General features: G+C 37.7%; 7 protein-coding genes across 7 annotated transcripts; 4 read left to right on the top strand and 3 right to left on the bottom strand.

Annotated features, from left to right (window-relative positions):
• Positions 1–1188: 1188 nt before the first annotated feature.
• On the bottom strand, positions 1189–6867 carry LOC139721536 (uncharacterized). Its single transcript, XM_071632851.1, has one exon. The coding sequence runs from the start codon at positions 6865–6867 to the stop codon at positions 1189–1191; it is 5679 nt and encodes a 1892-aa protein (XP_071488952.1).
• A 4902-nt stretch (positions 6868–11769) lies between these two features.
• On the top strand, positions 11770–23629 carry LOC139721502 (carboxypeptidase B-like). Its single transcript, XM_071632816.1, has 11 exons — positions 11770–11852; positions 12066–12144; positions 13810–13929; positions 15030–15140; positions 15518–15616; positions 16028–16129; positions 19682–19789; positions 21211–21301; positions 21585–21790; positions 22435–22519; positions 23439–23629. The coding sequence occupies exons 1-11, from the start codon at positions 11770–11772 to the stop codon at positions 23627–23629; spliced, it is 1275 nt and encodes a 424-aa protein (XP_071488917.1).
• A 9998-nt stretch (positions 23630–33627) lies between these two features.
• LOC139721535 (carboxypeptidase B-like) lies at positions 33628–50345 on the top strand. Its single transcript, XM_071632849.1, has 12 exons — positions 33628–33655; positions 34669–34753; positions 34976–35054; positions 35961–36080; positions 37300–37410; positions 37760–37858; positions 39795–39896; positions 43317–43424; positions 44951–45041; positions 47143–47348; positions 47973–48057; positions 50155–50345. Exons 1-12 carry the CDS (start codon positions 33628–33630, stop codon positions 50343–50345), a joined length of 1305 nt encoding a protein of 434 aa, XP_071488950.1.
• Positions 50346–54604: 4259 nt separating this feature from the next.
• On the top strand, positions 54605–85181 carry LOC139721534 (carboxypeptidase A2-like). The gene is made up of 13 exons (XM_071632848.1): positions 54605–54821; positions 55656–56375; positions 62558–62573; positions 66858–66939; positions 72961–73080; positions 75022–75135; positions 76831–76932; positions 77872–77976; positions 79480–79593; positions 80714–80804; positions 82656–82876; positions 84013–84097; positions 84976–85181. The coding sequence occupies exons 1-13, from the start codon at positions 54605–54607 to the stop codon at positions 85179–85181; spliced, it is 2193 nt and encodes a 730-aa protein (XP_071488949.1).
• A 4114-nt stretch (positions 85182–89295) lies between these two features.
• LOC139721533 (threonine aspartase 1-like) lies at positions 89296–96284 on the bottom strand. The gene is made up of 10 exons (XM_071632847.1): positions 96254–96284; positions 95527–95594; positions 94682–94750; positions 94174–94294; positions 93597–93681; positions 92820–92997; positions 91990–92118; positions 91112–91307; positions 90380–90531; positions 89296–89403 (listed from the first exon to the last, which is right to left on the bottom strand). Exons 1-10 carry the CDS (start codon positions 96282–96284, stop codon positions 89296–89298), a joined length of 1137 nt encoding a protein of 378 aa, XP_071488948.1.
• Positions 96285–96688: 404 nt separating this feature from the next.
• LOC139721531 (uncharacterized) lies at positions 96689–98244 on the top strand. Its single transcript, XM_071632846.1, has 2 exons — positions 96689–96973; positions 97912–98244. Exons 1-2 carry the CDS (start codon positions 96794–96796, stop codon positions 98242–98244), a joined length of 513 nt encoding a protein of 170 aa, XP_071488947.1. The 5' UTR covers positions 96689–96793.
• A 3799-nt stretch (positions 98245–102043) lies between these two features.
• On the bottom strand, positions 102044–114079 carry LOC139721501 (conserved oligomeric Golgi complex subunit 2-like). The gene is made up of 15 exons (XM_071632815.1): positions 114004–114079; positions 113246–113346; positions 113020–113125; positions 112275–112454; positions 111683–111804; positions 111215–111344; positions 110358–110497; positions 107508–107569; positions 106544–106710; positions 105509–105688; positions 104942–105017; positions 104354–104499; positions 103502–103638; positions 102963–103140; positions 102044–102435 (listed from the first exon to the last, which is right to left on the bottom strand). The coding sequence occupies exons 1-15, from the start codon at positions 114067–114069 to the stop codon at positions 102337–102339; spliced, it is 1890 nt and encodes a 629-aa protein (XP_071488916.1). The 5' UTR covers positions 114070–114079; the 3' UTR covers positions 102044–102336.
• Between the last annotated feature and the right edge of the window lie 7817 nt (positions 114080–121896).

The following is a 121896-nucleotide window of genomic DNA, read 5'->3' as shown; positions in this document are numbered from 1 at the left end:
GTATGCCTACATGTGTGGCACTACGCTTGCCTTCGTACATTTAAGCAAGGTAAATTATACTTTCTCTTAAGCTAGAGCTGCTTAAGATGCCTTAATAACGTACACTTCATATCACATAAAAATGTGACAATATTTCAGCCTGTACGCTACCATACATCAAACCACATAATCATGAATGAATACGTAAAGCACGTAAGTCGAAACACAAAAACACAAAAGACAGTCTTTTATTCATCCTGACGTCTAAATGCATTATTTAGACTGAAACTGTCCACACAGCAAAATTATCACTAATCTTCATCATTACTGATATCGAATCCAACCTCATATCTACTTTTGAATCTTCACCTGGAAATATTACTCAACAAACTGAGTTGCTTAACTGTATAAATCAAACCCTATCTTTACAGAAGTTGTGAATTAATTCTGAATGTATTACCACCATATAAACCAAGTTCTGAATACTGTTCTACACATCATATCAGCTCATGGCCAAGTGATAACACAAAGTCAATGCGAGTCTACGGCGCTACAACTACAGTAACTCTACACGCAACGTACAATGCACAATGCGAAGCTATCAATCCTACGCTATATCAATATGCACCGTACATAACCTACATTAGCGTCTCTTACGCTAGACCGTTCATGAAATCCGGACACACAAAAGGCATTTAAATTCTCTTTTATCAAGAATTGTGAACAACGAAATAATCGTAAACTTACGCAGAACCATCAGATGCAAGACTTCCATCCGGGATTCTGTGATTATCGTAAGATAATCTTACAAAATTGTTGCATTTTTGCTAGAGTCACGAACGAGCAAACCGTCGGTTCGTGCGCCATCTTTCTAGCCCATTATGGAAGGCCGAAAATCACACTACAATATATTGCGCGCGCGCATACACTCAACACACAATCACTGCTACATTTGAAGCGCTAACACTAGCCTACGTATGAGAAGCCGAAATTGCAAAAACAAATTCAGCGCGAACAGCACACTCCCCCCAACGTCCGATGGACGTTAAAATTCCAGAACTTAAAATGTTACTTAGGATGTCCACAACACATCCCCTATTGATTGAATACAAATACACATAACTTATGGTACATATTACATGCAAAGTGTAAACTCTAAAACTGCACAATTGTCAACAAGTGGCCTTCAAACTGACCATGAACAGGCGTTTACTCCGCCTCAACCAACAAAATTAACTCCTGGATTGGCCTACAATAGGTTTTTCCAGTTGCAGGCAGATGGACTTGAACTTGACGGACGAAACCATCATCTCCAGTACCAACACTCTCAACGATCCCAAGAGGCCACTGGTTTCGTTTGACCTCCCTGTCCCTCAACAGGACTATGTCACCCTTCATGACATTCCTCTCCGTACTTGTCCATTTGCGCCTCTGCTGAAGGCTTTGCAAGTAGCGGAGTCTCCATTGTTTCCAAAACCTGTCGGCCAGGATTTGGACGCGTTTCCACTGAGCAGTGTACATGTTACGCTTACAATCCTCGACAAGCACCTCTTCAATGCTCCCATGTTTCTGAGTCAAGAGCACCGAAGGTGAGAGGAAGGATGTGTCCTCTGGATCAGAACTCAGTGGAACAAGAGGTCTAGCATTCACGATGGCCATAGCTTCCATCATGAATGTGACCAAAGTCTCATGGGTGAAACTTTTCTCTCTAGTCTCGAGCAGAATGCCATTGAGAATTCTCTTGAATAGTCCTACCATTCTTTCCCAGGCTCCTCCCATGTGTGGGGCATGGGGTGGATTTAGCTTCCACTCTGTGTTGTTCCTCTCAAGAAAGGTGCGAAACACCTTGTCGTTCAAGACTCCCACAAAATTTGATCCTCTATCGGACCAAAAGGTTTCCACTTTGCCTCGCACAGCCATGAATCGCCGCAGTGCATTGATACATGACGAAGTGCTCAGTTCCTCAAGAACTTCGATATGAAGAGCTCTGGAGGTCAAGCAGGAGAATATCATACCCCACCTCTTGCTTTTGGCAGCACCTCCTCTGGTCTTCCTGGTGACCACTTCCCATGGTCCGAAGCAATCTACGCCAACCTGGGAAAAAGGAGGTCCGATCTTCAGACGCTCTTGAGGGAGGTCAGCCATGCGTTGGAGCACGGTCTTCCCTCTGAGTTTGCGGCAAATCACACAATGGTGGATAACGGCAGATATGACTCTCTTGCCCCCAATAATCCAAAACCCAGCATCACGCAGAGAACCTTCTGTCAACTGTCTGCCAGGGTGCCCGTTATTGTGATAGTGCATCACAAGGAGCTTGGCAATGTGACTCTTGCCGGGGATTAATACCGGGTGCTTAACTACCACAGGAAGTGAGGACTTCCTCAACCTCCCACCAACGCAAATCAAACCATCTTGGTTCAGAATGGGTGCTAAGTCCCGTATTGAGGAGTTAGATGGTAGAGGTACTCCCTCTCTGAGACATTCATATTCCTCATGAAAGATCTGCTTCTGTACTTCCTTCAAGATCATCAACTCTGCATGACGTACAGATTCAACATCTGTGTTGCTACATGTGTGCCAGCCATGGCAACCATTGCCACTCCTGGAGCTGAATGAGTGAGCAATGTGTATGAGCAAACGAAACGCTCTGACTAGGCTTTTCCAGGTTGAGAACTTTTCAAACCTTGGAACAAGTCCTTGCAGTTCCACACTGGTTTTGGTGACCTGGATGTTCACATCTTGCTTTATCTCTTCATCTAGGTCAGGATCTACAAGTGGAAATTCTGACACTGGATTCACTACTTCCTGAGTAGCTATCTTCTGAGGACCTGTGAGCCATGATGAGCCTTTCAAAGACCGAGCTGAAACCGGGCGTGTGCCACAGTCTGCAGGATTGTTGGCCGTAGGCACATACCTCCATTGTGAAGGTTGGGAGAAACTGAGAACCTTGTGAACCCGGTTCGCCACATAGGTATGAAATCTTCTGGTCGTGTTGTTCAGGTACCCAAGAACAATCCTACTGTCCGTAAAGAAAACTGCTGTTGCGGCTTGAATGTTCAACTCTCTACACGCAACACTGGCAACTTCCGTAGCCAAGACCGCAGCACAAAGCTCCAGTCTTGGTATGGTGTGACCCGACTTTGGAGCTAGTTTGGACTTTCCAAAGACAAAGCTTGCACTGGGGTTTTCAGCATCCCCATCTATCAGGTACGCAACAGCAGCGACTGCCACCTCAGAAACATCACAATAGACATGCAAGATCCCTTTCTCAGGACAGGTAAGGTAGTTGCGAGGAATCGATAGTGACTCCAACTCTGACAATCCTGAGGTCCAAGACTCCCAGATAGGCCTGTACACCTCAGGGAGCACAACATCCCACTCTACCTTGTGAGTTATCATTTCTCTGAACAGGACTCTTGCCTGAATCATAACCGGGGCAAGGAAACCCAATGGATCAAACACTCCATTGATCATGGACAAAACTCCTCTCTTTGTGTAGGGCTTTGTCACCAACTCGATTTGGAACCTGAAAGTGTCATCAGTCAAATTCCATTGAACACCCAAGCTCCTTTGAGTTGGGGTACCATCGCTCAATGTGAGGTTCCTGATGTCTTTCTGAACCTCTTCTGGATCAAACGCATCAAGTACTGTCTGGGAGTTTGATGCGATCTTGTGCAAATGAATGCTAGCTTTCTCCTGCAGCATGGCCCGTGTCCTCTTCATGAGTGAAACGGCTGTTTCTGCATCCTCACATGAGGTGAGTCCATCATCAACGTAGAAATTGCCGTGGATGAATTCCCTAACGTCTGGCTCAGCATCTCTGGCCAGGTCCCTTAAACCATAGTTTGCTACGGCTGGAGAAGGGGAATTGCCAAACACATGCTTGAGCATACGGTACTCGATAAGGGGCTTGTCAAAGTCATTGTCTTCGTGCCAGAAGAATCGGAGGAAATTCCTGTGCTCTTCAGCTACTGAAAAACAGAAGAACATTGACTCACTGTCTCCGCAGACTGCAACAGGTCCTTGCCGAAACCTCAACAGCACTCCAACCAAGTCATTGGTCAGATCAGGACCTTTCAACAAAACCTTGTTCAGGGAGTGTCCCATGAACTCGGCCGAGGAATCGAAGACTCCTCTGATTTTGTCCTTCTTCTTGGGATGATACACCCCAAACAGTGGTAGGTACCAGCACTCTTCATGTGCATCAAGAGGTGGTGCCACCTCTGCATGGCCTTGGGAAATGACCCCTTCCATAAACGTCAACATGTGTTCCATCTTGATTGGATCCCTCACCATGTTCGTCTGGAGGATCTGAGCTCTCTTCAAAGCTTGTGAACGATTGTTGGGAAGGCGATCCCTTCGCTCTTTGAAGGGTAGTGGAGCTGTCCACTTGCCATTTTTCAGGCCTCCCTTCTCTACCATCAAACGGACAAACTGTTGTTCCTCGATTGACAGACTGATACTGTCATCTTCATTGTCAAAGAGGTGTTTCAACCTGAACTCGTTCGGACAGGGTTCAAGACATGTGGGCCGGCCCGTAGAAAGAATCTGAGTGCGCAAGGGGGAAATCCTTACTGTCTGTCCAGCACTTCGGTGGACCCCTTGAAGGCACACATCACCAATGATAACCCAGCCAAGGCATAACTTCTGTGCGAATGGAGAGTCAGGTGGTCCAATCTTTTGGTCTAGGACATGGTGCGCCTCAACTACATCCCTGCCTATCAACAGAGTTGCTGTGCAATTGTGATCAACTGGTGGGATCTCAACGCTCCTCAAATGATCATATACCTGGACTATCTCCGGAGTAGGAATCTCATCCTTGAAATCCGGAATGTATGAACACTCTGTGACTGTTGGCAACTCCAAACAGACAGTGCCGTGGATGTCTTCCACCACAAAATCGTCAGCACATCTGCCGTGGGCAGACACCTCTCCACTGCATGTGCGTAGAGTATAGCTAATCTCGTCATAGGCAACATCGAACTTATCTAGGAGTTTAGATGTGGCTATGGTCTTATTGCTTTGGTCATCTATGACTGCATATGTCTTGACCACAATACTCTTATCCCTCTTTGACCTCACAAGTACTGGTACAATCTTTGCACAGGATTTTCCTCCTATGCATTTAGAACCCTTCATCTTAGAGCATGCACTTGTGATGTTGGTTCGAGGATTGTCTTTGGGAGGGTCTTCAGGTTTCTGCGTACTCTTCGCAGATTCGTTACTATTCTCCCAATGAAGAATCGTTAAGTGGCGTTGACTTCCACATGATTCGCATTTCACCCTTGCCTTGCACTCCCGGGCTGCATGTCCCGGGAGGCAGCACCTGAAACACAGTTGGTACTGCTTGAGAAGATTCTTCTTCTCAGGTACCGTTTTTGCAAGGAATACCTTGCACTCAACGATCGAATGTGGCTTCTTGTGGATAGGACAAAACTCCTTTGAAGCCGAAGGACGAACCTCCTTCACGTCAGTAGCCCTGACACTGACCGTTTTCTTCGCCACCTCCTGATGCTTCATGTCACGAGGCAACATAAAGCTGGGATCATTGCGAATCTTCGCGTGATAGCGAACAAACTCGCTGAACACCTTGAAAGGAGGGAAAGTCACCCGGTACCTTTCCTTGTACCGGGATCCCTCCATTACCCACTTCTCCTGGAGATTGTAGGGCAACTTCTGCACCAAGGCCTGCAACCCTCTAGCAGAATCCAGATGCAGCAATCCTGGGAAATCCCCATTCTCTTTAGCATACTCGATCTCCAGGAGCAAATGACCAAACTGCTCTAGTTTTTCGTTCTCCCTATGTGTAAGTCTAGGGAAATCTTCAATCCTCTGTTGAAGATCGTGTTCTACAGCCTCTGGGGAGCCATACTTCCTGTCAAGGAGTTCCCACATTCTACTCACACCAACATTCGGTCGGTCAACATGAATGTCATGAATGGCAGAGACCAGTTGGGAAGATTCCTTACCCAACCACTTCATGATCAAACCCATCTCTTGGGATTGTGTCAGCTGGAGCTCTGTGATAACGCGTCCGAGCGTAGCTTTCCAGGATCTGTAACTGAATGCACGGTCATTGAATTTAACCAAGCCACTTGACACCAATTCCTTCTTAAGCAATACATTACTTATGTCAGAAACTACGTTTACAGTGTCTAAGTTAGGTGGGATAGCAGTGCCTTCCCTACGATTAACACTCTTTGTTTCATTGTCACACTTGGACATCCCAACATACTGGGATGCATACACACCATCTTCAGGAGGTACACCAAGTTTTGTTTGTACTTGACCTTCCTGATTTTCTTTTACAAACTTAGGGGAGGGAATTGAACTCCCCTGGTCGATGTGATTTCCATCAACTGGAATCTTACCATCTACATCAAGTGAGGACAAATAATCCTCCACACGTTCATTGACATCTTTTTGCATAAGATTCAATTCAACACCTTTTACAGACCCTTCGCATTCGTTTAAGCCTGCTTCGAGGACAGAAACCTGCACTGCTGCTACAGCAGCATCTCTTTCTGCCTCTAACACTACACGTTCTGCATCCTGAGCAGCCCTTTGCTTCGCAAGATCTGCTTCCTGAGCAGCCCTTTGTTTTGCAAGATCTGCTTCCTGAGCAGCCCTTTGTTTTGCAAGATCTGCTTCCTGAGCAGCCCTTTGCTTTGCAAAATTTGCTTCCTTTCGAGCAAATTCTAATCTTACTCTACTTGCCTCTGCCTTTGCACGAGCTAATAAAGCCTCAGAGGCCACTGACGAATGTCTACTTGCATTAGATGGTCTCGAAGACACGCTCCCCGTCTCACGTCTGTCACCCTGCGTGGACAGCGACGGCATTTGCGGTGACTCCGTTCCTTGTTGTCGAGGTTCTGTTTTCGTCGACATGATGAAATCCTTGATTAAATCCTTTACGTCGCCTGAAGATAAAGTCTCTTTACTCGGCCCGAAGAATAAGTCTTTTTACTCGGCCCGAAGAATAAGTCTTTTTACTCGGCCCGAAGAATAAGTCTTTTTACTATGCTGGCCTCAGATTTCTAGGTACCGGTAGCACTAGATCCTATCCAGTCAGCTAACCGCCGTACACACAATGTACAACAAGAATAAAATTGCAGACAGTCGAGTCGAACGTTGCACTCTTGTCTTTATTGAATTCTCCTTCTTGCTGTGCATGCGCAAGCCCAAGTGCGTATGCGCATGTATGTGATGAACGAACGGTAAAACTGCAAATGAAACAATGAATGATACACTGTATGAATATATCAAACATACATTTCTTGGATCACAAATTGAATGTGTATGGATATAATTCTCCATTAACACACAAAAAGGTTTGCTTCTTCTGAACAAACAATAGTACACCGTCTTGTACTGCATCATTATACATACACATTTTGTATCCATGCATGTATTCTCTACACATTATGAAATGGCAGCTTTTGAATGTCATTATCCATCCACTGTTACACTATAGCAATGTTAATTATACACCTTGTACACTGTTGCAATATCCATTTTCTGTTGCAATATCAACAAGAAAAATATTATTTAAAGGCTGTAATATACATGTAAAAACCCTATACCAGACTTACAGACTTGTGATCTTCCAAGCCTAGAAGCTTAACCCCTCTGGACCCATTACGATTGCGATCCTGTCCCAAGCTGTGAAATAATACAGTAAGTTGCAAAGGATTGTATGGAAAATGCAAAATAACTTACATCACACATTGTATGCCTACATGTGTGGCACTACGCTTGCCTTCGTACATTTAAGCAAGGTAAATTATACTTTCTCTTAAGCTAGAGCTGCTTAAGATGCCTTAATAACGTACACTTCATATCACATAAAAATGTGACAATATTTCAGCCTGTACGCTACCATACATCAAACCACATAATCATGAATGAATACGTAAAGCACGTAAGTCGAAACACAAAAACACAAAAGACAGTCTTTTATTCATCCTGACGTCTAAATGCATTATTTAGACTGAAACTGTCCACACAGCAAAATTATCACTAATCTTCATCATTACTGATATCGAATCCAACCTCATATCTACTTTTGAATCTTCACCTGGAAATATTACTCAACAAACTGAGTTGCTTAACTGTATAAATCAAACCCTATCTTTACAGAAGTTGTGAATTAATTCTGAATGTATTACCACCATATAAACCAAGTTCTGAATACTGTTCTACACATCATATCAGCTCATGGCCAAGTGATAACACAAAGTCAATGCGAGTCTACGGCGCTACAACTACAGTAACTCTACACGCAACGTACAATGCACAATGCGAAGCTATCAATCCTACGCTATATCAATATGCACCGTACATAACCTACATTAGCGTCTCTTACGCTAGACCGTTCATGAAATCCGGACACACAAAAGGCATTTAAATTCTCTTTTATCAAGAATTGTGAACAACGAAATAATCGTAAACTTACGCAGAACCATCAGATGCAAGACTTCCATCCGGGATTCTGTGATTATCGTAAGATAATCTTACAAAATTGTTGCATTTTTGCTAGAGTCACGAACGAGCAAACCGTCGGTTCGTGCGCCATCTTTCTAGCCCATTATGGAAGGCCGAAAATCACACTACAATATATTGCGCGCGCGCATACACTCAACACACAATCACTGCTACATTTGAAGCGCTAACACTAGCCTACGTATGAGAAGCCGAAATTGCAAAAACAAATTCAGCGCGAACAGCACAGTTACAGACTCTGAAAGACACAAGGACGCAACTACGAATGCGGCATCACCACTACTTACACCGGACATACCTGTGTGAACGTATGCAAGCACACACACACACACACACACACACACACACAGAAACACACACGTAGACACGTAATGTTGTCACATGTTACTGTAGGCTTTAATGGAAACCAATGACCAAGTATTCAAATGTGGATCGTGTGAAAGCAGCAATATAGTAGAACACATCAGTGACAGTTTGAGAAAAATCGGACACTCGATCAAAAAAAAAAAAAAAAAGGTTTTGAATTTTTACAGTTTCCGTGCCGTAATCTACTACTATGCATTTTATTGCGTCATTTTAGACAATATGAATACAATACAAACAAAATACAAAATAATCTCACGTTTCTGTTGAAAAATGAAAGAGCACTTACCTCTTTCAGAAAGCGTGCAGGGAACATATGTCAGTGACATGTTGATGGAATGTCCTTTTTTTAAAATAAAAAGTGAAGATTTGTGGAATTGTCCTTATATTTCCTTATATTGGAGCCCTAAATAACGTCATGAAGTGTAGTAGTCTCCTTATCCTGCGATGACGACACCGAAACTTTCAAAAATTCACAACTCTTGAATGGATTGTCCGATTTCTCAAACTTTCAATAATTATCCAGTAGGAGATTCAAACTTATACCAAACTGATGAAAGTTTTCTGCATCTCTCGGTAATTATTTTCTACCAATATTGCTGCTTTCACTCAATCCACATTCATGTTTAATTGGGCTTTGGTTTCCTTTAAACATGAAAGGTGTCTGATATAAGATTGGTCATGGTGCTGTCAATCGTTACGTAACAAGGACATGACGGATTGATACACGTGGGAATGTGGCAGACCTGTCGAGATACATTGCGGTGTTTTTAATTTTGCACGCGGCCCTACATAGAAAACATGTCTTACGTACTTCGTGCTTAACCTGTAGATACATTCAGGTCGAGTATTAACTGATGTAATAAGTACAATGTATCATATGAAAAGCACAGTGTATGCATCATCTTGAATGCGCTTTTCTAATATGCACGATAAACGCATAAATTGCCCAAGTGCAGTTTTATCTAGTTAGAAATGCACGAGGGTTATAATGCATTTTGCAGTACATAATTTATTGGTTATAATGCCAGGGAGGTGCCCTCTTTGCTAGAACATGTACATTGAAGATCATTTGCCTTTAGTTAAAGGGAATAAAGTGTTGTATAACATTGATTTGTTCAGTCCGAGGGAATTCCCGGGCAAGAATAAAAAGGAGGTCAAATCAAACTATAATTCAATAAATGGGAATTGGGGTAATCTTTGAACAAACTCTTGACTGGTCTCCCCACATCGATGAAGTAGTCATGAAAATTTCTCATTCTATTGTATGTATACGAAGAATCATATCGTGTTTGACACGTAAAATCATGAATCAGTTGTATTTTTCTTTCATACTTCCACATATTGATTACTGTTGTGCTTATATGGGGGTCACTAACAAAGACAAATTTAAATAGATTACAACGCTGTCAAAATAAGTATGCTCGTGTAGTATTGAATGGAGGTTATTACATGTCAGCGCAAGCTCTTACTCATGCTCTCAAATGGCAGTCAGTTGAACAAAGAATTCAATATCATTACTGTGGCCTGGTGGACAAATTATTACACAATTTAGCCCCAACGTACATAGTCAAACTTGTGACCAAACGCCATACTACTTATACCACTCGATATGCCCTTTCTTGCCAATTACATATACCCAAACCTAGAACTGAATATAAGAAATGCTCCTTCACATAAATTATGCTGCAAGCAAATGGTTTAATGAGTTACCCATTTTTATTCAAACAGCCTCCTCATTGCAAACATTTAAGAATCGTGTACGCCAACATCAATCTCTCATTTGATATAAACCCTCTACACTAGCTATGAATTATTCAGATATCTATTTTCTCTGCTCGTTTAATGTTCTTCTTATTATGTTCTTTCGCACCGATTTTTCTTTAGCTGTATTATATCTATGTTCGTTTTGTTTTTATTTTTTATTGTGTGCACATGCAATGTAATGTATATCAACGCAGGGCTCCCTTGTAAAGCAGGCATTTGTGGCACTGAATGGGACTACCCTGCTTTTAAAGAAGACTTAATAAATAAATAAATAAATAAATAAATAAATAAATGTTATGTGGCGTACCAATTCGACCAATCACAATCTTGGAAAGTATATATATATATATATATATATATATGCAAATATATATATATATATATATATATATATATATTCATATATTAAGTACATATTTTTATGGGATAAAATTGGATACGTCCCGTTTTGCTGTTAAGTCTGTCTTTTCTTTTTAAACGGAATCTAACTCGTCACATATTGAAGCAATATAGTGTATTACGAAAGGCTAGTTTTGAGTGCCTCGATCTAGATTCAGTGACTATATCAATTATTTAAGTATCATATCCTTCAGCGGCTTTAATGTTTAATGTAAAGCGTATCGTTGAATATTTTGACTTAAAGAAGGTGAAAAATTCTATTCAGAGGGGAAAAAAGGGAGAAGGGCAATGTCTTCCGAATCCGGTACATGAGGACATCTGTTATCCAGTATGGCAACCTCGAAATATTTGCATCCAGTTCCTTAGCTGTAGTCGTCGTGCCATCAGTATACGTCTCGACAAAATGCATTCAAGAACTTCTTATTTACGGGTTTAAATGATACATGCAGCAATAGTCTATCGTCATATTGTCTGGAAAAACAAATTTGCAGCGTTTCCTCTGCTGCCTTATACTAAATCATTATTTTGAGGAAAATTGCATATTTATCAGTATTTGTATCTTATTTCAATCCGATTAAATGCTGGATTATTGGCGGATTATTCAAACTCATTCTTTAAGCTGTTACTCTAATCGTATTACAGCATAAACGTATCCGTCCGATGAAAATCTATATAAGCCAGTGTCACCCGATATAAAGGTCTTATATTTTCGAACGTGGCTTGGGACCATCTGACGGAAGTTCAGAAGCAGGAAGCATCATGAGAAGTACTCTGCTCGTGTTAGCTGCAATTTTGGCTGTCTGCTCAGCCTTGCCTCTCAGTGGTAAGGTTCGCTATGACAAGTGAGTCCACTCATCTTATTCATTTATCTCTGAATTTGAGCATATAAACATTTTACACTATCCGCCACAGTCAGTTCATTATTCCCAATAATTATTGTCATCTCCTCTTGAAAATGAACTACAATAGATATAAGATTATGCAAAAACGATAAATTGCTGTTTTGCTAAAAAATTCCTTTCATATTGGATCAATTCGTGTTGTATTTTCCACAGCTACAAGGTGTTTCGCATGACACCGAAGAGTGAGACAGAACTCAAATGGATAAAGGAAGTCGCCGCGAACTGGGAAATGGTAGATATCAGATGGCGCTGTTCTTTTGACTTCTCTGTATCACATCAACATAAAGCCAACCTTTTCGGCTGTTTGGTATTAGCCCGACGTGCAGTGCACTCCCGCTATAACGAAGTCCTCGGGAATTGCAGTTTTATTTCGTCATAACTAAATTTTTTATAATCGAACAAATAAGCAACTATGATGAAAACACGCAAACCATATGATGCATGCGTATATTGTATTTTTTTGATTGAATATAGACCTATTACCCATCATACGCTTATTGTCCCCGCCGAACGAGTTCGAGCAGGGGACTATGAAACGGGCTCCGTACGTGTGTGTGTCCGTGTGTCCGTCCGTCTGTCCGTCCGTGTGTCCGTGTGTCCGTGTGTGCGTCCGTGTGTGATCAAAATCTTCAATTTGCTACTTCTCTGTCATTTATGAGCCAATTTTGATTCTGTTTGCTTTATATGATAGCACTACATGGGAGCTTTGAAACTTCTACACAGAATTTCAGTCGTGACCTTTGACCTTGACCTTTGACCTATATTGTACATTTTGCTACAAAATGCTACTCCTTCGCCATTTCTAACCCGATTTCGATTCCGTTTGCTTTATGTGATGGCACTAGGTGAGGGCTTCAAAACTTCTACACAGAATTTTGACCTTTGACTTCTTTGACCTTTGACCTTGATTTTTTGACCTATATTGTACATTTTGCTACAAAATGCTACTCCTTCGCCATTTCTAACCCGATTTCGATTCCGTTTGCTTTATGTGATGGCACTAGGTGAGGGCTTCAAAACTTCTACACAGAATTTTGACCTTTGACTTCTTTGACCTTTGACCTTGATTTTTTACCTATATTGTACATTTTGCTACGAAATGCTACTCCTTCGCCATTTTTAACCCGATTTCGATTCCATTTGCTTTATATGATGGCACTAGTTGAGGGCTTCAAAACTTCTACACAGAATTTTGACCTTTGACTTCTTTGACCTTTGACCTTGATTTTTGACCTATATTGTGCATTTTGCTACAGAATGCTACTCCTGCGCCATTTCTAACCCGATTTCGATTCCGTTTGCTTTATGTGATAGCACTAGGTGAGGGCTTCAAAACTTCTACACAGAATTTTGACCTTTGTCTTCTTTGACCTTTGACCTTGATTTTTGACCTATATTGTACATTGGCTACAAAATGCTACTCCTTCGCCATTTCTAACCCAATTTCGATTCCATTTGCTTTATGTGATGGCACTAGGTGAGGGCTTCAAAACTTCTACACAGAATTTTGACCTTTGACTTCTTTGACCTTTGACCTTGATTTTTTACCTATATTGCACATTTTGTTACAAAATGCTACTTCCGGCGGGGACATATGTTACGCACCGCGTAATTTCTACTTTTCCTTGTTTTCATATGTATAATTATCTAACGACAGAGATAGTGGACTTACTCATTCAAACAATGCAGTTCCATCGCAATGAATAATTAACGAATGGAAATAAATGTCAATTGAACTACATAATCATGGTAATTGTGATTGAGAAATGTGTTAATATTCACTTCGTATCGCGAGAGGTCACTCCTAAATTTAAAAAAAAAATGTAAAAAAGAGAGAGAGAGAGAGAGAGAAAAAAGCCATCTGTTGTGAATCACGGATACAATGCTTTAAATGCAGCTGGACTTCTGGAAGCGCCCTACCAGAGTTGGTCAATCGGTCGATGTGATGGTCCCTCCTGCCTTGCACCTCGACGTACTCCAAGCCTTCGCACGGCCTGGGCTGTCCATTGAAACTTGGGTAACACACGTCCGCTTCAGTTCTCTCTGACAAATGCAGACCTCCCATAAACCAGACTGAATTTGGAAGAAAAAAAATCTATATAGATTTTGACCATTCCCAGCCCTTGTTTAAGTTGGAGTTTCCTATTTTTCCTGACAATTTTACTATTATGTACATACTCCTATGGGAGTAGCTCTTTCTTTCCTACTTTTGAGCCAAATCATCCCATTTTTTTTTTTTTCAATCAGAAAGGTTGGGAGGTCTGCAAATTTGACAAACGCTTTTTGGAATTTGTGAGAAGACCCTCAAGATGGGGAAAATTAAGAAGTTAGATATCTATGGGCAGAAATGGCACGATGCACGTTTTGTATTAAGAGGGCAAACTCGAAGATTTACTTATCAAGTACTTATCACACTCATAATATTTTGGCACTGTGTAAGGGCTATACACAAGATTCCCTTTCTCAATCTAATACTGCATAACACGGTGTTAATTTTCGATGTACATTCATATTTGAGGTATAGAATAAGAAGGCAATATCGCTTGAAGCCCAGTAATGAAGTAATTACATTGCAGTCGAAAAACGGGAAGTGTGTTAGCGTGCTTTGTGAAATGAAAACTGACAAAATTAATTGAAGAGAATTTCTCTTTCACGACTCCACGTCGCCTGCTTCTAACATTCGGAGAAAGACTGTTTAGCGTTCCACTTTTTTATGTTTTATCAAGTCAGGCCATTCAACTTGAAAGTACAATGAATTGTATCTAAATAATTCTGATAGACGGGGGAGGGGACCTTTGATATGAGTACAGTGTACCATTCCACAAGAAAAATCAAAAGTAAAACGCGCGTATATTATAGTGTATATTGACCCATTATTTTGCAAATCGATAAAAAAGTGGCCCATCAGATAATGATATGCAATATAACAGTGTATTGATGATCATGACAGCTCTGAATCAGAGTTGGGGTTTCTGGAATCTGGATTCGTTAGGACGACTGTACTTCAAGAATTTGACTGCAGAGTATACGTAGTCATGCGTAAGAAAATTTAGAATTTGCAGGTATAACATTTCTGTCTGCCAATAAACCTCCCGATATATTTCTCCTCGGACATAGATCTCAGATGTGCAATCTCTTATTGACGAAGAGGCAGCAGAGATGGTACGAGCAAAGGGTGTCTTACGGCCAGAAGACTTCGACTATTTCACCTACCATGAGTACAGCGAAGTGAGTTTGTGTGTGTGTTTGTGTGTGTGTGTGTGTGTGTGTGTGTGTGTGTGTGTGTGTGTGTGTATGTGTGTGTAGGTGTGTGTGTGTGTGTGTGTGTTTGGGGCTAACTATTGAATTGAAAAGTGAAGAGCTTTATGCTGGAGATGAAATGTTGCATGGTCTCTAAAATAATTATGTCTAATAATTGATATTTCTAAACGTTCTCTAAACTTCATTTCCGTAATTTTCTAAATTATTTGATATTTGGGAAGCTTTGTATTGATACCGAATCTCTCTCTCACTCTTTGTTAGCTGGTGCAATTAAACGTTACCTTAAAATTGATATTTTCACTAAATTTTTCATCTTCTATATGTGCTCTTAATGTTTCTTATAGATTGATGCTTGGATGTCCGACTTTGCTAGCGCCAACCCTGGTGTGACGAAAATTCCCGTTACTACGACCTACGAGAAAGAGACAGTCTATGGATTAAGGGTATAACTATGAGGATCATTTCTTCGACTTGCAATGAATGCCAACTCAAAGTAATAATGCAGACATTTTATAGATACAGCATTGTCAATCTTTCTGAAAATAGGGATTGCAAAAGCAGTAAGAAGAGAATTATTGTGATATCTTTCAGGAGCTTGTCCATGAAGGTTGATATGATGGAACTGAAGTTCTTGAGTTCTGTGCGTGCTCTGCACTATCCACTAGGAAATATAACAATGGGCTGTGCTTCTAATTCACAGTCTCTTTCTGCAATGAAAGTTATGTATAAGGCATTTTATGGTAAGACATCATGAATATATTCTTGATAAAAGTTTCGTTGTCAAAACAAGGAGCTAAGGCAAGCATTAAATGTCTTTCTTTTGATTTTTATTCAAAACCACATTCCTCTTCAAGATTGACATGTCGTCTTCAGCGACCAACGTAGCTTACATTCAAGGTGGTATCCACGCACGAGAATGGATCAGTCCAGCGACCATGATAAACATGGTCAGAATGGTGAGAAGTCGTCCTATTCAAAAATTTGTCCTACAAGGCAAATGTATCTGTCACAGACCATATTAAAAAAAAAACAAATAAGAAAGGGGAATTTAATATCCTGTTGTGCAACATGAGAAAATATTGTCAGCAGATGCAGACAGTGATTCGGTGTCCTAATATTTCATGTCATACGAGTCAGTCCCTGTAAGGACATGCATGATTTTATGAATGGTAATTCTAAATCACGATAAAAAGAAAATTGTACATGTAAGTCATTTCGACGAGATTTTCTACGAGTATAACCGCCACCGATTGATAAACGTCATAGCTGTGCCGAATAGTATGCTTTTGGTGGTTATTCTATGCACTGAGGCAAATATCACGTATTCTGTTGTGATTAATTGGAGTTGATTTTTAATCGTCGTTCCCCCTCTTTCAGAGTTTTGACCATAATGCTTCATCGTTCAGACAGGATTCAAAAGAAAATGATAGTAAACTCATTGTAGTACTGAATTGCATGCATATGACACTCTCCAAGAATATGAATATACCAGATACTCTTTTTGTATATACATTGTAATATAATATAAGAGGCTTTCGACTGCAGAACATTATAAGGTCTATTATGACAACTGGAACTTACGTCAGTTGCGAGTACCGCTTATCTGAAAGCCAATTTATGATTTTAAATACCCGAGATTCTTGAGGAGGCGTAATTCTTTTTCAAAAGGCTGCCGCGTGAAGGGTGCGAATTCAAACCAAAAATATTGACTTTATTGATAAGGTCGTCGTGTGACTTGTGAGCCCACCCCATGACAAGCGAACGCCACGACCTATATAGAATTTAGGGCTGGGATTTGGGCGGACTCAAAGGCAGAATCCAATCCAACTTCAAGCTATTGAACTGAAATGTAAATGCAGGGAATATGTATTTCAGCAGTTTTTGAGAAGTTTGGGCTCTGTTTACATATTTGCACATCTTATGCAGCCCTTCTTGAGACACGACCCACGGATTTGTTGTTGTTGTTGTTCTTGTGATTTTAAATGACCCTCAGATTAAATAATTAAATCAAATTTGTATGAAAATGTGAGGTAAGGGTTATCGGGCCTATCAACTAACTCGTTATTGCTGAATAGAAACAAAATTTTCTGTGTGATCCGATCATTGAAAAATCGTTCAAGGTCCCTTCTGCTGAATTCCGATATGCAAGAAATTTAGTGTAAAACCATAATATGATATTCAACTTTCTGGGGAGCTTTATTTTCCACTTCTTCTTTTTTTTCTTCTTAAAATCGCGTTTACCTTGTCAGAAGGTTGACTTGATTACCCTGCCATTGTGTGACTCGTGACACGTGTACAGCTACAGATAAGCCGATGTGAACCATCATATGCCGTGAACTGCGGAGCAGCATGGTACTTAATTTGGCATGTCGTTTTGACCAAGTTATCATTTAGTTAGGATTAAAAATTAACCGTTAGTAAACTCTTGAAACTTAATTGCACGATAACGCTCTCTAGCAACTTAATATTTGCTCCAGGAATAGGGTCGTCGTGTGCCGTTGTCATGTGAGCTCGCCATATGGCACGCGAACGCCATGAGCTCGGTTTAGGGTTTGGGAGGACATAAATGTCCGATCTAATTCAAGTTAAAGCTATTGAATTGAATGTTAATGTAGGGAATACATTTCAGCAGTTTTTGAGATGTTTGGGTTCTGTCTCTACATATTCGCACTTCTATCTATAGTGCAGTCTACATCGGCTGTATGAGACATAGTATATGACTCACATATTTTGTCATTAGGCATATATATGTATATATATATATATATATATATATATATATATATATATATTATATATATATATATTCAATTCAATTCAATAGTGTATTTATTTCCATCATCAAAAAGAAAAGAAAAAGTTGACATAATCCAAAGTGATAGAATTTTTTCATTTTTCTTACACTCGTCTGATAAAGGATTTTTTTTTCAAATAAAATATAAAGTATATGCACGAATGATGTCAAAAAAAAAAAGAAACAATGCACTTTGCCCCATATGTATATAACAATCTAAAGTGACCCTCAAAGGTAACGCGTAATCTATTAATTATCTATTGTAAAATGAGTTGATGGCTAACGAGCCCAATCAACTACAAGTAATTCGTTATTGCTCAAGACGATTTTCTGTGATCCGATCATCGAAAAATCGTTCAAGATTCTTCTCGCAGAATTCCGTTGTTTACATAGAGAAGAATTGAACCCCCTAAACCGAACATAAGCTGATAATCTAATGAATTTTCATTAGAGTGTTATTTTCTTCTTCCTGATTTCTAAAAATCGCGTTAACCTTGTCAGAAGGTCGACTTGAATGTCCTGCCATTGTGTAGCTTATGACACGTGTGGCTAAAGATAAGGCAATGTAAACCATCATACTACTGTGAACTGCTGAGCCAAGTGCCACGTTGATACGCTCTCTCTCCTTGCCGAACTTTCGACTCGCCACGCTGACCACAATCTTACTCTTTCACTGGCATTTTATTTATGATGGGTCCCAGCTTAATGACAGCGGTGCATTACAAAAATACAAAAAAGTAAATAACACTTACAAAACGAAGAAAATGTAAGAGTTTGTAAATATTATCGATTAATAGAAATTACAAACACGAAATGCACCGTAACAACGAGACGCAAAGCGGAAAACTAAACAGAAAGGAGTCGCTTTATAGCTTAGAATAATGTATGTGAGTTCGGATATGCTTACTTCAATTCCCTGTTTTGTTTTGTTTTTTTAATGTCTAGCTTGTGCCTGCAAAAATTTCACATTCAACACTGTATCATGATTTCAACACCGTTGCTCTATTTCATATTTATGAGAATGCATCATAAACACAACTTGATCTGTGGTATCTTTCTGATTGGTTGAAGAGGTTGACGGAAATATATGTTGATAGGCCTAATGTTATGTGGTCATTGCTGAATGGGAATGAAATCAGTGATTAAGTATCACTGCCGTCGGATCGTGAACTCGTTGACAGCTGTTAATGATGAGCGTCACTATCATTAGTTATACGGTACATGATGTAGTTTGCATCATCTGATTCAGATCTCAACTGAAACGCTTACTGTACTTAGATGTTTTTTTTTTTTAATCCTACTTATCTGAGACTAGGATATAAGTAGACATAAAAACGACTCCAATGCACAACTCTAGATGGTGATTCTTCCGAACAAATAAAACAAAAAAAGCAAAGTTTGGAGAAAATATATATTTGGCAATAATAAATATGAAAATAGGTAATTCGAACGCTAATTTGACGGACACAGTGTAAGCACATCTTTAATTATTCTCAAGAATTGTCAAAGTAGTTACCCGTTTACAGAAAACTTTAATTCTTTGTAACTCGAGAACAAGATGCACGGACTTGTGAAAGAACAGCCTTTGACTGAAGCAGTTGCTCGTGTGGAAATGAAATTAATGAATAAATGAAAAATGAACTTTAATGACGTATAGTGACAGATCGAATTTATTTGATATCATTGTTTACATGATCAATTTTGTCTACCACAGTTCATGGAGAGCTATGGGAATGACTACACCGTGACCAGCATGTTGGATAATTTCGTTTGGATCATTGTCCCTGTCTTCAACGTTGATGGTTACAAGTACAGCCACACGGTGAGGCTTGAAGTTTAAGCCTAGTGTAAAATGAATCTTTGGGAGGCCGTTTGTGTCATTGTGGCAGGGGTTGTTGTTTCTTGGGGTTATACATGTATCTATTTCTCAGAAACGTAATCAGTATCGTCTGCCTTACACTTGATAACATTGGTTCATTTCAATGATTGAATAATGATTAATTTGAACGAGATGGTAATGTGTAACTATGCGCAACAAAATCCGAATTTGTAGCTGCAAGATTGATACCGGGATATGCTAATGCTGAAATCAATAGCATCACTTTAATTCTCGAGACGTATCGCTTAGCTCAGTTAAGTGATGGGTATAGCAACGGCTGTCTTCCCGATGGCTGCATGATAAAACCTTCAAACGTGTGCCCTGCAAGAATGACAATGCCAAGGCGGTATTAAAAGAACGAAAGAAAGAAAAAAAGAAAACCCTTGTTAGCTGACAATATGTTCGTTACATCAAATATGTATTTCATCGGTAAAAAAACAATGCAACAGAAATTTGCTCTCATTTGACTATTTTGTTGTTATCATTATCACCAGGATCCGCTCAGAAGGTTATGTCTTTGGTCAATGTTAGTTTGCTTGTCTGTTTGCAAAATAACCTAAAAAGTTGTGAAAAGATTTTAATGAAACTTACAGGAAAATGATAAAGACATAAGGAACAGGTGATGTAATTGTGGTAGTAGTCTGGTAATTTTTTATACATTTTTGATTTTTTTTTTTAAAGTCAACTTTGGAGTTTGTATTGAGGTTTGCATACGCGCACTAACAAAGAGCGTGCTCTGCAGGTCAAGGCGCCGCGCAGCATGCATGAAGCTGATAAACACAAGACTTCTTCCGCATATTCATCGGGAAATTAGGCGATCATCATGCAGCATGCGTGTATGGGTGGATATGAGCTGCTTGGCGGAGGTCTGCGCTCTCCGAGTGCTTTTCTAGCTAGTAGTATTTTATTCATAACTATTTTGTTTTTGCATTTTGTATTTCCTCGATACACGTGTACTTACTTATTGAACCCAAGTTCTTTGTACTCTGTTTGTTAAAATGTTGCACCCTCTCACGTGTGACAAAGCGTTACGCCAAAGTATTTCATCTTTAAGGGCTGCCGAACTGGCCTATAGTCAAAGGTCAATTTTGCAAGACATATCAAAGAACCATCCCGAAGAATTTGCAGGGAGTGAAATGAATTCAAATTGTCAAGCAGATAATTCATGAATTGTCATACTGATTATCAATTGTTATCGAAGCAAAGACTTCCTGCATATTAACATAATACCTGTTGATTGTAATCATTTCCATTGATGTCGGTAGAAAGTCATAAAATGCTGCTGAAACACTTTCGTTGAACACTGATCCATCTATAATGTAATCATGTGTCCATTTTATTTCTCATCAAATACCATCATGTAGGATGACCGTATGTGGCGCAAGAACCGTAACCCGAACAATGGTGGATGCAAAGGCGTCGATCTCAATAGGAATTTCGACTATCAGTGGGGTGGTGAGTGTTCTGGAGTAGGGGCTCTTTTATCTTGGTTTTAGTTCTTCAGAAGATTACAAAATTGCTCCTTCTTTTCTGAATAGATATTGCATTTATTCACATTCCTTTTAATCATCATGAGTTCGTGGAATGAGAAGCTGGTCGTCAAAGCCAAGGTACGTGATGCAATAAACTGATTTTTGTTTTTATTTGTTTGTTTGTTAATGCTTCTTCGGCTATTTGCTTAAAACAGAAAGTTATGGTATTCGCACATGTTCCTATCCGTGTATCTGTTGGGCAACAGGCGCTGGAAGGTCAAAGTGTGTCCAGGACTACCAAGGACCGAGTGCCCTGAGTGAACCCGAGACCAGTGGCTCTAAGGATTTCTTAACCAGCTTTGGCAGCAACTTGAAGCTCTACATCGACTTTCATGCTTACGGGCAGTATTGGCTCCATCCATGGGGATACACTGGCAGCAAGCTGACCGGCCACCCAGATAGAGATCAACAGGTTTGAGTTTTCTTGGAATTCAGTGTGGCAACATTTGTTAATTTCTTCCAGACATGCGTGCCTGCTAGAAAGACATATCCAAGTTTACCCTCGCAGGGCTGCTTGAGTGAGAAGAAAATAATGTGACATTTAATGACAGGGCGAGTGACACACGATTTGTGAAAAAAAATGCACAACAGTTTGACTTTTCCAGCTGCAGGCCAATCGAGAAAACAACAACAAATAAACATAAAAACACACATATTTCGCGAGAGCTTTGTGCGCCAACAGTATCATGTGCCAACCTCACTGAAGACGGCCAAAGAACACTGAGAAATACGGTTTGAGAGAAACAGTGAGTCGTGACTTGGTTATTGAGCAAATTTTTCATGACCGTTGAGGTGAACGTTTTGGTCAAATGCGTCTAATGTTGACCATCGGGTTTACATACAGAAAATGGTCGCCCTGTCATTGAATCACCGTACCGATAGCCAGATTATGATTGACATTCACTACTTGTGGAATTATTGAAAGAAAAGACCATTCGTTTCTCCCATTACTGGCATGAACCTGCCGATGTTATTAAGTCGCGTCACGTCAATGTATGTACTTTGTTCATCATCTTAATGTGTTTCCTCCTTGTTTCTTTTCATGTGATGCTTCAGTATGATGTCGCTGTACAGATTGAAAACTCCATCAGCTTGGTGCACGGAAAGAACTACTTTGTAGGAGAATCTGGGCCCGACATGTGTATGTACCTGAAACTTCTTGAACTTCTTAGGAGTTTGGCTAGGTTGCTGTATCCAGTAATGATTTAACGCGTCAAATACCTGACCATATTCCTGCCCTTTAGTGTTGCATATTTAACCAGTGGGTGGGTGTTTCATAAAGCTGTTCGTAAAGTTACGAAGGACTTAAGAACGACTGGTGATCAGTTCTTGCGCTGAATTATTTGAATTCTGATAAGTTATAGCACATAAAAACTGATGGACAGCTTTATGAAACACCCCGAGATTTTGCTATCCATTGTAGTGTTTTGAAGATTGAAATGAGAAAAGTCATTAATTTCATTTTGTAATTGTTTCTGTTACGGAATTTGCTAGAGCCTCTACATTACTAAATCTGTAACTAATTTTTAGATAAGTAAGAAGATATCATCGATGATTAAACTTCGAGTTTCTCTCGCTCTCAAAATTTCATAAATATACCTCTGAGGTTATCTTTCTCTAATGGAAGACAGCGATTCGGCAGCAGACTTCCCCAAGCATATAGAGCAGTTCTATTTTCTCTTAATGTGCAATGCCTGTCATAACTAGCTGGCCCGATGAACAAAGTGAGAATTGAAAAATGGAGAAAAAGGAAGTGACATCATAACAGCAATTTCAAGTACTAGTCATTCATTACTTTAATGAATGATTATTTTTACGAAACCTGTGAAATGTGAAGGGTAGGCTTTTCAGAACATTTTAATCTTTTGTTACAATGAAACATAATTTTTTGAAATTTGACTTGTACATGTTAATAGTTATCAAAATCATGGATGAGTCTTGCCCTAACGTATATATTCATGTAAAGTATTGACATGTATAAAGGCTTTTGCAGGTTTGTTTCAAAGAAAGCTACACTCCCTAAAATGAAACTTCTCCCGAATGATATTTATATGATGTAGACCCAGCTACCGGCGGTAGTGAGGATTTCGGCTACGGTTCGCTCGGCGTGAAGTACAGCTATGTGGTGGAACTTCGAGATCAAGGAAGATATGGCTTCGAACTTCCAGCCAACCAGATCCAACCTACAGCTGAAGAAATCTTTGCTGGAATGAAGACTCTGGGACAACAACTCGTTAACGAGTACGCGTGAAGCGATTATTCCTCATGACGCCCCACTGTACGATGGAAACGGCACACTTTATGCTTCAACTTACGAAAAATACACGGTAGCGTCTGTTTTCTTCATAACATTTCTTAAAATTCGACCCAATTTGCTCTGTTGTAGACGGCAACTGAGAAAATTAACCCCACTACCGAAATGTTTCATCCACTAAAGATGAAGAAAAAAGGTTTAGATATACGATGGAGTGAACATTTGGAGATGATGCGTTATTACACGAAAGAAGCAAGGCGCAGAGCAGCTAAGAGAACATATTGCAAGAAGTGAGTGCGAGGAATAAAACACAAAGTTGAGACGAAATATATCTTTGTATTCACGGTTTTACTTGAAAAAAAAAAGTGACTGTTTGATGACAATAATTTGAAAAAGACATGAGAGAAGAAATACAGAAAGAGACGAAGAGAGAGGAGAGAGTAAGAGAAAGAGGGGAGGTAATGAAGAAAGACGGTAGACTCATATCTCCATGTCACTGGTATGGGCCTCATTTACATAATATTAAGATACATTTTCTATAAATAACTGCACAGGAATAAGAAAGTTATGCACATACAAACTCTCTCTCTCTATCTCTCTCTCTCTCTCTCTCTCTCTCTCTCTATATATATATATATATATATATATATATATAATCATATGATAATATCACATTATAATATCATTAAATGAATAAACAATACAAAACATCATGAAACTCAAGAAAAGGGAAAAGGCCATTGACCCAATGCTTCTCCCCTAATAAAAGATATCAGGTTATTAGTGTCTAAAACGGAGACAAGAACAAAATAATACAAACGTAAGAAAACAAAAGCTCAATATATACTGACCTCAATGATAAACGGTCTATAAAGGGAAGGTAGGATTCCTAATTCAAATCTTATATTTGTTTTGTTTTTTTTACAATGTGTATTCTCTCTTTTCTCTAGTATAGACTTGTAAGCACATTGCTTAATAGAATTTGTGACATTCCTCCACATTTTGGGGCCGAAATATCTTATCGTGTATCGCAAAAACTCGCTCTTAATGTTGGGTGGCTTTTTATTCTCCGCCTGTCTTATAGGGTAGCATTTACCTCATTTTTTACAGAATCATTTAAGAGGGCATGCATTATATTACTTCTAAGCAAATGCATAAAATAAACAGTTTGAATTTTGTTAATATCAGGTAATCATTATAATTATTTTGAAAAGATTTAACTTCCCAAACACTGATCTACCGTTGGCTTTTGTCTTCTTCGGAGCGTTGATTACTTTGAACCCACTTCACGGCCACCCACACTACCCAATAAGATAGACGTCGGTCAATCATGCACATTCTATCTTGATTAAATGTTTATTCATTTCCGCTTGTTATTTTTTTTTTCACTATTCAATGCAATGCAATTCAAATGAAATTTTACTTCCATTGACACTTTTTTGTCGATACAAGTTCAAGGAAAGCAAAACGTACAATGTATCACAATAATATATCAAGTTCGAGTTCAAGCTCTTTTATTTAATACTTGGCATAAAACATACAAAGGTACATAACAAAATAAGACAATATAAGGACCATGACACTTCATGTACTAAAAAGAGAAATTATGCAAATGTAAGGAATCAGCAGAAAGACCGAGGCCTTATATAAAGGCTGAGACCCTTAGATAGTCATAACAATTATACACTAAACACAACACACACAAACACACACACACCCTCACACACACACACACTCGCACGCAGTAATCACATGACACTATCTCTGTATTGTAATTACATGTACCGAATACCTGATCATACACACAAGCAATATTCCAGTTATATAAATGATATAGTTTCCTACGAAAATTATTACACATTATTCAACAAAAAATTTAAGTTGTTTATATCTCCTTTTAGAACAGTTTAAACTTTGACTTTTCTGAATAGTTTCTGGCAAATGATTCCAAATGTACGGTCCTGAGAAAAATACAGATCTCTTGTACATGTTCTAATTTGTGGCAAATGAAAATTATTTACATTTCTTGTGCTATAACTGTGAACAATTTTATTCAGTTTAAAACTCTCTAAAAGAGACTTTGGTAATAAATTATTTTGGCAAGAATACATAAAAATTGCAACTTGAAATTTATAGATATCATAAATATTAAGACACTTCAACTATAAAAACATAGGTCTTGTATGTGCACGATAAGGTGAATGACAAATAATTCTGACAGCCCCTTTTTTTTTGGAGTTTAAAAAGCCTGTTCATATTTTTCTCACCTGAATTTCCCCAAACAGGTAAACAATAATTTAAATGCGGTACAATTAAAGAATTATATATAGTTAATAAAATTTCTTGAGGGAACTTTTTCATCCTATTCAAAACACCCAAACACTTTACAATCTTACTGCAAATACCACCAATGTGTACATTCCAAGATAATTTGTCATAATAATTCCTAAAAACTTCACGGAAGAAACTCTTGTAAGGTTATAATTTCCAACTTCAATTTCGATTTTATCTGTACTCACATGTCGATTTGTCAAAACCATAAGATTTGTCTTTTTATAATTCAAAACCAATTTACTGATATAAAACCAATTTACCAATGTATCAAACTGTATCAAAAACAAATTTAAATTGCATATCAGTAGTATCTTTAAAAGACATAAACACACTGGTATCATCAGCAAAAAGAATTAATCTCAACTTAAATGACACATTAATAATACCATTCACATACAATATAAATAAAAGCGGGCCAAGAATGGAGCCCTGAGGCACACCACATATACATGTATACACTATAGAATATACACATATGAAACTAATTGTTTAAAAAAAAATCTTTCCTTTTCCTTCAATTCATTCATCCACGAAGTACTCTGTGTGTGTGTGTGTGTGTGTGTGTGTGTGTGTGTGTGAAATCTCACGTATTGGCTTCGCGAAGAAATGCATTTTGGGGAATAACGTATTCATATATTTCATATCCATTCTGATGCACACGATAGAGAGAGAGTTAGAGGTGAGATGGGAGACATTAAAAAGAGCAGGATAAAGAGGTATAAGCCTAGAGGTAAGCTTGGCGCTAGGTGAAAGCAACTTACTGGTCAGGAATATTGACAATTCCGTGCGGACGAACACTCTTCCCGACCCCTGTCAATTGATCTTCCGCTGATGTTAAAATGGTGAGCATGGATACTTATTCATGATGTACCTTCTAGTAGAGTGATATTACCTATTCATGTGATATAATCATACAAATATTCAATTAGACAGTTTTACGTTAATGCTGCAAGCAAATGATAACGGCTGTTTTGCTTAGCTAGCTATGCAGTAACATATAGTGTCACTTTTTTCTGCTCTTTTTACGTTCTTTTCATGTGTTTTATGCTCTGACAAACCGATTGTTCGTTAACTGTACCATATCCATGTTCATTTTGTTCTTGTCTTTTATTGTGTGCGCATGTAATGTAATGTATATCAACGCAGGACTATCTTGTAAAGCAGACCTTTGTGGCTCTGAATAAGACTACCCTGATTTCAAAGAAGACTTAATAAATGAAATTTTTAATCAATTCGTATTCTACTTATCATACAAATCAAGCTCTTTTTATCTCAAATACGCGGACGTAAATGCAAAAGAACCACGTTTTGGATTTATGATTTATAAAGGAATAGCTATATAGGTCAGGGAAATGTGTTGAAATGAATAAAAAGGTTGGGTTATCATTATGTGATCCTTTCTCTTACACTAATCTTATAATATTTTGATAACGATTCCGTATTCACGTACAGTGTACTTCGAAATAAAAAGACGCTGTAAAACCCATACAGTACCTTAGTATGGTTTGAAAGTTTCAATAAGTTTCAGATAAAACGATGACTGTATTTATAGAACTTTGGCCACAGCTGACCAAAATGTCTTATTCTCCTGGATGTGCCCTTCCCTCACCCCCCCCCCCCCCCATCGTCTTACAGTTATGAGGCCATGAGAGCGACTGCTCTTATAAAAAGTAGGCCTTTTTCTGAGCACAGAGTATTTTGCTTGGCTCTCTTACTGAGGCTGTCGAGAGACAAGAGACAATATCGCAAACCTTGCCAAATCTTCCAATGATTCCATCCATTCTGTGCATGCCAACTTTTGCGTTTCGCGAAAAAACCAGAAGCCTCCAAATAGAAAAATGTGACTGAAACCTGCAGTTTCCTTTTCTTTGAAACCGGCACCTCCTCAGATGAGTAAAATCCATTATCAAGGCAGTCTGTGAATATTATGCTATGAAAACACGTTGAATAAACAGCATCCTGATATTTGCTCATTTCCCTTAAAATACCCACTTGACATTATCGCTTTATCAAAAATGCATCTACCTATCACCTGCGCTAAATTACGCAAGTGATGCGACTGTCTTGTGGACTCGATTGGCGTGACATGCATCATTGCAGTATCCGAATAAAAGCAGGGGAGTTTGTGCGTTCAGGATTTCATTCATAGAGTGAGTACTAGAGAGAGAAAGAAACCAGCGATGAAGTGTTCTTGTCTTCTAGCCGTCGCCTTATTCTCCGTGCTGTCCCACGCAGCTGTCCGCTACGACAAGTGAGTACCTATTATTATCCTTTCTATAAGTAAGTGAGGCAAAGCAGGTGATAACTTATGTAAAGTGATTTTCTCTGGCATGTACTTTCGAGTTGATTGTTCGTCTTTAATATTATGTCACAATTTGTTTTTAAAACGTGCTTTCCTCTATTATGACCTCATACGAAATATAAATCATAAAATGAGACTATCTCAACCGTGTGTATTGACGTCGTTTAGCGCTCACCAAAAGAAAAACATTTTAACAATATCAAGTGAAAGGTTTATTATTTGTTTAACTAAGGTTTATTTTCTAGGTTGTGACTTGATTATCAACACGCAATTTTGAGGGGCTAAGAAAGGTAACCAAAATTTTCCTTACATAAATCGTGGTGTTACATGGAAAGTTTCAAAATTTAAATGTTTAGGGGTAGTTTTTTCTCTCAATGTTTCGCAAATTTATGATTTGAATTATAAGGAGAAATTAGAAAGAATGGAACAAACTTTAATCTGCTGGCGAACTAGAAATCTTTCTCTAATTGGCAGAGTCTGTGTCATAAAAACTCTTATTTTGCCGCAGTTAATCTATCTTTTCTCCGTTCTTGCGATTAAACTATTCAAAGTTTTTTTTTAAGAATTAAATAAGTTATTTTTTAAATTCATATGGAATGGTGGTAATGATAGAGTCCAACGAAAGATAATGTGTAATGATTATACCCAAGCAGGACTTAGAATGATTGACCCTTTTTATTTTGCATGTGCTCAAAAAATGGTATGGGTAAAACATCTACTATATGAGAATTTTGATGCCCCATGGAAAAATATTGAAGTAGCTTTTTTTTTTTAAGTTTAACCAAGATGTCCAAATTCTGTGGAAATCTCATGCTCCTGAGAGTGTTTTAAGATGTCTTGGTAATATACAATTATCTGAAGCATTGAGAATGTATTTATTTAGAGAGGAAGCCTCAGTTGATTTTTTTGGTAACAAATTTTCACATTTGAGTGGTTGTCAATTTTTGTGGTATAACAAATTCATTCGTTCAAAATCTAAACAGTATAAACCTTAATTATCCGGTATGGTATGATAAGAATGTGTTAACATTGTCAGATTTATTCAATCCACCTCTTGCAGGTCATAAACTCTTTGAAGAGCTTGTGTTAGATTTTGGAGTCCCAGAAACAGACAGAAGGAAATACAATTTTTTAGTTAGAAACATTCCGGAAGAGTGGTTGGAGAATTTAGACCCTGATATTGTTGGTGTTCATGAAACAGCTGTACACAAACTATTGAGTTTTTAAAAAGTCCCAAAGAATACGTACAATTTATTATTGGGATCGCACACTCCTGACAAAAGATATGCCTACTGGGATAAATGTTTATTTATATCAGATGACCATTAGTTGGGAAAATGTTCATAGAGCAAATTTTTTTTTGTTCCATTGATACTAAAATGAGATCATTGTATTTTAAGATTTTTCATAAAGCTATTGCATTAAATGATTTTCTTTTTAAGATTAAATCCAAAGACTCACCTAATTGTGTCTTTTGTGATAAAAGTGAGGAAACAATGGTTCACTTATTTTGTGAGTGTGAAAAGGTTATTCCTATTTGGTTAGCTTGTTTTTTCCAAAATTTCCCAAAATAATGTTCAAATAAATGTCACTAATTTTGAAAAAATGTTTGGAATTTCAACTGATAAATTTATTACAAATTATTTGTTTTTACTTCTGAAGTATCATATTTATATTTGTAAATTTAAGAATAATCTGCCAAATTATGCTTTGTTTAAAGAATTTGTGAAAAAACAACAGGAGTTAGAATATTCGATAGCCAAGAAAAGAAATAAGTTCCCTGCACATTTCAAAAAAATTTGATATATAATTTTTTTTATAGTCAACTCATCATAAGAATAATTTTATTTTATGTTCCAAAAAGGTAATTTGTTGAGATTTAGTGGGGTTTTTTTGTAATGATACTGCACTCTATTAGTGTTTATTTTAGCAATACTTGATTGTGGACATCATATTTCATATTTTGCCATACAAGCCAACTTTAGTAATTGTATAATTCAATTTATTTGATGTAGTAATTGAAAATTTTATATATGTATATTGCTTTATCTGACCATCTGGTGTCCATCAATGTTATCATTTATTTACTAAGAAAACTACTTCATTTTTATCATAATTTTTTAAATTTTCTAATATTTATTAAATCATTTAAGTTTGTTTTGATTAAACTTATATAAAATCATAATTTTGCTTTTTTTTTTGGGGGGGGGAGCAGGAGGATGGATGATGTTAATTAAGGGTATTATATTTTTGCTGATGTGCCTTTCTATTTTGTGTAACCTTTTTGTTTTACTGTGATTTGTAATCATATACTGATTGTTGTAAATGTTGTAGTTGATCTCAATTTGTTCTAATAAAAACAAAATCTAAAAAACACGCAATTTTGAGGAAAGTGCGAACGTTTTCTGTATCCATAATATGTCAATAGTATGGTCCTATCATCCTCGTCGACATTTTCCTTTTTTGCACTATACAGCTTTGACTATGTATGGGGGTTTGCTGACCCTGAACACAGCCACTTTGCCATTGCAATCAGAAAAGAAATGTTGAAGTTAAGAAACGTTAATTTGATAACTATCATGACAATAGACATCATCATGTGAAATCACATCTGGTGAAAAGAAAAAAAACCAAATCCATGTCCATTTTGATAGTGCTTTTCTTGGAAAGTCAGGAAACAATAATTGTCCTTCAAAGTTTTCAGGACTGACAGCAAACGTAAATATTACCGAATGTAAAACGTATTGAAACTGTCTTCTGGAAATGGTTTTATATGAGGTCAAATATAAACAAAATTGTGCCTCAGCAGTGCGCTTAGCAGCAAGTGCAATCATGAAACTTGTGAATTGCCAAATAATTGTAGAAAACTGTAGAAAACGATTTTGTCATTCAAATGGAACTTGGCTCAAGGAATGCACAAGCCAGTCAACACTTTGGAATTGTGCTATCAAACTTTCAAAATTAGAGTAAAACAGAAAATGTAATATTCAAAAAGTTGGTAGGTTTGTTGAATACTACATTAGTTACTTTAAAAGGCATGTTCATAATTTTGTTACAGCTTGATAGCTTAACCCTATCAAAGCCCAAGGGGGGGGGGGGGGCACATTGTGCCCCCTATCATATTTTCGTTTGCCACTCTCACACCCTTTACTCGATTTCAACCAAATTTGGTGACTTTTCCTAGAATCTTATTGCAAAATTTTCGATATATAATCTAGCTATGTCTGATATTGCTGGTTGCCATGGCAACCATAAACTGACAACCATGTTCGTCAGATTTTGCGTGATTTTCTGTTCCAATTTCAGTTAACAGTATAACAATGGATGAAATGGGGGTTTTCTTGGCTGTAATTTGCTGAAGGACCAAAATGTGAAGTAATAATGGTTGTGAATTACCCTGAAATGCTCTTCTTATTATTTCTTTTATTTTTATACAACATAGGCATCAAACAAGAGATATAATAGAAATAATTAAAAAAATACATTTTTCAAAGACTACCCTTTTATTTTGGGTTATTTTCACACAAGCTTTGCCTGTAATATCTTTTGTTTATCATATTATCAATCTGCAAACTCAAAATTTCAATATTTTGAAAATATGAAATGTGATACCAATATAATTATGTACCCATTCCAAGCAATACATCGTAGGTTTCATGTATTTCTTTGTATTGTAATGAATATATAGCACCCCACATGTTGATCTTGAGAAATGTCAACCATTACAAATAGTGAAGGCTGACGTGCTTTTCCTTTATGGTAAACATGATTGATATAGAAATGATTGATATAGAATAGAAACATATATACTGGGGATAAAGAAATAAAAAGAAAAAAACAAATTTTAGCATATTTCCTATGTATTTCTTTATATTTTGGTTAATAGCGCCCTCAGTGGATGACCTTAAGAAATTTCAAACATGGGGTCATGTAGGATATGAGTTGCTCTACCCATGTGCCAAATATGACGGTCATACATAAAGAAGTTATATAGGGGGGGGGGGTGCCCCCCCCCCCCCCGCCCCTTGGGCCTGGAAGGGGTCAAAATAGCTTGGGCTTTAAAGGGTTAAAAGATGGTCAGCTACGTGAACCTGTAAGTTATACACAGAAAACATACTTTTATGCATATATGTTGGGTTCTGCTTTCGTGATTATGTATACCTTTTTGTAAGAGTACATGTTGATACAGATATTGATTATGTTGAAACTTAAGAGTGTAGAGGGAAAAGCGATGTTTAAACTTGGAAAAAAAACACCATTATCATGTTACGTGAACCTGTAAATAAACAGAAAACTATGTAAATATACTATAATCTTCTTTGATATGTATGTCTTTTTATTTACTGTTGTTAGAAATATGTGAAAACGTATTTAAGAAAGTAAAAAAAAAGAGATGTTAAAACAAGCAAGTACTTCTACATCACTTGATATGTATATACCTGCAAATGAATAGGAAATTTGTAAATTATGTTGGATTCTGCTTTGACATGTATTTCTTTTTAATAACAGTTACAGATATTTTAAAAGTTAAAAGAGAGAAAAAGAAAGCATGTTGAAACCTGAAGACAATTGCTTATTGCATCACTTATGTCAATCTGTAAATACACAGGGTGTTAATTACAACGTTTCGCAATTTCTTTTGAATTGTGTGTACCTAACAAAACAATATCTCCTTGTTTTAACCCATTGAAGACGAGTGAAAGGGCTCTGATTGCATCCAACTACAAGGGCTTAGTATGGACTCCTCCACCTTTCGGGGAGATCCGTGTATACTACCGCACCAATCCGCGTTAGCGCCGTGTTCAAAACGTGTTGAGAACGTAGTCACATCGCGTTTTTAAAAGTGCTTTCCGCCATCGTTGGGACACGGTTTTCGGCGGTTTGAGAACCGCCATGAACCGCCATCTAAATGTTCGAAATCCCTGTGTAATTCTGCGCTCAACTAACGCTCGAATTCACAGTGATTTACTACACTGAACTAACACCCGAATTCCATGTGTAGGGGAGCATGGGACAGGATGGGCCACATTTCACTAAATGTGCTTTATTTCAAATACTACGTCACAAACTACCACATGAAACAGGAATTACAAAGATTGTGTAAGGCAAGACTATCACACGTAATATCATCTTAATTGCCTTCTTTTATTTTACGTAATAGCCATCTCAACATAGCCAAATCTGTCCCATCGTGCCCCACATACGTGGGGCACGATGGGACAAACAATGAAGACGTATATTTCCGTGTTCCACTTGAAACGGTCGCTCTTTCTCTTGTAATTCCGGACCATTTTTAAACTGAAAAAAAAACAACAACAACAAACATATACATTAACCACATCAAATATGATGGGGCAAGATGGGACACCCGTCCATCCTGCCCCGAGGTGGATGTCCCATCCTGCCCCATGCACACACACACTATACACTTCTAAGCTCTACACAATACATGCCATGACATACGGTCTGCCTACAATTGAAATAAACTTGATGTATATACTATAAAAACCACACGATATCAACGTTCTACCTTTCTTCATTATGCCAGGGATACTATACATTTCTTCGTTGCAGAAATTCTGCCGTCATCGATATTAATTTTTGCGTTTGTCCACCAAAGCTCAAGAGAATCTCAGCTTCACAGAGCGTAAAGATGGCTTCCTGACAGCGTGTTTTTTATCAGTGCAGATTACAGCACCCTATGATGCTTACTTACATTGTCGCATGTACTCGCATTGTCCCATCCATGCCCCGTGTCCTATCCTGCCCCACGTTCCCCTATTTCTGCGCTCAACTAACGCTCAAATTAAGTTGAATTCCTTGTGAATTACTGCAAGCAATATTCGAATTTGTTTTATCAATAATTTCAATTTGTGATATCACGAAATGGACTTTGTGATATCAGAATTTCGCATTTTTGATATCACAAATAAGAATTCTTGATATCACAAATGCAAATTAGTGATACTGTATCACAAATTTATTTCGTGATCTCACAAATTCGAATTTGTGATATTAACAAATTCATTTTGTGATATCACGAATTACCATTAGGTTTTTCAAGTGAAACCTATTTTTGATATCAGGAATTCGAATTTCTGATATCACAAATTCATTCAGTGATAGCACAAATTGAATGTTATTTCTGATATCACAAATTCATTCAGTGATAGCACAAATTGAATTTTTGATATCACGAATTCGAATTTCTGATATAACAAATTGAATTTGTGATATCCAGAATGGATTTTGTGATATCACAAGTTCAGTTCATGTGCTACACTTACGGGAATTTGTGATAACACAAATTTCATTCTTGTTATCAGAAATTTGATTTTTTTTTTTTATATCACAAAATGGAATTCGTGATATCAGAAATTAACTTTAAATGTAAAAAAAGGCTTGCCATACGCTCTGCTCGTGTTAGCTGCAATTTTGGCTGTCTGCTCAGCCTTGCCTCTCAGTTGTAAGGTTCGCTATGACAAGTGAGTCCACTCATCTTATTCATTTATCTCTGAATTTGAGCATACAAACATTTTCCACTTTCCGCCACAGTCAGTTCATTGTTCCTGGTAATTATTGTCATCTTCTCTTGAAAAAGAACCGCAATAGATATAAGTTTATGCAAAAACGATGAATTTCTGTTTTGATAAATATTTCCTCACACGCCTTTTATATTGAAACGATTCGTGTTATGTTTTCCACAGCTACAAGGTGTTTCGCATGACACCGAAGAGTGAGACAGAACTCAAATGGATAAAAGAAGTCGCCGCGAACTGGGAAATGGTAGATATCAGATGGCGCTGTTCTTTTGACTTCTCTGTATCACATTAACATAAAGCCAACCTTTTCGGCTGTTTGGTATTAGCCCGACGTGTACAGTGCACTCCCGCTATAACGAAGTCCTCGGGAATGACAGTTTTATTTTGTCATAACTAAATTTTGTTATAACCGAACAAATAAGCAACTACGATGAAAACACGCAAACCATGCATGCGTATATTGTAAGTTGTTTATACTAATCATCATGCGCTCGATCATTTCCATAATTATATTATTATCTAACGGCAGAAATAGTTGACTTACTCATTCAAACAATGCAGTTCCAATGTAATAGATGATAATTTTATTGACGAATGGAAATAAATGTCAATTAAACTGTAATTGTAATTCAGAATCGTGTTTATATTTACTTAGTCTCACAAGAGGTCATCGAAAAAAAAAAGAAAAAATGCCATCTGTTGTGAATCACGGATACAATGCTTTGAATACTTGTGTCCACGATGGCGCGTGTTGTAGTTTCATTTTTTCTCCTTTTTCCTTTTTTTTTTCTTTCTTTCCTTCCTAATTTGATTTCATGTCAGCTGACATTGGTTTCTTTGATTATGTTTCATATATCTGTTTGTAGTTTTATTAAGTCATTATTCATTTTCTTATGTATCTTCTGAGGGTCCCATATACCGTGCAAACCTTGCTTTTTAGTGGGACCCTTCATTCCATTCCCATCCTTGTATTATGCATCTTAAAAATATGAATTTATGTTGTTACTCGTGATCACATGTATTTTATAATTTACGGGGTTTTTTTAATTATTACAAATATGTTCTGTTAATGCATTGTATATGATTTTCCCTGTTTATTTAATGGAAATGAAAATAAAGTTGAATTGAAATGAATTGAACTGAAATGCAGCTGGACTTCTGGAGGCGCCCTTCCAGAGTTGGTCAATCGGTCGATGTGATGGTCCCTCCTGCCTTGCACCTCGACGTACTCCAAGCCTTCGCACGGCCTGGGCTGTCCATTGAAACTTGGGTAACACACGTCCGCTTCAGTTCTTTCTGACAAATGCAGACCTCCCATAAACCAGACTGAATTTGGAAGAAAGAATCTATAGATTTTGACCATTCCCAGCCTTTGTTTAAGTCGGAGTTTCCTTATTTTTCTTGACAATTTTACTATTATTGCAACTGATTGACAATCAGTTGCAATGAAAACACCTCGACGGAAGAATTTCATGAATTTGAATAATGTTACTATTATGTACACACTCCTGTGGGAACAGCGCTTTCTTTTCTACTTTTGAGCCGAATCATCCCCATTTTTTTTTTCAATCGGAAAGGTTGGGAAGGCTGCAATTTGACAAACGCTTCTTGGATTTATTGTAGAAGACCCTCAAGATGGAGAAAATTAAAAGGTTAGATATCTATGGGCAGAAATGACACGATGCACGTTTTGTTAAGGACAAACTAGAAGATATACATATCAATTATCATACTCATAATACTTTGGCATTGTGTAGGCTATACGTACACAGGACTCCCTCTCTCGATCCAATACTGCATAACACGTTGTTTATTTTCACTGTGCATTCATGTTTGAGGTATAGAGTAAGAAGGCAATATCGCTTGAAGTAATTACCGGTAGGCTAGGACTCCTACATTGCAATCGAAAAACGGGGAGTGTGTCAGCGTGCTTTGTGAAATGAAAACTGACAAAATTAATTAAAGAGAATTTCCCTTTCACGATTCCTCGTCGCCTACTTCGAAAGTGCGTGCGGAAAAAGACTGTTGTCCGTTCCACTTTTTACGTTTTATCAAGTCAGGCCATTCAACTTGAAAGTACAATTGTATCTAAATAAATCTGATAGGCGGGGGAGGGTACCTTGAATGTGAGTACAGTGTACCATTCCACAAGAAAATTCAGAAGTGAAACGAGTGTGCATAATAATGTATATTGACCCATTGGCAAATAGATAAAAAAAAGTGGCTCATCAGATATGATATGCAATATAACAATGTATAACGATGATCATGACAGTTCTGGGTCATTGCCATCCCGTTCCCAGATGAAAGTTTCGTTGGGGCTTCTGGAATCTAGAATTGTTTGTTATGCCGATTAAAACTTAGTACGACTGTAGACCTACTTCAAGACTCTGATAGCAGAGTATACGTAGCCATGTGTAAGAAAATTTAAAAGTACATGTATCTGTCTATCAATAAGCATACAGAAATATTTTTCTTTGGACTTACAGATCTCAGATGTGCAATCTCTTATTGACGAAGAGGCAGCAGAGATGGTACGAGCAAAGGGCGTCTTACGGCCAGAAGACTTCGACTATTTCACCTACAATGAGTACAGCGAAGTGAGTTTGTGTGTGTGTGTGTGTGTGTGTGTGTGTAAACTGAAAATTGAAGGGATGAAACAGTTGTATGCTCAAGATGAAATACTATATTGAAATTATGGTTTTTAAAACAATCATATCTAATATTAATTTGTGGTCTGATTTTTCTAAACGTTTTCTAAATTTTATTTCCACAATTTCCTAAATTATTTAATATTTGGGAAACTTTGTATGAATACCGATTCTCTCTCTCTCTCTCTCTCTCTCTCTCTCACACACCTTGTTAGCTGGTGCAATTAAACGTTATCTTAAAATTGATATTTTCACAAATTTTTTCATCTTCTATATGTGCTCTTAATGTTTCTTATAGATTGATGCTTGGATGTCCGACTTTGCTAGCGCCAACCCTGGTGTGACGAAAATTCCCGTTACTACGACCTACGAGAAAGAGACAGTCTATGGATTAAGGGTATAACCATGAGCATCACTTCTTCGACTTGCATTGAATGCAAACTCAAAGTAATAATGCAGACATTTAGATACAGCATTGTCAATCTTTCTGAAAATGTGGATTGCAAAAGCAGTAAGAACAGAACAATGTGACATCTTTCAGGAGCTTGTCCGTTACGGTTGATCTAACGTCTAATGAAATTTGAAATTCTTGAGTTTTTTAAAATTTATTTATTCAAGATTTCATGCGTGTTCACAAAATAGGAATGCATACAAATGTATGCAAGTACATCTCATATAGCCAAGACAGAATATATACAATAAGTATACATTGATAAGAAGCAGTTACAGGATATTATACAACTCCACTAAGAGAGCTACATTATTCAAGGTAACGAACACGCAAAGGAATTGCAACATAAGCCTAAAGCTTGAAAATCGTTGCAACCCCCGTGCACACAATCTATATGCTTGCAAATAGTTTAAATATACTTGATAGGAGTTGGGGGGGGGGGGGGTATTTACAAAGAGAGCATGGGAACATGAGGGGGAAAGAAGAAATGCATGTGTAGTACCTATTTGTCCTGTCGGACATTGACAAGAGAGAGCAAGAAAAAGTTTAAAGTGTCAAGTCATTATAAGCAAATTATACTGATTACATTGATTAAATTTCTCATAAATCCCATTCAAATGTCGATTTCAGGGGAAATATATGATCACAGCAAGTTTAATAGTTAATAGTATCCAGGAGTTCAGCGTGAAGCTGATAATAGAATATGTTTGATCGACCTTTTGAAAGTAACTATTTTTTGTAAATTACGAACATGCTGAGGTAGCGCATTCCAGACATCAGGACCGCTATGTCTGACTGATTTATAGGCTAGTGCAGTACCAGGGTTCACTAAATGTATATCTGATGCTTGTCTCGTGGGATACGAGTGAACTGCACTGTTAAGTTGAAACATTGTCGAAAAAAGAGACAGGTAATAGGTCTTGCTAGAACGAAACATGAAGAGGGCAGTCTGTAGGAAATGTATATCATCTACTTTTAAACATTTTAATTTCAAGAACAATGGGTCTGCATGTTCTAGGAAACCAGACCCTGTACATATGCGAACAGCTTTCTTTTACAACAAAAGGATATTATCTGTCAAACTCTTTGACGTTGCCCACAGAATATTACAATACGAAATATAAGGTAAGATAAGAGTGTTATATAACATCAAAAGCATTTTGTCAGAAACAAAACTTTTTACTTTATATAATATATAAATATTGCGGGATATCGGTGTAGCGATATAATTCACATGGTCACTCCTATTAAGTTTATCATTAATATATAGGGCCTACGCCAAGGAACTTTGTACATGTTTTCCTTTCAATGTGGGTACCATCTAGATTGACATTAATTTGTTGAGCACCTGAGCATTTCCTCCCTTTAAAGTGAATGAAATTAGTCTTCTGCACATTCAGAGATAGTATGTTACTTCTGAACCATGATGTTAGCTTTGGTAATTCTGAATTGATAGTGAGTTCAAGGGTTCGAACATCACGATGAGATAAGAAAACACTGGTATCATCAGCAAATAAGGTGTAGGTCAAGATTGTTGAAACAGCACAAATGTCATTTATATAGATGAGAAATAAAAGTGGGCCTAGAATGGATCCCTGTGGAACACCACATTTCAGATACAGAATGTCAGAATTAACAGAGTTGCAGTGAGTAAACTGTTCGATGCGTGCTCTGCACTATCCACTAGGAAATACGAGCAACATTACAGTGTTTTCTAATTCGCAGCCTCTTCCTGCAATGACAGTTATGTACAAGGCATTTTATGGTAACACATCATGAATATATAATTCTTCATCAAAGTTTCGTTGCCAATACAAAGAGCTAAGGCAAGTATTAAATGTCTTTCTTTTGATTTTTATTCAAAACCGCATTCCTCTTCAAGATTGACATGTCGTCTTCAGCGACCAACGTAGCTTACATTCAAGGTGGTATCCACGCACGAGAATGGATCAGTGTAGCGACCATGATAAACATGGTCAGAATGGTGAGAAGTGGTCCTATTCAAAATTTCTCTTATTAAGCAAATGTATTCATAACACATTATTTTGCAGACCATATAGAAAAACAAATAAGAAAGGGGAATTTAATATCCTGGTATGCAACATGAGAAAATATCATCAACAGAAATTCAGTGTCGTAATATTTCATGTCATACGAGTCAATCCCTGTAAGGACATGCATGATTTCATAAAATTGTAAAACATGATAAACTCCGATCAGTCAATTCGACGAGTACTTTCTACGAATATAACTGCCATCGATTGATAGATATCATAGCTGTGCCGAACAGTATGCTTTTGGTGGTTATTCTGTACACCGAGGCAAATATCACGCGTTCTGTTGTGATTAACTGGAGTTGATTTTTAATCGTCGTTCCCCCTCTTTCAAAGTTTTGGCCATAATGCTCCATCGTTCAGACAGGATTCAAAAGAAAATGATAGTAAACTCATTGTAGAACTGAATTGCATGCATATGACACTCTCCAAGAATATGAATATACCAGATACTCTTTTTGTATATAATATACCATAACAGGCTTTCGGCTGCAAAACACGAAAGGTCTATCAGTTGTAAAGAGCAACTTACGTCAGTTGCGCGTACCACTTATCTTAAAGCCAAATGATGATTTTAACTATAAAATATACCCGAGATTCTTGATGAGGCGTAATTCTTTTTCAAAAGCCTGCCGCATGATGGGTGCAAATTTGAACCAAAACTTAATAACTGCTTTATTGATAAGGTCGTCGTGTGACATGTGAACCCACCCCATGACACGTAAACGCCACGACATAATAGAATTCAGGGCTGGGATTTGGGCGGACTCACAGGTAGAATCCAATCAAACTTAAAGCTATTGAATTGAAATGTAAATGTAGGGAATATGCATTTCAGCAGTTTTTGAGAGGTTTGGGTTCTATTTACATATTCGCACTTCTTGTGCAGCCCGTCATGAGACACGACCATCACGGCCCACAGATTTGTTGTTGTTGTTGTTGTTGTTGTTGTTGTTGTTGTTGTTGTTGTTGTTGTTGTTGTTGTTGTAATTCCAAGTGACCCTCAGATTAAATAATCAAATTTAGTATTGAAATGTGAGGTAAGGGTTATCGGGCCTATCAACTAACTCGTTATTGCTCAATAGAGACAACATTTCTGTGTGATCCGATCGTAGAAAAATCGTTCAAGTTTCCTTCTGCTGAATTCCGATATGAGAGAAAATGTAAACCCATAAGCTGACACACGTTGTACTTAACTTCTTGGGGAGCTTTATTTCTTTCTTCCTTTTTTCTTATAATCGCGTTTACCTTGTCAGAAGGTCGACTTGCTTTACCCTTTGTGGCTCGTGACACGTGTAGGTAAAGATAAGCCGATGTGAACCATCATAATTATGTCGTGAACTGCAGAGCAGCGCGCCACTTAATTTGGCATGTCGTTTTGACCATGTTATCACTCAGTGAGGATGAAAAATGAACCATTTTTAAACACTTGAAACTTAATTGCACGATAACACTCTCCAGCAATTTAATATTTGCTCCAGCGATAGGATCGTCGTGTTCCGTGGTCATGTGAGGTCGCCCCATGGCACGCGAACGCCAGGACCTCGGCTTGGGGTTTGGGAGGACACAAAGGTCGGATCTAATCCAACTTAAAGCTGTTGAATTGAATGTAAATGTATACATTTCAGCAGTTTTTGAGATGTTTGGGTTCTGTCTCTACATATTCGCACTTCTAGCTATAGTGTAGCCTGCAATGGCTGCATGAGACATAATATATAACTCACATATTTATTTCGTCATTAGGCCTATATTTTGTCAATTTAAAGTGACGTTCAGAGGTAACGCGTAATCTATTAATTATTTATTGTAAAATGAGCTGATGGCTAACGAACCTATCAACTAATTCGTTATTGCTCAAGACGGACAATTTTCTGTGATCCGATCATCGAAAAAAAAATCGTTCAAGGTTCTTCCTGCAGAATTCCATTGTTTACATAGAGAGAATTGAAACCCCTAAACCGAACATAAGCTGATATCTAATTTTCAGTAGAGTCTTATTTTCTTCTTCCTTATTTCTAAAAATCGCGTTAACCTTGTCAGAATGGTCGACTTGAATGTCCTGCCATTGTGTGGCTCGCGACACGTGTGGCTAAAGATAAGGCAATGTGAACCATCATCTGCCGTGAACTGCTGAGCCAAGTGCCACGGACGTTGATACGTTCGCTCTTATTGCCGAACTTTCGACTCGCCACGCTGACCACAATCTTACTCTTTCACTAGCATATTATTTATGATGGGTCCCAGCGCAATACTAGCAGTGCATTACAAAAATACTAAAAAGTAAATAACATTTACAAAACGAAGAATATGCAAGAGTTTGTAAATATTATCGATTAATCGAACTTACAAACACGAAATGCACCGTAACAATGAGACGCAAAGTGGAAACTAAACAGAAATGAGGCGATTTATAAAGCTTAGAATAATATGTGAGTTCGGATATGCTGACTTCAATTTCCTGTTAAAGAAAAGAAGAAGAAAAGTCTAGCTTATGCCTTCTAAAATTTTGGCATCCTACACTGTATCATAATTTCAGCATCTTTGCTCTAACTATTTCATATTTATGAGAATGCATCACGAACACAACTTGATCTATGGTATCCCTTTTGACTGGTTGAAGAGGTTGACGGAAATGTATGTAAATAGGCCTGGACATTATTAAATGCGACTGAAATCAGTGATTAAGTTTCACTGCCGTTGGATCGTGAACTCGTTGACAGCAGTTAATGATAAGCATCACTATCACTATACAGTACATGATGTAGTTTGCGTCCGTATGATTCAGATCTCAACTGAAACGCTTAGTGTACTTTTTTTCTGTTGTAAAGGATATCGAGGAATCGAGGAATCTTGAATCCTACTTATCTGAGACTGGGAGATAAGTAGGCATAAAACGACTCCAATGCAAAACTCTATATAGACGGTGATGCAAAAAAACACACACACAAACAAACAAACAAACAAACAAACAAAACCCAGCAAAGTTTGGAAAATCATGCAATAACAAATATCATGAAAATATAGGGAATTCGAACGGTAATTTGACGGACACAGTGTAAGCACATCTTTAGATATTCTCAAGAATGGTCGAAGTAGTTACCCGGTTTCAGAAAACTTTAATTCTTTGTAACTCTTGTCGAGGACAAGATGCATGGACATGTGAAAGAACAGTCTTTGACTGAAGCAAGTACTCGTGTGGAAATGAAATGAATGAATGAATGAATGAATGAATGAATGAATGAATGAATGAATGAATGTGAACAATATACTTTAATAACGTATGCATGGTATAGTGACAAATCGAATTTATTTGATATCATTGTTTACGTGACCGATTTTGTCTACCACAGTTCAATGAGAGCTATGGGAATGACGACACCGTGACCAGCATGTTGGATAATTTCGTTTGGATCATTGTCCCTGTCTTCAACGTTGACGGTTACAAGTACAGCCACACGGTGAGGCTTGAAGTTTTATGTAACTATTAAAAGCCTACATAGTGTAAAATGAATCTTTGGGAGGCCGTTTGTATCATTGTGAGAGGGGTTGTCGTTCTTGGCGTTATACATGTATCTATTTCTTTGAAACGTATGATCAGTATCAGCTGCCTGATTGTAGTTGATAACATTGACTGATTTTAATGATTGAATAAGGAATGAGAGGGTAATGCGTAACTATGTGCAACAAAATACGAGTATGTAGCTGCAAGATTGACATCGTATCGATGCTAATGTTGAAATAAGTAAAATATCACTTAAATTCTTTGCAATATCCTCAAGACACGTGATGTTTGTCAGTATTGAGGATTAAGTCACACCAGACGTATCGCCTAGCTCAGTTGAGTGGCTACCAACGTGTGTCTTCCCAGTGGCTACATAATAAATTTTTCAAACATATGACCTGCAGGAATGACAATTATATAGGCCGTATTAGAAAGGAGATAGAGGACAGAAAATCCTTGTAAGCTGACAATCTATTCGTAACATCAAAAATAATATGGTGTATTTCATCGGTAAAAAACAATGAAACACCCGGGACTTTGTGTCAATTTTGTCTATTTTGCTATAATCATTAGAATTATCACCTCCGCTCAGGAGTTTATTTCTTTTTCAGCATTGGTTTGTTTCCCTGTTTGCAAAATAACCTAAAAAGTTGTGGAAGGCTTTGGATGAAACATGCATGAAAAATGATAATGACACAAGGAACAGGTGATTTAATTGTGGTAGTGATAATAGGATCAATTAACTTTGGAGATCGTATTGAGGTTTGCATACGCGCACTAACAAGAGCGTGCTCAGCAGCTCAAGGCGCCGCGCAGCAGGAAGCTGATGAGGTAAACACAAGGCTTCATCATATTCATCGGAAAATTGGGTGATTATCAGCATGCGTGTATGGATGGATATAAGCTGCTTGGCGGAGGTCTGCGCTCTCTGAGTGCTTTTCTAGCAAGTAGTATTTAGCTATAATTATTTTGTTTTTGCATTTTTGTATTTCAATACTTTTAACCCAAGTATGGTTGTTAAAATGTTGCACCCTCTCACGTGTGACAAAGCGTTACCCCAAAGTATATCTTTTCATCTACAAGGGCCCCCGAACTGGCCAGGAGTCGAAGGTCAATAGTCCCCCACCATCATCCCCCAATGCAAACATCTATTTACATTTTGCAAGACATATCAAAGAAACATCCCGAAGAATTTGCAATTTAAATTGTCAAGCAGATAATTCATTCGAAATACATGACATCGATGTAGGGCAATTTGTCAATCCGTTGCAACAGATAATTTATGTGTCATACTGATTATCAATTGTTATCGAAGCAATGACTTGCAGCATATTAATTAACATAATATACCAGTTGATTGTAATCATTTCCATTGATGTCGGTAGAAAGTCATAAAATACTGCTGAAACCATTTCATTGAACACTGATCCATCTAATGTAATCATGTGTCCATATTATTTCTCATCAAATACCTTCATGTAGGATGACCGTATGTGGCGCAAGAACCGTAACCTGAACAATGGTGGATGCAAAGGCGTCGATCTCAATAGGAATTTCGACTATCAGTGGGGTGGTGAGTGTTGTGGAGTAGGATCTATTTTATCTTAGTTTTAGTTCTGCAGAAGATTTCAAAATTGAAGACAAGCTTAAAGCGGATGCACAAAAATTCTGCGAAAACTTCCTGAACTCAAACCCCACCAGTAAAACAGTCGAAGAAAACTGGTGTAACTTCAGAGACAATTGATGCATGACCTGATCAACCATCATTTACTTTCAAAAGTCACGTCCGGCAAACCACATGTTCCTTGGCTTACATCTAAACTCAAGAGACTGTGTCGTAAAATGGAGAAATGCTATCTAAAGGCAAAGAACCTCGGAGGGCAAGATAGATGGGACAAATACAAGCAGATTAAGAGGACAGTCAATAAGAAACTCAGAAATGCACAACGGGCATACATATCCAACCTATCTAAGGCAGGTAATAAACAGTTTTGGAAGTACATTAAAACTACACAGAAGGATAACGTAGGAATCCGAAGTCTTAGGTCTGGAAACCGTACTGTCTCTGATAATCAAGGGAAAGCGGACACACTGGCCGAACAATTCCAAAGTGCCTTCACTAAGGACAATAACCAGGTATATAAAGTTGTTGAATAGATTAGATGTTTCAAAGGCAGCAGGCCCGGATGATATTCCAAATCGTATCCTGAAACTCGCAGCCGAAAAACTAGCCCCGGTCCTCCAGTTTATATTCAAATAATCCTATGACCAAGGACACCTGAAGACTGGCGTAAAGCCAATATTGCTGCTATCTACAAGAAGGGCGACAAGAACGAACCAGCTAATTACCGTCCTATATCTTTAACTAGTGTTATGCTGTAGATGGAACATATAATGGACAGCCAACTGATGAAACACCTTTCCACAAACTCGATCATCACTGATTACCAGCATGCCTTCAGACCGAGTAGATCATGTGCAACCCAACTGGTAGCTACTATCCATGATCTTGCCTCAAACTACAAGAACAAAGATACATGTGACATTGCCGTCCTCGACTTCAGTAAAGCTTTTGACGTCGTTCCACATCAGAAGCTACTACAGAAGCTTCACATGTACGGTATCCGCAACAACAACCTTGCCTGGATGAAATCCTTCCTGACATGCCGTCACCAAAGTACAGTTGTCAACGGTAAAACATCCGACTGGAAGCCAGTACTGAGCGGTATACCACAAGGCACTGTGCTCGGTCCCCACTTGTTCATCTTGTATAATGAACGACCTCCCAGATGCAGTCAACAGCACAGTGATGTTGTTTGCAGATGACTGCATAGTCTACGGTACAATATCTAACTCCTCAGACGAAAAATCCTTGCAAGAAGATCTTGACAATCTAGTCACATGGGCAAACACATGGGGAACGAAATTCAATGCAACGAAATGCTCCGTTATGAGAATCTGAAAACGCGACCCAGGGCATACCAAGTACACACTCCTTGGCGAACACCTCCAAGAAGTCGACAGTCACCAGTACTTAGGGATCTAGGATTCCTACATAGAAAACATGATAAACAGACCCAACACTCCATCAACAAGGGTGCAAGGGCCTTAGACTTCATAAGAAGGAACTTCCATCACTGCTCCAAAACAGTTAAAGATCGACTCTACCACACCTTCGAACACACGACGAGCAGTACGCCGCGCGCCGTATCAACCTTCCTCTCCACAAGCCAGCTAGTAAACTCATTCTTCCCAGATGTAATTTTCCTCCGGAACGACCTCCCAAAAGAAATAATATTTTCCAAGAGTACAGAAGTCTTCAAAACCAAACAAAAAAATCAAAGCTCTCAACAAAGCAAAATAAACTTGTGCTACCACTCTCGTCAGCCCTGAGTTACCCTTCCTAGCGGAGGTCTTCGGGGATAAGTACTACAAGGTACAAGGTACAAGGCATCTATATATTAACATTTCTTTAAATTATCATGAGTTCATGGAAAGAGAAGCTGGTCGTCAAAGCCAAAGTACATGGTGTAATAAACTGATTTTTGTGTGTGTGTGTGTGTGTGTATTTGTTTGTTTGTTTGTTAATGCGTCTTCGGCTATTTTTTCTTTTAAACAGAAAGTTAGTTCAGGCATTCTCTCATGTCCCTTTCCGTGTATCTGTTGGGCAACAGGCGCTGGAAATTCAAAGTGTGTCCAGGACTACCAAGGACCGAGTGCCCTGAGCGAACCCGAGACCAGTGGCTCTAAGGATTTCTTAACCAGCTTTGGCAGCAACCTGAAGCTCTACATCGACTTTCATGCTTACGGGCAGTACTGGCTCCATCCATGGGGATACACCGACAGAAAGCTGACCGCCCACCCAGACAGAGATCAACAGGTTTGAGTTTTCTTGGAATTCAATGTGTTATGGCAAAATTTGTTAATTATTTCTTCCAAACCTGTGTGCCTGCTAGAAGGCATATACCCTCGCAGGGCTGCTTGAGTGAGAAGAAAATAATGTGACATTAATGACAGGAAGGGGGACACACGATTTGTGAAAAATGCACAAGAGTTGGACTTTTTCAAGTTGCAAACATAAAAATACACATATTTCGCGAGAGCTTTGTGCGCCAACAGTATCATGTGCCAACCTCACTGAAGACGGCCAAAGAACACTGAGAAATATGGTTTGAGAGAAACAGAGATTGTGACTTGGTTATTGAGCACATTTTGTCTGACCGCTGAGGTGAACGTTTGGGTGAAATGCGTCTAATATTTAACATTAGGTTTACATACAGAAAATGGTCACCCTGTCATTGAATCACCGTACCGATAGCCAGATTATGATTGACATTCACTACTTGTGGAATTGTTGAAATAAAAAACAAACATTCGTTTCTCTGGTTACTGGCATTATGAACCTGCTGATGTTATTAAGTCGCGTCACGTCAATGTATGTACATGTACTTTGTTCATCATCTTAATGTGTTTCCTCCTTGTTTCTTTTCATGTGATGCTTCAGTATAATGTCGCTGTACAGATTGAAAAATCCATCAGCTCTGTGCACGGAAAGCGCTACTTTGTAGGAGAATCTGGCCCCGACTTGTGTATGTACCTGAAACTTCTTTAACTTTTCAACTTCTTCGGAGTTTGGCTAGGTTGCTGTATCCAGTAATATTTTAACCCTACAAATACCTGGCCATATTCATGTCATCTTTAATGCTGCATTTTTAATAAGATTTTGCTATTCACTGTAGTATTTTGAAGAATTGAGAGAAGTCAGTCATTTCATATTGTAATCGTTTTTGTTGCAGAATTTTATAAAACCTCTTTATTCCTAAATCTGTAACTAATTCTTAGATAAGTAAGAAGATGTCATCGATGATTAAACCTCGAGTTGCTCTCTCGCTCTCAAAATTTGTACATATACCTCTGATCTTATACCAGTTTAAGGTTATCTTTCTCTGATATGATACATGCAGTGAAATTCAGATTTAACAATGTATTAATTACAAGACGGTAAAATGGGTTAGAGCAAGTAAGTTTTTCAAAACATTTTAATCTTCTTTTGTGACAACGAACGTATTTCTTTTAAAGTTGACTTATACGTGTGTTAATTGTCATAATTGATAAGTCTTGCCTTAATGTATATACTCATTTCAAGAAATGGCGTGTATGAAGGCTTTTGCAGGCTTGTTACAGAGGACGCTATTGGCTCCCTCAGGCTACGGTCACAACTCCCCAAATCAGCCTGCTCGGCGACCGGTCGGCGAGTTTTTAGCCAATTTTCGGTCGGACCGGTGATCGACCAGTGACCGACCAGGCACCACTGATTTTTTAGGGCATCGGTCGGTCGCCGCTGAAGTTTTAACGCGGAGTTAAAATTTCAGCGGCGACCGACCAGTTTCCACTCGCTGCCCAAAATTGTGCTCGGTGTCCGAGCGGCAACCGCCCAGGCACTGACCTAATCGAGCAGTCACCGCCGAGCGATTTAGGGAACAAAAATAATAGAGACAAAAAATGACAAAAGCACAGAAGAAAACCAAGGGAATAGATAGAGCAGTCGCCGTCGAGCGATTTAGGGACTAAAAATGTTAAGATAAAAATGACAGTAGCACTGAAGGAAACCAGGGACTAGATGGGGAAGAGATGCCAGGGCAATAATGTCAAAGAAGCAGGGGGAGGGATAGAGGCAAAGTAACCCCACCAAAATTTCAGCATCTCATCATCTCGGCAACCAACATGAGGGACATGGAAGACATGGACAACCACTTTGGGCAAGAGAGATGCTAAAAGTTAGTTAAAGACCTATTGAATGAAGAAATCACGAATGACAAGAGCTGGGGAATTGAAAATATGAAATTAGATGGGAAAATAAAACTACCGTTAAATATATACATATGTATATATATATATATATATATATATATATATATATACATATAGACTATACTAAAGACCTATTGATTGAAGAAGTCATGAATGACAAGAGATGGGGGAATGAAAATATGAAATTAAATAGGAAAAGAAAAATACTGTTAAATATAGAGGCAAGCAAAGATATCTTGGAAAATTCTAATCTATTCTAATCTTTGTTCCATCTTGGGTTTTCGTCCCTTGGTTTGATTCCCTAATTTCTAGTTATCTGTGGTTTCACATAACTGAGGTTTGGTGGTTGGTAATTTAACTCTTGAATCTTTAGCCTCGAGTTTTATCTTAATTAATTAATCAAGTATCACATGACAAATCACTGTTTCATATAGGTATAAACCCAGGTAGCTGGTGAGAAATTTCCGGCAGAGACCGGCGGACGGCCGCCAGTACGCCTACGGGACACCGATAGATGACCACCTATCGATCACCCATCGTTTAAGAACGATTTCTTAAAAATCGGCCGGTGGCCGGTAGGAGATCGTCCAGTTGCCAATTGGGCATCGCTCGGTGACTGCCAGTCTTTGCGCGGAGAAGATCCCCAAATTTCAGAAATTTTTACCTAAAATCGGCCGGTGACCGACGGGAAATCGACAGGGCATGGCTCGGGCATCGGTGGGGTTTTATAGCCTGCTCGACATCTCCAAAAACTGCTGGGCGGTGCCAAAATTTCAGCGGCGACCGAGCAGGCTATAAATCGGTCGGTCGCAGCTCTGAGTTGTGACCGTAGCCTAAAATGAAACTTCCCCCTGAATCATATTTACGTTATGTAGACCCAGCTACTGGCGCTAGTGAGGATTTCGGCTACGGTTCGCTCGGCGTGTTATACAGCTATTTGGTGGAACTTCGAGATCAAGGAAGATATGGCTTCGAACTTCCAGCCAATCAGATCCAACCTACAGCTGAAGAAATCTTCGCTGGTATGAAGACTCTGGGACAACAACTCGTTAACGAGTACGCGTAAAGCAGTTATTCCTCATGACGCCACACATGGTTTAGGCACTTTAGGGTCCAACTTACGTAACATACGCGGTAGCGTTTGTTTTCTTCATGATATTTCTTAAAATTCGACACGATTTGTTCTGTTCCAGACGGCAACTGAGACAATTTACCCCACGACCGAAATGTTTCATCCACTAAGAAAAAAAAGTTTAATATACGATGTAGTGAATAGTTGGAGATGACGCATTATTACACGAAAGAATCGAGGCGTAGAGCAGCTAAGACAGCATATTGCAAGAAGTGTGTGCGAGGAATAAAACAAAAAATTGAGACAAAATATATCTTTGTATTCAGAGTTTTACTTGAAAAGTGACTGTTTGATGATAATGATTTGAAGGAGACATGAGAGAAGAAGTACAGAAAGAGAGGGAGAGAGAGGAAGAGAGTAAGAGAGAGACGGGAGGTAATGAAAAAAGACTGTGGACTCGTATCTCCATGTCACTGGGAGGGCCTCATTCACATATGGCATATATTTTCTATAAATAACGGCGCAGGAATAAGAAAGTTATACACATACATACACACACACACACACACACACACACACACATGTATATATATATATACATTCACTTCACTTCATTGCAATCCGCAACTTCATTAGCAGAATAAACAATACAAAACAGCATGAAACTCATACGCTACACAAATTGTTGAGGAAGAAGAAAAGGGAAAAGGCCATTGACCCAAGGCTTCTCCCCTAATAAAAGATATCAGGTTATTAGTGTCTAAAACGGAGACAAAAACGAAATACTGTAATACGAAACGCAAGAAAACAGAAACTCAATATAATTATACTCGCATCAATGAGAAAGGGTCCATAACAGGAAGGTAGGATTCCTAATTCAAATGTCATATGATTTGTTTTTACAATGTGTATTCTCTATGTTTTCTCTAGTATAGACTTGTAAGCATATTGCTTAATAGAATTTGTGACATTCCTCTACATTTTGGGGCTGAAATATCTAATCGTGCATCGCGAAAACTCGCACTTAATGTTGGATAGTTTTTAATTCTCCGCTTGTCTTATAGGGCAGCATTTACCTCATCTTTTTTTACAGAATCAAAAGTTAAGAGGGCATGCATTGTATTACTTCTAAGCAAATGCATAAAACAAACGGTTTGAATTTCGTTAATATTAGATAATCATGATTATTTTGAAAAGATTTAACTTTTCAAACAGGTGAGTAGAATACGATTGCGGTTCAGTTAAGTTTGTTATAACTCATTGCACGGATCTGAAGAATGAGATAATTCTATAGTGACAAAAAAAAAGAGACTGATGTACCGTTGGCTTTTGTCTTCTTCGGGGCGTTGATTACTTTGAACCCACTTCACAGCCAGCCACACTACCCAATAAGATAAACGTCGGTCAATCATGCACATTCTATCTTGATCAAATGTTTATTCATTTCCCCTTGTTATTTTTTCACTATTCAATTCAATGCAATTCAAATGAAATTTTACTTCCAATGGCACATTTTTTTTTGTCGATACAAGTTCAAGGAAAGCAAAACGTACAATATACTAAAATACATATACGCACATGAAACTATGTTCAAAAGAATTCATTCCTTCCTTTTCTTTCGATTCGTTAAACGCATCCACGAAGGCACATACACACACATAATTATATATGTATATATATATATATATATATATATATGTGTGTGTGTGTGTGTGTGTGTGTGTGTGTGTGGGTGTGTGTGTGTTGAGATCTCACTTATTGGCTCCACGAAGAAATGAAGAAACAAACTGATAATGCGTTTTGGGGGCATAACATATTCATATTTCATATACCATACTGATGCACACGACAGAGAGAGAGTGGGGGCGGGGGGGGGGGGAGTGGGGTGATGGGAGACATCCCCAGTAAAAAGAGAAGGACACTGGCCCCTTGCGTGGACTTCAGCAAATGAAATGATAGGATACAATGAAATATAGAAGTAAGCTTGGCGATAAGTGAAAACTGAACTTTCCGGTCAGGACTATTGACACTTTCGTGCGGACGAATACTCTTCCTGTCCCCTGTCAATTGATCTTCCGCTGAAATCAAAATGGTGAGCATGGATACTTATACATAATGTACCTTTTAGTGGAGTGATGTTGCCTATTCATGTGATATAATCGGACTAATATTCAATAAGACAGTTTTATAACGTTTGTGCTGCAAGCAAAAAATGATAACGGCTGCTTTTGGTTCGAAAATAATTATAGTACATCAATTTGATTGAAACGACAGCAGGTTTTATCATGAAAAGTGGCAAATGTGAATCTACCAATTTAAATTTGATTCCTTCTGACATTAATTGGCATCAATTTCCTGGCACACAGAATTTGATTCATAAAGCCAAAGGCTGCAACCCACAAAAGCACGACACCATCATGTTCCTCTATATCATGCTTGTATACAAAACGTCGTTTACAAAACGTCGTATTATATATATATACTTGTGAATAAATTATTATTTTTATCAGTATGAACTGTATCTTCCGTTACAACAAAACTGTAAAAATGAACATAATATCGTTATATCGTTAGATGAATGAGTAGATTGTATAGTGTAAGCGGTAAATCCTTATCACATCATGGTTTAAGAAGCCGATTGATATGGACTGTAGAATATACCAACCTGTTATCCGTTGCAACACATCTTTTTCTGATTACAAAGAGAATAAAGTACATCCAACGCTGCTTATAATGGAATAGGCCGACATACCTGACATTCACGTGAACTTGAAATATCAAGGGAACATTAGCAACACAGCGATTGACGATCAAGGCTGACTGAGGCCCACATCATCATTGTAATCACACTGTGCGTCACCTTTGATAACGGGTGAAGTCTTTTTTTTTTTCTCTTAACATGACAATGATTGATCTCTCTCCTCTGAATTCTTGTCTTATTCCTCTATCAGCTTACGACTCCAATCAAGACTCGTTGGTTGGCGTGAAAGAAGATACAATCGTACATCCAGTGGTGTAAGCAGCGAAGGTATTGAATAATGCGGGTATGCATCTCCTTAGCTCACAAGGTTGGGGGGGGGGGGGGAAAGGGGGCATGTACAATCATTAACCCCTCCCCCGGTTTCGGTAGGAATATGTCTTTTTTATGGGTGGTACTCTTTTTATTATGTATTATTATCAACACTCTTCTTCTCCTCCTTGCTCTTCACCTCCTTCTTTTCCTTCCTCTTCTTCTTAACTCTTATCATTACACAAGCCTTTAAGGCCGGCATAGAAGAGAATGAAGCAAACGGGGAGAAGAAAAATTAATGCGTCCATGCCGTCAGATTACTGTAGATAAATTGGTCTTGGGAGACTTGCCGGAAAGTGATGACCCTAGCTCTGATGATAGACAGTCATTAATTATCCATTTCCGTCGTCCTACGATGGGGATCTCCCTAATTGATTGACGACTGCTCGAAAGTTTTCTTCTTCTTCCGTCAATCTAATAGTCCTCTTTGTCGAGTATAGAATTGTCGTACGTTTTCATTGTTTGTTATGGGAACACTCTCACATAATGACACAACGTACACAAGAAATATATCCACCAACTACACAGAGGATGTAACATGGCAACTTACATTTTGGTCAGGCCAGTTGCTGTTGTTGTTGTTGCTGCTGCTGCTGCTGCTGCTGCTGCTAGATTTAAAATGATTAAAAAGATCGTGCATAGACTGCATTTTCATACAAACAAATCAGCCCTTCTTTCTACACAAGTAATGACAAGTAGTACATGACTTACATAATGATACCATGTATTAGTACTTAAAAAAAAAAGACTCGTGGTCAGGGGGGCGTTTCATGAAGCGTTTTGTCAGATATTTCGTCTGACAAAATGTTAAAAGCTACAGAAATCCTTGCATCTGATTGGCTGAGAGCATTTTTGTCCGACAAGTTGTCGGACAAAAATGCTTCATGAAATGCCCCCCAGTTCAGTCACCCGAACATTGTCCAACTTTGATGAGCGCGCGCGCCATTGATGACATCAACAATAGTATACGCTTCACGACAGTCGTAGCTACTAGCTACTTCTCAGCAGTATACTTGCAAGGATCCTCATCTTAGAAACGAGCGCTATCCAATTTGTACAGGCAATATTTTGGCAAAATGTATCACAGAAACGCCGACTTAATCTCTTTTTTCAATCGTCCATGTAGAAACAATTTTTTGATCCTAAGAATGAATTCATAGAGGCAAGGTTTATTTGATTTATCATGGCCAACAGGAACGACAAATTTGATACGCTTCATGGTCATGAAAGAAGAGGAGCGAGAGATAAGGCCAGAGGACCGCCACTAGTTTCCAGCGACCCGCCCCCGCGGCACCCCGACACACCTTATCCACCTATGCTCAGTATCAATGATGCACGGCCCAACCCGTGGAGAGGAGTCGATGGCAACTGGGTACGGGGCATCGGCAGGAGAAATGCTGGTGAGCTCTCTGAAATCAATGCGTTCTAGACCCCCTTACACTGTGTGGTAAATGGACATGTGTATGCAGTTTGTCATAAACTATAGATCATCGCAAAAACGAGCGCTATCCAATTTGTACAGGCAACAGCATATATAGGCAAAATGTATCACAGAAACGATGACTTAATCTCTTTTGATAGTGCAGGGAGAAACAACTTAATCTTACGAATGAATTCATAGACGCAACGTTCATTTTATTCATCATGGCCAACAGGAACGGCAAATTACACTTTTGTAATTCTCTTTCCATTTTGTTGTTGTCTTGGTTGTTTTTTTCCTCTACCCTGTATAGGCTTGTACGTTTGACAATGTGCCAATATGTGTGTGTGTGTGTGTGTGCGTGTGTGTGTTTTATGTGTAAAGCCTTCATTATGTGTTGTTTTTCTGGAAGTGTTATAGATAAAGGAACCTAGAGCTTGAACTTTAACTAACGATTGATATTGATAATCGTCTATAATATCCCAAAGGTCAAGTCATAAATATCATATGTCTTGGTCAATCATTTATACATTAAATTTCATTCAAACAAATCTATCATGAATTCTTCATGCTCAATAATGATTGTGCGTCAGAATTGTTTTGATATAGCACTGCCACACAACTAGACACACTCGAGTCAATCTTTCGGAGTACCAATCTTTTGATATTGTATCTTCCGACAGTCTGTGTCATGGTTCACAGTGATGCCTTGACTTATCCTGTTTGGATACATTATTAAGGAGTGCATATCTTTATTTTTTATTATTTTTTATTGTTTGTCAATAACAAATGAACCTCATCATCTTTACTGCAGACAGACAGGTGTTCCATCAATCTTCACCGTCGGGTTGTCAGAGCGCACACTTGCCCACCTTGCCCGGAACCACGGGTTTGCCACCAGAGGTGTCAAGCAACGCCACCTCTGGCTACTGTTATTCCTCAGAACCATATCTCTCAACATTATTCAGGAAATCCAAGCCACCTCACAACGGGCTTGGGGCTGACGCTGCGGCTGCCCAACATCGGAGGAGAGCTGCTGCTGCTGCTGCTGCAACCACAGGACAGAGTCAAATGACATCGTTGGTTGCTTGGGGCAACAGAGAGACCAGGAAGCACCCCAAGGAGGATGAACGGGAGCTGAGATCTCAGTCCACTTCGAGAGGGAGGGATGGTCTCCTGCTACCAGCCCTCGAACCAAAGATACCCGGTCTCAGAAATCAGAATGGTTCCAAGGTCAGCGGACAGAATGAAATGAGCGGAGCCTCGGGGAGTGCATCCAGCGACAATTCGGACGAGTACGAAGACGAGAGACCAACAGCCAAGGCCATTTTCCAGAGCATTCGGCGGAGAGAAAAGAAGCGAATGATGAAGGAGATGAAGCTCAAAATGAGAGAAAAGAAGCAACGGTTGAAGAAGAAAAGGAAGAAGGCGAAAGAGAGAAGAGACAAACGGGGAGAGTCGAGAGGAACACAGAAAAGTGACGATGATTTGAACAGGGCAGGGTACCAACAGCAGCAGAGTAACAATCGAAACGGTATGAAAAATAACTGGAGAAAATTTCCTCACACCTGACAACTACTTCATTCTCCACTGGAAAATTGAAGTAACAAACAGTAGGGCTTACTAAAATCATTATTCATCTTCTATAGCGTTGAGCTTTAATGCTTGATAACTCGATAATATCAGAATAAGTAATGTGCAATTCAAATAAATGAAAAGAACAATATTCATATCAGGACATTTGAATGCCTTATAGGTTCTTATTATCATCGTGTATCATATTCGGTTTAAAAGGATGAAATTCGAGATGAAATCAGACGCTAATTTACGTGCTATATTAACAGCAGCTACAAGAGTAGAGGCAATTAATCTTGTTGTTGTGTTTATGTGTATGTGTGTGTATGTGTGTGTATGTGTGTGTGTTTGTGCGTTTGCTCGTTTGTGTGTTCTTGTTTGTCTGGGACAACTCTGCCACAATAAGACTTATAAGTTATTGATACGATTGACAGCTGATGTATTGATTTCTTGCAACTTCAATTCAGAAAATGATGTAGGTGCATGCGCATCACTGTTTTGTCCGTCAGTTTGAAGTACATTGTATAAATATAATATTTACTGCCTTTGTTCTGTCACAGAGAGAGAGAGAGAGAGAAAGAGAAAGAGAGAGGGAGAAAGAAAGAGAGGAGAAAAGAGAATAAGGGATATGAAGGTGCCAAAGGATGATCATCGCAGGCTGACACGTGCAAAGCAATGAAAGGCGCAGAAATTAAAGGGCAAATCCAGGTCATTTAAAAGTCGGTCTTATAAGGATTAAGGAACTTATTTTGCAAAGTCTCTCTAGTTTATACAAAACAGTTCTTGAGCACGAGTCAATATGAATATGTAAATAAGTAGGATGATGATATCATCGCCGCACTATTCCCTAAAAGTTTATCCATGAAATCCTGAAATTTCCTTCTTCATTTTTCTCTCACAAAATCGGTCGAAATCAGTCGAAAATAAAAACATGTCTGACTGATTCATTATTTTTGAAGTTATTCAGCTTTGAATAACATGTTTACACCTTCATAGCAGAAGAATTGAATTTTTGTCCATATATTGTTTACATACGATCAATCGAAAATTGTGAGCTGATCACATCATCAGGTTACATATTCTTTATCCACTGTTTGAGGATTATCGTTGTGCAAAGATTGGCGAGTCTTTGAATTTAATAACTTCCAATATATTTTCATTCCGATTTTCATAAAATTGTCATTTAGTACATTGTATTGTGCTTGTAAATAGTTATTGTACGTCCTGGTGTTTTTTTTAAACTTCGGTTATTTCTGGTCAAGACTTGCCCTTTAATGCGAAAGAAAGGCAATATTGCGATGTGTGGTGCTTTCGTGAATATTGAAAAGAAAAAACTTTGTATGGCCACCACTGAACGTCTTACGTTTGTTCTTCGAAGGGGGCTTCACGTTGAAGAAAAGGAAAGATCGAACTGAAAAACGACGACATTCAGAGATAAAGTGCATAAGAAATAGAGAAATGATGATAAATGATTATATCTGTGCGTTTTCCTGCCGTAAGATGGCGTGAGTGCCACCTTGTCGTGCGAAATTCAGAGACTGTTCATGGCAGCACTTTTATGGAATAGGAGTATAGAAGGAAACGGGATTACAGAGGAAGTCATCGGGTGTAATACAGAAATTTGAGACACAACCGTACAAATTTCTCTATATACATCACTATGATTGCAAAGAGATGTATAAATATAGGTGTATTTAAAGAGACAAAGCTGGATGAGAGACTAAGAGCAGGAGATAGGAAGAAAGAAACGAGGGTTGAAAATAGACTTAACTGGTGAGAGAGGAGGGATGAGGAGAGCTATAGGGAGGTGAGAAGAGATAGAACGGTCTATAGATACGGAAAGTTCTCATCCTATAACTTATAACTCCTTCCTTCCGTGATACAGCGCCCATGCTTGTTGAGTGATGGCCACAGGATGTGTCGTCAAAATGGAAGCCTAAATTCACCTCGGTTATATCTATAGTCTTCGCCTATAGACACGTTTGTAGATCGTGAGGTGACGTCCTCCGTGACACAGAATCCCATCCTATACGCCCCTCCACTCTAGTTTTTACCACGGGCAGAGTGCCACAACTGCACAAATCCACTTGTCCGTTTGCCAATGGCACCCAAAGTGTAGGCCTACTCTTAAAAAGAGGAAGAGGTGACTTCGCTCAGTGGATTAGACCATGGATTATCAATCACAAGGTCCGTGATTCTAGTCTCCTGGCTAAAGCGGATGTGTCACAAAGACAAAACACTCTATCCTCATTGCCTAATCCTTCCGTATAGGGCTATATTGCCGTTGGTCCCATGGTCTTGCTTATTTATAAGCAACCAAAGTTTCCTCAGCCGTCACGTACAACAAACATGAAATTAAATTACTTACCCTGTTGGGCATTCGCCATCGTTTCCGCAATGCACCTAACAATTTAATAGAGTATGCAAAAAGCAAAACCTGGTCTATAACATAAATCCTAATAATGCACATCGTAGCAACTATGACTTCACAAGCAACTGACATTACATAACACAGCGTAAAAATAGCAAATAATGAATACAAAAATGAAAACCAAATAAAGTAGTATTTTGTCGTACTTCGTAAAATGACGTAACTAAGGTCACTTACGAAACAATTTCATTGCGCACTAAAATGAATGTTAAGCAAAACCTTTTCGCCAATGTTAATTGGTTTTGAAAGATCGGTCCCAAATTCGTACGAAATATTTTGATATATTCATAGCATTACTCATTTTGAGCACCAGTTTTGATAATTATTGTATAAGAAATCTTTGCAAATCATTGCGATAGTGCCTTAATACAACTCAGCTGACCTGGTAACATGAACACAAACAGACGTTTACTCATAAATTGACGTGATGAAATTAATTTTGGCTTACAGAGTGACAATAAAGGTAAAAAAACCTTTTCATATAAGTTAGTATTCAATAGTTTAAAAAAATAGCATTAACAGCAAAGAATAGAAATCAAGTGAATTACAGAATGACAAATAAAGGAAAAAAAGACGCAGCATATTATAGAAATATGAATGCATAAAATATTGCATATCAAAACAATGTGACAAAATACCCTGTAACCACAGTTTCAATTTAAATTTCAAACCTCCATTCTTGAAAATGAGTGGCCAGTTTAGCTTTCTTTTTGGAAATTCTGTATTCTATTCCTATATCATCTTTATGTTTTGTTGAAACTTATGTGATTCAAAGTTCCTTAAAATCTTATGTACTCATGTATATTGCTTATGTATATTGCTTTGTATAATTTTATATGGAAATAAAATCATTTGAATTTGAAGTAAGCCATAAAAGGTTCCAAAATAAGGGTTTTATTCAAAAATTCACAGACATGAAATACTTTAAGGATAAAAAATATGAAGTATAGTAATTTTCTCAAAATAAGAAAAGTTTTAATTTTTGTTTTCCTTGTGATTAATAATATCTATTATCTTTTACCATTGTCAGTAGCCCTAAATTGGGGAATAGAATGAACAGGCGTAAAAAAGAAAAGTTTCAGGCGATTTATACAAAAGGAACAAGTGGGTGAATCTTTTTTCTTGATTTTATGAATAGACAATCATTTAAGGCTATTGCCCTATATAAAAGTGTAAAAATAACCTACTTTCACGCCTCATGGTTTGACCTGTACAACCTTACGACACTAGAAGTGCCTCGTTCAGCACGGATGTCCACTTGTACAGTAGGCCCCTTTGACATGACGGTCTCCTTAGACTAAGGGCCCTATGATGATAATGTTACTTGCAATGCCGATGAGTAACCTATAGAGTAGGCCCGTAAATTCAAACGTTTTGACCAATCATTAATAAGTCATGAGGTCCCGAGACAAATCGACCTCCTTAAGGTAATGAATATTATCATGGGCCCCTCTCCATTCCAATTGCGGCCACCCATTAGTCATTTCACACAATCCATGCAAGTATAAGCGGTTTATAGTCCGGAATTCAATAACACATTGCATCAACTGATAGAGGCAAGAACTTATGACCCTCAACGTTTATTTTTATTAATTTTCCCTGACCTGTGAAATAGGTGCATGTACTATAGAAATCAAACTTCTCATTTGCGAATTTTCGTCCACTAATAGAACAGTGCACATGCACAAATGCGAGTCTGACATTATTTTGACACCTAAGGTTTGATAACAAAGTTAAAGGGACGATGTAGTTTTGGTTAAGATGGGCTTCAGTATTCCGACTTTTTTTGTTGAGATAATGAGAAACGTCATACGAAATATGAAAGAGCATACGATTCTAAGATTGGTTTTGAAAGAAATTGGTTTTGAAGTGACTGAGATATCCAAAACCAAAGAGGTTCTAATAAAAGGTGGGAACCACTTCGTTTGACTTTGTTGTTGTTGTTGTTTTTTATATGTCAGCCATTTCAAAAGATTTCATCAAATAAACTTTTAATTCCTCTTAGAAAACTATACCATCCCTTTAAAGTTATTGATGTTTCACTATACTGATTTTCTGCCCAGAAATCAACTCCGAAACCTGAAATATCCCTTATAATTATTCATGTAATCGTGAAAATTAGTTTAATGTTTTTTTCCATGACCTTCGGCTTTTGACTTCCCCCTAATATGTTTGTAATTTCTTATAGGTTCGATCTCGTACCACGTCTTGTTGAATTTGCAATGATTCTCGAATAAATGTTGAACATTTTAATAAGCACACCCTGAACTTGCAATCGACATCCCCTCAGGTCATTTAAACATACGTCATGTAATTTATGATTGATTTAACTTTCCCAAGATAAGGATGCGTTATGAATTGCGTTATGAATTCTATTGCAAATCATTTAACGCGTTAAATCTACTCTTATTCGAACATCCTCTTCATTGCAAACATTTACGAATCGTAACATAAATCTCTTATTTGATATGAACCATTTGCACTAGCTATGCAGTGGATAACATATAGTGTCACTTATTTCTATTTTTTCTGCTCTTTTTACTTTCTTTTCATGTGCTTTATGCTCTGAAAAAAAAACCGATTGTTCGTTAACTGTACCATATTTATGTTCATTTTGTTCTTGTCTTTTATTTGTGCGCATGTAATGTAATGTATATCAACGCAGGACTCCCTTGTAAAGCAGGCCTTAGTGGCTCTGAATAAAGACTACCCTGATTTCAAAGAAGACTTAATGAATAAATAAAATGAATCAATTGGTATTCTACTTCAAAATCAAGCTCTTGTTTATCTCAAATACGTGGACTTAAATTCAAAAGGACTATGCACGTTTTGGAGTTACAATCATTAAAGGAATGGGTCGGGGAAATGTGTTGACATGACTGAATAGTTGGGTCAACATGCTCTTACACTTCGTATTTAAATCATAATTCCGTATTCATGTACATATACTTCGAAATAAAAAGACAAGGTAAAATGCATACAGCACATGATCATAATAGTTTCAATAAGTTTCAGATAAAACGATGACCGTATTTATAGAACTTTTGCCACAGCTGACCAAAATGTCGCGTAAGTATTCCCCTGGGTGTGCCCTTCCCTCAACCCCCCCCCCCCCCCCCCCCATCGTCTTACTGTTATGAGGCCACGAGAGCGACTGCTCTTATATAAAGTAGGCCTTTCTCTGAGCACAGAGTAGTTTGTTTGGCTCTCTCGTTGAGGCTGTCGAGAAACAAGAGACAATATCGCAAACCTTGCCAAATCGCCCCATGATTCCATCCATTCTGGGCATGCCAACTTTTGCGTTCCGCGAAAAAACCAAAAGCCTCCAAATAGAAAAATGTGACTGAAAACCAGCAGTTTCCTTTTCTTTGAAGCCGGCACCGCCTCAGATGAGTAAAATCCATTATCAAGTCAGTCTGCGAATATTATGCTATGAAACCACGTTCTACCAACAGCGTCCTGATGTTTGCTCATTTCCCTTAAAATACCCGCTTGACATTATCGCTTTATCAAAAATGCATCTACCAATCACCTGCGCTAAATTACGCGAGTGACTCGATTGGCGTGAAATGCAGTATCCGAATAAAAGCAGGGGAGTTTGTGCGTTCAGGATTTCATTCATAGAGTCAGTACTAGAGAGAGAAAGAAACCAGCGATGAAGTGTTCTTGTCTACTAGCCGTCGCCTTATTCTCCGTGCTGTCCCACGCAGCTGTCCGCTACGACAAGTGAGTACCTATCATTATCCTTTCTATAAGTAAGTGAGGCAAAGCAGGTGATAACTTATGTAAAGTGATTTCCTCTGGCATGTACTTTCGAGTTGATTGTTCGTCTAATGATTTCAATAGGCCTATCATGTCACTATTCGTTTTTAGAAAGTGTGATGTGACAAGGGACATAACCATTCATTCTTTTCTTTATCATGACCTCATACGAAAAATAAAGCATAAAATGAGACCATCTCAACGCTGCTTATTGACGTCGTCAAGAGCTCAACATAAGAAAACGATTTTAACAATATCAAGTGAAAGGTTTATTATTTGTATAATGAAGGTTTATTTTCTTAGTTGTGTCTTGATTATTAACACGGATTAACAAGGAATGTGCGATCGTTTCCTGTATCCATTTATGCCAACAGTGTGATCCTGTCATCTTCGTTGACATTGTCCCCTTTGGCACTATATACACCTGTAACTACAATGGAAGTTTGCTGACCGTCACTATAACCACTTTGCCACTGATTCAGAAGGATAGAGATGTTGAGATTAAGAAACGTTGATATAAGAACTATCATGACATAATTATGTGAAATTCTCTGGTGAAAAAGAAAAAGAAAAAGAAATCCATGTGCATGATGACAGTGCTTTTATTGGAATTTTAAAGACAGTGTATTTCTGAAATGTTCAGAAACACTTTGCTGATATTAACTTTGGTTTAAGTGTCCGTGAAGAGTTTGGTAGAAAGTCAGGAAACAGTGGTCGTTTGAAGATCTCAGGGCTGACAGGAAACGTAATTTACCGAATGTAAAACGTATTGAAATTGTCTTGTGATGTATGTATTTTAAACTCACAATACGGAGACAAATTTCTTGTTTCCTTTTAACGTGTCGGAAAATATAACGCGAGATTGACTTCATTCCACCAACTCACAAATTTTGATAAAGTCACTTCACTACAGTATCATAATTGTCGCATATCATATTCTATTACTGATGCATGTTTGCTGAATAGCTGTAGGTATCTTATTGCTTAAAATGTGATGAAAAAACAAACTAAAAAGCCGAAAAGATATAAATGCTCTATGCACCTGTCCTCACATAATTTTGGTTACGAAGAAGCGCACAGAACAGACATGCAGCTTGTAGAATAAATTTGTACGGTTGATTATTTTCCTTATCAAACCATTGTCGGCTTCAATCCATAAACACTTCGGATCTGAGGATGCTTGTCATTTTTATAATAACTCTTTGCAATACATGTATTGTCCGTCAAAATGATTGCATATGATAAAAGCAAAAGTCATATAGTATGCTTGCAACTGATTGGTTGATAACCTTCATTCATTGCAAGGTACAACTATTTTATATTGCAAATGATAGTTGTATTTGATATAATTTTCATGAAACTGGCCACTGGTTTCCACACTACCCTACATTAATGTCTTCATAAGTTTATCAGGCAGACTTAAATGACCCTTTTCGGGATGATGACTGTCAATATTAAAATCGACATTACTAACTGACAGCAGATGGACTATTTCATCAATTCAGAGTGGGCTGCTATAAACTTCAAATCTCCCAGAATGTCCTTATTCCATCATGGTAACTCAGAGCATACTAGACTTTACACCTATACAAGAGCGAAGGATATTTGTTGCTGTCTAATATGGGACCCAATTATACGGGTGCAGTTATATAAATATGTGCTGTTGAGTGAACTCTGGCCTGAGAGGAGTCGTGTGATCAAAGATGGGTCAAATTCTACGCCTTAATTGCATATTAGGCCGCTGGAATAGTCTCCATCAGAACCGTATACATAAGTAAGACGTAAGTTCTTTATTGTTGAACGCTATCTGGACTAAAGTGTTTGCATGCGTACTATTTTGACAACACAGGGAAATTTTAGTATTAAAAAAAAAATCTATAATTCACCTATACCGATACTTGTTAACTGGTCAAACTTCTTGGGTCCTGCTGTCCATAACCAAGTCAGACTTGCTAAGGAGACGTTCCTTGTGTAATAAATGTTGTACAAATTGGAGAGCAAATCTACAGACGTTGTACAGCTATAATAGAATAAGAATACCAGGTAGAATATCAACTATGTTATCTTTGCAATCAATTAGACATATAGAAATATGCCATTTTCTGTTAAATAGTCATTGATTTGTCACTAGAATTTCGTATATAGGTATTAATAATGTCTACTGGTCTATGCTAGGTTTTACAGACCTGTAACACAAAATTTCCTTTCACGTAATCTAACATTTGTGGCGATTGTCTTAACATTATTCAGTCTTTGAATAGACAGTTCCTGCAGTGTACATTTCAGTAAAAGATACTCCATGTTATCATGTCCGAACTCTCTATCATGATTCACTGCTTGTGGAAACCCGTGAGTGGAGGGGGGGGGGGGGGGTTGAAAGCCTGACTGCCAAACGCCGAAGTCCATCAATTTATTAATCCATCTTCATCGTGCGTCACAAGATCTGAGACTGCAGTGCAATTCGGAAAGATGAGTAGAATTTGTCAAGATATCTGTCGCTATGTCCTGTGACCGACTGACAGACCAGGTTAGTGTCTGCCTCTGCAGCTTCCACAAAAAGTAGGCATATCGTGCCATATAAGAGGCTTTCAATTGAAGACAAGCATTTCTGACTCCTAAAACATTATTTCTGCAGACATTCAAAGTAACCAGGTTGCGCTTTGCTCTCGAAATAGCACCCGTCACAATTCATAAATCAGGAAAATGGAAGAGTTACAGGCATAATTGATAGATACGATGTTTGCGCATGAGAGTTTTGTTGTTTCCTGTCCAATGATCTTTTACTTTTCTTTTAATTTTGAGATTGAGAACCCGCGTGATATCTTATCTTAATGAAAGATAAAGAAGTGTCTATTTATGTATATAGTAATCATGGAAATGGAGCTTGTTAGCACTACCCGGGCAATAATGACAACAGCCATCATAATTATCACCACCTTACACGTTATTTTGAGGGAATAGTCAAATATATTCATTCGATTGGTAAATTATATGTGAAAAGTATTGAACAGCGTCATTAATCTTTGCATTTATCAATATTTATTAGAGTATAGACAATTAAGGTTCTTATGAAATACACATTTATATTTTGTCTTAAAGCAAGAGCTTCATGTTTTTGTTCAGTGAAAATATTTCCTTGTGCTTGCAAAATATTTCCTTGTGCTTGCAAAATATACAAAACTTTATTTTTTTTCTTATATCTAAAATCACCTCACTGATATGAAAATGACCGATTTATATATATTGTATACAAATATCTTTGGGCTTCTCAGAGACGCTATGACTGCTTATTTTGGGAACCTTTTCAAGGTCAGACGTAACATTGCTCACTGAATCCCTTATGTGTTCCTCTCAGCGCCTGGGGAAGAAGTTGTTCCCATGACAACGAGTCAGGGCGGAAACGTAGTTCGCGCTAACAGTATATCTCCCGCCACACCTCTTTGTACCGACATATCAGACGGTAAAAACAAAGACACAGCCTCTCTCAGTAGAAATTGGCAGTGATCCCCAAACAGATGACACTGAATCTAAAGTATTGACCTCAATCGATGAAGACGAGTTGACGGCTATTTTTATCTCCCCAGAGAACGAGCAGTACAGGGTCTTGTCTAACATGTAGCTTAAAGAAAGTACTGCTGCTTTAATACGATATGGCATGGTCTGATTAATTGGTTTGATATGATTTGCTTTGATTGGTGATCTCCCTAGCCCACATTTCAAAATGAGACGGATTTTTTTTTTTTTTTTGCCATCGGGGACGTCTTCCTTAATCTCATTCCTATGAATATTATACAACAGACTAGATACGCCTGACTCATCTTCTACTGGTTTGACCACTATAACATTAATTGGGCACTACTCCTTTTTAAATTAATTCCACAAAATACTATATATATATATATATATATATATATATATATATACATATCTATTTATTTATTCGTTGGTATATTTTTCATATATTTTGGTATAACACGTGCACCATCACATACATGTACTGTCACTGCACCGACCCATCCCAGTCTAGCTGTGTTGCAGTGCTTTAGGGATTATTTCATCAAGAATCAAGAGTGGTGTATGGGAAAACTTTTCATTTCAGTCTGGTTTTGATTAATATTTTGTGTCACATTAACTCAAATTAGAAGAATAGCAAAATAGCTATTATATGTATAAGTATACTGTGAATGCGTGCATGTTTACATGAATATCCTATATCTCTCCCACTGAGTTTCATTTTGAATTTTCCAGCTACAAAGTGATTCGTATAACGCCACGTTCGCAAGATGACCAGAAGTGGCTGAAAACGCTACATGAAGTGTGGGAGGGCAAGGTAAGAGACGTCCACTCCTATCATATTGTGTCACACACACACACACACACACACACACTGAAGAAAAATGGAGAAGGAGTAAATCCGAAGTGATATTTGGGAGATATTGACAGAGAATAAGCTTTCATGAAAACTGTTGTAAGATTAAGATGGCAACGAAATCGGAAATATTTCATTCTTCACGCATTGATTCGTTGCCATCGAGATGATATGAACAGCGTCTAATCACGTTTCAAACAATCTGTATTTTTGAGAAGCTTTCCACACTTTCCTCTTCCTCTGCTCAGTATCTCTGGGCAATCGTCATGCTGCACAGCGGGGATACCTGTATCACTTTCGATCGGAAAGAAGCAACGAGTATCAATAATTCACACGTACAGAGGCCACCAGAAGTGCTCATGACAAATACTCAGGTTTTAACTGACCTGGACAGTCTGAATCATGACTTTCCACCTGGATTTATATGACTAACAACAAAGCGTGGCCTCTGTGTAGAGATTGCACGAGTTTGATTCCCCGATGACAGAATGGCAACATCCGAGTTAATTTTAGTTTAGACATCCAATTCGGATAATTACAACAAAGATTGGAGGAAGAGAGGGTGATATCCATATCAACACTGACTGTTGACTCAGGGTAGGCACAGACTTACGACCTTTTTCTATCACAAAAGTTCCCTGTTGACAAGTTTTCAACGAAAAGGATTTACACACGTCCACATGTCATAACAAAAGTGTAAAGAACAAGTTTCCTCCAGAAAGACCACCGTCCCGTATTCCACAGGAAAACAATGGGTCGGTGCCCGTTGCCCATTAACCAGAGAGGGGTTCCTCGCTGCATGAAGGCAATGAAGTAGTTCCGGTATACGCCATCGGCGGATATATTGCAAATTTACCGTCTGCACCTGAAGTAGACAGGCCGGAATTGCATTTACCCAATACGAATACAATAGATGAAAAATTCACTATAAATTGCTTCTGGAAAAACACTGTAATGCCTCGGAAGTTGTCCTTTAGATTTAAGAGGGTTTCTGTCAATCCAAGTGGATTAAAGTACCACAATTAAAAGCTCTGTTTTGAAACTTAACAATGTTGCCGTGTGTGTGTGTGTGTGTGTGTGTGTGTCTGTCTGTCTGTCTGTCTGTCTGTCTGTGTTGATTTGTGACCATCAGCACCTTTGTAATAATTATCTAACTTGTAATGAAGCTGTACTCCTTGATCACGACATTATATACCAGTAGATTATTTGAAGGAAGGGACCTATTCTCAACTTTTCTTTAAACTAAAATATTTCTCTGAGGTACAATATATAGGAATTGCTAAAGCTCAGACTTAAAATGTATGTGAGTCTAGCATATCGAAATCTTGACACTTAAAAATCATAAATTTGTAAGATGAAGACTAACCAACCCAGCATTGTAATCACGTCAAGATTGCGCCGAAAAAAGAAGCTGAAAATACACATACCCTCCACCTGTTTGCACTGTTGTCAACTGTTTCTTCTAATTCATTTTTTGTCTAAATGCTAACATTTTTTTTCACTTATGATGTCTCAAATTTGAGGTTGCCGTGATCGAGTATCATGTTATGTTATATTCACTCACAGTTTTATTTTAGGACAAAAGCATTCCTACATGATAAAATCAATTTTCAGGAATATCATTACATTCTCGATATAATATAAAATAGTTATGTAAATACCTTGAAACCACAATTCCTTTGTGTGAAGACCATCCTCTGAAATTTTTGATGCCTTTTTTTTCAGTAGCAAATTAAAAATCCTGTGATAAAATGACTTCAGTGCATGCAAAAGCCACGAGCGTTTCCTGTGAACTATCTCTTAAAGACAGTAGTATGCTGTCAGACACCCTTTGTGACACACGAGTTACTATATATGTGATTATGCCTCAATAACTACTAACTAAATTTTCTTTACCATATTCTGAACTTTACCTAACAATGTTTGGAAGTTTATGTGATTTTGCTTGTTTTCATTTATAGTTTCCATGAAACTATATCTTTACCCGATGGGTAAACTCGAAGCGAACGAAATGTTTTGTTTCTTTGTCAAACTATCCTATAGGTGATTTATAGATAGATACAGCAAAGAGTTGTATAAAAGATACGAATTCACGCCAAAGCAATGGAAATTACTCCGCTTTGCACTATTTAACTCAAATTTCAGTCACGGGATAACCGTATCGCAGCGTTCAATTTTAACCTTTCCGAGTTGTCTTCTGGGCTAATTTTTAGCGTTTATATACAAATTCCTTCAGTTTAGAATGACATTTAGGTATGTCTTAGGAAACACTTAAAGGGATAGTACAGTATTGGTGGAGATGAGAATTGGGCTTTTAACTTTTTGCGAGATACCAAGAAAACACTTATGATATAGTACAGAGCATACCATTTTAAGAGGAATTCAAACTTTATTTGATGAAAATCGGGTTTGGAATGACAAAAACATAAAAAACAAAGTAAAACAAAGCGATCGAGATAAAGTGTGGGTCCCACACTTTATTAGAATCGCTCTTTTTCGATATCTCAGCCATTCCAAAACCAATTTTCATCAAATAAACGTTGAATTCCTCATAGAATTACATGCTCTTTCATATTTCATAAGAGGTTTCTCATTATCTCACCAAAAAATGTTAGAAACCTGAAATTAGGTCTCAACCAAAACTGTACGATTCCTTTAACTTCGCAGAATATTTAATGTACTTATGTGAGAACAATCATTATGATTTAAACGGAAACATTCGAATCTCTCTCTTCTCATTACAATGGTTTGCTTCATGCATGCATGGCTTCACGCCATGGACTTATTAATTCAATCATTTTTTAATGTTTATCAAAGATATTTCACACATCAACTCGCACACGTGTTCTGAATGAAATATGTAAAACTGGCTAATGAGAGATTGAACTTATGCCGGTGGTTTTGTAAAATTGATAAACTCGACAGAAATGAAGAACCCCGATGTATTTCTGTCTGCTAGAATGACGCATCAACGTGACAGCTAGTATGGGGCCACTTGTATGCATTATGTAAGCCAACAATATCACACTAATAACATCGTCAAGTAAGCCCTTATTTTATGAGCAGTCAATAAGGTGTTCTATCATGCAGCCTTATACATGAGTATAGTCCGTAAGATGTTGAATCTGTTTTGATTTATGAATCTATGCATCGACACATTGCACAAAAAAAAAAACAACAAAAAACGCAATGAACCTATTACAGTATAGACCCTGATAACTCTCTGTGTATGGTATGGGGTCCCGGTATGTTGTCTCTAGAAAGATTCGCTGGATGTATACAAAATACTTATTTTGTGCTGTAAAGAGAGAAAGAAAATATTTCTTCATCTTGAGCAACATCAATTTCCGCCTGTAGTAAGGGGGTGTCACTACACTGTATAAGGGGGGGGGGGGGCTTATGTATCTTATCTTGATTGTACCATTATTTCCATATGCAAACAGTGTTGATAACTTGCGAACTGTGTACGAACACAGTCACGGCGTGCGTGTGTTTACGTGGTGGTGGTGGTGGTGGTGGTGGTGGTGGTGTGTGTGTGTGTGTGTGTGTGCGTGTAAAGAAGGGTAGTACCACCTCCCTGGTTAGTACATTGAGGAATTTAGTAGAAGTATGCACCTGACGTCCTTTGCATAATCGTGCCCTGGTAAAGCTTCCCTATAAGGCTTGCAAGCATATTGCCTCTTGTTAATTCTATCCCGAGTGGAGGTCTTTAAAACAATGTGCGTCAGTGTGCGTCATATCGTGATAGAATGACTGCTTCGGAAATTCACTTGTTTTCGGGTAAGAAAGATAAAGTTAGATCAGGGATATAAGAAGGAACAATGGACGTATCATCCACACATTATTAGTGGGGTATAAACTGGGTAAGGCTGTTTTCGAGTGTAATAATAGTTTGGGGAAAATTTGAAACGCATGCACTGCACAGTAATGATCTGCTTCTCATGCTGATTGTACATGCCAGGGTGAGGTGAACGCGAAAAGGCCCGCACTTCTTAAGGCATAAATCCCTACACATGTTCGATTCTCAGCCATTATCACTTGCTCAAAGAGGTTGTTTACATTGATTATGATTATCACAGATTAGAGCTGTACTAAGTACGGCCAAGCACATGCTTAATTTCCAGTTCTTATCAGGCATGTCAAGTTAAGGTTGTTCAGTGTAATCCTGATTGATGTAATTGTTGCATTTACCAAAACTAATCATTAACTATCATTGATGGATTGCTCCCACTTTGTAAAGTATATGCAGACAAGGAATTGTGGGGATTTAACAAATTAACAAACATTCGTGAAGGAGTATAAACGCATGAACGATTAAGTAAGTTCCAAATTACTTCTCAGCAGAGGCAGTTGAACATGTTTTGAGTATGGGGGGGGGGGGAGGGGTGGTCCTCGTGGTTGAGTTAGGGGGCAATGTCTCCTCCCCAGATGAGCGGAGTCGGAACTCTCCTAAAGGCATGAGCTTTCTTGTATTTTTCTCTTTTTTCAGTTTTCGTTGTTTCTAAGAGCCAAAGGAGTTGGGGCAGGGGAAGGCTGATATAGGCCGACCCCTGCCAAGTAAACATAGTGAAGAGGGAGTGAAATGTAGCGATTATTGGGAAAGCACTGAAGAAAATGAAATTGTTAGATACGGCTTATTCTTTAGTTGAAAAGATACCGAGTTGCACACTTCTTAAATGTCCCGACAACGGGAGGTTACGTATAAATCACTGATTCTCCAGTCAGCTTGGCAATTATATGCATAATCATGTTGTTGTTTCCGTTTTATCGTCGCCACCTGTCATGGCTAATAGCTGATAATTTCTGCTTAAATGACTTTGCAGAATTTTTTTTTCTCCCCTGTTTTGCACAAATGTCCTTAAAAGTTTGCATCTATTTTTTGTTTTGATTTGATAACTGTTCGGAAAATCCGAGCTGTGGTTCCAAATAAAACAGATACATTACATAAAAAAAATATCTGAAAATACGTTCTTCTTTGTAAACTATCCACGATTATGCGATCCTGAATTTTGCATACGCTGTGCCAAAACATGCAATAATCGCAAAACTAGTAAGTCGAGTTCAATATGCCATGCAGTGAGCCCTACTATACAGTATGTCCCCCCCCCCAAAAAAAAAATAATCATATTTTCGCATTGATTACACCCAATATGATTAAACTGTCTAAATGATGCTTCAGAGTCTTAAAATATAACATCTTAGCTCTATTTTGCAGAAAACTCAATTCAATTTGGTTAAGCGGTCACAGAGAAATGTGGATTGTTGTAAAGCATGTCATGAGTCTGATTCTTCCAAGTTTAGCACTTTGAAGCTCTTGTGCATGAATACAATAGACAGAACTTGGAGGGAAGAGATTTCTGACATCCTCTACAAAACTCCTCATTTTACTTTGACCACTGAAGCAAATCAAATGGGGTTTTCTGTAAGATGTGAGCAATGAGTTATAGTTTCATACTCTGAATTTGTATTTAGATTGATTCTCTATTTTTAAAGATATCATTGCGGAGGGTCCCGTTGTAAATTTTTTGGGACATACCGTACGCGGTATAATAAAGGCTATACATGTAGTACTTAAAAATTCATGTGTGATATAGGCTCGTCATTCACTCCAGGTAAGTCAAAGACAAGTGCGGGTTTATACAAAATGATCTTCACTGATGACAATTAAAACATGAAGTGCTCTCTGTAAATACACATATTGCGTTTTATTCTCAAGACTCTATATGAGATAGATATACACAATAGATGTTCATTATAAGAGTGCGTGCTCAAACCCTATCCTCAAAGTCTAAGAAAAAAAAAAATCAATCATTTACTTAACACCCGGTCATGATATTGGACAGTATTGTAAACCTTTTTCTTTTCAGATTCACCATCATTTCATAATGCACAAACTACACTTGATATGAGATTGATATACTGCATACCCCTTTGACTATGATATTCCTTATGAACTCGGTCAATGTCGCACTTCCCCCACAGGTCGACTACTGGAAGCATGCCAGGCACGTTGGGTCTTCCTCTGACGTCATGGTCCCGCCGCACTGGCAGAGCGAGTTCCTCGACGTACTCTCAGCCAATCACGTCGATCACTTTGAGCTGGTAAACACAGACAGGTTGTTATGCTTGCCACAAATAACTGACACCCTGTATCACCGCGCCCAGTCAGGACTCAACAACTTATAGCTGTCTGTATCCTGACAACTTCATAGTTCGTGACCCGAGATTGTCTACATGGGTTCATCCTCTCATCTTTGGGAATCAACAAAATTTAATTGTGAATGACTGACGCAATAAAAACCTCGATACATGAATCACGATAACTCATGAACCGTGGGTGAAACTTGGCTGACATCTTCTAGCATGACATGCTTGCACTATCATTGTGTGATATAGTGAACTCACGCGGTCTTTTCAACACAAAGAAAAATGATCTTAAGAACAATTTTGTATTGTAGTATTCCAATCCTAACACAGGTATCTCATGTAGAGGTTAAACAAAACCAGTTTAAGAGATACCAAACGTCTGTGCCCTGAGAGTTGGTGAAAGAAAAGTGTAATTAGCTGTTTTGCTCGTTCTTACAAGGAGAGGAAGAGTTAGAGGGGATTATGTAATCAGGTGAGATTTTCATTCTTATATCTAGAGACAAAAAAAAATTGTTTTAATGATATCGGTAATGTGATAACGGGACAGCGAAAAGAAAAACAATAGGAGAATATCTCTACATTTTGAATGTCAGCAATTAATCTTAAATAGCAGGAGTGATCATGTTGACCAAACACTTCATCAGATAGAAATCATTGTTTTGTACATGAACAGACCGAAATATCTCAATTAAATTTCTCTTCCTCGGTCTCAATGAATATGAAATTACATCATGCCAATCAGAGCCAAAGAAATAATGTGTCTATCATAAAAATTGTGTGTGTGTGATTTGTAATATTTCACGCTATACCAACATGATGAGGGAAACTATATGCACTCATGGTCAATAACCATCATATTACTTTGGCACCCTTACTGTCGTCAACTCGCTGACGCCTATTAAACGATCATCGTTTTATCTTCTGCCCCTTTTTATATCAAATTTCTTCGAAAATGATGCATGTGTTTAATTTTGGGTCATGTCAAAGTAATTGTGGGTCATAAAGCAAACTCCCTTTATACCTCACGTGGTATAGGGAAACCTTGGCGGGGGGGGGGGGGGGGTGGCGCCATGCTGTAAAGAACGCACGATTCTGTAACTATATAGGCCTACGTCACCAACCAATGTCGAACCATCAGAACAGAGAACTAGTGGTCTCATTAACCAAACGGGGTGGCGAAGGAACAGTGCAAGTTTGTTTGGTCTTGTTTTACTTACTGCTTACTTTTTAGAGGAAACAATTAAAATCTCACGAGAAAAGGTATCATGGCTTGGAAAACTGCCAAAAATCTGGTATACTTCTCAAGTGACTTTTAACAGTATTGTGTACGGTTGACTCATTGTTCCGTTTGCCAGTTGTTTTCTCTGATCCATCTTAAGTAGTCATCACACATCTAATCTCCAACACTTAACGCGTGCGTGACTACGAAGGACAGAGACAACATTGTCAGAGATCTCATCAAGGTGCAACGACAGAGAGAGGAAAAAAGGGTTCAAACTCTATAAGTGATCCCTAAATACAATTCTGTCAGTATGAATATACGACTAATAAAAAAAAAACTTGAACAAGATTATGAAGTTGGTTTATATTTTGCTGGAAATGATCTTAACTGATAAACACCTCTGCCTTTTCCTCTGACTTGGGTTAAACTCATTTTAATGTCTGAATGTTTGTGTGTATGATAATTATGATGCTAAATAAGTAGGCCTATAGAGAAGGCGAGGTCATCTTAGTCATTATTTTCGATAAAATGTGATACTGCTAACGTCTCAATTTATAAAGATATAAAGAGGAAATCAGTTTCTATTCGTCAAAAAATGAAGACAGTATTTCAGAAGTTCACGTATAAACATTGAAAGACATGAAGAAATCTCACGTTTTCCCCCCATTCTTCAGATTTCGAACCTACAAGACGTATTAGACCAGTCCACCGAAACCATGTCACGGCGTCGACGGGAGGCTACCAGCGTGGATGAGTTTGAATATACCATCTACCACACCCTTGACGAGGTTTGTACTCCGATCAACTGATCCACCCGATTACACCCCATTCATACACCACCTGTTCCTTGAGTGATGTAAACATGAAATACCCATGTGATCTAGATTTTAAAACCTTCGTAGTCACCAAAAATGTTAAGTCATCTATGATCGATTGTGGTATAACAAGAATTACTTAAAGGGATGGTATATAATATCGGTGGAGATGAGGTGTTGGGCTTTTAACTTTTTGCAAGATATCAAGTAACCACGTATGAAATAGTACAGAGCATGCCTTAAGAGGCATTCTGAGTTTATTTGATCAAAATCAGTTTTGGAATAACTGAGACATAAAAAAAAACAAAGTAAAACAAAGCGATCGTAATAAAAGTTGGGTTCCACCTTTATATCAGGATTGCTCTATTTTGGATATATCAGCCGATTTCAAATTGTCAAAACCATGCAATTTTCATCAAACAAACGTTACATTCCACTTGAAATTGCACACTCTTTCATACACACTATTGCACCCAAATATGTTAGAAACCTGACGTTAGGTCTCAACCAAAACTATACAATCCCTTTTAACCTGTTACAATAATAGAATGTTGAGCTGGGGGGTTTTTGTCACCCCTTCCCCTTTAGAAATTTTTTTCCACCAATTGTTTCATAATAGATATTACTGTTAGTACTTTTTAGATGAATAATTTAAGTATATTCTGTGAAATCTTGAATAAAATTCAAATCCACACATTCATCTGTCCAAAATAATTGTATCTGAGGATGTGGTTACGCTAAGATCTGAAAGAGAATATGAATTTCCGTAACTTTTCTTCTCTGAATGAAGTATACATAAATATCAGAGATAGTATTCGCACAGAAGATGTTTTTGACGAAAGTATGTTATCTTGTGTTGTTGTTGTTTTATTCTAATGTGATAACGCTGAAAATATGTATTTGTGCTTGGCTTATTGAAAATAACAAACAGTGACAAAATAATGATGATAATGGATAAGATGAAAGCCATGCTAAAATTAGGCCGAGATGGCTAAAGCGCTCTCGGAGGAGCCTTAATGTATGCATAATCCATCATCTCGCCAATAACAATGGATGTGATTTATGTTATTCCGTTCATCATTCTTCGTCATGTACCTTTCAAGTTAAGCTGAGAAGAGCAACATATACTGCAATTAGCGTCTATACATTGAACGACTTTGGATTACGATGAAGGATGATGACGCTTTAGGCATCACTTATGTTGTTTCACTTCATACATTTAGAAGAAATGAATTGTGCATTAAACCTTTAAGTATAATGGAATCCAAATAATGTACGCATTTTTTTTTTCACGATACATGTTTTGACTTGATATCAAAATATCTCATCAACGAAATACTCTGCGGGATATGTTTCATGCATTTTATCATTATTGCAACTAAGTAATCATTTTCATCTAATGATGTCCCCCTTTTCGTGATAAGGTTTATCTCACATCTAAAGTTGTAACTTTATCTCTCTCTCTCTCTCTCTCTCTCTCTCTCTCTATTCGGTGCAGTATTCTCAAGATGATTCACTTCATACACATTAAACGTAAATGTGATATCTGTGGATGTTGTTCTGATGTTTTTCTACGTTCTTGCTATCAACGACGCCAGCCCATCCTTCCCGCCGTCCCCAATCTCGTTCAACTCTTCTCCTCCATTTTGCTTCCCGATGTTCTTGCAGATTTACCAGTGGATAACTGATTTCGTGGCGGAGAATGGACACATTGCGACTGAAGAGAGACTGTCGACTTCGTACGAAAATCGACCTGTTCAAGCCATTAAGGTATACAACAAATTCAAGCTAAGCCTTCCTCCCCAACATGGAATCCAGACTGTAAGGATTTCTATTCCAGTATTACCACACATGACAAAAAAAAGGAAGATATGTATAACCCAACCCGTAGATCTGCAGAGGAAACAATGATAGCACAACGAAATTTCTTTCATCCAGATAAGAATAGTTATCAGATCAAATACGGTAATTAATTTCATGTCTTACATCAATCACAATCAACGCATTTATCCCGTTCTTGGTCCCCGGGTTCTGGGTATTCTCCTTGGTTTAACTACCGGGAAATAAATCTCTGATCAAAAGAACACCAGGATATCATTAATGCACATCATGACGTAGTAATTTGTATTTGGTTCGGTTTGCCTAAATCAAAGTGTCCAGCAGTTTCACTACACAGTAGTTCCTATACGAGTTTTACCAATTTCGTCCATATAAAGCTTATTTATAATTACCTATGACATTCATTGAGTGAACGTCATTTTCCAATGGATATTATATTTCTATTCCTGCATGCTCAGACTGTAAATGTTTGTAAACCAGGCGTTTGGAAGCCCTGTGATCTAGTCGATGAAGATTTGGCCCTGCAAAATCATAAGTTCGAAACCTGAATAACGATATTGTGCAGAGTAAATATATAGTATAAAGTAAATATATAGAAAATGCTATATGGACCTGGGTCAAGTCTATGTCTGACTTGACCCAGGTGTACAATGTATTACTAGTATCAATGTACCTGGCATGCCTGGCAAGGCTGAGTAATAATAATGGTAAGGCGTGCTAGAAGAGCGATGAAGGCAAGAGGCTACCATGACTAAATGATACCGTATTGCTATTGCAGATATCCTTGATTGTTGTACGAAGCCAGTATCACGTGCTTTAATTACGACTGAATGTAATGCGCTCGCTTTTTCTCTAAATTGCACCTCGCAGCTCGGAACGCCCGACTCAACGAGTAAACCAGTGGCTTACATCCAAGGCGGGATTCACGCTCGCGAATGGATCAGTCCCGCCACCATGATCTTTCTCATCAAAAAGGTAAATCGATCTTTATCATGAGATACAGTGTTTAAAAGAAAAAAAAATCGGTTAAGGCGCCTCCCCTTTACACAATTTCTGGATCCGTCCCTGGTATAGAATCATTTGAATAACACTTCCCCAGATAATATCCCGTCATTAAGGCGTTAAAACATTTACGATATACGGGATGCATATTGATTCCACTGTCGAAATAGCCTACATAAAAACCAAATGTTGATTGACCATGCAAGGGTCAGCTTCTTTTGTTCATCTTGCACTGACAGTACGACTAGCTGACTATATAGCAAACTGAAATGGATAAAGGGATAAGTAAACAAAAATGCATTAACACATAAGTGAATAAATTTACAATATAGATAAATATATTATTTCCAATACGTAATATGAAATGTTCCCTTAAACTGGTCCAAATATCAAGTTTGGTGAAATTTATTAAATTGAAATCATATGTAAAAGAAATTATGCGCCCTTAAACTTGTCCAAATATCAAGTTGATGAAATTTGTAAAATTCAAATAATTATCTCAAGTCCAGTGATATTCACTTAACTTTTCATGAATTACACCATTATACTTCATCTACAATGTGTGATAGGCCGAGATATTATTATGGTCAGTTGCTTTGTAATACAATTGGATACGACTGTATACTATATACCAACATGAAATATTAGCTACTTGAGAAATGAAATGTTGAAATAAAATTATGTTCTGAGATTTATCAAGCAATCTGATAAATTATTGACTGTCTAGTCAGAGCTAATCATTATCAATGTGTATGGGCAGCAGTAAATGTGAGTGAACGCCAGGGAGATCAAATAAGACATAATGTCTACACCTTTAGTGGAAAGACACGATAAATACAAATTGAAATGAATCTATTCAAGCTTTATAGCAGCGTTTTAGTTACGATTCTGTCGACACCTTCACAAATCGGCAAAGAGTGGTCACACCTACTAATTCACAGTCATGGATGGGGGGGGGGGGGCGGGGGCTTTGGCGGTGATGTCTTATGAATATTGAGCTGTACGTATTAAAGGAAACCAAAACCCAAAGAGAAATGATGTGGATTGGATCCACAAAAGTTCATTTTTCATGAAAATTACACATTCCATCAACTTGATACTGACATATGCTAAGGGTAGCAATATTCCCCCTGCTCTCTGAAAGCGGTTAGTCAAATACTCTTTCATTATGCTAGAAAAGAGAATTTTTGTGGAATTCCATTTATAGTTTCTTTATATTGTTGTCCACACATGACATCATAACCTCTAGTAGTCTCCTCATCCAGCGGTTCCAACACCAAAACTTTAAAAATTCATAACTTTTGCATCGATAGTCCGATTTTCCTCAAACTTTCACTGATGTGTTTTACTAATGTTGCTGCCTTCACTTAAATGTCATTTCTCTTTGGGTTTTTGTTTCCTTTAATACTGAGTTAAAACTGAATTACAAATAGTCTAATGGTGATGTTTTGATGACAATATTCATATCTGCTGCAGCTAGCTGAGAGCTATGACGACGGCGACCCTCTCGTGCGTGCCATGTTGGATACATTCGACTGGTATATCGTTCCCGTTCTCAACCCAGATGGATATTCTTATACGTGGAAAAATGTGAGCACATCACTGCACCCTAAACGTCCTATCACATTTTGACATGTCAGTTTGTGCACATTCGCACCGCTGTTGATATCTGCACTAACATTTTGAAGTCTCCATAATATTTTTCACGTTTTAGGGTTTTACGAATCATAGCTTATTAATCCAAACTGAAAAACGACAATTCATATATCGTAAACAAGTAAAACAAGTAATTTGGTCATTATGCAGGGTAACACATAATTCATAGAAGCAATAATTAGTGCTCTACCTGCACACATTTCAGGTGCAAAAAATTTGGCGAGAGAGTTTTAATAACCGCATACATCTCTTGACAGAAGTATAGTAGCTGGAGCTGCAATTTGGTTTTTGCTATTCAGACAATCTCAAATAACACTCCAACAATGATGGAGAGGGTTTCCAAAAGACTTCAACCTTCAAGAGCGATATGAGATACATAACGATGCTCCTTGTCCAGTCTCCATCACATCACACTCAGCAATGCCTAACGGCATCTCCTCTACATCCTGTAGAACGTATTCATCTTTCTTCAAGCTCTCCCCTTATTTCGTCCGTTTTCTCTTTCCTCCCATTCTCTGCTGCATGATATGGACATAATACATAATTTTCTTTTCACATATACATTACATATTATAGATAATTGATATTTCTTCTGTTGAAGAAATCGACTACCTGTCGTTTGGAAATACACATCTGAACTAAAGTTTAAGCCGACTGTTGCTTAAGAATCTTCCTGGATATCTTTTGTAATAATTCAGATATTTTTATCGATGTAGAAATATTTGATGACCATTTTGTGACGAGCAACCCACAATAATCATTGTATGAAATATATCAAAATCAATAATGCACATTTGGTTTTACTATGCAAAAACAATAATAATCATATCAAATTAAAGTCAAAGGGGTCAAATCAGCACGAAGGGGACGGGAGTTACCACGGACCTTTTAGAAATTCCGTGTATATCATTGATTCTTTGACAGTGCACAGAGCGCAATTTAAAGAGACCTACCACGTCCCTTCATGTTCTGTTCTTTCCAATGCACGACACAGGAAGTTCCAAAGACTTTCAATTTTCTTGTTTTGTTTTTTTTTTTTCTATCCTCTGCACAGGATCGAATGTGGCGTAAAAACCGACGCAAACCGGACGGCAATATATGCACAGGAATTGATCTTAACAGGAATTATGCATATGCGTGGGGAGGTAAGCAAGTACAGTGCACTCCCGTTATAACGAACACGATATATAACGAAATTCCGGTTACAACGAAGTAAAAATTCAGGCCGCAACATTATCCACTCTATGTATTCTTTTTGTTTATTTGTTCGCTTGTAACGAAATTTTGATATAACGAAAGAAAACTGCCGGTCCCAAGGACTTCGTTATAACGGGAGTCCACCTTGACTGTACATTATATCTACACGTCAAAATGAACAAGTTGTACATGAAAAAGAGAGACGCAAAAAGAGTTTGAAAATAGTTGAACGGAAAAATACTGATTTTTGTTCAAGTGCATAATAATGACTCGCACTGCTTGCGAAAAGTGTAATTCTGAATGTCACATAAAAACGTCCCTTTGTCCCAGTAGGATCTACCTAGCATATTTGCGAATGTTGGCAGGTCGTTTGTAAATGGGACGCACATGTGAACGGGAGATTAGACGCAATAATTGGTACCTTTGAGAAACTAACGAAAGAACTAAACCTTCAGGGAAAACATCATGGAACACACACATACACACACACACACACACACACACACACACACACACACACACATATATATATATATATATATATATATATATATATATATATAGCTGGTCACAAACGTACACAGCGGTATCCAATTGCAACGTGTTATACAGTTTACACTACAAAAAAAAAAAGTAGGTTCTATATGCAGGCGACTCCCGTTGTAACGAAGTCCTTGGGACCGACGATTTTCTTCCGTGATATCAAAATCTCGTTACAGCCGAACAGTATAAGTACAAAGTACATGTATATTATACAAATATACTTTGCCTTGAAGGTTTCTTGGTCAAACTATGGACAGAGTCACTCTAAAATACAGTACTATTTGGAGGCACCGAGGCCTTTAGTTTTAGCCTCCTTGGTTTTATCCAGAAACTCGAAACTATATAGGCAGAGTATTTTATGATTAATATTTTGGATAAAAAATCTAAACAAAAAAGGGAAATGTGTGGCGAGAAGTCGTGTGGTGGATGCGATGTTGTGGAGGGATCCTACACTGACCCGTCCGAAGCAGCGCACAATATCAGAATTGCTTTAGAAATTGTTACATTATTCACAGTGAGAGTATGAAGCCGTGCGCAATGTCAGAATTGCTTTGTGTCAAACATGCCAGCATTCTGGCATAGCTGAAAATACCTATAATCATGTAAAGCTATTTCAACCAATCACTAGAGGATGAATTCTTTATTCAAAATATAAAAAGTTATATTGATAATCATTTGGGGATATGAATTTTCACTTCGATGAAACAAGAATTTTGTTATAACCATGTTCATTGTAACGGGAGTGCACTTTATACAGTGCACTCACGTTATAGCGAACACGGTTATAACGAAATTCTGGTTACAACAAAGTAAAAATTCGGGCCGCAACGTCATCCACTATATGTATTTTTGTTGTTTATTTGTTCGGTTATAACGAAAGAAAACTACCGGTCCCGAGGACTTCGTTACAACGGTAGTCCACTGTATATTGTCTTGCATTGCCTTCGGTGCAACAATAAAATTATGGTCAAATCACATACGCACATACACACTCCAGCAATATGCACTTGCTGCATTCAAAATAAACATACAAAAAAATATGTGACGAAGGTAGCAATTTACTAATTTTATTCTCCAGGGCCCAAAACTACAGTATCAAACCCTGGCCGTGATGTTTCAGAACATATCAAGCAGATCAAACATTGTAAAATGAGAGGAAATAGAGACAAGCTCTAATCATTCATCACCCTTCTGAGTAACAATCACATCTAAGAAACCACACCTGTTTCTCTTGCCATTTTTCTCTCTAACCACAGGACCAGGAGCTAGCCCTAACAGCTGCAGTGAGCTTTACTACGGGCCTTCCCCACTGTCTGAACCGGAGCACATTGGCGTGACTGACTTCCTACTTGAGCAGCAGGCCACAAATGGTGTTAAGCTTTTCATGGACTTCCACAGCTACGGACAGTACTGGCTCTATCCCTGGGGCTACACTGGCTCCAGACTGATTGAACACGAGGAGGATAGGGCTTACCTTGTATGTTTGATCTAATTTTCTCAATTCTGTATGTATATAGGTCATTGTATGAACACTATAGTAAAGCAACCATGGCAACCTCTCAAACATGAGACCCTTTAATCCTGCTGTGTTCACATTTTTGGACAAATCTTTAACCCACTCTTCCCCTCTTGTTGCAACTGCATTAAAGGGATGGTACAGTATTGGTGGAGGTGAGAATTGGGCCTTTAACTTTTTGCAAGATACCAAGAAAACACTTATGATATAGTACAGAGCATACCACTTTAAAAGGAATTCAAAGTTTATTTGATGAAAATTGGGTTTGGGATGACTGAAACATCTAAAAACAAAGTGTGGGTCCCACACTTTATTACAATCTCTCTTTTTTTGGACATCTCAGCCATTTCAAAACAAATATTCATCAAACAAACGTTGAATTCCTCATAGAATTACATGCTCTTTCATATTTCATAAGAGGTTTCTCATTATCTCACCAAAAAAGGCTGGAAACCTGAAATTAGGTCTCCGCCAAAACTGTACGATTCCTTTAATATCTGCCTTCAAATGCTGAGGTACTGACCGGCCCTCTGAGCTGAGAGAAAAGCTAAGATAGTGAAGCCATCCTGTGGAATTTTAACCATTAGCACATGTATCGATCCTTGATTCTTTGTCTTTGTAAAGTAACTGGCAAGTTGAAACCTCCAGTCATTCATACAGGTTTTACAAGCTGATACTTTTAGTTTTTATTTTCAGGAATTTTGTGAATTGGGTGCTATTCGCAAAATTAAAGACATGCGACAATATTGATCCAAATGTGAAATTTACGTACATCTCTCCATTTAGTACAGGACTCCACGATACCGAATTTAACCAATCGTGAAATCATTGGGAATTCCTTATTTGCGAAAATTTAGACTCGCGAAATATTTGCCATATACAGTATATCACATCCCCAAAGACAGAATTCCTTCCTATGAAACATGAAAAATGGTTCCACCGGAAAAATCACTTAGCCGCGAGAGAAGATTTGAGATACATGAATCATGACTGAGTGTGAAAACCTATTCAACATCTGCTTAGAATCAATAATCTTGATAATATAAAGTATAATCATACACTTGCATTGTCTTTCTTTTCTGTTTTCTAACCTATAGGACAATCTAGCACAGGCAGCAAGAGATGCTATCAAAGCTACCCATAATATGGACTACTTTGTGGGAGAGTCTGGACCAGACCTGTGTGAGTTGACTAGTGTCAGTTTACCAAACAATACAGTTTGATCATTGGATTCCCTTTCTGCTGTCAACGTGTGGCGATAGTGATCTTAGCTTCAGCTATTATCTAGATGTTGCATGTTTGGGATTATGTGGGAGAAGAATTTTCTTTGCAATTTTTTGAGCAGAATGATGAACATGCAATACCCGCAATATTTTCCAAGAACATGAAAATGGCATTGAAATTTGAAAAGAAAAAAAAAAAGCAAAAAGATCAGCATTTTCTTGCAAGACTCTGGACAGTCATATGATTATGACACAGAACTTAGTGCAACAAGAGGTAAATACCAAAATGATTATTGCAATTTTTCATACCTTTGGGGTGGGGGGGGGGGGGGGGGGGACCATTAATCTCAATACCCCCACCATGAAAGAAATTCCGGCACCCCCGCTGTACAATAGAATTACACCTTTTTTTGTTGTTTTTGGCATGGTTATCAATGTCACTGTCAATGTCAATATGTAATGCTGCATAACTACATAATCTCATTACATTATTAGTCATCTTTAAAGAAACACATTTCCCATGTCTTTCAACATAAAAGAAAGTTTATTCTATCTTTAACTGGGGTCTACAGCAGGGTTTGAAATGAACTGAATGCTCTAGTGAAGGACATATCAAGTATCAATCAAGTCTAATTACAAATGTACTTTACTCCAAACCCCCAAAACACGAAAAGTTTACCCTATCAACAATTTTACTTCACATACTTTGGATGGCCATAAAGTATAAAAACAAGGGTTCATTTCAATGCCTCTGGAAGTGGTAGACAACTCTCAAAGCAAAACACTGTCTGGGATGCATTCCTAATTGTGATAATCTATTGACTGTCATTTCTACAGACCCAGCGAGTGGAGGTAGCGAGGACTGGGGCTTTGGTATCTTGGGGGCCAGGTACAGCTACATCATTGAGCTCAGGGATGAAAACAAATATGGCTTCCTCCTCCCGGAAACACAGATCGAACCGACCGCCGAGGAAATCTACGCTGCCATGAGAGTGGTGGGAGAGACGCTCGTCAGAGAATCTGTCCTGGCATCAGATCCATGATGATACCAGTGGCATGTTGAGTATTTCATCAGTCTTCCAGTCCTATTAAAAGACATTTTAAATCACACAAAACATACTAAGTATCTGTACACTGTACCAAGCATACATAATGACTTGATGCATTGATCTTAAAATTATTTTCTGTGATATGTGCGAATTGTGTGGGAATAAAATTATAGGATTACTTCTGTCTGATATTCAGAGTTCATGGCAATTTGATGATTTGTAGGTATTTGATGATCAGCTGTAGTGCGGACTATCATTTACTTTATCATCTACAAGTTTGACTTTATTAGAATTATCCTGGATGAAAGTAAGATTACTTCCTTGCCTTTCAAACTACCTCTTTTATGATTTTTGTTCAAACATCAAATTAGGATGACAACATGATGTCATAACTTTGGGCCTGAAACTGGAGAAAATGAAATTGCAGATAAGTACTAGAAATCTTTAACCAGTGCAATAATAGCATATACATGTACATGAATGTCAAATATGAATTAGTAGCATCAAGCTATGATTGACTTCACTGTTGGAAAAATAAATGTTCCAATTACTTGAATGTCAACGTATCTTAGTCTCCTGTATGTCAAACCAGACACCTAGTGGGTCTACCACTCACCCAAGTATCACAAGTTCACCATTCATGCATTCTTGCAGACTTTCACCAAAAAGGAACATTAAAGGGATGGTATAGTTTTGGTTGAGACCTAACTTCAGGTTTCTAACATTTCAGGGTGAGATCATGAGAAACCTCATATGAAATATGAAAGATAATGTAATTCCAAGAGGAATTCAGCATTTATTTGAAGAAAATTGGTTTTGAAATGGCTGAGATACCCAAAACAGAGCAATCCTAATAAAAGGTGGGACCAACCTTTTATTCCGATTGCTTTGTTTTACTTTGTTTTTGGATGTCTAAGCCATTCCAAAACTGATTTTCATCAAATAAACTATGAATTCCTCTTAGAATGGTATGCTCTGAACTATTTCACGAGTGGTTTCTTGATACATATCTTGCAAAAAGTCAAAAGCACATTCCTCATCTCCACCAATACTATACCATCCCTTTAAACGTTAACTGGGATCATTTTGTCTCAATCAAGCTTTTTTTTTTGTCTCAGAAAATCATCAGATGTACAAACTCTTAGGTTGTGGAAAAAAAAAGTCTTGAGTCCACAGAGGAATGATGGTATCAATTTCAACAAATACATATTTTATTTTACAAAAGGATAATACCTGCTAAGTGAAAGAATACAAACAGTGCACTCCCATAATAACAAACACGGTTAGAACGAAATTCCAGTTACAACAAAATAAAAATCCAGGTCGCAAAATTATCAGCTCTTATGTTTTTGTATTGTTTATTTGTTCGGGTAGAATGAAAATTTCGACATAACAAAAGAAATCTGCTGGTCCTGAGGACTTTGTTATGACGGGAGTCCACTGTACTGTAAAAGTGGACATTTTTGCAGTGCTGAAATTTTCATCAGAAACCAGCATGAAAATAAAAGCACACAAATATTTTTGCTGCTATGTTTTCCAGTTGTTCATATCTAATTCCATGGAATTAAAAACTCATCTTATCTGGCCGAGCGCAAAAAAAAAAAAAAAAAAAGAATCATTCATGCAAAAATATCCACCTCTACGGTAATCACAGAAATGGCCTAGTTCTATCATTTGGTGTCCAAGAGAGGGAGAGAGAGAAAAAGAGAGTAACCACGTTGGAGACTTTGGAAATTTTTGTCCCCTATAAGGCCTTTAGTTGTGACTTGGTCCCCATTTGTACAAATACTCTTGCACTCTTGCAATATTACATCCCTAGTTTGAGAAAAATGAAATCTAACAGTTTGAAGACAGAAAGGAAAATGCAAAAATTGGCCCTAATTTGTCATCCCTCACCCCTACCCCAAGGAGGTTACGGCGCCTATTTGTACAAATATATATTCAATCATCCTTGTGATATTAACTGCTGAATTTGGGGAAAGTTTGACAAAGCATTCTCAAGAAAAGATGAAAATGTGAAAATTGGCTGCCAATTTGGTCCCCCCCCCCCCCCCATTTGCCATGAACAAACTTGAAACTGCACTTGCTACTGTACTTAACCACAGCATTATTAAACTTATCTCAATCACTTCAGGTTGTAGAGAAAAAGATTTTTAAACATTTCCTTATTTGGGGGATTTGGGGCCTACTGGGAGGGCTGGGGGGGGGGGGTGGGCATAGTGGTCATTCAAACACATTGAGATCCTATCACCCTAGAGATGTTACCTGCCAAATTTAGTGAAAATCCATAAATGTGTTTTCAAGAAGAAGTTGAAAATGCCATAAGTTTACACACAACAAACAATGGACAACGGACGATGAAAGACCATCTGAGCTCACACGAGCCTTTGGCTCGTGTGAGCTAAAAATACATACCAGATATGTAAATATCAAAAAGAGGATCAAATGGTAACAAATAAACTTGTGACTTTATCATTCACACAGTGTTAAAACACTCTCTGAATGTGCCCAGGCCACTACATGCATTGAATTACAATGTTTGGCACTGAATTTGCCCTTGACTGGCAATACATTGTATGTTGAAAAGAAATACCAACAGTACATGAAAATATACTCTTCAGTGTGGAATGAAGGGCAACGACTTCAAAATATCTCCACTCCAGGAAAATAAACACTACAGGTCAACAGAAGCAGCTGCATGAATTCCCCTGAGCAGTGATGTTTACTATATGATAGAGATTGCCACATTTCAATCAGTGTGACAGACTCCCAACCATAACATTACAAAACTCCTTGTCTCATCATCTTGCCTTCCTGTCAAGCTGATGAGCCAAGCATCTAAATGACACAGCCATCTGGGGCTGATGGGGATTACGCTGGTGGTTGTCACATCAAAAACTTGGCATGAAAACTGCAATCACTGGCCAATCAATTAGATGCTGACAGTCACGTTCACATGTGACACATTTGTTAAAGTAACTCTGATGGCATGAACAATTGGCTTTGCACGACACATATAAAACAGATTTGTTTGTGCAACCGCAAGTACACAGGAAAACAAATTAGTGCATTTTCTATGTAATTATTTCACATAGAGCCATCCTTTACACATCATCAGCAAGCAAATGAAAGGAGGGGTATAAGCTAATGTAGTCTAAACCAACAAAGTGTATTTCAAGTACATGTCAGTCCTCATTTCCCCTCTAAGTGATGACTGAAGGACATTCTAACAGTGGCAAAACAGATGACCACTCCCTAGAGTTAGGTGCCAACCTGGACTTTGCCCAAATTGTGGGCTAGAAGGATCCTGAAAACACAAGCAGAGACAAGTTGTCATCTATTGATGATGAGCTGTGACAGACGAATGCAAGGTTGCAGTGAATAGTGATCCATGTAGGCTTACCAGTCTCTCCCACTCTTACATCATGCTTTTTGATCATCCTTGTACCATATCACATCCAAATAGCTGTCAATATTTTGGTCTCAAATGCTATGGGCACTGTAACTGAAACAATTGCTGTCCTTTAGGTTATGGAAAGTTCCTGCTTCAAATCCCAGAGGGACCTATCACCAATTAGAGTGGCAAATCGACATGAATTTCCACCTGCTAGGGAGCCTAAATACACTTGGACAGGACAACAAAGTGGAGCTTTGCATTTAAAAGGGTTCCATGCAGTATATAGCCATTATCCTTCTGATAAAATATTTCCACATGCAAATACCAGCTTGCAAGAAGTTAACATACACACACACACACACACACACACACACACAAAGAATAGAAAAAAAAATAATGTGTCAATGGAGCAATTCTCAGTTTAATCATGTACAAGCAAAGGAGAAATTTTCACTACTGGCATTAAGACAAATGGCAAGTTAACTCAGAAACCGTACCGTGTTTCTGCAATACATTTTTTCAAAAAACAAGTTGCCTGAATTTGTAATAATTATGATTTTATGCCAAAGAGAAAGACTTGGATTGGCAGAGGCATCAGTTGGTAAAAGCAAAAGTGATGACTTCACAGCCAAACAAGTATTACTCATTGCTTAGACATACTGCAAACACTATTTTGACATGCTAGGCACTCACCTTTGTGATTCAAACTGATCAAGTTGGCTTTGGCTCAGGGTCTGGTGGACCAGGGCACAAAACCGTCCCTCCAAGAGTAAAGCTTTTGCCTGCCCGGGCTCCTTTAGGCAATCTGGAAATGACCATCTAGGGAAAGTATTCATAGAAAGGCCACCATTATCAGCAGTTTGGCCACCTGTTCAAACAGATACTGTAAAAGCGGATATTTTTGCAGGAATACTTTTTGCGCTCGGAAAGTTAGATGAATTTCATGTTTGTTTGTTTTTTCGATTTTGTGGAATTAAGACATTACAAAAGCCGTACATACAACAAGCAAAAATATTTTTGCATGCTTTTATTTTCATGCCAGTTTACGGCTGCAGGAAAATTTCCACACCGCAAAGATTTACACTTTAACGGTAACAATGAACAGTATTTGTATATGTCTGTTTTTTTTGTTTTCTTTTCACTTTTGTAAGAATTTGATTTGACATGCAACATGTACTATGAGGTGGGTAACCTACATTTCAAATCTATGGCAGTCATTGCAAGTTTAATCCTCCTGGTGGTTACCTGATGATAATTATAATATTATGATGATGATGGTGGTGCTCATGATGTTGATGATGATGAAAATGATGATAATAATAATAATAATAATAATAATAATAATAATAATAATAATAATAATAATGATAATAATAATAATAATAATAATAATTATAACTATTATTATTATTATCATCATTATTGTCATTATTATTATTATCATAATCATCATCATCATCATCACATTCTTTCTTAACTATAAAAATCATAATAATAATAATACAACTTTTCAAAGAGCAAAATCACAAAAATGAATTTAACTCTCTTTGCACACTTGAGGAGAGATCAAATGGAAACAATGAAAAATATAGATGAGGGAGAGAAAACTTTGTCATATAGCGTAACCATCGACAGGTTGAATAAATATGTTTGAAAAGATTTTTAAAAATCATCTACTTTATCAATCTCGTTGAGATGATTAGGTACTTTATTCTTCAATGCTGCAGGTGCTAGGTGGAAGGATCTTGCACCTTAAAACTTGGCTGATATTGATAAGAAATGATCCACAATTTACCTTTGGCCTTGTCAGTCCAGTGTCCATGTAACCAACACACATGCTCTCTGTAGAGTGAATCCACAATAGTTCAGACTTGCTGGTGTCATCACCACATTGAAGAGTTAAAGCACCCCCAAGTCTAGGGGAGTCATCGCCAAGTAGTGGAGATTCTACATGTAAGTTGTCAGATATGAAGTGCCATTAAATGAACATTGATATAAATACACATCATTTGAATGACTGAATACAGAAACAGATAGAAAATCATTAAAAAAAAGATGTTGTTATATGAATGTCCTGAATTCTGCAAATGCAATAAAAATATCAATTAAAAATTGCCAGCCATCAGCAACACTCGGCAATAAAATCTAGTCCTTGAACTTACCATCATCCACAACATAATCTGGAATTGAAATGTGTTTAAGCCAGCATGTTTGCTGTATGATTTATTTAAATGAATGCAGTTTAAGTGCCAGTCTTGGATGGTTCCTTGGCATTTGCTCCTGTGACGATTGCTCCCATGAAATATCTGCATGATAAGCCAAACATAAAGCCCACACATAAACACACCTCTAACCTAGTCCAATCCTAATCCTCACAACAAACTAAATCTAAAACCCTATCACAACCCTAACCCTAGCCCTCAGTCCTTGGAGAGAACAAGACCCGAGCAATTGTTGCAGGAGCAAACGTCGTGTCACCGTCTTGGACATAATCACTAAATTGGTGTTAAACATTAGAAATGCTCACTCAAAAATTGTTTCTGGAAGACAGAGCTGACTGCAGCACTAGGATCATCCCCATCAATCACAGCCTGACAACACGCTCTAGCCAAGCAGCATCTCATCAGCTGCTCCCCACAACCTGATGTACTGCATGCTGCATTAACACCCACGGAAGACTGCCTGTGGGACTGTGCCCAGCATCCACATCCAAACATCACTGCCTGAAAGCAAAGCATAAGACAAAGCAGTAAAAGCATTTCAGTGTGCATGCGTACTCACAACTCACAGGGCAAGAATATGGATATATATATAGACAGACAGACACATACATACTTATCATACACACACATACACTCATAAAACATTCCCAAGGTAAGTACTATTGGTAACTAATGTAAAATTAATACGAGAAAGTTGTCCATCTGTTCAAAGCACAGTGATCATTTTCATCCAGATCTCACTTAGGAAATTGCTCAGGGTAAATGAATGTAATACAGACAGTACAGTTTATGTAGTGACAGTCTGACACAGTCATTTGAGTACGCACATCATGCCATTTGTGACAAATCGATTTTCATATAACAATGTAATTGAAAGCTACACAGCTTAACACATTTCTTCCACAACCCACATCTGAATTTGACAAATTTTTAATCACAGGGGTAGTTTTAGGTACTGACTGGTTTTCTGAAAAGGTACAATTTATGACAGCAATTATTTTGAAAAAAAAAAAAAAATGCAAAAAATAATCTTATCAAAGGAGCAAGTATCATTTAGGAAGTCATTATCTAAATATGATCCAAACACTAAACTAAAAGTACAACTTTGTATGACAGGTCTCTCCCGTGTAAGGAAGACATATCTAAAATCAAAACAGTTGCATAGTAGTTCAATAAATCTTACATGGCCAATTCTTCCTGGATGTTTGAGCACTATTCCACCACTAGATACTGCGCTGGCTGTGTGACCATGACTGTCCATGCATACAGCTCCAACAGTGTCTTGCATTGCATCCTCACTCATACTCGTCATCTACAAAAACAACAATTAAAAAAAACCCAGGAAAGTAGTCAAGTACATGATGAAAGAAATAAATTGGTCATTTCCTTGATGAAAAAACAAAGAAGAGCACAATACTTACTGACATTAAAAAAAAACACTCAATCATGAATGTGCATTTTATCAGTTCATATTCTGAACAATTTACTTTAAATCATCATACATCTCACTGATAACTGTCCACAGAAAATATCACAATATTTGATTAAAGTATGTCAAGTGTACACTTTGGGAAGTCAAGAATCTTTTTAATCTTTGCACATTATCTGACAGTCTCATTGTATGTTTGACCACCTTAGGCCATTTCAGACAAAATACCTGTACAGGCACAACAAAAAATAGCATTGCATCTTACATTCTGAAGAATGAAAAGGAAATACTGTAAAAGTGGATATTTTCGCGTGACTAATTTTTTGCGCTTGGCCGGGTCGGAAGAATTTCGAGTGTTTTTAATTCCGCGGAATTAAGACATCACGCACAGGCACATATGGCAAGCAAAAATATTCGCGTGCTTTTATTTTCGCGCTTGTTTCTGGTTGCGCGAAATGCGCGAAAATTTGAACACCGCGAAAATTTCCACTTTTACAGTAGGTTGACTTCACTGCTTTTATATCCAAGGTATATCCAAACTATGTCTCTTGTTCCTTTTGTTTGTCAAGTTCCTGATTACTTACTCTTGCTTGTTTTGCAACATTTTCTCTGTTACTCTGAGCCTCACAGGCGACCTCAACCAAACGCCTCTTGTGTTTGCGATAAGAAGACAGCGCCCTCTGTGTGATAAGTGAAGACATGCTGACCTCCCTGAACCCATTATCACTGGCCCACTGTAGAGCACCATTGCCAACCAGCACACTGCATGGAGAGAATATTGTTCACACTGGAGCAACACCACCTATTGTAAAAACTATAATGTCTTTCCTATAATTGATGATTCCTAGCAAGTTTGGTTATGATCCAGCCCACAGTTTTCAAGAAGAGTATTGGCCCCACCCACAGGGTCGGGGGGGCTCCACCACCACTTGTATAAACTATGAATTCACTTCCTAAATAATGATTCCAGCAAAGTTTGGTCAACATCTAGCCACCAAGTTTTTAAGAATATGAATATGTGACAAAGTTTAGGTACACTGAATAGTGAATGATGGCAATCTCTAACTCGAGCCATTTTGCTCAGGTAAGCTATAACTGAACAAGTAAATAAAATCCCCTTGCCGAGAAAAAAACAACAACAACAATATGATAAAATATAAGTAATTTGCTAACACATGGATATCTATAAAAACACCTGTGGAACAGAAAATCTAAGACAGCTTCTAACTACTAACTGTAGACACCTTCTAGAAATGACAAATATTCACAGATAATGGTAACATATATGCAGCTGAGCAAATGATAAAACAATCCCTGACTACACACATCATGGACAACTGAAGGCACTCCAAGTCACTCACCAGGGAGGAATGCGACCAAAGGAGAGGAGTCCTTTCTGTTGTTCACGCACCATGGTATAAGCCACCTTGACAGGATTCTTGATACCTTCAAAGAAGTTAAGGTCGTAGATCAATTAGTAGTGGAACGTTCATTCATCTTCTTTATCATGCAAACAAAAATAGCACAATCCATTTCATGTTTGTTATATGTTATAGAAGTACACAGTATACACAAGACATATGTATATGTAGAGAAAGTAATCAGTAGTCTGAGGTCTTTGTAGGAAGTGATTTAGCACTTCCGTTTTGGACAATATGGCATTGTACCAAGGAAGGGAAGTTAGAAATGGAACTGGCCAGAGAACTTTGATTTTTGTACTTTGTAGATGGAATATCAGGATTCCTAGTCTTCAAATCTAATCTCTTTACAATCCATTTAGAATTAATGATGGGACAGTCATTAATGTAGCAGAAAATTGCATTATACATACCATACACAAACTAAAAACAATCAAAAGATCAAATAGAAATATGGCTGTTGTGTCTCTTATTATTCACAATAATTACTTGAATGACGAGCCAACAAATCAAGACTTACCTGACAGAGCACCAACAGCTCCAAAATGCATAGAATTTCCATCCATCAGACCAGCATCACATTCAATGCTGCCATCAAGTGTCAGGTTTGAGCCAATGCCAGCATTGGTGCAAGGACAGTCCTTCATAATATTTACAGAGAGAGAGAAACAAAAAAGTGGCATGTTTGAATATCTCCCATGGAGACATCCAACAATCTACTGATACAATGTCAAGTTTTGCTGCAGTTGTTTTACATGTGATTTGGAACAACACAATGACATCGAACTTGAATTTGATCAAATCTCATGAAGTTTCAAAACATGTTTCAATACCAGTGACTGAGTCTACTTCTCATGCATAATATGCTGACATGATCAAAGTGTGGTAGCACCATGGCTGATATGATTGCCGTATAGTGCTTACTGCATTTAAAACGATACATAAATCTAAGCCCATTTCCTCCCATGTGCAATGTTTAGGCTTTGTTACAGTTTTTGGCATTTAAAACTGCATAAAATTTTTATTACCTCAAGAGCTGCAACTGCTACACTGACTGCATCAACAGCACTCCCACCAGATTTGAGCAAAGATATAGCCTGAAAATTGAAGCAAAAGTCAAATAATCACTGTCTAATCTTTTAAAAGAAGTAAATTAACAGCACTAGTTATGTTTCATCAGGGTCAAATAGCAAACAAACATGATTTAATACAGTTTGAGAAATGATAAGATATTTTAACTCTTCATAAATAAAAGATAACAATGACTGGTTTCATTTTGTGTATGGTACCATAGTATAACATGACATTGTTATGCATTATATGGTGTAACATAACATTGTTATACTACTATTATACCACGTTGTTCCATATTATACTATGGCATAACATGACATTATTAGAAAGCTTTACATTGAAATAGTTAATCTTGTTCAACTTCTTTGATTCTTAAGATTTTTTTTTTTAAAGTACTCTTTTCATAGACTTCTTTGTAACCATCAATCAGTCCATCTTCCCTTCCATAAAAGGATCACTAAGTTTTTAAGAAAATCAAAACAAAATTAGCATAAAATTTCACTCTTCTGTCATACTTATATGAAAGGAAAATATCATCATCCCAAATTAATGTAGATAGAAAATGATTCCATTTTCAAGTCCTTTTTAGAATACTCCGATGCCTGGATGCAATAAAAGAATGTAAAACAATGTTTATTTTTGGCATCAGAAACCATTGCCAAATAAGGAATGGTAACAACCAGCTGGACAGGCCTATACTGTCTACTGATGCTGTCATAGTTATCAACACTCAACACATGCAAGTTTTTCATAATAAGAGGATATCGGTATGTCTAAGTATTATCACTGATGTAATCACCTCCTGACATGCTTTGTTGATGGCCTCTCGATACTCTTCTTGTCGGTCTGGAGAATGGTATCCAGCACCTGCAAACATTGTTGAATTGAAGGAAGCAGACATTATGCTCAGTCCCATGTGTGTCTAGCTTTGAAAATAAGCCATTTATAACAAATACCACACAGACAACAAACGGATGCCACAAGCAGCCTTTAGAAGCCAATTCTAGTATTTCTACACTTTGTTGCAGTTACACATAAAGAATCTAGATTCTACTGTCTAGCGCAGTGCCGTGGTATATGTACATCGTGACAACAGACAAGCAAAAATATTTGGGTGCTTTTCTGTCGTCCTGTCGGGCTGTCGCTCAACAGAATCGGCGGACACACAGCGCCTAGTCGGTCTAACTGTATGCAAATACGCACCTACCCATACGGCCGACTATGCTGCATGCTATGTTGCTGCATACTGCTTGGACGTCGCGACGTCCAAGCAGCATGCGACCCTCACCGCACCGGGCCCGGGCGGGCGCGGGCCAGGGAGGGAGCGACCGCAACACGCATTCCCTCACGCGACGCGTTCGTGTCGGTGTGTGAATCCGGTATACTCAGCTGCTGGTTAACTAGACTACACAGCCCTGCCCTGTCGCTGCACATCATAATCAGACAATTGAAATGTAGGAAATTGTTACGTATGATAAAGTTATCATGATACTAGAGATGTGAAGACCGGGAAATCATGTTCTTACCGAGATGCACTCCGACTATCCCACATGACATTTTGGCATGTAAGCTGACATGTTAGGCTTCTACGCAATATATTGCAAAAAGCCAAGCAATTGTGTAGAATAAAAAACATATTATGAAGTCTTTGGATTTCAAAGATATATGTAATATTCAGATAAATATTTAATAAAGTGAATAAAATCTTTTATTTAATTTTAATTGGCAATTGATTGATATTTAGAATTTACTTATCAAAATTGATGTACAAGTGTACATTAAAAATAGGCACGTAAACACACACACTTGAACAGCAGAAGACGCACGGCAGACGCCCCCCTTATCCGTATTACATGTACCGGTATCTCCAGTTGCCTGGCCGCAACAAAGAGTTGTCCAACAGTCCCTTGTTGAGACATTTGCAGGTACAAAGGTCAGCGCTTGTCTTTAATCTCCTCTGCACCTACAAATCGCTATCTAATCTAGCATAACGTTAAGTAGGAAGTAGTGTTGACTTTTTCGCTGGATACACATCCTACTCTTGTGTGACAACAATACACGTCGATATGGAGGATCGCTTGGCTACCTACCGGGCCAGAAAGGCGAAAGAAAAGTCCTCCCTTGGAAAAAGCCTGTTTCCGTTCTTCCGAAACAGATCAGCATCATCCGAAGACAAACAATGCAATTATTCCCCTCGTTGGGTAGGTGACAGCGGCAGCGATATCAGGAATGCAGAGTCGAATGAGGTAACATTTCTTCATTTTCCCTTCCCCCAACAGCAATCAGGATATCATTGGGACAAAATCAGGAATATGAACTTTTTAAATTTGGGACACAAAATGTTGAATAAAGACTTTCGAATAAACCATTTAGCACTGGACCATGTCAGTGATGCTGCATTGTTTATATATCATTTGTTACTAGTAAATATATATTGACGAATATAAATTACATCTGAAGAAGATACATTGTAGTTGTACTGCGTAGTTGGTGTGAACTGAAGGTGTAAATTAAAAGATAAAAAGTGATTGAAGATCAGTGGTTGCAGGTTGATGTATTTCTGTTTCAGCTGTGGGTATGAGAATGATATTCCACGTAGATGACAGCTATATGGAAAAGTGAAAGAAAAAAAGAAAAGTTTAGTACCGGCTGCCAGATTGTCAAGCCCCATGAATGAAATTAAAAATCTGCATGATGGCAATTATGGTCTGGTATTATATCGACATCTTTGCACAAGTATTAACATAGCTAATTAGCTAATTGCGCAAATCCCCCTTTTACAAAAGGCAGTGATCCACTGGTAAGAATTTGGTGAATCACCATATTAAATAGCAACCTATTCTGTGGATTCAATTCACAAGACACTCAAAAGTATACAAGAGAGATGCCCAAATTTTATCATTTATCAGAAGAATGAAATCATGATGTGGGTGATAATGATAATGAAAAAACATTAGTATCTATGATAGTAATGATGATAATTATTTATCATTATGAAGATGATGATGACAGATTTTGAGGTGAAAAGATGGGGGGTTTTTTGGTATCTAGTGATTTAAAGATTTATAGGGACCTAAATATAAACTACCTATGCTTAAGTGTTCGGCTGCTCCAATGTTAGAGAAATGCTGAAACAATTATAATTCCCTGATGTGTCCCAATTCTTTGTGATTCATTGAACCAGACTGAAACACCAGTGAGATCTGATGAGAGCCCCTCAACGTACAGCTTCCTAGGGAGACTGGCAGAGCAGAGTGGATCTGAGCTGGCCCTTAAAGTAATCTTGTGGTGCGCCCTCTTTGGCCTCTTTGTCTTGTTTGGGTTCGGAACCATCTTCCTCATCCTCACTCTATTCTACATCATCTATGCCAACATGCGGGGAGAGGGGGAGAAAAGGCCAGGAGAGAAAAGTGCCTACTCGGTCTTCAACCCAAACTGTGAGCGCATACATGGGACGTACACAGCTGAGCAGTTTGAGAAGGAAATGTTGTATGGAATTGGAGGGGCAGTGAGGTGATGATTTCCCTCACCCTCATCACAGACTGAATGTGAAATAAAGATTGTTGCAATAAGATAGACCCTAATATACATTTTAGAAGTTATGAAAACATAAAATATATACTCTACCCCTCCCCACCCCCACCCCCCCCCCAAAAAAAATGAATCAGTAAACATATGAAGAATTGGCCGTGCTTCAAGCCATTTGACTTTAGGTCCACTCATCATATTCATGTTTCATCTTTAATTCAGGGGTGTTTTGATAGCAGATACTATTTACTAAAACCTTGCAAATGTAGCTGTATGTTGTGTTGTGATTGTATTCCACAAATGGACAGAGCGCAAGTCAACATTATAACACATTGTAGTACCACAAGAGATGCTCTCTGCAAGTGATATTATCCAGGACCAAGACATCTCTTAGTGGCATGTGCTGTTGAAATAACATTTCCACTCTGCAAATTATATGTACCTGTGCTTTGTTTCAAGGAGACCTTAGAGATTGTATTTGGCATTAATTACTTCACATCAATACATTGTAACCTATAACTAATTTATATAACACGTGAACACTTGAGAAAACATGCTTGTCCTTGGAAGAGATGCTGACAGAATGAGATAGGTTGAGGACAATCAGAATGAACACTGTGTGCATGAGAAATTTCAGCAATGTCGTCTTTTATAAGTAATGTCTTACACTAGGGTCATATGTATTTGCATGTTAATTACATTGTTTACTAAACGTGCAGTTAAAATGGGAGTAGATAGGGCCTTCCTTATAGCCAATACAGTGTATTGGCTATTTTTAGCTAAATACTGGGACAAAACATGAGTTTTCCATGTAGATATATTTTGTACATGTATTACATAAAATCTAGAAGGCCTTGCAAGCGAGATGTTGCCAGCTTTTAATTCCAGGTGTTTGGAATAGTGTCAGTCTGTATGTTTGCCATACAAAAACCTCTTGACTGCAGTACAGCCTCAAGTACCCACATAACCTATCTGCATGAAATTCACATGGAACAATACAAATGTACATATTTTAAGTTATGATATTGTTCCCTATATTTCCCCATGTTGATAGAATACAAAGATTCATACATTTCATGTATGAAATTGTCAATGTAGAAGTAGGTATAAACCTCATAATACAATAATTGATTTGATATAGATTGGGTGGACATTGGTACATCTGTATGTACGGGACAGTTTGTCTTGTAAGGTGTTAACAAGTTGATTGTGTTGAGTATAAAACCAAGCACAAATATGAAAAGCAAATGATAAAGTCTGAACCTGCTTGCTAGATAATGTCCTCAATTCTACTTGATTTGCCAATATCTTTGTTTGTTATGTAAAGAAAACAATGTAAATACTGATACAAGTTGCCATATGGTTATCTCAGAGTGTATACTGTGCTATCACAGTTAACCCAAGTACAGTAGATTGCATATCTGAAATGTACACAATGTACAATTGACATACATGTATCTCCAGTACAGTGTACTCTAAGAGAATGAGGATGTTGATAGTGTTTTTTCTGTATCAACTGGTCAGTTTTATTATAAAAAGAAATATATATATATATATATATATATATATATATATATATATATATATGATATGTGTGTCTGTGTTCTGATCACTCCATTTTTTGTTTTGTTTGTTTGTTTTTGGCCTCAGAAATAATGTAGGATGTTTGCTTATTTGGTTGGTTGGTTGTTTCATGTGAATGCGTAGCATACCATGCACTGGAATCTACGTGCAGTACACATTCCAATAGGCATGTTCTGTCAATGCACACATCAAATTATGTATACGTGTACACTGTAGGCCTATCTGTAAAGAGTATGAGAAACAGCTGTCAACTAATTTCAAAGACTGTCTTCATAAGAAAACATGTCAGTTTGCTCTTCAAAGTGTCAGAAGTCCAACCCTCACACCCACCCCAGATTGAATAATAAAACACATATAAACTATTTGAAACAAAAATTGTAGATGGACCCAGAGTACTTTATCTTGGCTGTACAGATTTTGCAAAAATGCATGGAATTATTTCGGTGTTTGAATTGTTATCTAAAAGGCATATGAAATGTAATACTGTCTCCAATTTTAATGAAATTCAGTTTACACAAGTGTTTTTCTTAAATATAAGTAGAGTGTATATTTATTTCAATTTCAGGCATGCATGCATTTACATATCTTACAAAAATATGAATAACAAGATCAATGGTAATGTAAATTATAATGCAGGAATGCATTGTTGCACAGCTGAATATTTTTTTCTTACAATCTAGAAGAGTGAAGGGTTTCACAGGAAATTTCTCTCACACAGAAGTTCCTGTGCAATAAAGTTATGACAGTTTATTTGCTTCAAGAGGGTATTACTTGACAACACTGTATACCTGCACCTTCAAAGAAATTTTCTCATAACTTGTACTAGATGAAATGCTAAACAAACATGTTGTGCATGTACTGTACTCCTGTGATTACTGCTCAAATTCATCTACATCACTTTTTTTTCCTGAACATTATTGGTCCAACTGACAGATATTAATGTCATCTTTCATTGCACCAAAATCAAATCACAATGTTACATTTTAAACATTTGATATGAAACTTGTACAACACTCCATTTGCACTATGAGAGTAGAAAAAAAGAAGACTCAAAATGACTATGCTCACAGAAAGTTAACATAACTATCATGGTTGTATTTGAATCAATTCAAAGTCCTGAAGTCTTCATAACTTCTGCATTAATAATATCAGTTAGTAAATTTTCAATGAAAACGGAGAGTTTTATGAATACAGCAGAAATCTATATAAAACCTGCTAGATACCTATATTGTATATCGGTAGATCATGCACAAAGCACAAAATGTCACAAATTGAAGACAACATGGCATCACATCCTTTTTAGGTACCTCTATCCAGGGTTGTGACAGTTGATGTAACTTTTTGATTGACTAGAAACTTTCTGTGAGTTCCAGCCCTGGTTAATTTCACATATGATTTATTTGCAAACTGTTTTCCAATTGTACAGGTATTGTCTGTGTTCAATCCAAATGATTTACTCTGTGGTGGAATGGATCAGTGTGAAAACATATTTGCACCTTGTGTAACAAGACAAATGTAGCATCAACTTCACATTCACGATAATGATAAAAATTCTCACTTGAAGTCATCTAGCCTTGCTCAAAATTTGACTTTGGACACACATGCGTGGAAAAATGCATTTCACTATGCTCTCATAAATATCTTTACATTTTACTTTCAGATACAGCCATGCAGTGTTGTTGTCTGACAGTTGATATGCACTCAAGTTCCCTGTCAATGAGAAGGAAAAAAAATTCCTCAACTTCAGCAACTGCTTTTGCAGCTTTAACCCAATAGGAATGACAATGTCAGAAGTTGAGGGAGAATTGAAAATCTGAGGCTTGCAAGATAATGGAATATTGCTGCAAAAGGATGCTGTAGAAAATTCTACCATAAGGAATAATTCACTGTCTTTATTTCATATAAATACAACTGTCTCCTTGACATGCATGTACAGTCAGCTCCATACTGGAAGCACACCTGGAGTTATGAAATATGCGTACACTTCTGATATTTTATATTGTTCCATCAATTTCAATTTGATGTTTAAATATGTTATGAACAATAATCAGAGAAGACTTGGGATAACAAAAATTCATGCAAGATGATTTGAGGGATTGTAAGTTGTCAACATGATATTGTTATTATTTTACTCAACAGCAACATCAACTGGATATTCTTCAGGTGTGTAAAGTGATATTTAATGTTAACAAAGTACACTTATATTTTGCAAAATTTCTGGAGAGTAAGAGACCCCTGCAAGATTGTTACACATTGTATGTGTATTATCAAACCACAAATAGTTTAAAACAGGCAAGTATAAAGATTATACTCATGTATTTTACACATTTCAGTCTCTTGTCAAATGGAGAACAAAAGGACATATTGATCTCATAGTTCTAATTTATTTGCTATCCTCTTGATGTCCCCGTCGAGAAATAGTCATATTCCTCATATCACATTAATTTACAAAGAGCAGACAGTTTTGTGTCTTATTTCAGCCTGCTGGAGCACAAGACTAATTTGCTGATGATGTTTGACCGACAGCTGCCTCGACAAGGTGACTCAACTCCTGGTAAGCAGCTACCTCACCAGATGAAAGTCCCAAAAGATCAATCTGGAGGGAAGAATTGTCACAAAAAAAAAAAAATCTTATTACTAACTGAACAATCTAATCAAAGACACATACACACTTGTGATCAGAGACAAGTTTCAAACACAATAAATATATCTGAAGCCTTCATATAGTTACAAACCTTATTGAGGAAAAATACAGTATATAATACACGAGAAATTCGTCAAGACTGTCTTTAAACACCTTTCTTTCATTTGAGGAAATTGCACACATACCTGGGAAACAGAAACTGTGTCCACAAACCAAAGTTGGTTGGAAAAGCAGGAGGAAAAAATCAATCAGACAAGTGATGAATATGATAAGTTCTGCCATGACAAATATCAAAATGTCATCAAATATGTCTTCCTTTTGGGCTAAATCAAGTTGCCTCACTTAAGCAATTGCAGTGCCACTTGCTAATAAGTACATTACTCCTTGATTATTTTATGAAAAAAAACACTGACACTTTGAAAAACACATCATGGTCACATGACCAGGATGTCCAAGAACAAATGTGATGAGACCCTCACCTGCTGACCATAGAACCTGACATCAAGGGCCAGCTGGAGGCGAATCTTGTCATCATCAGTCATGCCCTGGGAGGAGGTCGCTGACGTCGCACCAGACTTCTTCAAGGCCTTGAGCCTCTTGAGGCTGTCCTCCATCTTCTTGACAGACGTCAAAAGCTCTGAGCCAATGCCAAGGTATCTAGTGATGGTAGAGCACACACATAAAGTAACAAATCATTCTTACTTGTCCTTGGGGAGACAGGAGTTGCAGCACATGCTAGATCATTCAAATTCATGTATGATGAAAGCAGTCAATATCTCATGCTATGATACTTTGTCCATTTATGGAGTAATATGAATGCAAGATGAAGGGTAAAAGAAAGGAATCAAAGAAGTAGTGAAGCTATAGAAATGAAATATGATTACAGAAATTAATTCAGAAAGACAATGATGGACATACTCATATAAAAAGAAAAGAGAGGTAAAAAATACAAGATGAACAAACAAATATCTACACCACTTGTTTCAGCCGACTCCTGATACTCAGAAGATGTACTTACTGTTTGCTGATGTTGGTGATGACTGCCATTATTAATTCATTCCTCCTTTTAGCTGATAAGATAGTCTGGTGCTCCTCAAGGAAGGTCTGCAGTGGTTTCACGGCACTGGATACATATGCAGACGGCTTACTTGGCACCTAACGAACAAAAAATGCAAACAGTCGGTGATGACGATACAATCGTAGAAGAGAATCGTACAGTCATGAAAACATGGAAGACAGAGTACACACTCCTATAGACTAAGAGACTGTTCTTATACATTCTACATTCCTACCACAATATTTATCTCACGAAATTACAAGGGGTTAAAATATTTTCCCAGAATGAAAATTGTTGAAAGACTTAGTAAAAACTGCTGGGTGATAATGTACAGCATATTTTTAAGGTACAGTGGACTTCCATTATAACGAAGTCCTTGGGACCGGCAGTTTTCTTTCTTTATATTGAAATTCCGTTATAACCGAACAAATAAACAATAAAAATACATCGAGTGGAAAACATTGCAGCGCAAATTTTTACTTTGTTATAACTGGAATTTTGTTATAACCGTGTTCGCTTTAATGGGAGTGCACCGTATTGCACAGGTGTGATGGTCATTTTGACACGGTTCTCAAGTTATAGAATTCACTTTATCTAATGTACAAAGGCAAGCCCTGAAGACAATATTGCAACTTACACACAGAAAATTAAGGTCACATAAAGACATTCTTCATAGATTGATATAGCACATGAAAGTGACAGACCAGTATTTACACTCTCAGAAGGAAACAAATGTCTACCACCTAATAAACATAGTAAGCACCTTCACACTGCAAAACAAAACTGCAGCCATGCTGGCCTCTCTGTTCATACCTCCCTATTTGTCCTGCGGTAGAGGCGTGGAATGTCATTGGCACCCTTGAGGTGGACCACACACAGGAGGCAGATCTCTTGGGTGAGGTGCTCACTAATGGCTCCAAGGCGGCTCGTCATGGCTGTGGCACTGTCACTCACGGCATCTGGACGTATACGGGAAAAGGATAGTGTCTATGGTGGAACAACTGCGATGACGGACTTTGACAATGCCACACACTGAAAGTATGTCTAGCCTCACTGAGCTCAGCTAAGTATACTTGACATTCAGCAAACAAGGGAGTTTTTAATGCAGTAGTCAGTATATGAGTTCACTAAATAGGGACAACATGAATCTCTTTTTCAACCAACCAGTTTCATACTTAAAATTTGATCACATATGCCAGTTTCACATCATGTCATGCAGTAGGGCACACATAAAATGAGCATATCTGCACTTTCCTCTTGAAAAAAGAATGAAGACATTTCCAATTGCTCCGTTCTAGATATGTTGAAATATGTTTGTGTGTCCTTTCCATTTGTATGATGTCACTGCACCGCCTATTATCAATTCTACAGCATTAGTATTACATTCTGAGACAGACTTACCTTTGAGAACTGTGAACTCGGAACAATTTACAAGCGCCAACTTGGGTTTGACATGCTCCTCAAAGAAAGTTGAAAGCTGAAAAATAAATATAGATTAAACAAAAAGTAGGAAAAATGAACTGCTTAATTTCATGAATTTTTTTCTTTCATTTATTTTTGACTGCAAAAGAATATTATGAAAATAGTTGTTTTTCTTGACTAAATGTCATATGAATATATCATGTATGCCAGATACACAGTATGATTGAAGTTCAAAGCAGCCTTTTGTCTATAATGATCTACCTTAATATAATGATCTACCTTTATTCACATGACCATGCAATTTCTGAGGCGAAATGGAACAAAGGCAATTACCATGACTATGGAATCTAAGGTTTAATTAAGAAATTTTTATCCAATGTGTGACATTCTTTTAACTGCTGCTTTAGGAATCTACTGCCCAATACGTTGCATTGAATTTCTATTACTGCTCAATTCTGTTATCACTGTAAGTCCTGCTGGTTTGTAAAGTCATGCAGTCTGTAATATCCCTGGAACATGAGGTGATTTCTATACAGTTGTTTCTACCTTCGAGGTGACACCATCAACATCAGCCACAAGTCTAACAAGCTGGGCCAGGGTCACTGGTGGTGGGCCCACAGGTACTGGAGAGGGAGCTGTCTGTCCAGTGTCTCCCTCAGCCTTGGGCTCGGGTCTTGCAGCCGCCTGCCTCCTCTCTTCAGCTGCTTTTCTCCCTTCCTCTGTGACCTAGAGAGAGAATCATGTCACACTTATCACAATAAAAGTCTCATGGTTTATCATTATTACCTCCGCCAAGGAAGGAGGTTATGTTTTCGTTACTGTTTGTTTGTTTGTCCATGTGCAAAATAACTCAAAAAGTTGTTAACGGATTTAGATGAAACTTCCAGGAAAGGTTGAGAATGACACAAGGAACAGATGATTACATTTTGGTAGTGATCCAGAAACTTTTATGGATTTTATGAAGGATTTTTGATATTTTGGCAGGTAGGGTCAATGAACTTGGGAGTTCAAGCTGCACATTTTTGAGGTTTTCAGACGCGCACTAAGGTGCGTGCTCTACTGCGAGGTGTGCCGCGCAGCTGAGGGTTGATGACATAACAAAAGGCTTCTATATTGGGAATTCGGGCAATTTTTATCATGCATATGTATGGGTGGAAATCACTGAACTCTATGGAAGAACAAGATAAGTGGTGGAAAAGAGCTGCTTGGCGGAGGTCTGCACACTCAGAGTGCTTTTCTAGTTGTTGTTATTTTGCTTATGTCTTTAGGTACACTTCCACAGGAGGATGTGGCAACTCAATTCCACAGACAAAACACCAGTACATGTTGTTATTCAATCAAAAGTATGCACTGAATTGAACTATATAACATATGTCTACATGAAACAAACACTGAATAGCACCAGTGTGGATGACTTTTATTGAACATATGTACATATCAGCAAAAATGTCAACCTTGTTGCACAAATTATCACATATGACAGTAATATGATGTAATCTAAACTACGTAGGTACTCCAAATTTCACTCTAAATGTCTCAATGATTCTGAATTGATTTTACTTCAGAATATTGGGTATGCACCTCTGTGTTGTAGACGTCATCAACCCACACTGCATATCTGGAGAGAAGTTGTAGGGTCAGCTTCCAGAATCTGTGACAGAGTGGAGTCAGGAACACGTTGCTATGCCAACATCGCTGCAGGCACTCCCATAGAACCTCTGAAGCCATCAGCTGGTGACTGGAGCCATCTTAGATATTAGAGGGGAACAGAGAATGTAATTGGACACATATCATTATCAGGATGTCAACTCTGGTAATCAGTAGAAGGCATTCACTCAGTTCTTATTGGGTTGTTTTTGGTTTTTTTTTGGTGTGTTTTTTTTTGGTCTCTCAATGTAAAAATAAATTGAAATAAACAGCTCTAAGTTGTAATAACTGCTTCCTTATTATATGATTTTGTTTTATCATATTCCATCTATGCATCTCAAAACTGACATCAAAGTATCTAACATAATTTCTTCTCACGACACATTAAGGAACTGGTAACAGATTTTGCCTCACATGCATGTACTTTTCCTGTAAGTGTTCAGAAACCTGTGGCAACCATTAAAGTTTGGCACTTCATCACATATAGCTAATAGAACACTTTAAAAGTGGTTTCTTTCGCGGTGGTTTTATTTTCGCGCTTTGAGGTTGAACCGTGAATTTAACATCACGCGAAAATGTTTTGAACTCGTCGCTTGTTACAACGCTATCATTACCGACCGCGAATTTATTCACACGCGAAAAAGTCGGCACCGACGGAAACCGTGAAAGTTTCTGTACGCGAAAGAAACCACTTTTACAGTAATTAATTTTCATATAAGGCGAGTGAAAAATACTACATGCTCCGTTTACAAATCTAAATGAGCCATATTGTACAATTTGAACGAATCAATAAATACAGCTTTCATACTTCACTACACGGGGCACAGAAGCTGTCAGCTCATGCAATGACACAATACAGTTCCCTCAGTTTTTAAATTTTGTTTTTCATACAACGTACCTGGGGCAGGGTTAAATGCTGTCATCAGTGCAACTTCAAACTGGCCAGCTATCTCCTGGAATCTGCATGATATACAGAAGAAAATTAAATATAATCGATAGATTCAATCCATTTGGATCTGACAATTATATTTTTCACAAATGACAAAATTTCATACAATGTACCCTGTACATGGAATTGCTACACAATTTCAAATACAGTTGAACCTCTATTATCCGGCCTCCCTTTATCCGGATCTCTCTATTATCCGGACGCAATCTCGCCGTGATTTTTTAAAAAATAATTACGGGAAGAAAGGGGGATTCCCAACTCCTTGAGAACTCCTACCCAAACACACATGAATTACATATTACTTCCAATATGATTAACATACATTGCATCAAATTTCCTTCCAAATTGCTTACCTTCAGACATTTCAACATCCCGAAACATCCCCAAATGTAACAATGAAAGGGTTGCAGTATACACATTACTACATGTGGTACTACAATGGGCTACATCAGTACATGTGTATGTACATGTACATGTATAAAGCATTGAGTCTCCCGTATCCGGCCAAATCCCTTATCCGGATGAGCCCCGGTCCCGACTTGTCCGGATAAGAGAGGTTATACTGTAGTATTAAAAAATGAAATAGGTCAAGTATTAATAGTAAGAATGCATCTCAAGATCATGTGAAAATTTTGGTATAGGGCTAGATGTACCCATACTGTACCATTGATTTTGGCATGGGAAATCCTATATTAATAAATAGGAGATGAGTTATTTGTTTACAACTGCTCATTTGGGGATTGGTGATAAAGCATTTTCATCTGCTGCTCACAAAGTGTGGAATCAACTACCCCAAACTCTCCACAACCAGCAATCTCTCATCATCTTCAAAAAACATCTTAAAAACTAACTTGTTTCATTAATGTTGATAATCCGATGGTAAAGCGCATTTGAACATGTACGTATATGGAAAATGCGCTATATAAATGCATTATTATTATCATCATAATCATCATCATTATTATTATTGTTATTATTATTATTATTATTATTATTATTATTATTATTATTATTATTATCATTATTGATATTATCCCAAGAAGAAAACCTCTTTTAAGGATATCAGTCACAGAGAGAAGAAAGTTGTGCGGTTTTATTGATAGAAATTTTTGTGTAGACAGTTAGTATTAATGATCAATAATATATCATTAAAGAAAAACCATCGGACACTGTTGCTATGCTGTCATCTGTCAAAATGGTGATTTCACTTCTTCGCGACAGTGGGCAAGATAAGATGGATAATTAGCAATTTATTTCTCTTACGAAGGCAGAATTGGAATCTATCGTTGATGGGAAGGATTCTAGAAAAACATAGGACGTTAGTAATCATTTCTTGGATATTTTGAGAGCATACTGCAAACAAAACAAATTGGATTTCTCTTAGCCAACCAAGCATTTTACTCCTCCCAAATTTAACACTTTTCTCTGGCCATTTTACGCAGAAGTATGCAGAGACAACAGGGAGCTGTATGCTAAGTGCTCCATGATTACTCTTTGATACGGACTTCATCAGTACTTTTTAGAGCATCGCCAAGTTGACTATACTCAGGTGGATGCTTTTCAATCATCTAGTGAAATTTTCTGCACAGTCCTCCACATGGTAAAGGCAAGGAGGATAGTTGCTGTTCGACAAAAAGATCTGATTACCACTCAGGACACAAACAAAATAAGGCAAAGTTCTGCAGCTGACCACACAACACCAAAAGGTTTGCAGGTTAAGGTGTTTCTGAATTTCATGCTACATCTGTGCAACAGGGTTCATGAAAATCTTTGTCTGATGAAAAAGGATGATATTGCTGTGTAGAGAGATTCAGTCAATCAGTCATACATTCACATCGTTCAAAACATGACCAAGAAGAACCATCACAATGATGACGATGATGAAAAAAGTCAATGTAGCCGCATGTACGAAAGGGTGAGTCCGATTGCCCTGTCATATCGTTTTGTGATTACATATCTCATCTGAATGGAAAATGTGAAGCATTTTGGCAATGACCAAGGGCAACTAGGCTTGCATGTAACCCTTGGTATGACAATGTAGCTTTGGGCCTTAATACACTCAGAAATAAAATGGCAATTATCTCAAGGGAAGGCCAGTGTTCCAGGTTATACACCAATCACTGTCTCCGTACAACAGCTATCAACAAACTTGATACTGTTGGGTTTGAAGCTTGGCATATTACGTCTATATTGGGACATAAGTCGGAGTCCAGCATTAAGCATTACTCAAAAGAGTAGAGTAGAGTCAGAAAAGGATAATGAGCTGAACAGTCACAAGCAGATCTGAAAAGGTGACCGTACAGTCAACCTCCCATTTGGCGTCATCAACACCTAGTACTAGTTCTGGCCCAGCAAAACCACAGCTGCTGATACAGCATACAGGAAGACCTAGGCCTACTAGTAGTACAACAACAACTGCACCTCCATCCCCACCACAATCACCTCAGCTAGATGCAAGTCAGCCTACTCCAACTCCAGTGAACATCAATACAACTGTGAGCTCTCCAATGCACTTTCCTTTTCACAACTGCAGCCTCCGTGAAACAAAACGGCACTTGGGATAATCTAGTATTTGTCATTCTATAATCCAGCACAGTGCATGATAGAGCATGCACTCATTTTTTTTATTAGCATTTTGTTGGATTGCTTCTTATAATTGGACTTGTTCTTTATTGTTGTTGTTGTATGGGGTGGAAACAATGCACTGTAAAAGAGTATTCAGGAGGGAACATGCCATGCACTATAATACAGCTCCTCAATGGGAGAACCATGACACCCCAGTTTGACAATGATTCACACCTGAGTTGGAAGTAAACAGGTAGGCTCCATTTGGTCATGAAGGCACTGTAGCTGGGATGACTGCGCAGGCATCGTACACTGGCTTGGGTGCCACACTGGCGCTCGAAACCCTCAATGAAGTCCTGTGTCAGCAGGAATCTCTGATGGGAGAAGTAAAACCAATCACATTCAACTCTTACATTCAAAGTCATTTGCTCAACACTATCACTGACATATTTTCTCCTACAATTTTGACAGATAACCCACAAACTGCTGCTGTAGGTTTTAATGATCCTAATATCATAGAATATGAGTGATTGAGTTTGTACACAATGATGCTTGCAGACTAATAATATCACACCTGAGCTAGTTCTAGTTACAATTATGGTACATGGTCTATCTTGTACATATTGTCAAACCTTTCTAGTCCAGAAGAAAATAAAACAAACATTGAAATTTTCTAACAAAACCATGAGAACAAATTCAATCCATGCAAAAGCCTAAACAAATCTTGTAAAACTACACTGGCATTTTCAAATTCTCCATACAGGTGTATTCTGGCTCTCGCATATTAGTATCCAAAAAGTGACCCAAACATTTATCACTAAATTCTTCTAGTTCCTAATTATCTCTGTTAGGAGCATACACATTATTGTACTTTATTTTGGAGAGCTAGCTCTAAATACTTCATTTCCTTCTACATTCAATATATTTAAAATGACCTCAACGTTCCTCCAACAAGCTGCAATTATATGGCTCATATTCTTGCACACATGTCTAACTCAGTAACATCTATCTTACATTGATTTACAATGTAAACATTCGTACATCTTTCATCCTTAAGTACAGCCATCTCCACAAGTGCCAATTGACCTCACCTGGTGGAAGAGATCAGGATTTCCAGGGGCAAATATGAGGGGTGTTCTCATCTCTAGGCTGCTGGCAACCTCAGGCCACACTGCATTGACAGGGAAGTCATAGCCTCTGACTATCTCCTGACCAGATGTGCTATAAACAGAGAGGGTTAAAAATAATTCATGGTCTTTGATTCAAATTTGGATAAGGAAAGCTAGTGTTCAGATTTCAGACTCAAGAATTTTCACCAACTAACATAATTTATAAAATCATTAAGGATTTAAAAATAGTTGAAATATTTTCTACACCTTTTACATATATACAACAACAAACTTTTTTTTTTCCTGCAACCATACTTCAGCTTTGACATGACATCCTCATGCCAACAGAGATTGTATACACAAAATGTCCAGACATATGAAGGGAGGAAAGGGAAGGAGATGAGAAGACAAAAAGAAGAAAATTGCAAAAATAAAATTGTCTCAACTGACCTTTGACTGGGTGAGGTCACCCTTCGGATGAGTTCGCAGTGCTTGGGTATAAAGTCTAGAATCCTTGAATACATTCCCTTTAAGCCTTGAGGGTGGTTCTGCAGAAAACTTTCACTGATCACCTGAGAGAGGAAAGATAAAGTCATCCCACAAGAAACCAATCCAAACAAAAGTTGTTGTTGTTGTTGTTATTCAAACAAAGGTCACACAGAATATGTTCCCACACAATTTATTCATTCCTCCTACTCCTAAATGTATGCACAATCAGAAACACTGTTTACACTGGATGCATGAAAATACTACTTGCACTAGAGTACTATTTCATCTCGCCTTTTAATAATGTTTTTTACTTACCGAACTCTTTGTTCTTTGCTCTTTTATTTGTGTCATTTGTTTTATTTCAAAACTATTCTATCATACAAGTTTACTTTAAGCTGATATGTTCACAACACTTCTGTGGTAAGGGAAGTTGTATTCTGTGACTACAGCTTTCCAGAACACATTAGGGCTGGAGTATACAAGACAATGACAGTGTTTATGATGACAACAATAATAATAGCAATGATGAATGTACAGACTAAGCACAACTCACTTCATCCATGTATGGTTTCACAGCAATCATTCTATAGAGGGCCTCAGCATCCCTCATCTTGTCTATGGTAGCATACGTCCGAAGGCACTGGCGAAGCACATCACAATCACCTGCCTCCAGTCCTTCCCGGAAAGACTTTTCCAAACTGTGCTGCAGAGTGACAGTGATGGCAGCTATCCTCTGACAAAGGAAGAATGTGGGGGGGTTAATGAGACTTAAGCAACAAGTTTCAATGAGGAGAAGGTGATAACTGACAAAGTTAAGGTGATGTTCGAGTATCAAAGGTCATAGATAACATCCATGCATATAATCTCTGCAACAGAAGATGGTAGAACAGTTGACATATAAATGCTAATTACGACTTTTGTTAGAAAGTGAACGTGTGTAAAAACTGACAGATTGTGATAGCGAAGTCTATGACAGTTGAACTCTCACATGTGTTACAACACAACAACTACAGTCTATTCTTTAAAAAAAACACCAAAAAACAACCCCCCCAAAAAAAACAACAACAACAACAACATTTATCAGCAACATGCCTTTCCAAATTCTGTAAAAAAGGTATAAATTGCTACCTCCTAACCTTCATAAAACATCATTCAATTAAAAAAAAACCCACACTTTTGAAAATAAACGAAAACCTGAGCAACATACAGGATGGTTGCAAGGTGGACAATTCTGACAGCTACAGGAAGTTCACACACATTGATTGGTAACTAGTAAACATTGGAAACACAAAATTTACCGGTCTGATTTTCTCCACCAAAGGTAATCCTTTACTCTGCGTGACGTAGTACTGGAGCTGGTTGAATTCTGAGGCTACCCTTTCAATCTGCTGGCCGCTGAGTTCACTGCAGACAAAGATATGACAATACAACATTTAATCAGAAATTATCACACTCAAATTACACAAACAATATAATGTCTACATGATTAAAGGCCATAGTGATGGGTACACAGTGGAGGCTTACATGCTTTGCCCTTCTTGCTGCTCACTGTCCTCCTGTATCCTAAGGATGCTCTCCATTTTCTCCACAGATTTCACAATGTTCATCAGCCTCTGCAGACAAGCCTAAGATAAATGAGAGGCATAGCAGGTCAGAATAAATGGAACTTAAGTTTACTTGTCAGGTCACCCCTTATTTACTTAATATGATTGCCACTGAATGGATAGCATTTTAATGACGTGAAATACAACATACATTAAGCTAAAAAATCAATAAAAGACTCTTGATGACAGAATGCTCCAATTTAATTTTACAAGCAGTCTATACATGCAATAGTACTGAATCAAGAGCACCTATCATTTAATATTTACTTGTACTGAAACCACAAATGTTGAATGCACATATACTGCCTTTTCAGAGCCAATCAAACTTTTTGCCAATGCAACCCAAAACATCCTTGAATCGAAAGAGGGAATATGAATGATACATTGTATGATATGTATACAAAATAAGTTTGTATGTGTGTGTGTGTGGGGGGGGGGGGGAGATCTGTCACTTGATAGATAAACTCAGGACGAAAGCTTGGGAAATAAGGTACATCACCTTTCTCAATGTGCACACATTATTTGGACTCACGCAAGTTTTGTATTCCTGAAAATGTCAAAGCTTTGTCAAGACACAATTTCTTCCAAAACCTGGTAGACGGTTCTAGGTTTATACATACTGGTGATATTTAAAATTGTTATCCTATAAACACCTTTGAGAAACTAATGCCATCTTACCTTCTTCTGTCGTATTCTGTTCCTTTGTGTCATTTTTTCTTCCACGCTCTGAATAGCATCATCCATGGCACAACGTACGCTCTGGCAAAAAATAAATAAAATAGATAAAATAAAATAAAAAATTAGGTACTTTTAAAGAATACTTTCTTTTTTGCAATTCATATCAAAGATTTTTTTCCTTCTACATCTTATTTTCCATTTTTTTCTTTTTGCATATCAATGTTCATTGAGATATATGCTGGCAAGTTTCCAATGTAATATCAACTATCAAGGAAATAAAATTCAAATCTTGACATGATCACATGTAATAAGAAGTGTCAAGGTCTTTGAAAAATCTTTAGCAAAAGGCAATGCAGTATCAATATGTGAAAATTTTATAGGACATAGGTGGTAGCTAGGTAGCAGCATTCTGTACCTGTACTACAAATACGAAATATGAAGCAATTTTGAGTAATGGTATGCTGACCAATTATTCACTAAATCATTTTTCCCTCTACTACTTACACATACTTGACAGACTAACCATGACCACTTACCATGACCTCTTCTCGAAGCTGACCAAGAGGGACTGAAAGACTGCTAATGGCTTTGTCCATTCCAACCTTAAGATAAGGGATACAAAAGTACAAACCAAAGGAACTTTAAACTTGGGGGAAAAAAAAGGATAATAATTTCTCAAAGTCACAATGTTGGCATTTACTATAAGTCTTCAACCCTTTGAACCCAAATGGCTGGTTTTTCCGGCCTCGCCAAGAGAGTAAAATAACCCGAATGCCCAATTTACCAACCTCACGTCATGTGACTGCAGCTTGATATGACCTCCTGCATGACCCCATTTTCGCTCAGGTGATCAGTTTTATGTGATTTTGATTTGTTCGAATTCCTACATCTATTGACTTCTATTTTGACATATTTTTGACATTAGTCAAATATGCAAAATATGTCAAATAATTCAGGGTTCGCAGGGTTAAATCTTTGCTTTCACTTATTGGACAGGACAAACTCCTCAAAAGTAAGAAACATAAGATGAAGAGAGTACATACAGTCTCTATCCCACTGTGATGTTTGACATGTTGATAATTTGAGCTGACAAGGGATATGTCTATGCAGCTGTTGTTTGTAGGTGGTAAGCAAGTGCTCGAACACATCTAACAACATTCTATTTCATGCCCAACCCTTTCCAAAAAGTACAAATTTGTTTACTAAGCTTCTTATCCAGTTTGACATGACATCCAATCATGACTGAGTTGAGCATTTTCCAAAGTGATGTGTCTCTGCACTCATCAAGTCTGGCATGGGCAGGGTGGTTTCTGATATTAGCTTTTATAGCATCATGACTGCACTGGTACAAACAATTTATTTGGCAGAGTTTGAAATTCACATACCAAATTCGATGAGAGATTCACAAAGTCAGCGTAGTCCTTATTAATGAGTTCGACCATGGCATTCTTCAAGGTTCGAAAGTAGATGTGAAGATCTTCACGCAGAGTCTCCAGCTGCACATGATGTCTGCATTCTGCTACGAAGCTATCCACATCAAAGTCATCCTGTGTAAAAGTATCATTTATCAATTCAATGGTGACATTATGCATGCACTGTTTTGCCGTACACCCTGATATGACATTACTCCTCTATTTCACTTGTCTTTAACAGAAATTGCACTTTTGAGAGTTACATGTAACACATCATTATCAACACGTTACAATTCTATAATAAATCCAAAAAGTTAGGATACGACTGATGTAAACTTTGCACTGCATCTTAAAATGCAGTCTACATGCAGCATAGTTTGGGTCTTGGCATGCCCTTTTAAAAACACTATTATGGAATAAGTCACATCCAAGTTATTCAAAACAAAACCAGATATGGCTAAGTGGAATTATGCAGTTAATGATACGGAAATCTACTGGTATTCCAGCTGCTAAACAGAAATCCAATCATCTGTCTTTTATTTGGCAGTATCTTCTTTCACACAAAGACTGTGACATGAGCAAACACAAGTGGTGTTTGTACTTTAAAAATTGCAGAACCTCATATCTGCACAGTTATCAGCTGACAGCAGGTTTTAAAACTTAGTAAAAGTGATTAGCCTCATTATGCCCATGAAAGATGTTTAATGCAAGCCGTCCATAATTTGACCACAATGCTCTCGAAGATTCAACTGCCTGCTACATGTAGAAACCTATATCGTCGCTGGGGTGATAAGACCTTGTATAGATCTGCAATTTTGGTGAAAATGACTTTTTTGGATTATTGGTCAAATAATGGGTTAAGTGATGTCCTGTCCAAATCCCAACTGTCTTACTCCAAAAATGAAGCCACCACACTACCAATCTACAAAAATAAGCCGATAAAATGGGCACAATCTCAGACAAAAGTGAAATTTTCTCACCTGAATGACAACATATCACATTCAAAATTTTATTTTCAGTACTTCTTAACATTATAGTTAAGAAACAAGGGTCTAAGAAACTGGATTTTTTTGTTGTTTTCCAGATATTCATGGATATGAAAATATGTCCTCACTTAAAATAGAACTTTCGAGAGCAGATGTGGGCCACCATTTTTTTCTGGAAGTGGATGTTACCATTAAAAAATCAGAAAAACATGAGAAAGACATCAACAACACCGCCAGAACTGCGATCCCCGTTTGCAACCGGTGCATGTGCACCAGCTATTTTCACATGCTTTTGCAATGGGAATTGGCGCTTACGGAACGTTTTGCAAGCCATGTGAAGGCATACAGCTGAAGATCGCAGAGCACGCACATATTGCATAGGAATTGTACTTCATGTCTGCCGCAAGCCAAGCTACTATGGTGCATATTGGCGAAAACTGTGCCAGGTTTTTGCCCTGGTCAATCTTGACCACTGCGTTTGTCCGGGTTATATCTTTTATGATAACAATAGCGATTATAAATAATCTTGTCTGTGTTATATGAAATGGTTGAAAATGATTTGCCCGGTTTGTGTACAGTGTGGAAAAACCCATAAGTTTAAACTGCCGCAAATGGGACATTTTAAATACTACTCTAACTTTTAAACTTAGAAGAATATGAAAAGCTACTGAAATAAAATTAATATAAATTTATATGTTTTGTGCGGTGACTTATTTTATCCTAGATAATTATCCATAGTATTTTTCCCGTCTGAAAGTGGATCTGGTTCCTGAATAACTGCGAAACACAGCCCGAACGCTGAACGTGAACTGTGTACAAGGAGCGCCCCGGGGTTACATTGTAGTTCCTGAACTGAGGCGAGGGCTACAACAAGCATACAACAAATGTCCAAATTACGCTTACGTAGATTTACATGGGTGGGACTTACTAAATATTCTGTTCATGATTCTGTATGCACTGACGTATGCACAGTGTTTTGTCTTCAAAAGTATGAAATATTCCCTACTCACCCTCATAAACACTTCTTGTTCGAAGCAGAGAGAAGCCTGGTCTGTTCCTACAGGTAGCAGGTTAAAGTTGACAGCCATTTTAATGTAGATTCTCACTGGCTGGAGACGCTGAGACGGAATCTCTTCTGCCAGTATTTGGGCAGCGGCCACGTAGCTGATGTCGTGTGTGGTGGTGGGGTATGGGGTACATGGTGGCGGCTGCGAAAACGAAGGGGGCACGTACTGAGATCGATCGTGTCGGATGCGGTGGGGGTGGGGGGTGGGGGGAGGGCAGGGGCACCAAAAGTTGGTCAGGGCCCAGGGGAAGCTTTATGACCGCCACTGTTAATTGTTGACATGTCAGCCTGACCTATCCTACGGAATAATTGTTCTCCCTCTGACAATAGTCAGGATACGAAAAGTTTTGTTTGCAATTTTAGATTTGGTTTGAATAAGTATGTTCACTTTACCAATTTTGTGTGTGTGTGTGTGTTGGAAAGAATGTTTTGTTCACTAGTGGATTGTAATATATATATATATATATATATATATATATATATATATATATATATATATATATATATATATATATATATATATATATATATATGTATATATATATATATATATATATATATATATATATGTATAACAGCAATTGGTTTCTGCTCGGAGTCCTAAGAAAGCATAGATTCACAACAGTAGGTCAATTAATATAGAAACTCCGTTAGAGACGTAAATTTGACGAATTTTCGCCCATAGGGCTTTGTCAAGTCAATACATTTGACATTTTATTTTGAAGTAGATATAAATCAAAATAAATAATGTGCGCCTTTGAGCGCCATTTGTGTAAGTGCGCATTTTGTTATGGACGCGCTACCACTAACGACGCATCTTTTATTTTGATTTATATCTACTTCAAAATAAAATGTCAAATGTATATATTGACTTGACAAAGCCCTATGGGCGAAAATTCGTCAAAGTTACGTCTCTAACGGAGTTTTTATATTGACCTACTGTTGTGAATATATATATATATATATATACACACACACACACAGTTCAATTAACATCGGTGTTAAAAATGAATTTTTTATTTCCTTTTACTTCGGGTCGCTACACTCTTTTTTTCTTTTCTCTTTTTTCAGGCTTCCAAATTTCAAATTCAAATATATATTTAGTGGTCCACCACAGACCTCCAGAGAAAAAAGTTTGTGTCGAGTCTTGATACATAAATATATCACAGGGCTACTTTTTTTCTCTCTCTCTCTCTGGCCCATTGAGCCACTGAAATGTTTTGGTGACCCAAAAAGAAATGCAGTGGCCCAAGTGAGCTAGTCGAGGGGTGGTATTTGGAATGATAATACATGTACTTGCCATATCTTTATTGAAGATAGGCTGAGTACAGTAACAAAGGGACACACATGCACACTTGCAAACACACACACACTCACACACACACAAATAACACACACACAGGTAATGGGTTTATAATTACATTGATACTAAAACAAATATGTCATGCACTGCACAAGAGGCTCAAATTGAAATTACAGATTCTGAGGAGCTAGGAATAGCACTATTTTTGTCATTGGGGAACCAAAAATGTCACAAGCAGCTAAACAGTGTGTGATATATTTGTTTTACATCCCTCTAGTGAATCTTCTTACAATATCAAATGTTAACATAAAGCAGTGCAGACAGTCAGTGTATCACCATGGACAAGATTTACACAATAGTTTATGAGATTGATATCGATAGCACTTTACACACCATATCAATTAAAAAAGATTGATCTATCATATAAACATGTATGAAAGCATTCATTGTATTCTATAAAAGCTGTTATTTTTGCATACAGAACTTTTGTAAATGAGGTAAAAAAATTGTTGCGTGATGTTGTTTTCACAATTTGATGCCAAGGCAATTAAATTTTCTGCCACCTCGGAATCTATAATTTCATCTAGAGGCTCTCAGTGCATAGTATATTTGTTTATCATACAGAAGAGATGCATTCTTATAATTTTCAAATGAACAGAACATACATAATAGATATGTTCACTCCTTTCTGGAATAAAAGAGGGATATGATAGTGATTCATTTTGATTTGATAAGATTATATTGCTCATATCATAGACAGTAATTACATTCAGAAAGAAACATATCAAACATATATACATTCTGACAGTATATGAAAATCCATGTCTAAGTATATGCTATCCATTATGTACAATACCAGTCAATTGCAAATGAGCAGAATGTTGCCAGTAAAGCAACGAACAAGTCATACTTTATCATGGACACTAGCTCAAACTCACAATTGTCTAATAGACATTAAAAAATATGGCTATCTATCCTTCTGAGAAGTAAGATGCATCCACCATTTATGTTATTTTTGGTCAACCAATATTAGCATCTATCTTAATTGTTTACATCTAAATTTTGTGAATACTGTAGAGCAAGATTTTCGCAAATTGCTACTGGCATTCAATGTATTTAGTGTAGACAAGAACTTTCGTATACATTTTAATTTCGCGAATCTTGGCTCTTGCAAAATTGATATGCACATGAACTACTATCGTTTTACAGTATTCAGTAACTGAAAACATGATACACTGCTTTCATTAACAGCAACTTTCTCTGCAGGGCAAAGTTTTTGAACCATCTTTTATACCTACAGTAGTGTTATCTTTCATTTCTATCCCAATAGTCATTATCACACTTTGATTTTGAAATCAAACATAAAATGTATTGAAATGTAGTCATATATAATATGAATTCACAAGTAACATGTTCTCGTGAGCTAATACAGGATTCTTATCAAAATACTTAACTTTAATAAGCAACTATATAGTTTATACACTGCAGTATCACATGGTTAAAAAAAATAATTTAACAGCACTGTAGAGAACATTCTTACCTTCTGCAAGACAGGAGGGTCCTCTGTTTTAATACATGATAACAAATAAACTCTCAAGACTATTAGCTTTTTGAATACATTCCCCCCCCCCCCCCCCCCCCCCACCCTTGGGAAGTAAAGATGTGTTCATCATTCACAATTACATCATTTGACAACCTTGTTTGTTTGATTCACACAGAAAAATCAGCAATAGCAACAAGAACATAGAAATACATGTAATATCTATGGTGGGAGATGCCAGCTGTACCCACATTTTCATACCAAAGCTCTTTTTTTCATAGCCATAAGGTTTTCTGACTGAATGGCATACTAGAAAAGTGGGGCAAAGCCATAACTGCCATTATATGAGGTTCCTCTTGGTGGTCTAAAATTTTGTCATATATAATTTGGTATTATAGAAACTAAGTTCCATCTGCACATCCTAAAGGCCAACAAATATTGGTACCTGTCCACTATAATTGTACAAGTAAATAAATGTCACACAGGACAATCCCTCTTAAAGAGCAATTTCAGATAAGTTTCTGAAAAACTAGTAGGGTAAAAGCATGTGACTCAATGAAACAGATGACCTAAGAAAGCATTTTCACAGCAGTCTGGTTTATATTTTGAGCCATTTGAGCACTCATACAAAATGGTGAGAGGCCCTACAAATACCCTACATTATTACGATACTCATTATTATCTTTAAAACCCCTAAACCTTCATAAATTGAACCCTGCTATATATTGTTACCATTTCAGAAGCTTTGAAACATCTGGCAAACAACAAAATATACAATTTATATGGAATAAACAGTACAAGCATTTGATATCAGCTCACTACAGGAGATACATAAGTACACAGCTTTAATTAGTATGAAGTATCTAAGCATAGCTGAAAGACTGTGCACATTGGATTGCCAATCAAAAGTGGTAATGGCCGTGTTGTTGTTGTTGCCACAATTACATTCCCATATTAATAGAAAATTAGGTTTTGAGTTCTAGGTTGATTGAATCCTCATATAAATATATCATTTTACACTTAAAAATGATTGAGATACTTTTGTTATAAAAATTCATTACTTAGATTGACAAACTCATGTATGTGAACATGAGCTGAGATGATGCGTTCAGAACATTACTCGGCAGCCACAAGAGGAGCGATTGTGATCCTTTTACACCATGCTCTAATGGCATTGCAGCTATCTGGCTCAAACTATAGCCAATCTAACAGGAATTTCATAAATACTTCTCTGCTTTGTTTTTTGAAGGTTGAAACACATTTCCAATGTGTTATACTTGCAAATTAAATGGCTATAATATTGTCTGAAGGTCTCCTGCACTGCCATCTCAAAACTGTTTTAACATTGCAGGAACAGTGTACCAAAAGTTACTTGAGGGTCCATAAGCAATCCATAATCTCTTCCAGTATGACACACTCAGAAATAAACACAAGCTTTTGAGATAAATCATCCAAAATTGTAGACAAATTTCCTTCTCGCTGCATAATTTTTCCTGTTTCTGTCCTTTAAAGGCTAAGCAAAAAAGTTACTTGTAAATACATTGACTCCTGCACAAAGGCTAGCATATTAAATGATTAATGCCATT

Source organism: Diadema antillarum, unplaced genomic scaffold, assembly GCF_040938485.1.
Source record: "Diadema antillarum isolate AM-2024a unplaced genomic scaffold, OU_Dant_1.0 scf00000145, whole genome shotgun sequence".
NCBI lineage: Eukaryota > Metazoa > Echinodermata > Echinoidea > Diadematoida > Diadematidae > Diadema > Diadema antillarum.
The sequence above is the reverse complement of the archived record's forward strand: the minus strand, read 5'-3'. Positions and strand labels throughout refer to the sequence as shown.

What these genes read in the sequence shown, in the direction of transcription:
- LOC139721534 (XM_071632848.1), top strand. Translation starts at nt 54,605, where the DNA reads ATGGCCAACAGGAACGACAAATTTGATACGCTTCATGGTCATGAAAGA. An exon ending in ACGTCGATCACTTTGAGCTG is followed by an intron (nt 73,081 to 75,021) that starts GTAAACACAGAC and finishes CCCATTCTTCAG; the next exon opens with ATTTCGAACCTACAAGACGT. An exon ending in ATTCTTATACGTGGAAAAAT is followed by an intron (nt 79,594 to 80,713) that starts GTGAGCACATCA and finishes TCCTCTGCACAG; the next exon opens with GATCGAATGTGGCGTAAAAA.
- LOC139721533 (XM_071632847.1), bottom strand. Translation starts at nt 96,284, where the DNA reads ATGTCATGTGGGATAGTCGGAGTGCATCTCG. An exon ending in ATCCAGGAAGAATTGGCCAT is followed by an intron (nt 91,308 to 91,989) that starts GTAAGATTTATT and finishes CTTTGCTTTCAG; the next exon opens with GCAGTGATGTTTGGATGTGG. An exon ending in CTGGACTGACAAGGCCAAAG is followed by an intron (nt 89,404 to 90,379) that starts GTAAATTGTGGA and finishes TACTTTCCCTAG; the next exon opens with ATGGTCATTTCCAGATTGCC.
- LOC139721501 (XM_071632815.1), bottom strand. Translation starts at nt 114,069, where the DNA reads ATGGATGATGCTATTCAGAGCGTGGAAGAAAAAATGACACAAAGGAAC. An exon ending in TGAAACCATACATGGATGAA is followed by an intron (nt 111,805 to 112,274) that starts GTGAGTTGTGCT and finishes TTCCTCTCTCAG; the next exon opens with GTGATCAGTGAAAGTTTTCT. An exon ending in TCAGGTTCTATGGTCAGCAG is followed by an intron (nt 102,436 to 102,962) that starts GTGAGGGTCTCA and finishes TCTTCCCTCCAG; the next exon opens with ATTGATCTTTTGGGACTTTC.
- LOC139721536 (XM_071632851.1), bottom strand. Translation starts at nt 6,867, where the DNA reads ATGTCGACGAAAACAGAACCTCGACAACAAGGAACGGAGTCACCGCAA.
- LOC139721502 (XM_071632816.1), top strand. Translation starts at nt 11,770, where the DNA reads ATGAGAAGTACTCTGCTCGTGTTAGCTGCAATTTTGGCTGTCTGCTCA. An exon ending in CCTACCATGAGTACAGCGAA is followed by an intron (nt 15,141 to 15,517) that starts GTGAGTTTGTGT and finishes TGTTTCTTATAG; the next exon opens with ATTGATGCTTGGATGTCCGA. An exon ending in TGATAAACATGGTCAGAATG is followed by an intron (nt 16,130 to 19,681) that starts GTGAGAAGTCGT and finishes TGTCTACCACAG; the next exon opens with TTCATGGAGAGCTATGGGAA.
- LOC139721531 (XM_071632846.1), top strand. Translation starts at nt 96,794, where the DNA reads ATGGAGGATCGCTTGGCTACCTACCGGGCCAGAAAGGCGAAAGAAAAG. An exon ending in GGAATGCAGAGTCGAATGAG is followed by an intron (nt 96,974 to 97,911) that starts GTAACATTTCTT and finishes TCATTGAACCAG; the next exon opens with ACTGAAACACCAGTGAGATC.
- LOC139721535 (XM_071632849.1), top strand. Translation starts at nt 33,628, where the DNA reads ATGGGACACCCGTCCATCCTGCCCCGAG. An exon ending in TGATAAACATGGTCAGAATG is followed by an intron (nt 39,897 to 43,316) that starts GTGAGAAGTGGT and finishes TGTCTACCACAG; the next exon opens with TTCAATGAGAGCTATGGGAA. An exon ending in GTTACAAGTACAGCCACACG is followed by an intron (nt 43,425 to 44,950) that starts GTGAGGCTTGAA and finishes ACCTTCATGTAG; the next exon opens with GATGACCGTATGTGGCGCAA.